Source organism: Nycticebus coucang, chromosome 7 (assembly GCF_027406575.1).
Source record: "Nycticebus coucang isolate mNycCou1 chromosome 7, mNycCou1.pri, whole genome shotgun sequence".
In the NCBI taxonomy this organism is placed as follows: domain Eukaryota; kingdom Metazoa; phylum Chordata; class Mammalia; order Primates; family Lorisidae; genus Nycticebus; species Nycticebus coucang.
Genome location: NC_069786.1, coordinates 104,561,546 through 104,705,724, shown reverse-complemented (window position 1 = coordinate 104,705,724; position 144,179 = coordinate 104,561,546). Strand labels below are relative to the sequence as shown.

At 38.9% G+C, this 144,179-nt stretch overlaps 1 protein-coding gene and 1 pseudogene across 1 annotated transcript; both read right to left on the bottom strand.

Moving 5' to 3' along the window:
• Nucleotides 1–46,407: 46,407 nt before the first annotated feature.
• Nucleotides 46,408–72,678, bottom strand: CPO (carboxypeptidase O). The gene is made up of 9 exons (XM_053597903.1): nt 72,536–72,678; nt 62,696–62,795; nt 60,120–60,221; nt 57,753–57,857; nt 56,759–56,869; nt 55,197–55,287; nt 53,452–53,654; nt 47,527–47,611; nt 46,408–46,695 (listed from the first exon to the last, which is right to left on the bottom strand). Exons 1-9 carry the CDS (start codon nt 72,643–72,645, stop codon nt 46,433–46,435), a joined length of 1,170 nt encoding a protein of 389 aa, XP_053453878.1. The 5' UTR covers nt 72,646–72,678; the 3' UTR covers nt 46,408–46,432.
• A 13,019-nt stretch (nt 72,679–85,697) lies between these two features.
• On the bottom strand, nt 85,698–140,391 carry LOC128589764 (40S ribosomal protein S8-like; annotated as a pseudogene).
• Nucleotides 140,392–144,179: the final 3,788 nt, after the last annotated feature.

Here is a 144,179-nt window from a genome sequence, read left to right as displayed (position 1 = left end):
GATTTTCATAGGGAGCCATTTATTTATTTTTGCATTTGTGAGTCATTTAGTCATTCCCCTGTGAGTGAGAATACATTTATTTTCCTACTCCCTGCAGTTAGGCGTTCTATTAATATCACACTAGTTGAAATAAATGGAGCAGTAGAAACTGTTTGGTGGTGAATTTGTTTTTCAGATTTTTTTGATACTGCTATTTTGGTAAGTCAGCTTTCCAACCCCTCTAGTGGTTTAAATAGAGTCTTAACTTCTCACCCTTTCTCCTTGCTAGTTCCCTATTTAATTGTTGCTTTTGTTTCAATATTGACAACTTTTAGGCCACCTGAAGCCTGATAATCCAAGAAACGCACGTTGAAGGTGGGTGAGTGGTAAAATGTTCCTAATCAAACTACAGGATTGTCAAAAATCATGGACAACAAAGTGACTGTTTTCTCAAATACCATTTTTCTCTCTTCCCCATTTATACTCTACCCAAGAATAAAATACAGTCTAATAAAGAAGGGAATTCGTCCTACAGGTTATAAGGAAGTGGCAAGGGTCATGTTTTCCAGAATTCTAAAAGGGGATTTTCAAATGTGCTTTATTGTGTTGGAGCACAATAAGGTTTGCTCATGCGTCTTTGCAGGAAAACTGAGCAAAATATAACGTTCTTGTTATTCTGGACAGCTAATTGCTGTCAGTAATTGTTGTTTGTAATGAACACGATGAGGATAAAGGCAGGCTCCCGGAGAACGGGGGAAGGGTCCGGTAGGCTTTGAACCACATCCAGCCCCCCACCCCCCAGGCTGTTTCCACCGAGCCGCAGGAGGGCTCCTGTGGGGACCCGTTCGGAAAAGCCCCAAAGGGGGACAGGAGGAAAGCACGTGGATCTACACACTTTCCGGCACTGGCAAAGGTCAGGCAAATAATCGAATGGCTCTTCCTCGGCTTTCATCCCATCGACTGCCCTGACGAGGGTGGAGGCGGGCAGGCGGGGGAGGGAGGCGTCCACCCCACCGTCCCCATCTGCGGGAGGGGGAAGGGGCTGCACAAGGACGTTCCATTCTGCTCGCTGCTCTCACAGAAGCCTTGGGAAAGAACAAAGAAAGAACGGAAAGGAGACAGGCATGCCGGGCACGCGCATTCACAAGTACACGCGTGCGCTCGCACACGCACGCCACTGGCAGTGGGGAGTCAATGAGAGCGAAGGGAATTTATGCTTAGGCTTCAGCCACCAACCCCCAGTGTAATGTGGGAAGAGGAGAAAGAACGAAGACAGTCCCTCGCGTGTCTACGAGGCTGGTCATCCTCCTCTAAGACCTTCAGTTATACCTGTGCCTGAGCCAGGTATAGAAAGGGTAGCCCTGAAAGTGACATGAAGGAATTGAGACTCCGAAGGACCAAGTGACACCTTCGAACACACAGATCAAATATGCAGGGAACAACTGACGAAATCTCAGGTCTGTGCCCTGAGCCGGTGTCCCTGAGATGACAGGACTCTGGCAGATGGCATTTAGTAAAAACGGCCCTTTGGAGGAAGGTCTGGAGACTCGGTGCCCCCAGGGTCCCTGCCATCTACTGGCACCTTGGCGAGGATCTTGGGCTGTCTCTGATTTCTTTCACTTGTTTTATAAAACCAATAAAGTTAAGTCAATGAAACGTTTTACTGGCAGTTCTGGGTGTGTTCTAATTGGCCTGTAGTTGGAATTCCTGTTACTGCCAGGGAAAAAACAACCACTCCAATTCCATAAGGGTTACTTAGGGGTAGATTTATGGGGAGGAAAGAGGAACAAGGGGTTGAGGTTCAATTTCCTAAAGCCATTTTCTTTGATTTGGGGAGTGAAAGCTTTTGCCACTCATTTCCTGCCTACATTCCCAAAAATTCTTACCAAGGTCCCTCCATCACTTCCATTTTCATCAGTGTATTTGAAATCCCCAAAGATTGTCTTTTAGGGCCTAGCTCATCTAGAGGTGAACTGTCACCTAAAGCTGGTTCGTATCACATTCCGCCTCTGTCCAAGGGCCAGGCTGGCTCCCGGCTGGGTGAACCAGTTCTAGTGTTTTCCTCATCTCAGCCTCTCCCAAGGTTAGTTAACAAAATTGAAAAAGAACTCACTGCCTCTGCTGCCAGGGGCCATGGTGACTTTGCATTATGCTAGGGACAATGAGGGTAGTGTTTGCTGGCTGTGGCTCTCACAAGCAAATGTCACTGAATACATTTGGAAGGCGCATGCTTACTTGGACACTGCCATGCTGTAGGAGCCAAAATCAATTGGAAAAGGAAGAAAGAGTGTAGGGGAGTTTAATTTCTTAGTGTATACGGTCTGCACTTTCATCTAGGTTCAAATCTTACCTCCAGTAGATTTTGGATCTGGATCAAGTTATTTAACCTCCTTCGTGCCTCAGTTTCCTTATCTGTACAAATAAAGGGCTAGTACCTAATTTATAAGTTTATTATGAAAATTCAATTGTATTATTTGTGCGAACCACTTAGCAAAGTTTGAAACATAATTAGTACTTGGCAAACATTGGTTTAACAGTTGCCCTTTCAGCTCTTTGATTTGTAGAATTTAAATATCTTAGAGTCAACAAGAGAGAGAAAGAACAGAAAAGAATTAGACATTTTGACTTTGTATTTTGTTTATTTTGTTGTTGTTGTTGATTTTTTTTTAAATGCCATGCATGGAAGCAGTTATAGGGAATAAATGTTGCAAAATGAGAAAAAGTCTTCCAAATGTTGAATTTCCTATTCTGCTTAATCTTACAATTTTGTACAATCAAATGCAACAGCTGTGAGTGGTGGGGTTGTCATTATTAAACAGACACTGTCAAATGCCCATCTAGTCCCCACATGCCTCTAATATGTTGGCCACTTTGTGGTCAACATTAGTAAACCCCATTTTGGTGGGGTGTGGATGCATCCAGCCACAGGGTTAGATGTGGCTCCTTTAACTGCAGGAAGTTGGAGCAAACAGGAGCCATCCCTGCGGGTGCCTGGGAAGATTTTTTAGGATGGTCCAGCTGCTAAGATGGGATGCAAGTCCATTCTGGCTGGTAGGCAGTAGGGGACAGACAGCCATTTGCCATCACTGGAGGGATTAACACAGAGGGTCACACACTCCATGGGAGAGTGGAGCCTGGGGGAGAGAGTCCAAAGCATTGCACATCCTGGTAGGTGGGTAACACTAGTGATGTCTTTTGGGAGACATTTGAGTCACAGACACCAGGCTCCCTCCCCTGAAAATGGGGCAAAGATGCATATAGAGAATGTGATTCAGGTCCCAGTCCTAGAGAAATGAAATCTTAGGTAAGCTATCTAGACAAGGGCTTCAGGCCTTATGTTGGGAAGCCAGCTGCCAGTACTAGAGAGCAATCCTCCCTCCAGACTAAGTCTTACTGATAATAGCAGAAGCAACAAAAGACACTAGCTACCTGCCACGGATGCATATGCTTTAGCTGGGTTAACGTAATGAATCCTCGCTTCAAGCCTATGAACTGGGGACAATTTATCATTATGCCCATTTTTCAGAGGAGGCAACTGAGGCTTAGAGAGGAACTTGCCCACGGACACATTCAGCAAGTAGCAGAGTTGGGATCAAACACAGTCTGGTTCCAGAGTCCATTCTCAGCCACTGCATCAAATGGCCTCTAAGGGCAGCTACTCTTCAAGCCAGTGTTTTAATCTCATGGCACACATGAACCTATAGTTAAACTTCCACAGCACACTTAATTATGTTGATTTTAAAAATAGTGAAGAAAAAATATGTATATACTTATTGTGCTTTGAACTCCTTTCAAAAATAATTTAATGATTATTAAAAATTTTCACTGCACGCCTAAGATCCTCTCACGTACACCAGTTGAAAACCACGGCTTTAAGGGGATGTGAGGTCCCTGAACCCTGACCAGGGCTGAGGCCACTGCTGAGTATTGCACTATGGGGTAGAAGGGACTCAAGGTGTAAAAACTCAGCTGGGCCTGACACTGGGTTCTGGTGACCCTTGAAGCAAAGCGTCATAGCTCTTCCCAATAAATGACAATTTATGTTCCAGGTAGGAATTTCCTCTATTCTATTATATTTTAGACCTAAGAATTTTGGCTCAGATCTCAGTCTTTTCATATCCAGAGTTCTCCCAGGAAGCCAGATAATTTCTGGCACTGATCTGTAGAATTTAAGCCCTCTCTAGCAGACCAAAAGATCCATCTGCCTGTGGTCAAATCATAGTGGAGTTCAAGAGAGAAAGTGAGCAGTGTTTGTCTGCGTACCAATGTATAAATTTTTTTCTTTGAAGAGAACTTGAATTAATTGAGGGCCTGTTCTATGCTTTACATAAATAATTGCTTTTGATATTTATAATGCGTTAATTTCCTAAGGCTACTACCGTAAGAAAGTAGCACCAACTGGGTGGCTTAGAACAACAGCAATTTCTTGTATCACAGTTCTGGGAACTAGAAGCCTGAAGTTGGGATGACGGAGAGCCATGTACTCTCTAAGGGTCCTTCCGTGCCTCTTTCTGCCTGCCTGCTAGTGGTTTCCTGGCATCTATGATCCTCTTTGGGTGATAGAGCCATGACTTGATCCCACATTCTCTTCACATCATCTTCCTTCTCTGTCTGTCTGTGTTCTGCATTTCCCCTTTTTATAAGGACCCCAGCCAAATTGGATTAGGATTCACCCTGATGACCTCATCTTAATGTGGCTACATCTGCAAAGATTCTATTCACAAATAAGGCCATCTTCTGAGTACTAGCAGTTAGGACTTCAGAGATGGGGAGCGCAATTCAACCCGTAACATATAAAAGCCCTATTGAATTAGTAACCCCTCCTTGCTTTTGTAGCCATGGAAAACGAGATTCAAATTCACCCAGCTAGCAAGTAGTAGAGTACGTGATCAAACCAAGTCCAATTCCAAGGTTAGTCTCCTTCCTGTCGATGTCTGCTGCCTTCTCAGGATAGCAAGCAATTTGGCTACTTAAATAACACAAGATACCTATTAAGAGCCAGTGTGTTTGCTCATGACCTGTCTTAATCTTGCTAGTGACCTGGGTGGTCTGGTGCCCACTCAATGCCTGTGCTCTGAACAAGCCCCTGTACTTGCTGCTGAAATAGACATGATGCACGCCCCACATTATAAAAGGGAGTCATAGATGGTGTTTGGTACTGCTAAGAGCAGAAGTTACACTCTGTGAGGTCTAAACTGCTCAGGAGGGTTTCTCAGATTGCATAAATATCAGACGCCATATAATGTGCTTTACTGCAGAAAGGTTTATTTGCCCTACAAAGAATCAGAAACTTGGAGAGATAATCCCATATTGGCACCTGATGCCTGAAGATGAAGTGGGTGACCTGGGGCTACTCACTTAACCCCTCAACCTCACCATCTGGGACCTGGAGGTAAGATGGAAGCATCATTTGAGTGGATTCAGAAACGTCCTGAAAGACTTTGGCAAATGGAAATGCTACATTGACTGCAAAACATTTAACTGAAAATAATTGGGATTTGTAGAATATCATTCTTAGGCATCTCAAATGTCTCATGGCTGGTTTTCATTCCCAAGCCTCAGGAATTGGAAGAATTGACCTGGAATGTTGCCAAAAGTTAATCCTGCTCTGATCTTCCTTGTCGTTCTGTTTTCAGTTAGAATCACAATTTGAGTTCTCCCTGAAAATTGAACACTAGGTCAAGGGGGAGGTTTGGGATTATTAACTGCCATCAATCTTCTGAGAGTGAATGTGCTTCCGCATCAAATTTTTCTTTAGATTTCCTTCTTTGATAAAATGCGTGCAGCAGCCAGTCTCTGAGGCACAAACTCCTCTGGTCCTTCTGCCTCATTCAAGTTATTTAATTATATTGTTTTCACTATCCCTTACTGTCTGGCTGTCAGATACCCATGTAATTATCAGATTAGCTCCTGTGTAAAAATCCTTGTTTTTGGTTTTCCTTCCAACATGCTAAATATACTTCTAGTGGCAAAGAGGTGGCATTAGTACATTAAGCAGCCCAGAACAGAGCAGAACCAGATGTACAAGGATGGCTTCTCCCTATATGAAGGGAGCATTAGACACTGCTGCTTGCCCATGGGGGAGATGTGCTTGGGAGAGGCCTGCATCAGGGCACTATTCTGCTACATGGCTTCCATTTATCTTTATTAGTAAATAGCACATTTACAGGTTCCAAATAAAAAGGGAAATGAAATCTCATTACACTAATGTTCCCTGTAATGAGTAGGAAGATGAGTCATTAAAATTATTTGAGGTGCCACCTTTGATGCTCAGTCTGAACTTTCTGCCTGCTTATGGTTCGTGCCCTTCTTAATATCTCTATTTGTTTAAAAAGAAGACAGAGAGAACCGCCTGACTCAGGTAGGAATGTTATCGCCCTGCTTGTTTCCTGGCCATCAGCTATTTGGTGAGCCATGAGGAGTTATGTGATAAGTGTTTAGTCCTCAAACGATGGTCACTGTGTGTGAACAAAGAGAAAAAAATTAACATACACAAATGCCATTGTTCAATCACTCATCTGCAGCAAATGTTTCAAAACCGATAGAGTATCTATCTAGATGAGCACTGTCCCGGCGCAGCATAGACACGAACGATTATCCAAGAGAACCTATACGTGACATTGTTTTCTTCAAATTTAGTGTCTTGCTGTTGCTGCACTTCTTCAAACTTGAAAACAGTTTCTGATCACAGCAAGTTTTAAAGAAGTAGAGAGAATTGTTAGAAAGACCCAATTGTGTTTATTTATTAGCACAGGGATACAGAATTGAGACACTTCAGTGAACACTATCATCCTTGCAAGGACCTGTTTTATTTTGTTTTTCTTTGTTTTGCTTCCCCTTTCACCTTCATTCCCCAGTAACCCCTTGGCATTCTCATCAGCACCTTCTCAAATGTATTTTACAGATTCTTCTAATCTGCCTTCTGTGTGTTTCTTTGGTTTATTAGTGTTTATTTAGAAGAATGTATAGTGTCACTTATGTATTTTTTTAAAGTTACACAGATGGTAATGTGCTGCAATCTCACTTTCTTTCTTTCTAACACAATATTTTTGAAACTATGTTTTTCTCTACATAAATCTAGTTCATTACTTCCAAGGCCTTCCGATTATTCCGGTACACATATACACAATTTCTACCTCTTCCACGCAGCACATTTTACTTATTCATTTCCCTGGTGAATATCTAGGGATTACGTAGATTCCCTAGTAGATACTCAGACTGTTTCCAATGATATGGTACCACAAATGATTCTACAATAATCCTCTTTAAGCCTGTTTCCTTCTGGAGCTGAGAAAGAGGTTCTCTAGAGTATATTCCCAGGAAAAGAATTTCTGAGTTGGGATGATATACTCATACTTTATTTCACTAAGTACTTCTCAGATTGCTATACAGAATGTTTTTACCGATTTATAATTCACCACCAGTGAGGATGCAACTTCCTTAGGTTCTTGCCAGCACTTTCTAATTTTTACCAATCTGGTGGGTGCAAAATGATATCTCATTTTGTGCAAAAAATTTGCATTTTGTAATTACTAATGTGGATGTATATCTTTCATACACACAATAGCTATTTCAAAATTCCCATCTGTCAATTGCCTGTTCATGTGCTTTGCCCAATTTTTTTTCTTTTGGATTTCCTGTCTTTTTCTTATTTGTTTGCAAAGTTCCCAAGTATGATCTAGATATCAATTCCACATGGCTTTGCAAAGATCTTTTTTCAATAGTTTGCAGATTAGTCTATCAATCAATGGAAGCCTTTAATTTAGATGTGGCCACATCCACTAATTTTTTTATTAATAGATTTCTATTAACATCCCCCTTGTAAAATCCTTGTGTGATTTTTCTTCTGAGGGGCTACATATACTTCAAGTGATAAAGACCTGACTTTAGTACATTAAGCAGCTCAGAACAAAGTAGAATTAAAATGGGTCTCATTTCACTTCATATTAGAACTCCAAAACTTTAGACATCCTTGACTATGTTGCCACATAGCTTAGAAAAGAAGCACACCATAGCTCTCTTTAGCAAGGGGGGTTCCACTATCCTTGTAGGAAAAAACTTGATATACTTATAGGTTCTAAGTAAAGAGGATAGTGCATTTTCTTTTAACTGTTGTTCCCTATGAAGAGTATGGAGATGACTAATTAAAATAATTTGCAGTGCAGGTCTGGTTCTCAGTCTGAACTTCCCGCTCACTTACCGTTCCCTTCTGTTCCTAGGGTGGTTTGGTGTTTTGCGTTTGTTTTTGTGCCTTGGATTGATTAAGCATATTCCTTAGCTTATGGCTTATTGTCATTTATTTCTCCATGCAAAGTTTCTCTTAATTTTTTTATTAATATATATTAATATATTAATAAAAAATTAATAAAATTAATTTTATTATTGATATAATAATATATATTAATATATATATGCACATATGTGACATAAATCTATGTACCTACCTACAGACCTACCTGCTATTCTGGTAGATGGAATTACTGATTTCACATATTTAACTTCCTAGGTGTTTATTATATGTCCATACCCTCACTGTACTGTTATTAAATATCATATCCTAGTGGCAGGTGAGACATTCTTCCTGCCACTGACTTTGGGGTTGGCTATATAACTTGCTTTGGTCAACAGGATATTTGTCCCATTGCCTAGGCATGGTTGGGCTTGCCCACTTGAGCTCCTGCCCAATAAGAACACTCCTTAGGTGGGGTAACCACTAGTCTAAGGAGGATGAGAACCTACTTGAAGTGTGTAACCAAGTTCCCAGCCTAGATAAGCAGACTCTCAGTTGAACTTCACATATGTGAGAAATAAATATTTATTATTATAAACTACTGAAATTCTAATAATTGTTATTCATATTATGTAACAATTACTAAGGTATTTTCCTTTCATTCCTTTCTTCCTCTTCCTTCTTTCCTCTGTTTATGTATCCCATTTTATTCTCATACCACTACTATTTTCCTTCAGCCGGGTTAATGTTCTATATCCTTTTAATTCAAGATTTTCTTGAAATGTGAATAAAGTTTTAATTTTTGTAAATATTTTATTATTTATCTCCTTCTGCTTCCAACTTTTTCCACCAAATATGTGTGCATCTAATTCTTTGAATATTTATCTTTTAAATTTATTTGTATTTCTATTAACTGACAAATAATAATTAGGTATACTTATGGGGTACAATCTAATCTTTTGTAATTATTTGCTTTTAACTGCTACATGATACGCCATGGTGTATATCCATCACATTTTTTCCTATCTACTCTCACAGTGACAAATACCCAGGTTACCTATGAATGCTTTGCCACCTTAACCCATGTTGCAATGATCATGGTCATACATGTACCTTTAATGACCCAAAGCATAATTTCTAGGATATATGCCCAAGAGTGAAATTTCTGAGTTATATGAAAAATGCCTAGTTAATGAGACTAAGTATTGACAAATTCCCCTATAGCCTATCCTTGCCTCAGCAGTGCATGAAAGTCCCTGTGTCCCTGTCTCCCCTGAGCCTCACAGATAATATGCAACTTTCTATTTTTGCCAATCTTATTGTTTGAATTTGTATTTCACTGATTTTGAACATCTCGATGTATGCTTGTTAACTCTCTGTATTTCCTTTTCTGTAAAATTGCCTTGTTCATTTTATTTATTAGATTTGGTACCTTTTCCTTATCCACTTTTAGGAGCCCTTTGTATATTAAAAAAACCTTATCCTTTGATGGTTTAGATGCCACAAATATCTTCTTTATCTTGGTTGGTGCATGGTGCCCTCCACTGAAGTAAAATTGTTAGTTTTGGTGTAATTTAGTTCTTTTTTTTTTTTTTTTTTGCTGTGTGATTTATGCTTTTGAAGTTTTGTTTAATAATTCATTCCCTGCCCTAGATCATGAAGATATTACCTTACATTCTGTTCCTTTAACATAATTATTTTACCAGTTACCTTTAAGTATTTTTCTTGCAAATTTTTGCAGATTTTTTTTTTCAAATTAAATGTTAAGTATTGAATTTTATCAAATAATGTTTTGCATCTGGAATGATCAGGTGATTTTTTATTTTTGTCCATTAGTGTGATGAATTTTATTTATAGAACATCTGATTCATGCATTCTTCTATTCCAAAGATAAACTTGAATTAATTATGATGATCTTTTTAGGGCATTTAGACTCAGTTTATTTAAAATTATCATATCTATATTCATACCTGAAACTGACTTATAAATGCCTTCATTATATGGTAGTAAAACCATACTTACTCAATTAAATTCTTTTTCATTTTCATCGACATATAGTAACTATACTTATTTATGGAGTACAGGTGACATTTGGATCCGTGCACATAGTGTAATGATGAAGTCAAGGCAATTAGCTTATCTGTAAATTCAAACATCATTTTTTGTGTTGGAAATGGTCAAAATCTTCCCTTCTCATTATGTATATTTTCAATTATTGCTATTAACTATATTCCCCCTACAATGCTTTAGAAGTTATTCCTCCTATCTAGTAATTTTGTATCCATGAACCAACCTCTTCCTATCTTCCCTTTATACTTCCCACCTCTAGTGACCAGTATTTTATTCTCTACTTCTTTGAGCTCAACTTTTTTGGCTTCTACATGCATGACAACATGCAATATTTATCTTTCTGTGTCTGACTTATTTTACTTAACATATGTCCTCCAGATTCATCCACATTGCCATAGATGACAGGGATTTTGCTCTTTTATGGTTGAATAGTATTCCATTATGCGAATACACCATTTTCTTTATCCATTCATCAATTAGTGGACATTTGTGTTGATTGTATATCTTGTCTATTGTGAATAGTGCTCCTAATAAATAAACACCTTTCTAATATACTCATTTTCTTTCCTTTGGATAAATACCAAGCAGTGGATTGCTAGATCATATGGTAGTTCCAATTTTAGTTTCTGAGGAGCTCCCATACTGTTTTCCATAATAACTAATTTATATTCCTACCAATAGTGCATAAGAATTCCCTTTTCTCCATATCATTGTTGTTTTTTGTCTTTTAGATATCAGCCATTCTAACTGGAGTGAGATGATATCTTCATTAGTGATGTCAAGGATTTTCTTCATACACCTGGCCATTTATATTGTCTTTTATTGAGAAATATCTATTCAGATCCTTTACCTGTTTTAAAATCAGATTATTGCTTTTTTTTACTGTTGAGGTATTTAGGTTTCTTGTATATTCCGAATATTAATCCTTTGCTGGGTGAAAAGTTTGTTGTCTCTTTATATAAGTTGTCTCTTTACTTTGTTGATTGTTTCTTTTGCTGGACAAAAGATTTTTGGTTTGATATAATCTCATTGGTCTATGACATTCTTCATGGAAATGTAAAAAACAATTCTAAAATTTGTACAAAACACCCAAACTTGAACAGACCAATCACAGGTAATGAGACTGAATTAGTAATTAAAAAAAAAAAAGAAAAAGATCTTAAGCAAGGAAGAACAAAGCTGGAGGCATCACACTACTTGATTTCAAAGTATGCTATAAAGCTGTAGAAATCAAAAAAACATGGTGCTGATATATAAATGGATGTATAAAACAAGGGAACAGAACTGAGAATTCAGCAGTAAATTGACTTATTTATGGCTAGCTGATTTTTAACAGCATTGAAAAGGGGAGCTTCTTCTGATATCCACATGCAGATGAATGCAACCTATATCACTCGCCATACACAAAGAATGGATTAAACTACAAAAAAAAAAAAACCTCAAAATGGATTAAGAAATTACACGTGGGACATAAAACTATAAAACTACTACAAGAAGACATATGGGAAATGCTTCTGGACATTTGTCTGGAAAAAGATTTTATGACTAAGATTATAAATGCACGGACAACAAAATCTACCAGGTGAGTAGAGACGGGTGGAATAGACACTTACTCAAAGTTTTCAGAGGGAACCAACTCTGCCAGCACCTTGCTTTTGGAGTTACAGTCTCCAGAACCATAAGACAATAAATTTCTGTGTTTAAGCTACCTGGTTTGTGGTACTTTGTTACAAGTAGCCCCAACAAATTAATACAGTCAGCGTTTTGTTATTCTGTTTATGGGCACAATTTATATGCAATAGAGATTATTCAAAACCAAGCATTATAATATATTATCAATACATGTTTTCTTTCTTATATAATTTGTTGTTTTCCTTGGCATTAATAATTGTTTTCCTAATTTTGTAAGAACCAAGCACCAATTCACCCCTAAAATCCCTTCTGCTAACGTAAGTCTCTTCAATATGTCTAAATAGCAGATATTCTGAGATGCCATTGTCTTGAAAGCATTTCTCTCAGAGCCCTCTGACTTCCTTCTCTCACATGGACCAGTTGCTCCCCATGGTCTGCAACTTGATAGTCATCCTAGGAACTCCTCTCTCCATCACCCCAAGCATCTCTTGGCCTCTTACGTTGGAACCCATTTTCCCTGAAGCACACATCTTTTCCTTTGTTAGTTGACTATTTTCAGTGGAGCACATACTACAGTACCACAGAACAAAGAGTATAAAGGATATAGATTTTGTCTTTAATTACAGGAAATTCACTACCATTACTTTTAAAAATATTTTATTTTCTCTATCTGGAGACTAATTTCTTTCTTTCTGTGACTCTTAACTGATGGATCCTGTTACTTTTATTTCTATCTTTCATATTAGGTAAACTTCTCCTTTCCAACACTTATACTTTCTAATTCCTTTGAGGGGGGATCTTGTCTATAATTTCCTAGCTTAGTATTTCTCTCTTCAACTATATTCATTCACTCTGCTATTCAATCTACCCATTGAATTTTTTATATTTTGAACTACAACATTTCTCTAATGGAATTTTTTGCTTTACTTTTCTAATACTCTACTGGGCTTCATTACAGTCCTCTGGTTAGGCCACCACCAACTGGCACTGGGCTGCCTTGAGACCACACAGGGTAGTCAGGATTCTGCCCAAGACAATGTGGAAGAGACAAAGTCGCCCTTCTGTTCTTCCCTTTCCTTTAGCCTCTGACTCTCTTCCTTCCCAGGTTGTGTTTCTTCCCACATTTAGTCTTCCCTATGACCACCTGCAGTTAATAGTAAATCATTAAGGTTCTGTGTCCCTGCCACTTCCTAACCTCTCTCCTGTGACATTTCCAAGGTTGAGTTGCAGTAGAGATTGGTGGTCATCAATAACCTGTGTTAACTCACTATGGTGTCCAAACACTCAAGCCCAGTTTACCATTTCTTATTTTTAATCAAGTACCTTCCTTCATTGAGTATTTTAATTTCATTAAATTCTTTTTTTTTGTTTCCTATATGTAAATTAAGAGTGATAATATTTGTACTCAAGTTTAAAGGAGTCTTGGGAAAATTAAAATGTTAATATTGAGAATTGTAGAATTCCTTCACTGTACCTAGAAGTGGTTCTAATTATAAAAATCCCCAAGAATCTATTGTCTTGATGCTAAAATATTGGAGAAACAGGTTCTATTCTGGTTCTTAGTCCCACTTTCATGTCAGGAAAAGTGATCCTGGCCTAGGGATTGTGCCTTGGGAGACCTAGGAGTTATGGCCCAGGCTTCAGAGACAGGTGGTTCTGGGCTTAATTCACGAATCTGTCATTTACTACAGAATCATCTTTGTCTCTCCAGCACCTAGCACAGTTCCTGGAGCATGGTAAATCTTCAATAAGTGAGTATTGAACAAAAAATTGTTTAGCAACTTAAAGCCTCAATTTCTTTCTCTTAAAAAATGGGGATAATAAATTCCTACATAATGCTTGGTGATGAGTATGTGTTCAATACAAATTAGTTCCCTTTCTTACCTTTCCCTCCTTGTGGTCTCAACCACTCTGTTACTCAAGTAGCTTGTTATGTGAGTAGCTAAGGAAACCTGCGCTAACTTGCTGTTATTACCTCAATTCTCAGAACAGAGCAGAGAGGATGACCTTCTCTAGCTGTTATTCATACAATAATTTCCTGAAGAGTAAATTATGAATGAGCCTACATTAAAAAATGCAGCCCAGAGTCTGTATCAGGTTAGATGATACATTAAAGCTAATGAAATACCTAATTTGGAAACATATTTTGGAATCTGCAAAGCTAAGGAATTGGCATGGTCAGATACAGAATTCAAAATTCATTCCATTCATAATTTCCCAACATTGCCTTTTGAAGGGACACTGATAAAAAATGTCAGATGGAAATCTAACCCAGTCTATTTTTTGTCAACTGATATATTTTGCTTACTTTTTGGATCAGAATTGGCTTCAATACTGAGATTGCCAGTCAGGATACAAAATATAAAAAGGCTAGTTCTAGAGTAGCTTAAGTCTTGACTCTTTCCTCAAGAGATTTGGTGGCTAATTGAGAAATTCCATTGTAATGCTTCTATTTCACCCTTAGATGCTTTTAAAACAATAGAAAAGGTAAATGAGATCAAAGCAGGAACTACTTTAAACAAGTCATCCACATCCCTGGTCCAGTTAGACTTTGATTTTCACGTCATTGCTTCCAACTCATCCTGGTGTTTTCAGAAAGGTGGTGTATCAGAGCACTTGGTTGCACGCAAAAGAAATGGATTCAGGTTAGCTGATACAAAAATAAGAATTTGCAAAGTGTGGGGGAAATATGGTTGAGGGGAATCACAGGATTGAAGGAAAAACTGAGGAATAGGACTGACTGAGGCCAATAAAGGAACCAGACTTTTGCAGAATTCCTACTTTCAAGATTTACTGGATCATCTCACCAAGCTCTGCTACCAGGATGGGTGAGTGGCCACTCTCAACATATGTATGAGAGAGACTCCAGATGACCTGGTGTTTCTACCACTTATTAAGGGATGGGGAAGTGCCTTTATTTATAGTCCCACCCAGACTATATAGCTTGGGGGAGAAATACTTCCCACACAGGGAAATGGAATTCCATTACTGAGAGAAAAGGGAAATGGATTTGGAGTAATAAAAAAAAGAACAATTGTCCACTGTATATCATTCCAAAATGCATCTTCAGGGGGAGATATTTTAAATCAAAAAAGTTTCTTAATAAGCCCATGACTGGGTTTTAAATTCAAATGTCAACAAGTCATGACTTAAATGTAATGTTCTCTTATTCGAATTATTGGGAATAATCTGAGGAAATCCCATAGTCTTTGTAGATTAGATTAAAGATAGGAGTAATTTCCCTGAAGAACAATTTCAGGTAGAGATAAAGGATAACTGTTACAACAGTGAACGAGTTAAGTTGACCTGCTGGGCTTCCCTACTAACCTACTTTATAATCAACACTGAGTAATTCAATTTACCCAGCCTTGCAAATCATTTACCCAACCTGCAAAAATTCTGCCTGACCTGCAAAATGTGCTTGGCCATCACCCATGTTTGCCAATGCTCCTTTTGATCCCTGTGGCTTCTCTCATGGACAAGCTAAGAACGCACAAGCTTTGTGGCAACATATTCAAGGATCTCTCCATCATGGCTTCCTGAGACCCCCAACCAACACACACCCATACAAACAGAAATGTCAGGGTGCAGGGACAGAAAGGTGATGGCTTTCTCATGAAGCTTCGCATAATTTCTTTTCCACCGGCAGCAGGTGGCAGGAGGTGATTTTTGCAAATAAGTTAACCTCTGTGTTTTTCAGGGTCAATAATACTTTCTCATTTTACTGGGGAATTTACATTATCGACTTTCTTGTGTCTCATTCTCTAGAAAGTGAATTGGAGGAATTAATGTTTTCGAAGGGTTTTCTTTTTTTTTTTTTTTGAAAAAATAACTCATTTCTACCTTTATACAAATTAGTATTTTGCTAATGCTGTTTTATTAATCCTAGCTGATTTTGCAAAATGAAATAATGACCAACATTACTAATTCCACTTTCTAGTGAGACGTAGGCAAGGTAAGTGGCTTTCAAAGTCACAGAGCAAACTAGTTTCAGCACATTCATAGAACCTTCTAGCACAAGCTGGTCCAACATAAGACATAGGAAGTGTCCTGTACTTTAACAGGTACATGTTCACGGCAGCTAATTGCTAAGAGAGGGGTAGGGGACAATCCTGTCTTCCAAACTGAGCACATGCCAACTTTGTAGGGCACATTTAAACTATTCATGCCTTTAAATCAAACTTAAGTATTATGAGCACTCCAGAAAGGAGAGAATAAATGATCAGATATCTCAGTACTTTTCTGAGAGCCTTGAAACCTATTTAGCTCCAGGAAAAGATATTTTGGAAGGCCATGTTTGAATTCTTCATTAAAACAAATATACAGCAGCAATAAGAAAATACCTCTACAAGTTGCTGAGAAAAGCCTGGTGATATGGAATAAAAAGTGGAAGGCTTGAAATTATAGATCAAAAATTCCAGCTCTGTCTCTTGCTAGCTGTGGAAAAATTACTGCCTCTTAAAGCTTCAGTCTTCTCGTGTATAAAATGAGGAAAATATATATTGCGGGTTTTGCAGTAAAAATTGAACATGCTAATTTATACAAATGACTTGTGAACTTTCCCGCATATAAAATAAATTCAATAAATGATAACTATTAGAAAAAGGAAACAAACCTGTATATAGACTAAAATGACTTGGGGTTCAATATCTGCTTGCTCTTTTACAGGAAGTGGATAAAGTCCTTTTTCTTTTGGTAAAGAGCAAGTGGGTTCAAATAAATCTCTGGTTTTTCATACACCCTGAAACAACCCTCCAGGAAAGACAGGTTTTTGCCATTTTTTGCAAGCTCAGCTCTTCTCATTTTTTTCTTCCAAATCACCCCGCAATCTCTCTCCCAACTTTTCCTTCAGTTACTTGGTAACTCTATGCCTTCTTTCTTCCCATGCAAGAAAGTTTATGTGATGATGTTTCTCATTCACTAAAGAATGTGCTAAGTCAAACCACTGAAGAGGTGTGAAGAGGTGGCACTTGTCCTATCAGGATAGCCAATGGCTAATCACCATCATGCTAACTTTAAGTATAGATTATCATTATTATTATTGAGTGTACAGCACCTTGGCTGTTTGCCCAGCATGCCCTTGCTAACTTAGGGTCACACACACAAAAAAGAGTCATTCTCTGCCACAACTCAATAAGACATGAGATCTGCATGATTAAAATGACCTTAGCATTTGGAATCCTAAAATAATGGTGCTCCAAATTAAATTCAAAATGGGTTAGATTGCTTTCAGTGAATAATTGCTATTACCGTGCACCATTCTTCTTTCTGCCCCCAAAGTCTTTATTGATTTCACTGTTGCTGTGATGCTAAAGATGTCTGTCCCATTGTTTGGGGGAATTTAAGATGCTTACAAAGACTTACCAAATTTTGAATGAATGGGAGCAAAACTGAAGGAACAAAGAAAATGTGGTGATGCCCATACACACGAGTTGCGGTAGCGATAGACGCTTTCTTTAATAAAACCAGAGCAGAATTATTTGTTCAACAGTCACTTTCAGGGTGAATATGCTTAGTCAGGACATGAGGCTACAGGCCGTCAGACAACCCTAAGTTATTTGCCCAACAGTGACTGCAGTGCCTACACAGTCCATTTTGATAATTAAATTCCCAGAAAACCTATTCTGATTCTCCCAATCATGGGCTGAATTTGTATTTGGAATCTGTTGCTGATGAGAATAAAGCAGCAGGCAATAATGCTTTCAGTTTCACTATGGTTTTATTACCTTATTGGACCACTGGGGACCTGGTACATCCAGGGGGCGGGGCGGGGGGGGACACTTTTCAATTTAATTAACCTGTAGACATTTAGCCTAAACAGTAATAAATAATAGACAAATACTCCCCTTTCCCCATTTGCCTCTTATGGAGAATTACTAGTACTAATAACAAAATAATTGAAATCCAAAATAAAACCACGCAGCCCGGGAGGTGGGTAGATGATGAAGTGGGTACAGTGAAGCTTGAGGGAGCTGATTGGTGACGCTCATATACTGGATGTCGTAGTAGTTTAAAGCTACTGACTCAGAAGCAGAGAAGAAAGGGAATTAGCTACTTCCAATGCGCATGACTTCAGGAGAACCAGGAAAGGCCCCTGCCAGACACAGCCTCCTTCTAACCAGCACACTGAGCTTTTAACCAGAAACAAAGCCAGTCTTTCTATTGTTACACGGAAGGCTTGGCATGAGAAGTCCCCCCAGGCAGGCAAAGGCAGGGATGATGTAAATTTATTACCAATGAGAGGCAAAGGACTGATGTCACATCCTCTCCTGAGAGCAGATTTTCATAATGAAATGAGGAAGAAAATTCTTAGGCTATGGAAACAGCCCAGGGTTTGTTGCACCTCACAATTTTATCAGGTACCATTTGGGTTGTAGGACATCATCCCTTTATCATCTGAAAGGAAGGCTGCTGGTGTATGGATACACATTTAGCACTTTCTGATCCCAGGTTCTTTCCCACACAGTATTTTACAACATTGCTGCAAGATAGGATTTCTAATATCCTTTTGCTGAAGAGGAAATTGAGGATGATATGCATAAATTAATTTATCCACGATCACCTGGTTTCCAAATGGCAGAGCCAAGATTAGAATCTAGGTCAGTCTGATTCCAAAACCCAGAAGTTTTTTACTTTCACCATGTTCGCTCATAATAGAGCCTGATCACATGTTTGGGGATGATTAATTTCAAAACACAAACAAAGTCAACATTTTGCCATTGATCTTGGAATATTTTGCTGAAAAGAGCCAGAAGGATGGCACTGATTTTACAGGTGAGACTGAAAAATAATATGTACGGAACAACCCAAATTTCTATTGAAAAGCAGAATTTAATTAGAATCTGGTGATCTGGATGTTATACTCAACTTCTGATTTGGCCCCTTCTGTTGGGCTTCCCTTAGGCATTTAAAATCAACCCGTGCAAAACTGAACTGATTATCTTGCATCAGTCCATTACCTGGACCTCTTTCCTGCACAAACCTATTCCCTCTTGATTTTTTTTCTTGAAATAGACACTGTCATTCATCTTTAGTCACATAAGACAGAAACCTCAAAGTACTTCAACTTGTCTGCCTCTACCTTACAAGGTAGCTTTGATGGTAGCTTTAGGTTTTTTATAGATGCCATTTATCAGATTGAGAAAATTTCCCTTATAGTCTTTGTTTACTGAAAGTTTTTATCAAGAATGAGTGTTGAATTTTGTCAAATATTTTTCTCCCTCTTAAGATGAATATATATTCTCTTTTTTCCTATTAATGTGGTGAATTATATTGATTGATTTTTTTAATATTAAACCAACCTCATATTCCTGGGCTAAACGTCACTTGGCCATGATGTATTATTCTTTTTATGTTTCACTGAATTCAATTTGCTAATATTTTATTCACGATTTTTGCATTCATTTTCATTAGAGATATTGGCCTGTAATTCTCTTTACTTGTAATTAATGTACATTGACAGGATTTCATATTAAGGTTATGTTGGGATTATGAAATGAATTAAGGAGTCTTTGTCTCTATAGTCCTCTTTATTGCTCTCTGTTGCCTTAGAAATATGTATTTATAAATTATTTGGTTTGTTTTGGCTTACTCTATGGCACTGATTCTTAAACTATTTGGAAAGCTTACTAAAATAAAAATTGTTGGGTCCCTTACCCAGAGTTCTGAATTCAGTAAGTCTGTGTAGAGTCCAGTAATTTGCATTTTGAACAAGTTCTCAAGAGATACTGATACTGTTGTTCTGTGAAACAAACTTTGAGGACCACTTCTCTGGGAATTAAACATGCGTCTTTAATTTATCATAATCTATTTAGATTCAACATTCTACCACTTCACATAAGATGCATGAAGTTACAACAATAAAATTCTATTTAATCACTATCTTTTGTTTTATTCTTGCCATGTGTATTATATGTACCCTAAGTAAAAAAGACAAATTATAATTTTGTATTTTTATTTTAAAAGTGAATTGTTTTTCAGCAGAATTAAGACAGAAAAAACATATTATATATTTAATCTAATATTTATTATTTTAGATTCTCTTCCTTTTTTCCTGTAAATCCAAATTTCTAATTGGTATTATTTCATTCAGATTGAAAATTCCTTTAGCATTCCTTGTAATGCCCACATGTTGGAGTTCTCTAAACTTTGATTTATCTAAAAATATCTTCATTTTTAAAGGATATTTTTGCAGCTTGTAGATTTCTGGTGGGGAATTATTATTTTTGTTGCTTTCAGTACTTTAAAATGTTGTTACATTGTTTTGTTTACAGTGAGAAATCAGTCATTTATTTTGCTTTATTATTTTCTTAAATGCAATATGCCTTCTTTTATCCTCTGACTGCTTTTAAGGTTTTTGCTTTATTTTTTATTTCAGTAGTTTGCTATAATGTGTCTATGTGATTTTTTTATTTTCTTGGTGTGTTAGGGTTTTCCAGAGAAACAACCAACAGATACATACACACAGAAAGCTAGAGATAGAGATAGATGATAGATAGATAGATAGATAGATAGATAGATAGATAGATAGATTTATTATAAAAATAGATAGATAGATTTATTATAAAAATTGATTCATGAATTGAGGTTAAGAAGTTCCATGATATGCCATCTGCAAGCTGGAGAACCAGGAAAGCTGGTTGTGTAATTCAGTACAAGTTTGAAGATCTGAAAACCAGAGGTGCCAAAGACCTAAAAACCAGGAGGATGGATAATGTAAGTCCCATTTGAAGCCAGAAGACCTGAGAACTAGGGATGGCAATGCCAAGTGTAGGAGAAGATGACCGTTAAAGCAGATTCTCCCTTCTTCCACTCTATTGTTTTATAAAGGTCCTCAATGGATTGAATTGTGTTGACCATCATTGATAAGATTAATCTTTTGAGTCTATTGATTCAAATGCTAATCTCTTCTAGAACATTCTTACATATGCACCTGGAAATAATGTTTTACTAGTTATCTAGACATCCTTAGCCCAGTCAAGTTGATACATAAAATTAGCCATCAATTAGCCATTATTAAATTTCTTAGATTTATTTATTGATATTTTTCTCCAAGTTAAGTAAACCCTTTGGTATTAATTCTTCATACATTTCTTCATATATTTCTTTATGTATTTTTCTGCCCAATTCTTCCTCTCCTTCACTTTTGGATCTCCATTTATACAAATGTTACTATATGTTAAACTGCATAATATTGTTCTAAAAATCAATAAGTCTTTTTTATCTTTCGCCTCAGTTTTTCATATTGGATAATTTCTCTTGATGCATTTTATGTTCACTCATTCTTCCTTCTATAATCTCCAATGTGTTGTTAAGCTGACCTAGTGAATTTTTCATTTTAGATATAATACTTTTCAGTTGTATAATTTTATTCATTTTTTTATAGTTTCAGTTTTGCTGTTTGGATTTCTCATCTGCTCAATCATTATGACCATTTTTTCTTTTAAGGATTTGAATTCATTCTGATATTTGTTTTCATGTTCTTATCTGTCTTATCTGGCTTATTACTGCTTTTGTTCTTTATTATGAGTCACATTTTCCTGGCTCTTCCTCATAGCTATTACTTTTATACTATATGATGAACCTCTTGTAGGGATATGAGTGATGCAATTTTCTCTTACAGAATGTTCAGTTTTGTTATGAGAAGCTTAATTGCTTCTAGAGAAGACTTTAGGTTCTGTCAGGATGTTTTTCTTTTCTTTTTTTTTTTTTTTTTTCCCAGGGCAGGGCTATGTCAGTTTTGACCTTAATTTTGTGGTGTGGTTCTTTTTTTAGGATCTGGTCCTTATTGCTTTCAGGGTTCTCAAGTGATTACCCAAAATACTCTGTGAGTTATCTTCACGCTGTATGTGTGGGAACTCTGATTTCCCAACACTGGACAACCTCCTATTTCTCTATTCAGTTCTCAGCTCCATAGCATGTGCTCTTCGCTAGATCTTGTTGAGTCTTGCCCTTAAAATTACCAGCCCAACCTTCAGCCAAAGACTATGGCAAATCCTCATGTAAACTTCTGAGACAGCTCCTGAAAATTCCAGGCATTTCTGTCGCCTGGAATTCTGTTCTCTGCCTTTTCAACTCATTAAGACTTATATGTCATTTGAGCTCTAATTTTGTACATTGTGAAAGGAAAGTGTTTCCCAGGAGACAGCCATGAAAACCTGTGTGTTTTCCTTCTCTCAGAGATCACAAGCCTTTGCTGCCTATTCTTTAATGCTTGTAAATATATGCCTCATGTATTTTAATCCTCATTATACTTGTTTACGGTGGGAAAGAAGGTTCAGTACCAGTTATTCCCTTACGATTGAAAGCAGAAGTTTCTGCTGTTTATTCTTTTAAGATGTTATTGCTAAGCACAATGGGTTTGGTGAAAACAATGGTTTGGGAACGGACGTCTGTCTCGCTGCCACCCATATACCAATCATCTGTAGATTTGGAGCTCTGATTACTGCTGGGTGTTCAAATGTGGCTAACACCATGTGGATAAAACTTGGACACCAGTGATTTTTTAGACTTTTCTTCATGAGTTGCTTTTGATTAAAAATTTGAGTGATTTGAGCTAAAACTCTATAATTTCTATTTCCTTTGTAAAATAGATAGGTATGGTAGCATTCAATGAGCACAGCAATGATAGTCTGAAGCAGAATGGCAGTTGTCTTCTTTAAACAGGAAATATATTTTCTAATCTGCCACAGTCTCACATCAGCCATTTTACTCAGTCATTTTACATGTCTGATTCCTGCAGCTATTTATACATGTGACCCCCCCCCCAAAAAAAAACTAAGCATAGTCTTAATCCATGTTGTGTTGCTTGCTATAATAAAGGAATACCCGAGGCTGGGTAATTTATAAAGAAAAGAGATTTATTTGCCTCACAGTTCTGCAGACTACATAAGATGCCTGGCACCAACACCTGCATCTGGCGAGAGCCATTCACAGTAGGAGGCCAAGGGGAGCTGGCATGTGTGCAGATCACCTTGCAAGAGAAGAAGAAAGTGGGTAAGGTACCATGCTCTTTTTAACAAGCAGCTTTCCTGGGAAGTAATAGAGTGAGAACTCACTCATGCTCCCCCACTCAAGGAGGGTGTTAATCTATTCATGAAGGATTCCTCCCGCCCCCGACTCAATACTTCCCAACAGGCATCACCTTCACATTGGGGATCAAATTTCAACATGAGGTTTGGAGGGGATAAACATTCAAACCATAGCAGGCGGCATGACCACAGTGTCCAAAATGATACATTCCATCACCGCCACATTCCCCATGATAACTTTATTCCCTGAAAGCACTCCGTTTTCCTAAACTCCTTCTGGGGATCTGACTATCTCAGCACGGTAAAGAAATAAAGGAACAAGGAGCAGACATATAAAATGGAGTTAAATCTGACCAGTGTACCCTGGTCTTCGTGCGTGTGGAAGTTCATTAATAAGTGGTCAGAGGCCAGCCATGCTGTCTGCTCCCATTCTGATTCCGAAGTTAAGATGTGTTTATGCCTTTCAGCCAACAAACCTCTCTTGCTTAAAAGCTTCTCAGATATTGCTTTCCTGGAAATTCAATTTGGCCCTGCTCTGAGTTTTATGCCCGTAGTTTTGCTTGAAAACTCAAGGAAATGAAAAATCATCCTTGTTTTTGCTTATGCAACAGGAAAATGGATCTTTGTGTTTTATAATCAAAACTTTGCTTTTTAAAAAAGTATGTTTTTTATTAATTCACATGTTTTGGACACTCACTGTGTACTAGGATTTCTGCTAAACTTTTAAATATGAAAGGCGTCCTTTTATCATCAACAGCCAACCCTGTGAAGTAGGAATGAATATATATTATCTTCTTTTCACAGATGGGAAAGCAGGAGCACAGCGAGGTTAAGTGCTTTGCCTAAGATCAAAAGCAAGTAAGTAGTAAAGTTGGGATTTCAAATATCTGTATCGAAACCACATGAACTAAGTGCTAATTAGGCTGTGCCCTCTGACTCCCTAAGTGTCACAGTCATGAGTAGCAGTGGCATCGTGGCCTCAGACTGCCCACCCACCATCATGATAGTATCACCCCAAGTTGCACAGTCCAGAGGAGTCTTTCATACCTGAAGTTGTGAAATGCCAGGGTCCTGGTCTCTCAAATATTCTCTACGAAAAGAAACCCCTTACAGCACCTATCTTTGTAGAGTAGAAGTCAGCTAAATATGCAGAATAAGCCAGAAAATGTTACATTGAAATGTGCGTGTCACATGGGAAATAACCATGATCCACTGTGCTCTCCCCTGTGTACTGATCCCACGTCTGGTATGCTCAGAAAGCAGGAAGGACTAGGACTCAGAGAGAATACGTTTGGGGTTTCTGCTTCCCACTCAGGGTGATACAACATGAAAGCTCGAAGGTCCCCAGGAAGATATTTTTCTCTTGCCCTCTCCTTTTATAGATAGGGTAACTGGAGGCCAGAGATGGGACCTGATGCCTTGGCTGCTAAGCTGCTGATGGCAGAGTCGAGGCAGGAGCCCAGGTCTTGAGGCCATCCAATTTCATGCTCTTTGCATAGTGCTAGGTGCTTATCTGGGTAGGACTTCAGGGTCTGCTCAGAAGGTGACCCCACTCCACCTTCTGTCTGCACAAGCAGGGGAAAGCAACACACACAGGAAGAAGGAGCTGGCTGTGGGGGAACAGTGATGATTCAATCATGAGCCCAAATACCGAGTTATTAAAAATAAAGCTAACTTTTCCCTTCTATTACCACCCAAAGTTTCATAGAAATTTCCAAGTTGTTTTTAGGGTTGGAAAGTCAAGGGAAACAGAGGATACTATTTTAATTTTACTGATTATTTCTCTGATACTAAGCTCATGGTTAGTGACAAGAAGCAGAGAACTTAAAACTGTGAGGGTCCTGGGCAGGACTGTCTGGCATGAGTAATGTCAAACTTGTTTCAGCCAGCTCTTTTATGTGTAGTGTCCCATTGTCATAAGTGAAGAAAGTGGGTAGGTGGAGGTGAAGTGATGTTCTTAAGGTTCCTAAAATCAAGTGATTTCAAATCCTAAAATCTAGTGATTTCAGGGGTAAGACCCAGAACTTCTGGGCGTTTTTGTCCTCCTTTCTGTGGCTCTGCAATCCTAAAATTACGTATATCTAAATTTAAAGGAGAGATCAGTATGGCCAGGCAAATGTTGAGTAGTGGACAGAGCTGTTATTCTGTCCACTCAACCTCCTTATGCTTTAATTTTCTCACCTGCAAAATAACATTAATATCTGCCTCATGGGGCTAATGTAAGGACAAAATAGTCATCCTTACATTACACAATGTGGTTTACATGTAGTAAATGTTCAAGAAATGCTATGGCTTATTCTCTCCAATTTGCTGCATTTACACTCAAAATTTTTAAGAGTAACAAAAACCAAAAAATCTACCATCAGTTAGGTATAGTCGAGATATCATCAGAAACGCCTAACCATGTCTGCAGAATGCCTTCTGATCAGACTCCATGGCACAATTATGTGTTTCCCTCTTGTTATGACTTTTTGGATATTTCTATTGGTATGTGACTTAGCTTTTCCCAAGTTCCCTGTTCATCCAGAATTAGAATTCCTTTAGGTAAAACTTTGTTTCTACTAATTTTGATATTCTAAGTTAGCAAGTGTGTGGGTTTTAAAGACAGAATAGTTGAAAAGAACAAAGATTATAGATAGGCCTTTCTACTGAGGATATAGACTTTAGGATATACTTATATCAGCCATGCTCTCAAGTTTTGGAAATGAGAAAGAGATAAAGAATAAACTCTAGTTAAGGATAAAGATACTGCTATGGCTTTCAACCGTAGAAATAATGGAAATAATTTAGTAAATTGCCAAGAATGAGTATAATAAACTGGAACCTGATTTGTAGAAAAATACCTTTTTGATATGTCCCCCAGTGTCTTTTCCAAGAACCACCCACCCAAATAGGTGGGCTGTTGTAGCTATGTTTGTACTGACCAGCAGTCCCTTTACTGATCATAGCTGGCCAAAGCAGAGATGGGCACCTGACCCTATCTGGGCCAATGAGATTCTCTTCTAGGAATTTGGACCTAGCATGATTATCTATTATTTGGGGGTCTAGAAGCCAGGAGGTGATGTGATTTTAGGGCTGTACCATTGTAGTTCTCCACATGTGTAAAAGGAGCTGGTATAAAATGAGACAAAAATATAGGCATGTGGAAGGAGGTAGAGGCAAGACACCACACAGCCATAAAAAGATTGGCAACAGCTCCTTTAGTTCTTTCTGATTTTCCAGGCCCTAATTTCCTTCTTTCTTAGCACCTAAGGGGTCATTGCGTCCTGTAACATACACACAGATCCTTCCAACAAATTCCTATTTTCACACATCTGAGCCTTTTTGCTACTTGTACTAAAATCTCTTTACTGAGGTAAAAATGTCTATGATGACTAAGTGACCACGGTTATTGTTCAGCCGCTCTGTATTGGAAATGCCTTATTGTGAAGGATGAGTTTCTTAGGCAGCAGTCCAAGACAATGGGGCCTCTACCAGGGTAGAGCTGTAGTGATCTCTTTATTCAAGTTCACCTGCCGTGCAGTTCTATTTTCCCTTCCACATACATGTTTTCTCGCCCACTAAACAGGAAGCCCCTCCAGGGAGATGACTTCTTCTTATTCATCTTTCTGTTCCCTGTTGCACCTGCATGTGATGTTATTGAATTTGCTGATGGTGTTTATGTAAAAAGAAAAAAAGCCTTTCTACGTCAATAATTTGCCATTTGGGTAAAACTTCTCTTGCTTCAATTTAGGAAATAATCATATTTCTTTCTCTTTTTGTTGTAACCAATCTCTCTTCTCAGCTTTGTGTCAATGAGGAGATAGGTTTATTTAGCCAGTAATTTCCACTGCAGAAAATCTTGGGCCCAGATTGCCCTGCAAAAGCAATATGTTCTGTTTTATTTTTATATTACATTATTTTTATTTTAATTGCATTCTCCATCTGGGCAAAGATGGCATTAGGCACCGTAAATGGAGAAAAGAAACAAAGAGCTATCTAACTATGATAATAACTGGGATTATTATTTTTTAAAAAAAATCATCTAGGGGCTCCGTAACCTTCAGTCATGAGGTGAATTCCACAGCCCTTACAGGAGACAGCTCTAGAAGGGTTGTGAGGAGGAAGAACGATGGAGACAAATGAACCAAGTCCTGAGTCCTGGAGTCCCTTGCGTGGCCCTGAGTGGACTCTTACACCCAGTCTGCACCTGGGCTCAGAGCTAGGAGAGTAGGGGGCACAGTATAAAATGATACCTGTAACTACTAAGCCATCTTGAGCACTTTTACTATTTCCAAAGTAGTTTCAGAAGGGTATTAATGCACACTTTCAATCAAATGTTTTATTAATAAACTTTAGGAGAAACCCCCACAGGAGAGGTCATTTGCTTCCCATTGCGGGAGATGTTTCTGCAAGGCTCTGCGAACAATTGGAGGTCTTCCAAATGAAACTAAAGTTATTTCAATGGCTTGGTATACAAGAAACCAAATCCTAAAATCAGATGCCTGCAGCGGAAGACTCAGCACTCAGCATCCAGGTCAGGGTGCTTTAGGAGGGGTTATCAGGGCTGCTGAATCGTCTGTTCCTGCTTTTCAATCTGAACAAATTAGGCGACTCAAGGGGAGGTTTACACATGAAACTTTGCCAAAAACAAGTGGGTGGTGACATTCCCCGACTGGAATCCATTCCTCTTCCCACTCCCTGCAGTCTATCACTTAGGATAGTTTATGTTTCAAAAAACAAAAACTCATTTGAAACTAGCTCAAGCAAATAATGGAATCTGTTGGTTTACATACTGATGGCTTCAAGGGTTTTGGTTTCACGGTATGGTTCGAGGCAGAGATTTGCCATATTCTTAGGGGTGCCATGGATTTGAGAGCCTTTTGTCCACTTACGGTGTCAAATCTTTTTTTCAGCCTGGTCTCAGGCTTGGGTTTCAGAAATGGTTTCATGGATCTGAACATCACATCATTTCTCCATGCCTGTCAGAAGAAGAGAAAGCATCTTTCCTCATCTTTAATAAGAGCAAGGAAGCATTTTCCCTGGAGACCTTTAGGAAAAGTCTCCTTGCATTTATTGGTCCAAATTGGGCCTTGTGTTCATCTCAGAGGCAATTGATAGGTCTGGGAAGGGCTGGGTGGGCTCTGTATATCAGCTTGAGCTAATCAGAGCTCATCCCTGGAACAGAGTCACATGGCTCCCACTCGGGGGTGGTGGGGGTGGTGGAGAATTTTCCCCAGAGGAAATTTGGAGTCAGGAAAGGGGGAAATGGACACAGGCAGCAACATTCCAGGGAAACACCATATGCAGAGCCACCACAGCTGCTTCCACTCAGCCCTGCCTCGGTGGGCCCCTTCCACGTTACAGTTTCTACTCTTGATGCTAATTGCAGTGTAGTCTACAGAATGATAAAATGATAAATATAACAACAAAGGGCAGAAAAGGGTAACTGGTATTCATTAGGTCCTTTGTGTCCTGAAACATCTGGTAGGAACTGTCCTTGAAGGAGCCTGCGAGAATAAGGAAGGTAGTTTGATAGTCAGCATAAAAGGAGCTGTGTAGACACAGTTAGTGTCCCCGCAATCCCTTCACCAGCCCGCAGCCACCCTCTCCCAGTTCCCAGGGAGTTGTTGCCAGGTGGTCACTGTTGGATGACAGAAGCTGCCCTGCCCTGTCACCCTTCTTGACCTCCAGCCAATCACTCACAAAAATCCAGCCCCTTTTCTCAAGCTGGGGCCAATCTGTTTTGCATCAGTCTTCTGAGCAAGAAGAACAAGTATTCAGAGCAGGCTAGACATCACCTCCTTGCTCAGCCCCTTCTCTTTCCACTGGGGCCCGTCACTCCCAGCCAGCTCCTTCCTGAAGAGCACCCCCTAGGAGATTGGACCACCTCAGTCTCCTCCTCAGGCTCTGGTTCTAGAGAACCCGAGTTAGAACAGAGGCCCTTGGTGTGGAGAGGGAAGCACAGAGTAACAAGCACACGGAAGGATGGCCAGGAGCCGTGGTGCAAGCTAATGGCTCGTGAGACTTCGAAGGTGTCTGAGTTAATGAGAACTCCGTGGTTTCCCAGTAACAGATGCCCCCTAAAGTGACAATATAAAAGAAAAGAGTGTATTACAAAGAATTAAGGTGCCACAGAGGACTAAGGGCTCAGGCAGAACTCCATGGAAGGCTGTCCACATTATCCCTTCTCTCTCATCTCCGTGAAGGCGTCACTGCTTCCTTCTCTAATCCCTAGGCCCCACGGGGGAAATGCATTCACGCCTGAGTAGTTCACTCCCTTCCACTCAGGAGGCTGGGCTGGGCTCCACTGTCTCGGTTTTTAGTTCCAAGAGAAGGAATTTTGATTGGTCCACTTGTGTCTAGTCAGCTGTGGACCAATCAACTTTAGCCAGGGAGTGAAGGTTTGGAGAGGATGTAACATTGTACAAACACATCCCAGCAGCCTGCCCTTGTGGCCACATGAAAGAAGAGATGGTTCTCCAGGAAAGGCCATTGGCAGATCACATTATGGGTGCCCACTGTACTGGTGAAAGTGACATGCTCCAGAGAGTGTCACTTTATAAATTCCACCACCCTGAAGATGATTCGTATCTTTGCCCCAGTCACAACAGTTATTAATGATGAAGGCAGCATACTGCTCAGATTCAGCGGACACTTTAAGCCTTGAGGATTAGCTAATACATTAGATGATGGGACAGTGGCACTGAAGGAGTTTGATAGACTTAAACAGCACCCAACTCAGTCAGCTTACATGGAATCGATAAAGATTCTTTTATCATGTTAACAATTGATTTGGTAATAACAGGATAGAAGAACCCTGACTTGACAGTGATTAGTTTTAAAAAATATCTAGGAATTCTACTTGACCATGAGCTTGTTAGGTATGACTTGGCTTCTAATAAAGAATATGCCATCTCAGGCTGAATTCTATGTGATGAAATATGCTCGTTCCCAAGTCAGGAGCCCATATAAAATCTGGAAATGTCCAAGAAGAACCAGAAGGTTAACAAGCAAAATACCCCTGACATGTGAGGTTCTGTGATAAATGCTTTACAAACATTACCTCGAATCCTCACAATATTCTTGCAAGGCAGAAAAGATTGTTGTTCTTATTTTACAAATGAAGGCCCTGAGGTCTAGAGGACTTATGTGACTTGCTTAAGATCTCATTATTTGCAAGTGGCAGACCATGAACTCATGCCCACATCAGTCCAGTTCCAAAGCAGGGAAGTAGCTAAGTGGATTCCTGCCACAGAAGGTGGTTGGAGTACACAACTGTTATGAATTGGTATACTGATTTTGCTAATTTACTGAGCCTCAGTTTCTGCCCAGTAAAGTACTTGACAAATACAGTAGGATTTCTTCTTCTTCTTCTTCTCCTCCTCCTCCTCTTCTTTTCTTCTTTTTTAATAGAACAAACCAAATATTCTTCCTCCACAAAGAATCTATATGTTTTGGCTAGGTTACATTGTAGAAATTAACCAACCCAAAATCTCAGTGTCTTAACCCAACAACTCCAACAGGGGTCAACAGGAGAGTCTTTCCACTACAATCCAAGATCATGGCTGATGGAAGCTTTATCTTGCCACGTCCTTGCCTGATCACAGGAGCAGTGGGCAGAAAGTGTGCCAAAATGTGCACTGGCTCTTAAAATATCTGTCTGGAAATGAAAAGTAAAACCACAACAAAATATTACCTTACCCTAGTTAGAAGGGCTTTTATTAAAAAGTCCAACAACCACAGAAGCTGGTGTGGATGCAAAGAGAAAGGACTATTTATATACTGTGGTGGAACTACAAATTAGTACAACCTCTACAGAAAACAGTAGGAAGATTGCTCAAAGAACTAAAAGTAGACCTACTACTTGATCCAGCAATTCCAACTATTGGATATCTACCAAAAGGAAAAGAAAACTTTTAATCAAAAAAACACCTACACTTGAGTATTTATTGCAGCACAATTCACAATAGGAAAGATGTGGAACCAACCCAAATGCCCATCATCCATGAGTGGATTAATAAAATGTGGTATATGTGTGCCATGGAACACTACTCATCCATTAAAAAGATCAAATAATACCTTTTGCAACAATCTGGATAGAACTGGAGACCATTCTCCTAAGTGAAGTATCTCAAGAATGGAAAAACAAACACCACAGGCACTCACTATTAAATTGGAACTAACTGAAGAGCAGGCATGTGCACAGAGGGAAGTAAAACCCAGTGGAAATTAACCAGGGGGGAAAAGGGGAGCATGGAAGGGGAGTGAACAAACCTAATGGATAATGTGAAGACTGTTCGGGTGATTCATTCCTATAGCCATAACTCAAACATTAAAAAAATGATCCAGCAGTGTAGAAGTGTGCCCTTTCCTCCACATCCACGCCAACATTTCTGGTTTTGGGATTTTGTTAAGTGGGCTACTCTTACTGGGGTTAGGTGATATCTCAGAGTAGTTTTAATTTGCATTTCTCTGATGATTAAGGATGACGAGCTTTTTTTCATGTGTTTGTAGATTGTGCGTCGGTCTTCTTTAGAGAAGTTTCTTGGTGGGAATGCCCACTAATACGTTCCTTCTGGAAGGATGTTTGGAGAATACTTAGAGACCTAAAAATAGACCTGCCATTCGATCCTATAATTCCTTTACTAGGTTTATACCCAGAAGACCAAAAGTCACAATATAACAAAGACATCTGTACCAGAATGTTTATTGCAGCCCAATTCATAATTGCTAAGTCATGGAAGAAGCCCAAGTGCCCACCAATCCACGAGTGGACTAGCAAATTGTGGTACTTGTATACCATGGAATACTATGCAGCCTTAAAGAAAGATGGAGACTTTACCTCTTTCATGTTTACATGGATGGAGCTGGAACATATTCTTCTTAGCAAAGTATCTCAGGAATGGAAGAAAAAGTATCCAATGTACTCAGCCTTACTATGAAGCTAAATTTTAGCTTTCACATGAAGACTATAACCCAACTATAGCACAAGACTATGGGGAAAGGGCCAAGGAAGGGGAAGGGAGGGGGGAGGTTTTGGTGGAGGGAGGGTAATGGGTGGGGCCACATCTATGGGTGCATCTTAGAATGGGTACAGGCGATTGCACTAATGTACACAGCTATGATTTAACAATAAAAAATAAAAATAAATAAATAAATAAATAAATAATCCATGTAACCCAGAATATTTGTACACCCTTAATATTTTTGAAATTAAAACAAAACATGTCTGGCAATGATGCACATCCCTTCCATTCTCATCTCTTTGGATAACAACACATGGTTACACCTAATGTAAACAAAGGTGAGGAAGTACCGTCATACCACGGGACCTGAAGTGGAAAGCCATGCAGATTTAGTATTACGCTGATGATTTCCATGAGAGGATCTTGATAACAGTCAATGTTCAGAGATGATATTTAAGCTATAATTATGATAAATAAGAATTCTTGAAGGAAACTACAATGAGGTAGTTTCAGGAATTGGTTACCTGAATATGTGGGGGAAAACAGATCTCCTAACACCAAGATGGCTGGAAGATGAACCAGGTTAGCAGTTTGCATTCTGTGCCATGGAGTGTCTCAGACACTTTCATAACAGATGAGGAAGGCCTGGCTTTCCTCCCTTTCTCTCCTCAGTTTTGTTCATCTGTGTGTGTGGTGGAGGGGGAATGGGTTTGGGCTTCTCAGCAATCACTTCTCCTCTTTAATTTTTTTTTTTAAACAGAGTCTAACTTTGTCACACTCAGTACAGTGCCACGGTATCATAGCTCACAGCAACCTCGAACTCCTGGGCTCAGGGGATACACTTGCCTCAGCCTCCCTAGTAGCTGGGACTACAGGTGCCCACCACAACACCCTGCCATTTTGGGAGTGGCAAAGGCAAAGTAGGGGGTTGGCCCTGGCCTGAAGAAGAGTAGCTGAGCTGACCTTCCACTCTGCACTCCTGATGGTGGAACGGAGAGACAGGAACGCTATGTCCGCCAACTTGAGCAACGAAAAGGCCACCTCAGTACAGAAACCACGGCAACTGCCAGCCACGCTGCTCTCTCCGCCTTACATCTTTTTTTTTTTTTTTAGTGAAAACTTTACTTGAAAAAATAAAATCCCAAATATCCAGGTGAGACAAATCCACAGTTCTGCTCAGAGGCCTATGAATTCACGTGTGACATTCTGTGTGGTGGGACAGCTGCTTTGAGTCCCAGTTACCTGGGTAACCTGAATGACCCAGAGCTCACTCTTGCTTAGACTGGTCTTGAACTCCTGAGCTCAAGAAATCCACCCTCCTCAGCTTCTCAGAATACTAGGATTACATTCTTCCTTTTTAACAGCACCCTAATTTCCATTTGAAGAATTATTTCCTCCATATTGTTCCCAGCCTCATGATGTCCTGACTGCCAGCCACTGGGGCTCTTGGCTTCTCCCAGAAGCTCTCAACACCCAGATGCAGCCGAGCATACAACCCTAGCTTAATCAGATCCTCTCTCCCTAGACTTCAACCATTAGATGAGTGACTACGGGGCAGAAAAAATGGTGAGAGTTCAATGTCGCCACATTGGTTCCCGCTTCCTGCTTATTCCAATTCTCACGCTTCCATCCTCCTTCAACCATATGAAAGTCTGAGTATCTTTCCAGTAAATTCCCTTATGCTGCAGTTAGCTCATTAGTTTTTCTTGCCCACAACCAAATAACCCTACGTGTATAAGGTTTCATGAAGATTTGCTTTTGTTCATGTGTTTTTGTTTGTTTGTTTGTTTGTTTTACAGAGTTATTTTCCTAAAATGTTAAAGTTTGGACCAGATGATTTTAGATGTTGCTCCTAGTCCCATGCTTTTAAGCTTAAAAAACAATAGAAGAACAACTTTTTGCAGATCTGGCAGCTGACTCAATGCAAATGTTACCACCAACAATACAACCACAAGAAAACCTAGGTCAGTAATATGCTCCCATAAAAGATGTCTCAATATCTTTCCCACAAATCTTCCGGCACTGGCCTGTGAAATTTAACTCTTCCTGAATATTCAAAAGCTGTAGGCTTGCTGCATGTTCTGGAACTGTGTACTTCTGTCTGAGACGAAGAGTAGAAACGTTGTCTCACACACTAACTGAGTTTGAATCAAGATCTTTTTTCGAAGTATTTGTGCCCTTTTTGTGCAAACTGGTGACACCATTTTCTGTAATTTGTGTCATCCTGGCACCTCAATCTTCATGGGTGATATTTATGACTGTAAATACGGCTAATGCTATAACACTCCTGCCAGATGGTCCATAGGAACTACCTGGATTCAGATATTTGAGCTATCAGGCAAATGCTTGATTCCTTCCATGGGGACTCAAACATAAAGCCATTTTTAGTAGATAATTTAATCCTGAGGACTCACAAACATAAAAAGTAAATTGAAGTGACCGACTTAGATAAGCGAAACAAGAATGCCCTAAGGGTGGTCCACACAACCTTCTCCCTAGGATGGTGGGTAGATGGTACCTCATTAGGGCCGGTTCACGTCTCAGAGCTCTCCCTGTGTTTTTTTTTTGGCATTCCTGTTATTGTGCAGAGGGTAGCAAGTCAACACACATTTTCTCTGTAATCTGCACAATGCCTGCTTATTTTTTTGGTAAGACCTTGCTGCCTCACCATAAATGTTCATAGGTTTTCTTGATCATTTTCATCACCCCCACAGACTCCGCTGCATTTCTCCTCTTGCACATTATCCCCAAACATTCTGTGCCTCGCACTGCCCAGGGGAGTCTTCCCGTCACCCCTGCTCATGCTGAGTATCCATGCCCATGGCCACCTGCTTCAGTAACTGTCCAGTTGAGCCTTTCTGCCACTGTCACTTGATTGTTGATATGGTTTTAAGCTGCCTCCATGCCCCTTCAAAAGCCCAGTTCTGCCCTATGTGAGTTGTTTCTCCCTCTCTGCAAAATGAGCACTTCTTCCTCCTTAGTCAGAAGCAACCGGTTACTGCTGGGTAGGACAGACCTCCTACCAGAGGCCTGTTGGAAGAACATCACCCCAACACTCAAAACTAATTTTTTGGTATTAAATGTATTGTTTTTTTCTGCTTTGTTTTCTAGCTTTAAAAACTTCTGTTGGCCATGACAAAGGCAGGCATATCTCAAGTGCTATCAGCAAGACATAGAAACATATTTCTGTGCATTCTAAGCATGGTCATGCTTAGAATCAGGTAAGCAGGGTGAATAAAGAGTTTTATAGAAGAAAAGATTTGCAGAGACTATGGAACAAAGTTCCAGTGAAAGAGGGTTGAGGAAAACAGAAAGCAACTTGTTTTCTATAAGAATTAAAGGGAAACCACATACAGACTCTGGATGAGTTCAAAGGCATTTAAAGGCTAGGCTGTATTTTCCTTAAATATCATTTTTCTTTGCACAGATTTCCTAAGCAATCCACCTGGGCTGACTTCACTCTTCTGTCATCCATATGGAGGTCTCTGCCAAAGTCCAAGGACCGATAAACAAAACAACATACAAGTAAGAACTGTGTAAATAGAAAGTCAGACTCCCAAGCTATGAACACATCGAGCAAATTATGTGACAATACGGAAGAGTCATTGCCGCGCCCTGGCCTCTGATCTTATCAGGCTGGCTCATTTCTGTAACTGTCTGGGTAAGCCAGCACCAGCCACCAGCCTACCCTCCCTCTGGTTCCTCCATCCCTGCTCTGTCTGGAGATGTTATTATCAGGCATCGGGAATCACAGCCTCAGTCTTCACTCAGCGCCTGCACCATGTACTCAGTGTGAAGATACCTCTTGCTCACCTGTGTGAGGCAGTCCGTGGCCAGTGTTTTTTAATCTTTCCCCTCCTCCAGTCACCATCACCCACACAAGGCCGTTCCTCTCGCTGCCGGGAACTCGGGGCCAGCCCTGCCTCTCAGGGGAGAGACTGATTTGCTCTGCTCTTCACCCTGAACAAGGAGACCTTTCATTTAAAAGGGGGGAGATGCTTTATTTCCCTGTGAATTAGAATAATGAACTATTTCTTATAAACCTGGGATTAAAATGCAGACAATGCAAGCGCTTCGGTTTCCTTTTATTGGTCTTCAGAGGTGAACCAGGGAACATTGTAAATATGTATCAGGGTAGCTTCCGCTCTGCCAGCATTGAAACTCCACTCACAGTAGTGCCAAGTGTCGCCCTCTGATTTGTCTGCAGGAACCTCCCCCCATTTCTCCCCACCCTGCACCTCACTTCCATCTCCTCACCCTGGTAACTGTGACTTTGAAACTGGTAAGAAGCATTTTGAGGTGACACTCGAGTAGCCGTGTGGTCTGGAATGCATCATAATGTTATGTCTCACTTGTAATATCCTTTGGTTGACACAGAGAGCAGGCACGGCCAGGATCCAGCCTTAGGGCGCACTGCCACCTCCTGGAAAACCTTCTGCACACGGCTCCTGCTATCACCTCTCCTCCGATGCCACCAACCAGAAAACAAGGACTTGCTTGTGGCCTTCTGTCTTTAAAACCTAAGATCTAGGCACACGGAGCCATCTTCTCATCCCCTTCAAGTTGGAACACACCAATTCCTGAAGGAAACAAAAAGGCGTTGCATTGTCATTTTAATTAAGAATGAGTAACTAGGTTGGGGAGGCCGCTGGTGCAGGAAACTGTGATCATTACTCCCACCTTCTGCTCCCTAGGCTGCTAACAGATGCCGCTTACTGTAAATGAGTGCCTGGCACCAGCAGGATCTTGCCCTTGGGATCTCCAGGAGAAGCACCAACCTTTTTACACCATTAAAGATGGGACAGAGGACTTGGAGCAGAAGTCACATGCGTGCAGGGCTGAGTGTTGGAGTGAGACAGCTCTCAGTTCTTCAGCCCTTAGCTCTATGGCAATTGTTTACTGCGATTTTCCCTTACTTGTGTGTCAGGATAACTAATGAAATCTTTACAGAAAATCCCACACACATCTGTGTCTTTGAGGCACACCTCTACCGACCAGAGCAGTTTAGTCCTCAAGTTTTGGCCAGAACAACAAAATACATTTGGAAAGATATCAGGGTTGTCATCTTAAAAAAGAACAAGATGATGGATTTCTCTATTAACAGTTTTCCCTTAAAATAAAAACCAAAAAAAGGTTTATCTGCATAAGCACAAATAAGAAAATATTCTCATTAACTAAATTAATTGATTTTAGCTAATTAACTACATTGTTTAAATTCAACTAGTATTTCTCTGAATTAGGAGCTCTTATCTTTTGGAAGTGGGGATTATAGATCCTTTGAAAAATATGAAAATGTATGTATTCTTGCACCAGACAAATGTATACAAATTTTATTTACTTTCTAAAAGTCTGTGAAATCCTATCACCACAGACAAAGTGATCTTAAGATTGCTTAATTAAAAACATGCTTTGAAGCTAGACCTCTTTGTAAGCCAAGGTTTAAGATTTGGGCATCCTGACTAATTTGGGGAAAAAGGGGGCTCAGCAATATTGGCATCTGTAAGAAATGCCAGGGGTCTCTCCACTTCTTGTCCATTCCCTGACTTCTCGTTGCCTGTTCATTGTTTGAAAATCCTAGACTTCCAGAGGCATGCATCTGAAAAGCTCAGATAACACCTTGCGTCAGCCTGGCTCCAGGAAAACAGAGCAGAATCAAGATTCTGCCATGGCACCTGCTTGGATGTGTCCTGTGTCTTTACCTCTAGAGAGAAACCCCCAAGGAAAGAGGTCTGGGAACACAGCCTTCCTGTGGCAGGAGGCTCAGATTCCATCTTTTCTGACAATATCATGGTGACAAGCCCACAGCCCTCCCAGCAAATTCTTGTTATTTAAAAAAAAAAAAAAAAAGGCACGAGAAGGCACAAAGAGTGAGATGAATTGCCCTACATCAAAACAGTGGTAAAACACTGACATTTGAGATTTAGTCCAGGTTGGAGAGCGTTTACCTTTGAATTCAGGTCTTTGCCTGCATGTTGTCATGTTCATCATCAGCTCCTGGAAGGAAGCCTTTTGTCTTCCACGTGGCCACATGGGTATTTTCTACCTTCAGCTTGTGAAGAAGTGGTCACCCTCCAGCGTCCCTTCTGCCTGGGCCACATCAGTAGGTCATCAGGAACTCACTCATTTATTTCTCTGTTGCAAGTGATAGAAATGTCAGTCTCTTATTTACATAGTACATTTCTTCTTTTGTTTTCTGAGGTTTTGCCTATTTAAACTTCCTGACTTTTCATTTAGCAGATGGGAAAACTGAAGCACACATAGATGAAGATAATGAACTTGAACTCCTGTGCACAGTAATGGTAAGAACAGGTAAGTGCCAATTGGTTGTTGTGTATCAGGCACTTTGCTGAGCACTTCAAGTGCATTGTCCCACTCATGCCAAAAATCCCATTGAAAAGGTACAATTATGATCCCTTCCCTTAACGTAAGGAAACTGAGAGAAGGTTCAGCCAGCTATTGTTGCAATGATGCTATCTGGCAAACAACTACAAATTCTCAGTGGCATAAAATAGGAAGCACTTATTTATTTCCCAGACCTGTGGGTCCACAGGAGGTTGGGGACAATACACTGAGCTCAGCTGACATGGCTCTATTCCATCTGTGTTTCATAACTTTTGGACCAGGGGGCTAACCAGGGCATGTTCTTCCCTTAGGGATGGTGGAAACAAAAGCTGAAAAGTGCAGCCCTGGAGGCCAGCCAGGTCACAGGCTCAGAACCAGCGTGGGGCTAATTCCACACAGGTTAAAATTAATGAAAGGAAGTCACCTGGTGAGCCTAAAGTTAAAAAATGGAGAAGCATACCCTACTCAAGATGAAGTCGTGTCAAAAGTGCATTTAAAGAAGGACGAAGAACCCAAACTAGCTAAGGGGCAGGGCTAGAATTTGAACCAATGATGCCTGCCTTCAAAATGCAAGTTCTTAACTACTATGTTTGTACTATCATGGGGACTTAACAAAGGGCCATCTACTGCTATTTTTAAAACTCAGCTGGATTAACGTAGACCAGTGAGAGCAGGGGAGGAAATCTATTGATAAGAAGAAATGGCAGGAGAATGGGAACTGGGACGTTAGAGGGAGGAGTGCCCCTGTACACTATTACAGAGGGCTTGCTAGTCTTTTCTTCACCATAACAGAGCAAATGAATAGAATGCCCCACTTGGTTTTCCGAGAGTCTCTATTGGCATGTGTCGAATGTTTTCAGACTCAAAGTCTATTTTAGGTAGTAATTGGGAGATGTGTTGCATTGTAGTACTGTGCCCAACTTTAGCTAAATCGGGGACACTGCTCTCTTGGAAGGCATGCAGGGGCCAGGAACGCTAGTGTCCGGCCTCCAGAGCAGCAGCAGGAGTGCAAAGCCAGCCTTGATTAACCAGAGGAAAACAACCTGAAGGGGATAGGATCATGCCTGAAATGACCTTTGAGGATTAGGGGTCGGAATAATATAATAAAGGCAATAAACATAATAAAGTAAATAACCAAACACAAGAAACCTTTGCCTACCAGGGAACAAATTATCTACTTTCTGTAACTTTGGTCCTCATCCTGGAGGGAGATTGCTGATGGCAGCCACAGGTAATCTTGTGGGATCATGACCCTTTGTCAAGATCAGTCATTCAAATACCACCCTCCAGCAAGAAGCCAGTGAAGACTGGAAGAAGGGGGTCAACTGCAAAAAGGATGTGACATGACACCACCCCCCTTCCTCTCTTGGAGGTGATTATGTGGATAATCACACAATAATCCTACTTTCCACTTTCTTTTTCTCCTGAGATATTACGCAATGAACCTTCTCCTCACTGCATGTCTGTGTGCCTCGTGGCTGTGATAGGAAACCTGTCCTCCAGGGGAAGGGGATGAGAGCTCCTGGAGAAGCAGAAGTAACTCCAGCCAAGCAGAAGGGTGAGGGTGATAATAGGGAGGCAGCAATAGACTGTTCTTACAGGAGGAAGAAGACAAACCCTCTCTTCCTGGTGGCATGAGTGATGCTTGGGTCTGAGTGTGAGCACAGAGGCCCGGCAGGCAGCCAAGATGCAGAGGGCCCACTGCAATGTTTTGGAAAGAGGCCTCATCCATACTTGCCAGCTCCCCCACCCATTCACAACACTGTGAGACATCTGACTGCCCCCAGAACAACAGAACACTGAGAAAGGGAGTCACGGGAACGGTTGCTCATTGACAATCACATCAGACCTACCCTGAGCCAGGCCTGCCAGCGGGGGAGGACAGCATGCAGCTTGCCATGCCCAAGAGTGCTCTACTTTGCTGTTACTCTTTGGGGAGAGTGCTACCTAAGTTTTCAAGAACATCGAGTTATCTAGGGATTTTTTTAAATGCAAGCTCTGATGTCTGAGAATTCAAATTTCCAACAAGCTCCCAGCTAAGACTGATGCTGCTGGCCCCTGGACCACAATTTAAGTACCAAGTGCTGCAGGACTGCAGGGAAATTGGGGATGGGAGGACATCTCCAAAATCACTACTCAGCCTTCTCCTCAAGTCCAACAGAGCAGTTCTGTTTCTATCTGATTTATGTAACATGCTTCAAGGTAAATTTGTATTTGAAATAAGAATTCTGCTGCAAAACAAATCTTTGAAGCAACAGCCTTAGAGAAAACAGGCAACCTTTAAAGTGATAGACTTGCAACCTAATTATAAAGTAAATGTCATAGGGTAAATTAGCGTATGTGCAAGAGGAAACTGGTGGAGATGAGAGTTTTTAACTTTTAAAAAGCTCTCATTGATTTTCCATATTGAATGCAATTTGCAACCTGAGATTCTGATGCAGGCTGCTTGTGACTCAACACCTGATTCAAAGGTGGAAAACGAATCCTAATTTCAACCGCCAGGTCAGTGTGACAGTCCTGCATTGCCTGCCTAGGAGGTAGGAACCAGACACTAAATGGCTCCTTGTTTCTCCATTCAGCTTCTCTTCTGGCTTGCACAGACCTGTAAGTCCATTTTCAGCATTATTACACCTTCCCAGTTAAGGATGAAACAAGAATGATTGAAGATGGCTCAGCACCCGTAGCACAGTGGTTACGGTGCCAGCCACATACACCAAGGCTGGCAGGTTTGAACCTGGCCCGGGCCAGCTAAACAACAATGACAACTGCAACCAAAAATAGCCAGGCACTGTGGTGGGCACCTGTAGTCCCAGCTACTTGGGAGGCTGAGGCAAGAGAATCGCTTAAGCCCAAGAGTTGGAGGTTGCTGTGAGCTGTGATGCCACAGCACTCTACCAAGAATGACATAGTAAGATTCTGTCTCAAAAAAAACAAAGAGTGATTGAAGACAAGTTCTCACGATCTTATAATATCACAATTTTCTAAGTGACCAATTTCAATAACTTCAAACCCTCCTTTTCTGACGTCTCCATGTTTGAGTAGACCCCCGCACTGAATCTTTCTGAATAATCTCTCTGATTTCTGGCCCTTTGTTTCCATCTCCATGGCCACTAACTCAATCTAGGTCTTATTCAGTTCTTGTGTGCACAGTCTAATATTTTCCGAACATTCTGGCTGACTTCTCCCCTCCAATTATCTCACTCCAGCTCATCCTTCCACGGTGGTCTTTACACAACACATGCCCATGTGTGCCTCCTGTGCAGAGGATCAGAACTCCCTGCAGGCTGTAGAGACAATGTCTGTGCTGTCTGGCATTCAGGACCTTTTGCCACCTGGGGTCAACCTGACATTCCACTTCATTCTTTCAGGATCCTCCACCTATTCAACTGGGTTTCCTGGGTCCAAACCCATTATGTGAATACACGTTAATCTGCTTTTTGTACTGTCTATGTAAAGAGAAAGAATACTGCTCATCTTTGATCTGAAACATATATTTTGGAGCTGACTCTCATCAATGTGTTTTTGAAAAAGAAAAAATTATAAGAAAAAGATATAATTAGAGCTCCATAGGAAGGGAACATGCCAGCAGGGTAGGAGTTAATACACCCACCATAAAAGCTCTTTCAAGCTTTATTTTTTATTGTTTTACATGAATCCTCAGAAAGAAATAAAATTCCTTTGTCAGGGTAGCTAAGAAAAGACTACACAGTCTTGATTACAGTAGAGTGGAAAACTATAATAAGTGGCCATTATTTCCTCATAAAGTCTTATCATAACACCCATACTTCAAAATTTACAAGTCCATAAAGGCCAATCTTTTTTTTTTTTTTTTACTGTGTCTTCAGTAAGAGGTTTAACTGGAAATGCATGTTTTCCCAAAGTAAAATCTTATCTAGAATAAGACTCGGCATCATGTTCTCGAATGATAACATCTTCAAAATAGAAATATTTCTGTCTATACAACATTTGTAATCCTCAGGCATATTTTGAGTATTGAACAATGGTAATACTTATATTAAAGGTCATTTTAGGAAATTAAAAATTTATGATGCTTTGGTAGTATTTCCACAGGGGGTTATCTTCCATTGGATTCCCTAGAAGCAGGTCGAGATGTAAGGATTCATGTTCAGGTGATTTATCAAGGAGGTGCTTCTGAGAGAAGTGGGTAAGGGAGTGAGGAAGTAAGACAAAAAGAAAAGAAGGAAGCCAAGCAAGGGCGCCACCTCCAGGAGAGTGCTTTGGAGGGTAACTCCGGCCTGGTCCTGCAGGATCCCTGAAACATAGGTTATACTTCCCACTGCCAGGGAACTGGGCTTTCATACTACTGCACACCTTGGCCGCCATCCAGACAGGGGCTAAGGATTTCTGGTGCTGAGTGTAACACCCACATACTTCTAGCTCTCTGTGGCTGCAGGCAAAATATATGCAGTGGCCCAAGGGCAGTCACTGGAAAAAGTCACACAGGTGTCAGCTATTGGAGGCAAAAACCATATCAAAGCTGGAGAAGGATGCAGAAGAAGGGGCCTGAAGGGGTTTGGGAAAGCACCGACAGTGTCCTCTACAGAGGACTTCTGACATCCAAGAGCCGGAAAATTCCTTTCCCAATAAATTGTCTAATCAATCAACAATTACTAAGAACAGTGTGACCATGGGCACGTTTCTCAATCTCACTTGGTCTCACTGTCTCCATCAAATAGATAGAAGTACCTGACTCAGGGTTCCTATGAGTATCACACAAGGTAACAGAAAGTATTTTGATCACTGCACATCATAACATAAATGAATAATTATTAATGTTAGTTGTTTTAAACTCCTTGGTACTTAGTATTACAATTTTTTTTTTTTTTTATGGCCAGGGCTGGGTTTGAACCTACTACCTCTGGCATATGGGGCCAGCACCCTACTCCTTGAGCCACAATATACTTGGACAGTGGACTTCATTTAGTGCCATAATAAATTTATGACAGATTCAAATTATATACGTAAGATGAGGATAATCATGAGGTGATATAAAGAATGTACTTTTAGTAACATAGGAGATTGGTAAACTGCATAAGAAGAAAAGGGAGGTAGAGCTTGTTCATACACAGTGGATGAAATATAACTCATTTTTTTGACACTGCTGTAAAAAAAAAATTAAAGCTAGAGGCTTGGAAACCATCTGAATTTGTCACTTTGCATCATTTTAAACGCTAAATTTACCTATAAGTCAAGAGGATCTAGATCCTTTATGGGAATAGTTATGAGGAAAAGCACTGACGAGAGTTTGGTGGAAGGAAAGAAATAGTAACAGAAAAAGCAGTCTAGTCAAACTTCCTAAAAATAAAAGCGAAGGCATTATGGACATATTTCCATCAGCACTGAGATGATTTCAAACTGAAGCGCAGAAAGTCACCCAGATTTGGACTTTTTTGACCTGCGAAAGCAGCCATTTCAGAGAATCGATCTGACCCGTCAAGCCTGTTGGCAGACAGTCCTTTATGCCCCTCTGTTTCTCCTGCACATCTTGCTGCCGCGCCAAGAAGACAAGGCTCTGACCTTTCTCTGCCTGTGCCATTTCTCAGAGTTTTGTTTGCAGCAAACAACTTTGAGTGACCAAGTCCAGGCTTGCTTAACTGCTTGCTATATAAGCAGTGGGTTCTCAAGCTCAGAGTTTCTTCTGTGTAACAACTCGATGCTGTGGGTGGGGCATCTGGACTCTGTATCCTACTAGAACCCAGGACCAGAGGGAACCAGTGTAAATACGCTGGTGCACATTCTGCTTGGCGTGCTTTAACACTGGAAGTTTCATGCCTTCTACTGACATCCATGAAACAGCAACAAGCTAACTTCTTGGCTTTAAATAGGATAAAATCATATCCCAAGTTCAAGACCACCACAACACAGGATACTCTCAAGATGGTGTTAGTTGTATCAATTGGGAAGTTTTCCCAAATGATCACCGTTTTCAACCAGTAAGTAGAAAACACCCTTTAAAAAGATCAGATGTCCATCATCACCTTTCTGTCCTTGTTCTTAGAATCCTTTCACAAGAAGTAAAAAACTTTCAGAAGAAGCAAGAAATACATCATGTCCCTCAGTGCCCCATACCTTCAGAGATATGGGAATCCCTTCAAGGAAGCTATGTCTGTGTTCTGAAGTCAGAAATAATCCATGTGGAAGGTTTCGGGCAAGCTGATTGGGTTTCTATGGGTTCTCTTCCAACTTTATTTGCCCATGGGCTCCATCTTTGGACATGAATTAAACTTTGCAGATCAGAGCTTTGTTAGTACCCAGAGGTCCAAATTATTTTTAAAATAGCCTTGTAAACTAAAAGACAGGCAATATAATCTAAACCAACATAAACCTTTCTTCTTGAATAGGGCACTGGGTGGTCACACCACTTTTCTTCCCTTCTAGGCTGACCATTGATGAAACCAAGCCGTTTTCTCCTGACAATGCCACAATTGTGGAGTTGGCATTTTTATGTAAATAGCTATTCTCTGACTCATTAAACCCTATTGCCCTTGACATTTTCCTTTCTGACCTTCTTGGCCACACACTAGCAAAACATGAAGAAATAAAGAAGGCAAAAAAGGGCAATAAAAGGGTTACAACCCAGCTGTGTATTGTGACTGTAACTAACAAGGAAATTTGGAAATAGGTGACTGAATACCCAAGGATGCCCTGTCGGCTGGTCACAGCTACATTTGTTTGAAGCCTGACAAGTGCTTAGCACTATTTCAAGGTGTCACATAAAGATACATAGGAAATCATGGACCCTACTTTAAGAGCCCTTAAAATCTAATAGATGAGATAGCACAATTAAATGCATATATGTCCCTGAACATACAATGTGGCCGTTGCTTACCTCTCCACTTAATTTTTATTTCTTCCATAGCATGTGTTATAAGCTGCAATGTGTAGTCTATTTACGTGTGTTCTTGCTTCTTATGGCTCCCCCAGAGCTGGGAGTGCCTGGTATAAAACAGTGTGTCCATTCCATTATTTACGTCTGTTACTCCTGATCTCATCTACCTGGATATAAATTCCAAACTGGTAGGGACCACATCTCTCTTATACACCACTGTAACCCCAAAGCCTAGTAGATTCTCAACATTTTGTTTTTAACTAATAATTAATGAAACCAGCAAAAACCATCTAGAGAAAGTATACAACTTATCTTCTGAGTATGCTGCTACTAACTCATTAACATAAAATTAAGCTAGAACCTGGTTCAGTGGCATAAGCAAAATTTTTAAAGATGTTAGCTGAGAAAAAAATCCCCAGACCCCAGACCAGAAAAGCTATTCCTACATCCATTTTTTTAGAGCATGCTGAGATCACAAAGCACAAACAATTAATTGAACACACACACACACAAAACCCTATCAGAATCTCATCATATGACTTTTAATTAGATTTCAAGAGCAGCGGGGTTCCACTGGTATTTACGAACTTCTTGAGGTTTAAAACCAGATAGCATAATAGCAATCTAGTTGAATTACCTTATTTTCTGGCTGAGCTGTCCTGCATATGAAGTTAAACCTGTGAGCTCTGTGAAGAGCACGGCATGAAGCACCAGGGAATGACATTTCACTGATGTCCCAGGTCTTCCATTCCTTACTCACCTTTGCTCTGCCCCGCCCCACGAAGCTGAGTTTGGCCATGTGATTTCCTGGCTGTGGGACCTCCTGGGATGGGTTTGAAAAGTGCCTGAGCACTGGGACTTACCCTTCTGTTGCTCTTTCTCCTGCACTGTAGCCACGAGCGCGTGCCTGGCACAGCTTCCTGGAGGAGAAGACACATGGAGCACAGCACAGTTCCTCATCCCAGCCGAGGCTATTCTGACCACCTGACAGCGAGCCAACCCCCAGAGTGAGTTCAGCCAGGGTCAACCAGCTGCCATGAAACTGCCTACAGATGCATAAGTGAGCACAGCCAAGATCAGCAGAACTGCCTCCCTGACTGTTCATTCCCACCACTGGGCTTTAGAGGGGTTTGGTTCATAGCATTATTGTAGTAATCACTAAGTAACACTATTCTCTTATAAGGTAGTAAAAATTAATTACCAGCAAAACAAATATTGAAATGTAAATGTGATTCTTCTTTATTAAAGTAGAAAATGGTTTAGTTAAATTATTTGATTTCTCTGCAACCACAGCATGCCTTGCCTCCAACCACATCCATGTCCTGAGTTGAGTGGGCCAGGTAGGATGCACTCAGAGAAGACGAGCAAAGGGCAACAGCAAGCTCAGCACCACGGTGCCAGATGTCACCGTCCTGGCACCACTCAAGGGCCAGTACTTCACATGTACGTCATCCAGGATAGAGAGCACAGCTTCCATGGTCTCCTCACAGGTGGGCTGGATCTGAACTTCTGGCAGAGCAAACCCATATGTACCATTGTCCCTCAGCTCAAATGTGAATGAGAAAGGGATCCCAATGTCTCGTGCCCAGTCTTTTGAAGACCCCGACAGGGCATCTACAAGTGAAACATGAGGGCAAAGGTAGAAATCATACTTTGAAAGGACAGATTCCATACCCATTTCAGGGAATAAAGGTTCAGTCACTGAAATAAACTCTCTCAGATGATGGTTTCAGGGACACTGTCTTCTCCCTGTCCTTCACAGGAAGCCCCCTATAAATGGGAAGCACATCTCATATAGCCTCCCTGTCCCCATGGTACCTAGCACTATGTATGGCACATAGAGAGATTTGGTTCAAGTTTCTCAGTTGAACTGAAGATGAGGCAAGGTCACATTGTAAGGCAAGAGTGAAATGACTCATATCAAGGAACAGAAACAAAATGGGCCACAGGGAAAATATTATCTAGGTGAGCCCATCGATGATGGAGGAGGTGGAGGCTGGGGCTAACAGAAGCAGTGCATTCTCCTTTGAAGTAAATTCTTTCCTTCTACACCCTTTCTCCAGGCCCCAACCTGCTCTGCTTTCTTAGCCTGATGGGTCCTTTAGGAACTGAACCAACTGACCAAGGGTCAGTGGACGGTGTCCTTCCTGTTAACTCCTGTGCCTTCCAACTTGCCAGCTCTTTTTAACTGGAGCCAGGGGAAGTTCTGATCTGAGCCAGTGCATTAATTTTTTTTCTTTTAGCTCATGGCTTATCCCTCGAGAGTATAATTCTGGATTTGTACAGACTCTCTTTTATCCTTGGTCATTTTGATTTGTACAACTCTCTGTTGATCCCAGGAACTCTTCTTTTCCTTTCCTGCCCAGCTCACCACCAAAGTCCACTGACTTCTTTTGTGCCTTAGATACTATTGAAGAGGCAAAAAAAAAAAAAAAAGATACTTACATAAAATATCTGCACTCGATCCAACTCTATAATTGGTTCCATACTTTGCTTTCAATGCATTTGCTGCCTTCTGTCCAACTTGAATCTGTAGGTGGGAAATGTAGAGACAGATATCTGGTGTTAAAAATAAATTCAACAATCCAAGGTTTGGTATTTTGTCCCTATCCATCTTCAGAGTTTTAGAGCATCTTTCTAACTTCCTACTGGACAACTACATCAAGGTAGCCTGCTGGTACCTCAGATTCAACACACTCACATCCAATTCCATCATCTCTCCCACTAAATCTCCCACTAATAATACTGTTCTAACATTCATGTTTCTGGTCTTGCATGCTCTCCCAAATGAGTGCTTGTAAAATCCAGCAGGTGTATTTGATATTCCTTCTCTCAAACAGTTACCAAGTTGCATTGTCAGGGCCATAAGACTGTTTCAGACTCATTACCTCTGAATCAGTCTGTTGCATCTTCTAATGAGTTTCCCATCCTCTCAACAAACTTCATTCCAATTGATCCCACCTGGCTTCCAGATGCAGTTTAGAAGCATAGAGCTATGGTCATGGCCCTGCAGAAAAGCCTTCAGTAACTCCTGGTTGCTCACTGAATTAAACACAAGCTTCACTCACTTATTTTTTAAGAACCTCTACACTATGATCCTAACCCACTTTTCCAATACATCTACCCTAGACTACAGTCAAACTCAAGTTTTCCTACTGTTCTCAGACATGCCCCACATCCCTCGGACTCTTTACTTTTCTTAGGATGTTTCCTCTAGCAGTGGTTCTCAACCTTCCTAATACCGTGATTCTTTAATACAGTCTCTCACATTGTGGTGACCCCAAATCATAAAATGATTTTTGCTGCGAAAATAATTTTATGGTTGGGGGGTCACCACAACATGAGAAACTGTATTAAAAAGTCACGGTATTAGGAAGGTTGAGAACCACTGCTACCAGGATCACTACTTCTTATCTACACCTGTTGAAATTCTACCCAACCTCAAAGAGCTTCCCCACAAGGCCTCGCCTGACCACCCGAATTGGATTCTCTCTCTCCCTGTTTGATTCTCCCATCACCCTCTGTTTATACCTTCTAGGACTGCCCTTATTTTTCCTTATAGATGCTTGAAACTTATCTCTCATAGACTCATAAAATTTCAGAGCAAGAATTATACATGTGTCCCCATGTCCTCAACCAATATGACCTCACCACATTTTAAATCTCTCAGAACTAGATCAGTAGAACCTTTCCTGAGAGCAAGGTCACTACCTGAAGTCCAAGTGTCTTGACTGTGCTCCTTGATTTAATAAATGTTGCACGGATCTGTCAATAGACGCTCTAAATATTCCCTAGCCTAGACTCTCCAGTGCTATCTCATACCCCAGGATGGTATATCTCACTCCTTGCCCTTAGATTCTACACACCACCACCAGAGTCCCTTTGCCATACCCTGCCAGGCTTTGATCCACACTGCTTAATCCCCAAGGGCAGCCTGGCTGTGTTTGCAGGTGCATCAACTCCCCTGACTCAGGATAAGCCTAGTTTCAGATCTTGTCTCCCCCTTCCTGGCTCTGCACTATCTAGGTAAATCCTGAGATGTCACAGGGTAATGCTTGGGTATGGTGGGGACAGGCCTAGTGAAATTCAAAACAAACAACAGAAAAGGCAAGGGGCAGTGTGTGGTTGTGGGGATCATATGTGGCAATTGCAGGCAGGATTCTTAGGGCACTTAGGACTTTCTACATGTGGCTAAGATAAAAGAAAAAATAAAAGCACATCCAAAAATGTTTTGCCTTCTCTCCACACACTTACTGAGAATTCTAACTTTGGCCATTCACCTTTTCTCTGTCTTCCTGAAAAGAGATTCTGAGTCGACCCCAGTCCATGGGTTTGTGCTGTCCAGAATTCAGATAATGGGCAGGAAAGACTGAAGAAGCACAGGGTGGAAAGCTTGTGTAATCATTTGCGATGGGAAGAGGTACAAGAGCTGTTTATAGAAAACAGAGGAAGTTGTAAGACAGAGGGGAGAGTTGGAAAGGAGATTTCTGGAGAAAGAAATTCTGGTAAGAAGGTGAGAGTGACAGGTGGAAGAATTCAGGGAAGCGTCTGTGTGTGATGAAATAAAGAGACACGGGCTGGGGAAAGTGTTGCTGTGATTTATAAACCACGCTCCTCTTTGGAGAGTCTCTAGAAGAGACACAAATGGCTTCTAATTGTTTTTATTCTTATGTGTTGCTGTGTTTCTCTGAATGAAACCTCCATACTAACTGGTCTGTGTGGGGCCTTAACTTTTATTTGGAATATATGGATCATGCCTAGGCTGTGCTTGGTATGCAAATGGATCCCTGTCTTTTTTCTTTTTCTTTTTCCTTTCCTGCAACCATTTCTTCTTCCCTAGCCAGCCTTTACTTATCTTATTTTTTATTTTTTTTTTTTAGTTTCCTTCTCTCAAATCCTGAATGTGGGGTGGGAAATTGTCTTCCCAGTTTCCCCTTCTTTGTTGATGAAAGAACTTTTGAATTTTAATTCTTTAATAATTCCACAAGCAATGGCTATGGGGAAATAGATAGGAGTAAGAAATATACATGAGAAGTGTACAATTGTAATCCTCAGCTTATGGATGTGGTACTGAGAAGATGAAATGGAAATCCCCCAGACTTCCAGCTCCCACTTCCATTTTCAGGGGTGGAACCCTTGACTGCACTATTCTCTGCTCCTGACAACGTATTGTAAGGTCACAGAGAGCCAATTTCTCCGCTGCCCTTTTCCTAGTAAAAGTAATAAAAGCTCTTTTACCAGTACTGTATAATACACACGGATAAAAACCTCTTGCCCACTTAACAACTCCTTCCTGGGCCCAGAGAACTTCCTATAGGCATATATTCACAGCAGGCAGCCAACAAGATTGATTAAAGCCCTGGCACATCGTGGGTGCTGGGGGAAGGGGCGGGCAGCTTGGGAAGGAGTACAGAGGTTGATATGGAGAGAGTTCAAATGGAAAAAGTGCAAGCATGTAAAACATTAGAATTCTTATAACTACACTAATTTCCAGAGCAGTTTAAGTGATTGCCAAGTTGCCTGTCATGCAGTATAATATTTACCACAATTTCTATAAATTTTTGGTTTTGTAAATATAGAGATTAATTATTAGTCTCTGCTGGTTGTAAACAGTACTAGAAATGGAAATCTCCTTGGGGCAGTTGGCTTGATTCGTATCTTTGTGTGCTCTATCAAAACTTACCCCCCAAGAACCTAAAAACACTCTAAGGAGCTTCAATAAGGCTGATGCATGGTAGCAAAATTGTCACACCACCACCTTTTATTGAAAAGGTTTGTATATGACTGTTTATGAGAACTCTTTATCACCTGAGACTGTAAGAGACCCAGATTCGAAGCCATCATTCTCCATTTGATTTTACAATTTCTGCACATAGTATTGAGAAATTGTCAGGAATTCCCATCTTTGAGTCGCTGTTGAGGAATGGCGATGTCACAGCCTGGGCCCCTGCTGACTTCTCGTTCCCCCTAGGTTTGGCCACAGGGCTCTAACCAGACAGCCTATCAACAGCACAGGACACTCTATCCTTTGGATGCAAACCTTGCAAAATGGTCATGTAGTATCTGTTTTCCTGAACCAATGAGAGAATGAAGTACCCAAGACAAAAATTGGAGTATGTAACCTCTTTTTTTCTATTGAAGGAAAACTCATTTCCACAAAATACCTACAATGGCTCGTCTTTGGAAATTTTGTTTGTGAGATCTTTCTATGCAAAAAATAGAAAGCTACAACAAATATCATGGCAACTGGGGATAAGGAAGATTCTTGGCTTCTTAACTGAAATCTTTGTTTCCATAGATTTCTCTACTGAAGAGCTAGAACTTACAGGGCTCACAAATGAGGAGGAAATAGCATATCAGTGGCTGGGAATTTAAACTGATAATAGCTCCTAGAAGTTGCTAACCCCTTGTGAGCAGAAGGATGTTTCTGAGGCAGTGTGAGGTAGTAGGGTGACGGATGTGGCCTCCGGAGTCTCCACTCCACCACTTCCTGTCCATAGACTTTGGTAGATAAAGTTAACTCAGGATCTCAGTTTCCCCATCTCTAAAGTGAGATTAATACATTGTTAAGAGGGTCAAATGAAACAATAGCTGTAAAATCCCTTTGTAAATTGCAAATATCCAGGTGAATGTTAGTTATTTTCACATTTTACAAAATGACTATTTAGTACAAGTATCCCTGGATGAAGAGAGGAAAAAAATCATTGCAAGAAAGGTATTTGGGTATTGTTGGATGTTTTTGACTTATAGGGGAAGGGCTCCCTCTACCAAAGACCTATACTGCCTTTTCTTTTTGCATCCAAACCTTGTGTTTTGTGGGTCACATCCCACTGGGAGAGGCACAGGAGGTATAACCTGACCACAAGGTAACCAATCCTTGTGATATTAAGAACTGAGCAAGCTTGGCCCCAGCATATCCCAGAAATTTCATATAATCTGTTTTTTAAAAAATTAATAGATAAATAGAAAATAACAATACGTATTGACAAGAATGTGCAGACATTGCAGGAATTGCAAATGTGCAGAAAAAACAAGAATTGCAGGAATGCAAAATGGTGCAGACTCTGTGGAAAGCAGTACAGTGATTCCTCAAAACTTTAAAAACAGAATTACCATATGATCCGGCAACCTATACTTTGGGTATATATCCCACGGAATTGAAAGCAAAGTCTGAAGAGATATTTATATAATCATATTCATAGCAGTATTGTTAACAATAGCCAGAAGGTAGAAGCAACCCAGTGTCCACTGACGAATGGATAGGATAAACAAAATGTGAAATAGACATATAATGAAATACTATTTGGTCTTAAAAAAAAGGAAGGACATTTTGATACACCCTAGAACATGGATGAACCTTGAGGACATTATGCTAAGTGAAATCAGCCACTCATTAAAGCACAAATACTGTGCAATCCTCTTTTGGTATTTAAAGCAGTCAAACTCATAGAAATAGGAAGTGGGATAGTGGCTGCCAGGAACTGGAAGAGGGGAAAATGGGAATTTATTGTTTAATAGGTACAGTTTCAATGACAGAAGATGAAAATGTTCTAGCAATTGATTTCACAACAATGTGAATACACTTAACACCACTGGACTGTATACTCAAAAAATAGTTAAAATGGTAAATTTTATGCTATGTTTACTAGACTATGATTAAAATTTTAAAAAATAAATGAAAAAAGAAACCAAATATTACGATTTATGATTCTAAATTTACCCTCCCTTTGACTAGTGTCTATTGTCCTTTGGTTCACAGAAGACAAAGAGCCCTGCCCCTTCCAGCAATTCTGCCTACTGGTGCTTGGGTAAACAGAGCGTCAGAGCAAGACCCGGATGAGGCACAACACAGTTTCCCTGCCCCAGCTTGCATTTCACTGGCACTCCTCCTTACAAATAATCCTAGGCAAATACTGGAGGAACAGTTTAGAAGAAAATAGAGCATTGTGTTTAGCCAAGAAGAGAGCAGATATTATTTAGCCATGTTATTTTAGATATGCCATATTCCACTAACAGCTGGCAAGTGCTTTCAAGCACGGTTCAAAAGCTGTAATTGCCGAGCAGAGCTGCAAGAGAATTTACAGAAATGAAAGCTCATTCCTGCAGATTATTAACATAATCATCTCATTTATATTATAGAAGAATACCTAAGATGTCTCCCAACTTGACACTTTATGAAACAGGTAGTTAATTAATGTAGGTAAAGCGGCATTTAACCTGAAGCCTTCCCAGCAGGCATCTGGCAAGGCGTAAAAGCAGGAAGAAGAAAATAAGGATGAGAAGAGAGAACAAAAGGAGGCAGGAAATGGAAATGGGAAAAAGGAAGGCAGAAGGCCTACCTTGTCCTACTGTATGGGGCCATGCACTTACCAGTTCTTCATGGTTACTCGATTTATTTTTGGTGTAGCCGTAAGGTGTGAGGATGAACTGCCCGTAAGAGTGCATGGTCAGGAAACACAAAATGTTGTCTTTCTTGCTCTCTACAAAGCTGGAGACAGCTTTAGTCTCTGGTTCAGACACTGGTGCTGTCCCACAGAATTTTGAATTTTGGCAGTTTGTAGATGCGCCTATACCTGAAACATACAGGAAATCACAGAGACGGCTTCATGATCTCAGTTTAGAAATGACAGAGGGCAACCCCTTGTGAGCAGATGGATGTTTGGGAGGCAGTGTGAGGTAGTAGGGTGATGGATGTGGCCTCTGGAGTCTCCACTCCACCACTTCCTCTCCATAGACTTCAGTAGATAAAGTTAACTCAGGGTCTCAGTTTTCCCACCTCTAAAGTGAGATTAATACAATGTTAAGAGGGTCAAATGAGACAATAGCTGTAAAATCCCTTTGTAAATTGTAAAGATCCAGGCAAATGTTAGTTGTTTTCATATTTTACAAAATGATGGAGGGTAAAAAGTCATCCTTACTCAGGGCATCTGTAGGTGAAATCAGGGCTTACCCTTGGTTGTCTGGCTGAATTAGCCACTGATAGAATAGTCATGCTAGGAGGAACTCAGAAAGGCAAGAAGACTGATGTTAAGATTGACAAGCTAACTCCATACTTGCATGGCCCAGTAAACAAGATGCAAAATGAAATGACATGTCAGCAATCTTTTACTTAACCCTGTGGCATGCCCCAAAACAAACAGCTGGGAACCAGTTCTTGGGTTCCCAGGTCAGGCTCTGACATAGCCCTATTGGGCTTCAGTGTCTTACTGGCTTGAGTCTCAGAAGAGCTACTTGGCAAGGATGTCAGTAGGCTGTCCTCCTCATTACTAAGGATTACCAGTCAAGTCCCTCTTATATGCTAGGTACTATGCCCAGCCCTCCTATGTAGCATCACATTTAATCCCTACAATAACCTAATGATAAGGAGGGATTGTTGTGACTAACATTTTACATAAGAGAAAACTAAAGCAGAGAGATGAAGTGATTTTTTTTCCAAGACCACACAGATGCCAAATCTCGATGTTAACCCTTGCTATCCAGTTAATGGCAATGCCCTTGACCATTCCTGCCTCTTTATTTGCTTCCAATCCACTGGGCATTTTGAGGTTCTGAAACATGAAAATGCCATAAAAAGAAGAAAATGTTTGTTTTGTTTACTGCCCACTCCCTGCTGTAAAATAATCTGCAAGATAATTCTCTGATTTTTTTTCTTTAATATAAATACATATATAGTAGAACCACTATAAGTTGATCACCCATGGAATAGTGACAAGCTGGTCAACATAAAGAGGTGGTCAACATAAGGAACTAGTCCTACTGTACTGATGTGTACATGTGGTGCATGTCTGGTCTACGAAAATTAGGTCAACTTAAGAAGGTGGTCAACTATGGAGATTCAACTATATTTAAAAACAAAGGGTTGGACTTGAAATATATCCACACTGGTCTAGGTCTACATTGTCCTCATGTAGCCAACCTGCACTTGAGGGCTGATGGCTCTCACTGTATAGATAATACGGTCCCTTTTAAGGAACTAAAACTGGTTATAAAATCCAGAAAACTGTGTACAATTAGATGTTTATTCTCAAAAATTGTATCTTCAATAATTTACTTCTTTTCTTGCTACTCCATTTATTTGTTCATCACTTCATCTACTAAAAAATATACATACTTACCACACCAAGATACATTGAAATTTCGATTGAGATCCGTCCCAAAACATGTGCCGTTATTAAGGGATGAACGAGATTTCCTCCAGAGACGATCCTGCAGCAGAAGAATGGAGGGCTGTTGCCGTTCTAAGGTTTCATAAATCACAGTGTTAGTGATGATAGTGGTCCTTGAACATGAAAAATGTTTCCTAGGATTATCTGGAAGAACTTACCTGTAACACAGTGAATGTTAAATCAATTTTGTGTGTGTAATTTTTAGTCCTGCAGATGGGCTAAGCAACCCCCAGTAATAGGAACACCTGTGCAATTACAAGTACACATACGTGTTAACAATCCAGCACAGCCTTTTCCTCACGACCATGTTTTCAGTGTCTGTGGATGTGTTCCGCTTACTCAGGGAATGCTCCAGAGTCATTTTTTACATCCAAGTGATGCGGGATGAAAGGGGAATAGCTTGACAGATGGGAAAGACCATTCCAGGTATATCAGATACGGTCTCTGCACATTTCTGGAAGTCAAAGACTGATGAATGAAGATGGGGATAAAGACAAGTGTCACCAGACAAACTCAGAGGGAGCATATGATTCACATATCAGGGCAGAGAGGCTGTTTGAGAGAAGAGGGGCCTTTAGGGGAAGTGGAGGGAGCAATGAATGCCCACTAGGAACACAGGCTCGTATTAGTGGAGTGATATGCTTGGAAACATTCAAAGAGAAGATTGTCTGCCACCTAGAAAGCCTTTATGACATATTTGCCCCTGTGTAAATAATCACACTGAGAGATGTAGGTTGGTATCCTCCATACATGTTTTTGGGGGGTGGTGAGAAAAATGTAGGCTGTTTTTGATATATACATCATTCATTCCCTTCCTGCTTCTAGAACTGACTTGGGGGGAAGTAGGTTTGTGTACAATTTTTTTTAAAATCTATACAATCCTAACTGGGTTTCAGGCAATCCACAAACATTAAGAAGATGGAGGAAGAGACAAAGCTACTCTGATTGGAAAACTGGGACTATGTCAAAAACAAAGAAAAACCTGGGCTGGACTTCAGCTCTAAAAAGGAATTAGACTTCCTAGTCCTAAACTTGACTCAGATCGTTCACTTTAAACACATAAGAGTATTTTTATCCCAAATGGAGTTTCACTCTTTACATAGGTACAAAATATTTCTATATATGGCTGGAATGGCTGAGGCTGGGCACGGTGGTTTACACATGTAATGAAAACGTTCTGGGAGGCCTAGGTGGGAGAATGACTTGAGCTGAGGAGTTGGAGACCAGCCTGAGCAAGATTGAGACTCCATCTCTACTAAAAATAGAAAAACTAGCCAGGCACTGCAGCAGGCGCCTATGGTCCTAGCTCCTCAGGAGGCTGAGGCAAGAGGATCGCTTGAGTCCAAGTGTTTGAGGTAGCAGTGAGCTATGATGATGCCAAAGAACTCTAGCCTGGACAACAGAGCGAGACTCTGTCTCATAAAAAATAAAAGAGAAAGAAAAAGAAAAAAGGAGTCTGAGTTGAGCTTTAGTTCGGGAATACACCCCGAGACCATGCTCAGTGTACTCACAGTTGTCCACGTGTAGATATAACCATCGATGTTAAGAATTGGAAGAACATAGAGGTCCAGGTTCCTAAGCAACCTGCTTATCCTTGAGCTGTCTTTATGGTTTTGCAGAATCTTAAAATTGAAGAGAGAAACATTCAGAATGATTCTGGACAGGGAGTCTCTCTTAATTTTCTACCAATTTTAGCCTAATTCTAAGAGGTGACCATGCATGTTACCTCCACTCTCAGCCACCAGCCCCTCCTCAGTTGTCTTATCCTGTACGGTAGTGGTTCTCAAACCTTATCATGTTTGATAGAAAACTTATTAAAACACACTATTCAGCTCTGCTTTCCCTCACCCCTGCCTCACTTCTCAGCTCCCAACCCCTGTGTGTTTCTAATTCACCAGGTTTGAAATGGAGCCCAGGAATTTGTGTTTCTAGCAAGTTCCCAGTTGATATTGATGCTGTTGGTCTGGGGAACTACACTTTGTGAGTTTTTCAGCTTGGGTTTCTGAAAAATCTGACCCCCCAAAATCCTATATTACTTTTCAAGTCTTCTTATTCCCTCAAGGGAAGGCTATAAGTAATACACCTACACACACATTCACTATGCTAGGCATTTTCCATATGCCACGTCTCTTAATCTATACAACAGAACCACAAAACAATCAATTCACACTCCTTTTACAGATGAAAAACTAGGGGTCTCAGTGTTAGGAAATTTGCCCACTCCTAGGCAGAACCAGGTTGCAAACTCATCTCTGACTCCCAAAGTATATCTTCTAATTTGGATATGTTTACCCTCCAATAAAAATGATTTTGCATCCATTAGCAAGATATCAGAATATTAACTCAATTACCAGTGAAGCAATTCACTAATCCCATTTCACTTGAGTTGAAGGATTAGCTCAGTAGAGTTACATTGCTAACAGGTAAAAGAAGAACGCTTTCTGAGTCACCAAGCAGTATTTTTGGGGGGTGGTGTACCATTATAAGCATGCTAAAGACACTTACTTCTTTTACAAACCATTGGCAAAAAGCTGGGGCAATCCATTCCCTGGCGTGAATTCCACAGTCCATCCAAAAGATCTTCTTGGGGTTGTTGGATGGTTGACTAATCTGGGGGAGACACCAGTGATTACCAAACAATTACTTATTATTGTAAGCCACTGTGCAAAGTTATCAGGATTTTTATTCCCCTGGAGGTCCCTTTCTTACTCCCCTCTGTGGCATCAGGAAGAAGGCACAAATGCTGATGGAGACACCCACCGACAGGACCTCTGCCTCTGCCACTGCTGCCAGCTGCCTTGGTGGTGGTCTCAGGACGTGCACTGACTCACCATGACACCTGCCCCAAGAGCAGTCTTCCCTATACCCTAAATCATTCCCTAGCTATAAATAAAGGCAAAGACACCCACCCCACCCCAGCCCCAGTCACAAGCTAAGTGGCTAAATGTGTAGAAATCTTATAAAATCTTTGCACATAAAGTTCACTCAGAGTGGCAAAGTACACAAGAGGTAATGTTTGAGAATCAAAAGTATTTAAAAATGATCCCTGATATTCATTTAAATTTCTTGTAACTTTGAATGGATCCAAACACACAATCTCCAGCAACACTTAATAAATCCCCCTGCCCCCTAGGAACTGCCCCACTCCCAGCCAGCCCTGTCTTCTTTCCTCTTTCTCCATTTGCTATTTTTGTACGTCAGTGTGGCCTCACTCCAGCAAAAAAGATCCCTCCTTTTTCAGAGCAGTGGGGAAGTAGGAATCCATCCGGCAACTGTGGATTCTCTTTGGTGCAGAAGATGCTGCGAATGCGCCCATGTTTGGAGCAGCCACATCTGTTTTGAATTTGTAATTGACCTAAGCCAGTGCTATTTGTTGAAAGCCACTGGGAGACTGGCTGATGAAGGCTCTCTTCCTCTGTAGGAGAAACTCACAAATTGAGATAAATATGTGGCTGGATCTATCCTAGTCAAGGCATTTTCTCCTTTTAGCCTTGCCCATTTTTCAAAGCTGCCTGGACAATTCCTAATCCACCTCTTACTTGAATTTTCTCTTAGAATTACCCCTTTTATGACTATGGTGTATGTTAATTGCATGTTTATCTTTCTTGCCTCCTTGTTATATCCTCATTCTATTCTTCATAATATGCTGTGGGCAGAGAATGTTTATCTTTTTTGGCTGCCTTAGCTCAGAGTTTGAGGGCCTACAGAAAATCAAAAAAGCAAGTACCCTATGCTTAATGTATCGACCAATCACCCACAGAATCTCTGAATTCTATTTCAAAGCCAGTAGATTTTTTTCTAATTATAAATAATTCTCAACATTGGGGCTGTAGCTTGTAAATTAACACATCTACACTAGGTGATAAGAATGCAGTGAACTACACACATAATGCTAGTTCTTAATGCTAGGCTACTTTGGCAGTGGTTCTGGAAGAGTGTCAGGGTCACCTGGGAACTTGTTAGAAATGCACTGTGGTTTTATAACTCTGGTGTGTATTAGAATCACCTGAAAGAGGGCTCATTAAAACAGATTGTTGGGCTTCCCTCACTTAGACCCCCCTAGTAGACCCCATGAGACCTAAGAATGTGCATTTCTAATAATTCTCGAGATGATGTTGATGCTGCTGACCACCATTTGAGAAACACGGGTTGGTGCAGAGGTTGTGAATGCTGGCTACACAGTAGGATCACCTGCGGAGTTTTCCAAGCATTCCTGGGCCCATCCTGGAATTGTTAGTTCAGAATCTCTAATCTAATTAGGAGGAGCCCAGGCATCAGGATTACTGGCAGCTCCCTAGGTGATTATAATGTGCATGCTAAAGACGTAGGGGATTCTGGAGTCCTATTATCTCCTGGCTACGCTGCTGCTTAGCTGTGTGCCCTTTCACAACTCCCCTTATTCTCTGGGCCTTTATTCACTTAAGTATAAAAGGAACCCAAAATGAACATTTTCTATAGTATTCAAACATTTTTATGGAAAAAAAAATTCTGTTTTTTAAAAAAGAATAACACTTTACAAAAATAATAAAACAACAGTAACTTAAAATACAGACTAAAAGTGCACTTGTCTGGTTGAAGTGTGAGTGGGCATTGTCCACTTCTAGGCCATGCTGTTTTTCAGTTCTATCCCCCCATGGTCCCTCCCAAGCATCCCGGTTCTCTTTACTCCTGAACATGACTCCATCCCGATGATTCAGGCATAAGCATCTAGAAGTTTTGAAGTTTAAAAGCCCAGTTTGGGGTGGAGAAGGCAAAGTCACTCTGTATTGTTTCTTTTAAACTTTACCACACTTTTCTGGCCAGAGCAATTGAGTAGAAGACAAATATCTTTGGACTGGGTAATTCTTCTGGTAAGGCAATTGTCTCACTCACCTTCAGATAATACATGGGCCGGGCTTCATAGGTCATTCCTAGGAAATGCCGTGTCACCACTTCTGCATACTCCTCACTGATCTGGCTCATCCACTGATAGATCTGAAACAGCCAGGGAGGACTGTGGCTATCAACAGGAAGATCATTCGCCTGCCTCTGATTAAGATAACTATGTCTTTCACTGAGACATTGAACTCTACATTCTTTTCTCTAGATTGCAACAGCTGCATGGTGAACAAAACAGGAAACTAAACCAATGAATTTATTACCGTCTGCCTTTCCTTTCTTTCTTTCTTTTTTTTTTTTTCTAGCAGTTTTTGGCCAGGGCTGGGCTTGAACCCCCCACCTCCGGCATATGGGGCCGGTGCCCTATTCCTTTGAGCCACAGGCACCACCCATGCCTTTCCTTTTTTTTTGCAGTTTTTGGCCGGGGCTGAGTATGAACCCGCCACCTTCCATCATATGGGGCTGACGTCCTACCCCTTTGAGCCATGCTACTAAGTCTTAGGACACCTGGTTGAACTTTACAAATAAGTTACTAAGAATTAACAATTTCAAAAATCTGCCAATAACATTTTTGAAACACTGTAGCATAACGCAGTGACCATCAGACTTATTACCAGGTTTCCCTTGGCACACAATCATGCCAGGAATTCCAGGTCAGGCTTATTTTGCAGGTTTTTCTTCTGTCTTTATGGATTCCTATAATATCCTTTGCTCATGTCCATGGTTCCAAGATTAGGGAAGACCTGAGTATGACCTTTCCAGGACATGCCAACAGAAGTTTCTAAAAAGCCCCAATTAGCCTTTTTGGTTCAACTGAGTAGACCTGAATATGTGTTGATTTAATTACCAGTTTTACACCATGCTGAGACAGTCTCATGCCATGGCCTGGAAGTCCACAACTTGCGGTTTAATAGGGTGAATGTAATCAGAGAATTCACATATTCAGACAGTCATCGCCAACTTACAGGATACCTCTCACACTCAATTTCTATATTTCTTGGAATTTACATCTCTGAATGACAACAACCAAGAGTTATGGCAAAGAATAGTTAATTGGGGATAAGACATATACTATTTGAAAATTTTTCTCAATTACCATTCATCTTAGCATGGGATAAAGTAGGGTATTTTCAATGTAGCCTGTCAACTGAAAGAATAATAGCTTATCACATGGCTGTCATGTGTGCGCCCCTCATGGGACTAGGTCAGATGCAAGTGCCTTAAGTCTTGGGAGAGCTATAAATAGCACCCAGTAGCAGCAGCAGCTGTTACCTGCTTATTGCTTAATCTGTACTGTAGTGGTATAGTTTATTTTGTTTACCCCACAACAATGCTGCAAGATAGATACTACTATTCCTATTTCACAGATGATGACACTAATAGCCAGAGAAGCTAAGTGCCTTGGTCAAGGTCATATAGCCAGCAAGTGGCCAAGTCAAGTATGAACCTATCTGTGACACCAGAGCATAAGGTTTCCATGGGCCAGACTGGACTTAGCCAAAACCATAGGACCTTCGGTACTTGGGGTGATCATTACAGAAAAAAGTGTAGATTCTTTCCTATAGTCTTTGCAAAAAATTCTGGAAAATATCAATATCTTCCCAAATGCTGAGAGAAAAATTGGTAAAGCCTGTTGGGAGGACAACTTGTATGTTTATATCAAAAATTTAGATATGCACATCCTTCAACCCAGCAATTCCATTTTTTAAAATTTACATCTCAAAAAATGCATAATATCACACACACATATGCACACACATGCATATACACATTGTACGGTAGCCAATTTTTCACTGTATCTAGTTTTGGAAAGCACCAAACTTATCTGAGTAGCACTGTAAATATTTCTTAAAATAAGAAAAAAGTTTTCTTAAGAACTGCTGCCCAGGCCCCTTGCTTCCTCCAAGAAATGCTGCATTTTCAGCTAAACGCCATTCAATCAGAAGTCTTCCCCATCTCACATCTCACACCCATATGAACACCACCCCACACTGCTTAAACCTGCAAATGAAAATAATGGTTAATTAATTCTGTTCACATTCGCCCTAGCAAAACTTACTCACTGGGATGTTCCTGTCCTCTTTTTTTGAGACATTCTTACTCTGTTGCCCAGGCTAGGTACAGTGGTGTCCGCCTCGCTCACAGCAACCTCATACTCCTCGACTCATGTGATCCTCCTGCCACAGCCTCCTGAGTAGCTGGGACCAAGGTGCATGCCACCATGCCCTGCTCATTTTTCTGTTTTTTGTAGAGACGGGTCTCCCTATGCTGCCCAGGCTTGTCTTGAACTCCTAACCTCGAGCGATCCTTCTGCCTCAGTCTCCCAAAGTGCTAGTATTGTAGGTGGGAGCCACTGCACCTGGTGATGTGCCTTTTAATTTCCTCTTACCTGGTCTTGCAGCTACAGTGGTAGTGGCGGCAGTGACGTTTGGGAATACCTTGAAAGTGCACAGGTGCATCTTAACACCACATTTTGAGCCTCCCCGATCCACGGTTACTAACAGTGAGTCATCCCCTGCCATCATCAAGAAGGCCAGGACCCACCAACCACCCCACAAGTCCTTGCTCACCTCCTCCATGGTGTGGTATTTGTTATAGGAGTAGGTATCCAGGCTCCTCCGTGTACTCACTGTCTTGTCCACAGCCTCTTGTCTGTGTTGTGTTAGGAATCTACAAAGGGAAAAAATGTAAGACAAAAGGTAGTGATGAAACTGGAGTATCCTGCAGGTTAGAAAGTTGATGGAAACAGTAGTAGAAATCAACATGCACAGGATTTGGAGGACAAAAACCAGTGGTAGAGTATTGGAGGGTAACTTATTGGTTGTGAGACTCTGGGCTGAGCTACTCTGCCCTGCAGTTTCATGCATAGAGTGAGAAACATTCCAACCTTATAAGGAGGCTTGGATAATTCCCTAAGACATTGAAGATAGAAATAATTTTAAATTTAAAGTACAGACTGTTCCCATATATCCCCTGTTGTCACACACACAACAACATTCCCCACTACAGACATCTCGCACAACTGCTGTACATTTCTTGCAAGCAGAATATCTGCATTGATGCACCATTATCCTAATCCAAAATCTATAGTTTACATTAGCTAAGGTTTACTTTGGACATTCCAAGGGTTCTGACAAGCATCTGATGATACATATTTACCTTTATAGTATCATACAGAATAGTTTTAATGCCCTAAAAATCCTTGGTGCTCAGCCAGTTTATCCCTCCCTCTCTCTAACCCCTGGCAAATACTGGTCTTTTTACTGCTTCTGTAGGTCTGCCTTTTTCCAGAATATCATATAGTTGGAATCATACAGTGTTCAGCCTTCTCAGATTGGCTTCTAATCCTTTGCGTTTCTTCCATGTCTTTCCATGGCTTAATAAGCTCATTTCTTTGTCAGTGCATTATAATAGTCTAGGGCTTGGGGTAGCACCTGTGACTCAGTGAGTAGGGTGCCAGCTCCATATACCGAGGGTGGCAGGTTTGAACCCAGCCCCAGCCAAACTGCAACAACAACAACAACAAAAAAAAAACAGGCATTGTGGCAAGCACCTATAGTCCCAGCCACTCGGGAAGCTGGGGCAAGAGAATCACCTAAGCCCAAGAGTTGGAAGTTGCTGTGAGCTGTGATGCCACAGCACTCTACCAAGGGTGACAAAGTAAGACTCTGTCTCTAAAAAAAAAAAAAAAATTCCAGGGTCTGGATAGATCACAGTTTTTCCTCCACTCACCTACTGAAGGACCCATTGGTTGCTTCCAAATTTTGGTAATTATAAATAAAGCTTCTATAAACATCCCTGTACATGTTTTTGTGTGGACAAGTTTTCAATCCATTTGTGTAAATACTAAGGAGTGCGAAGAGCAGACTTAGTTTTGTAAGAAGCTGCCAAACTATCTTCCAAAGTGTCTGTACCGTGGCATTCTCAATGCAGTGAATGACAGTTTCTACAGCTCCACATCTTTGACAGCATTTGTTAGTGTTTTGGATTTGGGCCACTTTAATGGATATGTAGTAGTATCTCATTATTGTTTTAATTTGCAATTCCCTAATGACATAGGATATAGAACATCTTTTCATATGCTCGTTTGCCATCTTTATTTCTTCTTTTGTGAGGTGTATGGTAAAGCCTTTTGCCCATTTTTTAATTACGTTTTTCTTTCCTTCTTGTTGAGTTTTAAGACTCTTCATATATTTTAGATAATAGTCCTTTATCAGACATGTCTCTTGCAAATATTTTCTCTCAGTTTGTGGCATGTCATCTCATTTTCTTGACATTGTCTTTTCAAAGTAGAAATTTTTGATGTTGATAAAGTCCAACTTATTCACTGTTTCTTTCATAGGTGATGCCTTTTTTGTTATATCTAAAATGTCATTATCATACCCAAAGTTGTTGAGGTTTTCTCCAATATCCTCTTCCAGAGTTTTATAGTTTTGCATTTTGCATTGAGGTCTACGATACATTCTGAGGTAATGTTTGTGAAGGGGGCAAGGTCTGTGGTCTGTGTCTACATTCATGCTTTCTTTTATTAATTTTTTGCATGTGGATGTCTACTTATCTGGCATTGTTTGTTGAATAGACTGTGTTTGGTTCTTTGTCAAAGATCAATTGACTATATTTACGTAGGTCTATTTGTAGGCTCCCCTTTTTTTCCTTTAGGTCTATTTGTCTAATTTTATTTTCTTGCCAATACCACACTCTCTTGATTATTGTAGATTTATATTAATTCTTGAAGTTGAGTAGTTTCAGTCCTTTAAGTCCATTTTCCTCTTTTAATATTGTGTTGACTAATGGGGGTCCTTTATTTTCCATATAAACTTAGAGTCATTTTTTTAATAACTACAAAAAGACATGCTAAGATTTTGTTTGAGCTTTGTGTCAAATCTATAGATCAAGTTGGGAAGAACTGACATTTTAACATTATTGAGTTTTCCTACCCATGAACATGGAATATAACTCCATTTATTTAGTTCTTCTTGGATCTCTTTCATTAGAGTTTTGTAGTTTTCCCCATATAGATTTTGTACAAATTTTATTAGATTTATACCTAAATATTTCATTTTGGAGGGTGCTGATACAATTGGTAGTTTTTACCATTGCTGTCTATGGGAAGGCAATTGACTTCCAGATGTAGGCTTTTATCCTGTGACCTTGTTATAATTGCTTAGAAACTTTTCTGTTGTTTCTTTCTAATTTTCTATATAAGCAATCCTGTTATGTTATCTGGGAACAATGATGGTGCTACTTCTTCCTTCTCAATCTGTATACCTTTTATTTCCTTTTCTTGTCTTATTGCATTAGCTGGTACTTCCAGTATGATGTTGAAAAGAGTGGTGACAGGGAATTTCCTTGCCTTGACTGATCTTAGTGGGAAAGTTTTGAATTTCTTGTCATTGAGTATGATGTTAGCTATAGATATTTTAGGGATGTTCTTTAACAGTTGGAGAAATTGCTCTTTGTAAAGTCATGAATGAGTATTAGATTTTCTCAAATGCTTTTTCTTCTTTTTTTTTTGGCAGTTTTGGCCAGGGCTGTGCTTGAACCTGCCACCCCCGGTATATGGAGCCAGCACCCTACCCCATGAGCCACAGGCACCTCTCTCAAATGCTTTTTCTACATTTGTTGATATGATCATGTGATTTTTCTTCTTTATCCTGTGGATGGGATGAATAACATTAATTGGTTTTTGAACATTTAACCAGTCTTGCAAATGTGGGATAAACCCTGCTTAGTTATGGGGTATAATTCTTTTTATGTATTGCTGAATTCGATTTGCTAATATTTTGTTGAGAATTTTTCTGTCTGTGTTCATGAGAAATAGTGATTTATAATTTTCTTTTCTTGTGATGTCCTTGTCTGAATTTGGTATTAAGATAATGCTGGTCTCTTAGAATGGATTAAGATATATTCTCTTTTCCTCTATTTCTAGAAGAGATTGTAAAAAATTGGTATAATTTCTTCCTTAAATGTTTGGTAGAATTCACCAATGAACCCAAATGGACCTGGTACTTTCTGTTTTAGAAAGTTATTAATTATTGATTCAATTTTCTTTAATAGACTTAGCTTTATTCCAATTGTTTACATACTTATGGCTTATCTTTTAACAGTTTATAAAATACCTAAGAAAAGAAATTTGTACACAGTATATAATTTTATTCTCACTACAACCTTGTGAAGTGTTATTATCCATGTTTTACAAATTAGGAAACTGGAGCCAGGAGAAATTAAGTAACTTGCAAAGAGTCTCAGAGCTAGTAATTCACATACCTAGTATTATTCAAGCCACACAAACATTTTATGAATGTCTTAGTTTCCTAGCTGAAAGGTCTTATTTAAGCAGCAATTGGGGTTATATTTTTACTATAAGACCATACTGATAATTCATTCACCCAGAAAATATGTATGGAATGATTACTGTGTTAATGGCACTGAGGTATAAGTTCAAGATGCTAGGATGTTCAAGATGCTAGGATGCAAACTTTTCTATAGTGATCCAGAATTGCAAGGAAATGTGTAGCGAGCTACTGAGCCAATGTTTCAAAGACTTTTATCTATTTTCCTACATTTTTGAGCATTTGTGGTCTTATATCTCCTTCTCTAAGCATTTTTTTTTACTCATAAATAGGAGAAAATAATAGTACCTTCACAAAGGAGTCATATGAAGATTGAATAAGCTAATCCATTTTTAACAATGAGTACAATTTCTGACACCTAGTCAACTCCTAATAAATGTTGAAACACAGTAGTTCAAAACAAAGCAAATACCCTAGTTCGCTGCAATGGTGTTAAAAATAGAAATTATACAGAGGATAATTTTTAGCTATCCAACTGGTATTATCCTCAAACAATGCCAAATTACAAAATGTTTTGATAGAATTAATTAAACTCAAGTTCCATTCATATGTACATAAGTCCAATAATTGGATTGACTAAATTTTAATATTTTACCTGGTTCATTTAACATCACGTTCCACAATAAACTACTCTAATGGAAATCAATTTAGCCACATAATTCCACTATTTTAAACTTGGGGTTACATTTATTGTTGTTAATTGTTGGTAGTATCAATGATGATTTGAATTTAACAGAAGGTCTTTGTCCTAAAAACTGTAAAATTCTTTATTACACTATTGGATGCAATTTGGAATATGTAGTTTGTCCAAATAAAAATCTCATGAGATAGGATTATTTAAGTAATTAGTTAATAAAAGTGAATTTGAGAAAGAAATTTTAAAAAGTTATTTAAATTGTAACAATATGTTTCTTCATGCTATTCAGAGATTCATTTCTAATACCATTCATTGAATTTTTTTCAATAAGCAAGAGTGCTTCAGAGTAAGCAATTTTAATATAAAAATATATACTGGTGTGAGTAATATCTAAGGCTGATTGCTTTACAAAAGATTGTATTTTATAAAAAAATTACATACATTACCTAGTGTGTTTAAAATTAATAAAATTTAGGAGTAAACTTAATGTCTTTATAAACCAATCAGCAAATATATATGTAGAGATAGATAGATATAGATATAGATATATCATCGTAACACTAGTTAACCCTTACTAAGTACTCTATGTCAGGCACAGGTCAAATCACCTTATATTATTAACTTCCTTAATCTACTCAACAACCCAATGGGAACATGTTCTTACTACTGTATGCAAAAGTAATAATAGAAAATACAGTTTCTTTCTTATAGAGTTTAAAATCTATTTACGACAATATGACAAACATGTGAAACACAAAATAACTTAGCCATTGAATAACAAGGTTTGAGGTGTGACATACTAGTTCCTGATTAACTACCAATTAAATGGCACACAAAGCATATAAGGTCAGAAGAGAGAGAATTCCAAACTCAAGCATAGCCAGTAATAATTACAATAAACATTTTACTGGCAATTCCATAAGCCAGAACTGTTTTAACAACTTGATGTCTCTCTATATACTTGTTTAATCCTAAGAACAATTCTTAATGTAAAATGAAGATCCTTGAGGTAAATACTATTAACCTAGGTGTGTTTATTTCTCTCTAAAGACTGCATAGAGGTTAAACTATTCTTTTATCATATCCTAGAAAATGTAAGTGAAATATTTATTAACCCATTTTTTTAAATCACTTACCTCTCATTTGGACTGTGAAGAGAACAAAATTATGTATCAGCTTTGTAGTCACTGGAAAATAGTTTTAACCCTTTTCAGAATGGCAAGAGGAGAAGAAATGAAGCCAATGGAAAGGATGTCTCTCCAGCCCTTCCCTGTCCCTCATTCCCATACTGGCTGTTTGTCTGTCATGTTCTGTCAGGAAAAGAGGTCATTAAAGATGCCTTGACAAAATATTGAGAATAAGGATGGTGGCTGGTCTTCTTTTCCTCACATAGTTCAGCAAATGTTGGAGTTCTTCTGTGTCATAGTTATCTACTCAGCGAGGTAGGTAAGGGAGTACATTAAAAAGCAGGTCTTGTACCTGGTGAATTCACATTTCAGTTGGGCTGGGATTCCCTGGCAATGTCACAACATGTGGAGCACTAAATTAAAGGCAACCTAACATCCCCAAGCACCGACATTTGGCTTTCTCCCAGCTAAGTTCTGCAAAGTGTATAGGTTGCTTCCTAAGCCCAGCATTGAACTACTGGGTCCATCTCACATGCAAAAGGTGAATGGTCTGGGACTTGAGTGAAAGCCTCTGACATTAAAAGTGATTACCACTTTTATATGAAACTAAAACGCAATACTTAAACCTCAGAAACTCTAATACCTTGTTCAAATGAATGTTTAAACCATATACTTAGACAAGACTGCTCCCTGTTTCTAGGCAATTTCTTGGGCGATGCATAAATCACGTAGAGAGAAGAGGAAAAGGCTGGCTAATCCCCCAAATCATCCCCAGTCTCATCTCACCGATCAAATGAAAAGATTATTGTATTTTGTGTATTCTTTTTGAGCAGGAATTCATAAAATGTTTAATAGAGAAAATGATCCTTTGGGGTACATTATAAATAAATTTTGCAGATCAAAGATGGTCTCATGGAATTTTGACTGGAATGTATAAAGAAGAAAAAAAAAGCCAAATGACTATTGAGGCAAATTTTGTATTTTAAATACTTAGTGAAGAAACAGTCACATGAATATTTCATGATAGTCATGTATTTTCAAACTTTATTTTTTCTGCTTACAAAATTAACATATGCTTAAAGTGGAAAATTTAGAAATTGTGGAGAGGAGAAAAAAAGAAGAGAAATATGGAAAAGGGAAAGAAGGAATAGTTCTCAATAATCCCACCGCCCTGTGCTAAGCACTGTTGCAATTTTGGCATGTTGCCATGAAGTCTTTTATCTGTGTATATATTTTTTCTAAACACAGTGTAGATTATATACACATATAATTTTGTATTCATTCCTTTGTATTCTGTATTCTACCAGACACATTTTCTCAAACCAATGAATACTCTTTAAAAGCATTATTTTTAATGATTGCATACTATTTGACAGTAAGTATACATCACACAGTATCATTTATCTAAATATTTTTCTATATTAGACATTAAGACTGTTTCCCTTTTTGTTTTGTAAACAATCCTAAAGCTAATAACCTTTTGTATAAATCCTTGTTCTTATTTCTGATTATTTCCTTGAACTACATTTCAGATAGAAGAATTAGTAGATCAAAGAGGATGAACATTTTTGATCCATTTGTTTCATCTTGCTAAATCCCAAATGGCTATACAGTTTTATACTTTTTTTTTTTTTTTTTTTTTTTTGTGGTTTTTTGGCCAGGGCTGGGTTTGAACCCGCCACCTCCGGCATATGGGACTGGCGCCCTACTCCTTGAGCCACAGGCGCCGCCCACAGTTTTATACTTTTTCAGGAAGTGTGCAATATGTGTGAGAGACCATATTTTGGTCTAAATGTCAAGAGAAAGATTACAAAGCTTGTAATTTTTACTAATTTCATATTTTCTACACTATCGTTACACGTATGTGTATTGTACTGAACAGAGTATCAAAACCTATGTTTTGAACTGATAAGACTCATCAAATAGTGGACATTATTTTATATCAATAAATAATCATGAAAATAAAACACCACAAAGAAGGATAAGCACAAGCAGATTTGAAATGTTTTCCTCAAGTGCAATGGAGCTGTCGCGTCTGAGTCACACTGCTGCAGCCTTGTCACTTTCATAAGGTGACCTGGGCTTGGCAGGCATTTTCTCTAAATAAATTTTTTAGACGTGTCCCTTCTAGAGTATTTGCAAAATGAAAAATAGTTGAAGATGATTACAAATGCATCAAAAACTTTATTTTTATTTGAACTGCTCCTATAATAGTATATATGGCATGCCTGACTTTTTTGTATATTGCAATTCAAATAACATATAGAGCATATCTAATTAAAGAAATGGCAACATCATGAGTCTAATTCATTTCTTTATTAATTTTTTTACTTTTATTTTTATACCTTTCTAGAGTAACTACTAATTTTGATTTATTTCTAGGGTTTCAAGTTCTAAGAAGAAAAAAATATATATATCATCTTTGACCAAAAAAGAGAAAGAAAGAAAAGAAAAAGAAAAATAGTTGAAGGAAGGGAAATAATTCTCCAACCAAAGATAATAATTACCATTTTGGCATACATTTTTTTCTCTTATTTTCCCAAGTATTTTATTAGATTGTATATTCTTCATCTTTCTTTTAGCATAAAACATGCATTTGCCTATGCCATTAAAAATTTCCATGATTATTTCTAATAGATGATTAATACCTCATTGTCATGTATCACCAATCAACATTTACATAACCTAATACGGGACATTTAAGTTGATTACAGATATTATGGTATTTGAATCTTAAGTAAAGCTACATCTCAGTGCATAAAATTCCTTCCACACTTTAATTTACTTTCTCAGTATAAATTTTCAGAAACAGAGACAGTAGGCCAAAAGCTGTGAGACTTTTAAGCCCCTTGATATTTTTAAGCAGCCTGATATTTTTTTCCTGTTTTCCCTGTGCAATACACATGTATCAGAGCCTTTGTCTCTGATTTATGAGTGAAGATTCTCAGAAAAGAAGATAAATTCACTATGCATGTGAAACCAAATAAACTAATGAAAAAAATGAGAAAGAAATATTCAAATGGGTTTTTGGCATTGGATAGATCCTGAACTCTCTTTACACATTGAAATGAGACTGTCTATAGAGATAAGAGACAAATTGAGGTCAGACAATTATTCTGGGGGCAAAAATTAGGGTGAGTTTCTCTGTTCTGTGGGACCAAGTTCCTTGCAAGATTTCTTTAATCATGAAGCAAAATAGGGAGACACTTATTATAACCCCACATATTCCATGTGCTGTGCCAAATGAGCAAAATAATGAGCTGTGCATGAATGACGGACATACACTTTTTATAAAGCCTGTATACACGGAGTTCAACATATATTACATATTTAGAGAAGTTATTATTCATTAAGAATAGGGAAAGATCATAAAAGTGGGCAAGCGACATGAATAGGCAATTTATAAAATAATAAAATGAATAATAAATAAGGCAAAATATTTAGTCTTATAAGTCAACGAAATACAAAGGAAGTCAACAGTGGATATTTTTCACTTGTCAAATTGCCAAACATTTAAATAGTGTTTTCATAAACTATTGGTGGAAGTATAAACTGATACAACCTTTCTAGAGGGCAATTTGGTGATGTATAGCAAGATCTTTAAATTTTTCTCAGCCTCTAACCCAGTAATTTCACACTTCTTATAACTTACATTAGAAAAACAATCAAAGATTTGCAAAAAATGTTTTATACAGCTAGATGCTCATCATGGCATTACTTGTAAAAAATGAGAAAGTAGGAATTGACTAAATGACAGAACATTATTAGCAATTACAGTATGTCTTTAATGAATTATGAATGCTATAGGAAAATTTCTGTAATACAATTCAACTGAAATATTACAGCAATTGCACGGTGTACATAATGAGCTAGCTAGGTAGCTAGCCCAAAAAATTAACAGTAATTTTCTCTAGGTGAAATTGTTTGGTAATTTTAAATATTTTCCTTAATAATTAGAATAATGTGACTTACCAACTGAGAAACTATGACAATGAAGGATATAGAATTTTTATTATGATTTTCTTTTTTCAATCACAAAACAGGACCTATCTATTAGTATTTGTAATACATTGTACCAGGAAATACTTGTTAGATATTTATTTATTTATTCCAGAATTATTACAGGATTATTATTATTCAATAATAAAGACTGTGATCTTTATTACTCTCATCTCCTGGTGGTGTGTATGAGTAGGCAGGAGTGAGAAGCCAGCTGCATTGATCTTGACAAAACCACTCCGTTTAGACAACCTAAATCGTAATAGTCACCGCCTCTTCCCACTTCACACTCACCTATTTCCCAGCCCCCCAGGAATGAGCATCCCCAAAAGGTAAACGGTCCCAAGCAGAGTCTTCATTCTTCTGCAGAAAAAGTTAGAAAATTCTGAGCCTCCTTGGCACATCAGTGGATCAAATGTCCCTGAGAATGCATCAAGGCCTGGACTCCTACAATCAAGATAAGATAAACCCGTTAGTGGATGTCTCAGCCAAAACAGACTTGAGCAATTGCTTCATTAATTCCATCGTGTCCACAGACCATTTTTAATAGTGGAAAACACTTTAACATTTAATATTTTATTTCTTTCCTAAGGCCTAATTTACATAAGCTCTTGACTCCTCTCAATCCAGAAAGAAATTTCCATCCACGTAAAGTCACTTTGGGGTATCTTTAGGACTCCCATCCCCTGCACTCAGAAGTGACTTCTCCCCTGTCTTCCCTCCACTTGGGTCTGCTGGGCATGATAGGTGCTGTGTCTTCTGCTCTGGTCATGGTGGACATGATCATTATCCAGAAACTGCACTCTCTTCTGTAGTCAAAGGCTTTGTTTGTGGTCAGATGTCTTCCCTTGTTCTGGCTCAGCACCTGTAGCTCAGCACTGAGTGCACCAGCCACATACACAGGGGGTGGTGGGTTCAAACCCAGCCTGGGCCTGCCAAACAACAATGACAACTACAACAAAAAAATAGCCAGGTGTTGTTGCAGGCGCCTGTAGTCCCAGCTACTCAGGAGACTGAGGCAAGAGAATCGCTTAAGCCCAAGAGTCTGAGGTTGCTGTGAGCTGTGACACCATGGCACTCTACCCAGGGTGATATAGTGAGACTCTGTCTCAAAAAAAAAACTTCCCTTATTCTTTTAAGAAGCATCTTAAACAGACCATGATCGCTCCAAGTCTGAGTGATGAAACAGTTTATAAAACCTTTCCCAAGTGGATCTTCCCACACACCCCACTCACATAGAAATCTCTATTTGTCCAGTTCACCACTTTTCATACGTATCAAAAATATGCCTCAGTCTCAAACAATGAACAGTAAAAGTACAGGCTCAAATTAAGATCACTGCTCAAAGTCCAGCTGAGCAAGGCAAACTTTAGCACAGAGCAAGTAAAGAACTTAAATGGAGTCTTTGACATAGGGGACCTAATTTAGATCCTTCACCCTGTATTCATTCATTAATCTATTTGTTTATTTTACAAGAATGTAATGAGTGTCTACTAGATATCAGGCACTATTCCAGGTCCTGGGGATACAGGAAGAACAAGGCGGACAGTCCCTTCTTTTATGGAACTCACAGTTGAGAGAGCCATCAATAAACAAGTAATAAGACTTCAAGTAAAGGGAAAGAAACAATCAAGATCCAATGGAGGAGACAGAGGAGATAAGGCCCCCATGTGCCATCCTGCCATCCTCTCCACATCCTCTCCATAGCCAACCTAGAAGCTATCCAAATGCTGTCCTCTTCAATTTTTAAGAAGGCTTCATTCCATAGGCATGTTTGATTAAACTGTTAGGCATTAATTCAGTCAATCTCCAGCCCCACTCCTCTCCCCGGAAGAGAGGGGGAGGTGCTAAAATTTCCAACCTTCTGATCACAAGGCTGATTCTCCCAGCAACCAGCCCCACATGTTTAGGGACTTGTCCAAAAATCACTTGTTTACTTAAACTCAGATGTTGTTGAAGGGGGCTTGCTATGAATACCAAAAGATGATTCTTTCACCTTTATCCTTCTTGTCACTTAGGAAATTCTAAGGATTTTAGGAGCTCTGTATCAGGAACTAGGGACAATAATCAAATATATAGAGTCCAGCAGAAATAATGACCTTCTGGGCTTGAGTGTGATATGGTTAAGTTACAGGATTACATGCAAATAATGCCCCCCTTTTGAGCTGGTAATCTACACCAATGTTTTATTACAAAATCATAAGCATGTAATTCTTCTTCCAGATGCTGTATGTTTCTTATTGTGCCACAATATTGCAAAGGTGTTTAAAGCTACAGGGCTGGAGCAGCTCACCTGGGGTGTGGCTACAGACAAAGAATGGAGACTGAACCCCGGGCCAACCTAACATTTAGGGGACTTGGCAGAAGAGAGAAATCCAGCAAGAGAAATTGAGATGGAACAGCCAATGAGATAGTTAGAAAACTGGGAGACTCATGAGTCCCAGAGCCAAGTGTGGAAAGCATTTTAAGAAAGTGTGAGTTACCTGCTGGCCAAATGTTCCGAAGTCCAGTCAGATGAGGACTGAGAACTAACCAATCATATCCGGCAGGATAGAGGCTCCTGGAGACCTTGAGAAGAGCAACTTCAGCAGACACGTGGTGGGGACAAACGCCTGCCTCCAACTGGTTGAAGAAGGAAAGGGAAGCGAGAAAGTGGAGGCAGTGGGCATAGAAAACACAGTCAGCAAAGCTTGCCTGAGATAATGGAACCTTCCAGAACACGGCATTGTTATGATCTTCCATCATCCCCTTGGGGAATAGTTAATTCAGAAGTCTTGAATTAGAATTTTCATGTTCAGAAGTAACATGCAACACCCACATCACTCTTCCCTTGTGCGAGGGAGGGGACAGGCAGGCACCTCACCAGGGCTAATTCAGGAGCAAGAGTTTTAATGGAGTTGTCAGTTCCACAGAAGAAAAGTGGGACCTACAAGGTGAGGGCATCTTCTTCCCATTCTTCTGCTAATTGGAACAGAACCAAGATGGATTCAGGGCTGAGAGACACATGGGAAGTCTAAATAAAAAGCAAAATTACAATTGGCATTTTTCCCCAACAAATATACAACTCCATGCAGTTATTCTAAAGCAAAATACCACAAATAAACATTTAAAAATACATGAAAATGCACAGACAAATAATATACAAAATTGTCAGTAGAAATCTGCGAATAATTTTAAAACATGTTGGGAGAACATTTGGCTTTTACTATACAGGATTTTCCTAACAGTCACTGATAATTGGATTTTCCTCAATCCCATGTCCAATTTCACTGTAATATGTGGTCTCCTGCCAACCCCATTGGCCAAAGATTATCTTTCTACAACCTTATGGAATGCAAGCTGTAACCCACAGTGCTCAGGGCCGATGAACTGGAACCATGGGCTCCTCACTAACAAGGGTGAATTATTATCACATCTTTCCTAGTGATTAGATTATTCCTTATCATTGTTGTTTTATAGCTTTCTAGTTAGTCATCTCAACACAATTTATTCACAATAATAGTGTTTTTATTATTGCTGCTTTATAGTTCCTATTGCAGTAAAAAATTTATTCTCAATTCTATTATTACAATATTCAACTAGTAATGGAATTCTTATTTTTATTTGATTATGTTTTGAAGCCATAACAATAAAATTTACTCCCAAAAATATTACTGAAAGTTTTATGCTCTTTAAACTACTCAATAGAATGCCTGCAAACACATGAGCGGAGGCCTGCCAAAACATAAACATTGTTCTAGGGGAAAAAAAGAGGGGGAGGAATTGGCTGATACTATGGTGAGACACGTGTTCTTTGATGGAGTAAGTAATAGGATGAAAAAAATGAAAGAACCTTAGGGATGGCTGATTTAGAAGAAGATTAAATTCTAATCGGCAGAAATATTTATTTAAAAAATCACCCTCTTTTTATTATTGCCAAGCCTGCATTTTTTTCTACCACCTTTATCCTCCAAAATAATGTGCTTCCAAAATGATGCCCACACTTTCTTTTGGACTCAAAAATTGCATGGCTTGTTGCTATATTAGTTGGAGAGAGGCTGCTATGAAATATTTTTACCAAGATCAGGGTCACTTTGAAGATGAACAGCTTCAGTGACCTAAGGATTAGAAGGCACCCAGCCAAGTTAGCTCACCGCCTCTGCAGCTCCTTAGCTTCTCTCATGACCCTGAACCCCAGGACACTGCCGTCAACCTCAGCACTTGCCATGCACCCTTTATGCTTGGAACACCAAATCAAGGGGATTAGAACATGAATTATGATCCATCCAGTAGAGCAAAGTATTAGTAAGATTCAAGAAAGTGATATAGCTGATAGATAGCAATTAAGGTGTGGTTAAGGGCTTGGTCTTGGATGACAGATTATCTTGTGGTCACAAGGATGGACGGAAGATTAGGTAGAGGTACAAACTGGTTGACCTTCAGAGATAAGAGACTTAGTGGCAGAAGAGGCAAAATCTAGATTTGATTGCTGAGGGAGCACCTAGGACAGGTTCTTGTTTGGACAGAAACTTCAACAAGATTTTGCTATCATGTAACATAAGAAATGAGTGAATGGATGGGTGCATGGATGGATGAGCAGATTGATAGATAAATGAGTAGATGGGTAGATGGATAGGTAGATTGAAGAATGAATGAATAGTTATGTGGGTCTATGAATAAATGAATGGATGGATGAGTCTGTACTTATAGCACAAATCCACTGACTAGATCTACCCTCTCACATACCCAAGTAGGTAGGCACTTAGCTTGCCATGGCCACCCGCTTTCCTTCACCCAGCTGTGGAACTGGGGAAGAGCACATCTCAGAGCTACTTTTAAGAGAGGAATTGTGGCCAATCTCAGGCTATGGTGCCTTCAGAATATAACTCAGTATTCAAGCTCCAACTATGTGCTACCTGGACTTACCCCTGCCAATGACTAAGCACAGCAGTGGTATATGGGCTCGCCTTGGCAGCAATCTTCCTAGAGCTCGCCACAGTCTGGGGTCCTTCCTACCCAACCCAGCTTTCTTCTTTTTCTCTTTTCGCAGTTGTCAGACTATGGGCTGAGGCTGTCTCTTTCCTCTTGCCTTCTCTTGCTCTTTCTCCCCCCCCCACTTTATCTTCCATAAGAATGACACCCCCAAATCTCTTCCACTTTCAACTCCACCTTGGAGTCTACTTCTTTGATGATCCAACCAATGCACCAGCCAGTCTCTGGGACAAATAAAAATAAATAAATACAACTGATCTTGAATCATGTGGATCTTTCTGTGCTTTGTGGATAATTAAATGGAGAGACACAACTGAAATCTGGAAGTAACAGGGTAATCCTACACGGCCAGGCCTTAGCAGGCTTGCAAATAAAGCCAGCAAGCTATGGAAAGTCACATGCTAACTTAGTGACATCTCATACTAGTCAGCTTTAAAAAAAAAGCATTTTTATCTCACTGTTGGCTTGTCCAGCATATCCACAGTATCTTTCTGAAGATAATACACTTTGCTCTTTCCTCTGTGTTAACGTATCTTCTACGTGGATCAGGGGGAAGGAAGAGGAGCAGGGAAGAAATGCCTGCTCTCAGGGACTAAGCGTGGAGGTGGGATGACAAAGGCCTGAGATCTTCCAGAGGAATTGGAATTCCCAGGAAGTCCTTGCAACCTGCCTGGGCATGGGTAGGGATAGAACAGAAGTGTCGTAAGGGCAATCAGCTTGAGAATGAGCCATTTTTTATCTCTTTTCCCAGTTGGACAGTGATTCATTCAGCTTCAGGTACCAACCAGTTTTCGAAGAGAACACTTCTGATTCATCACTCTGGATCATTACCCTGGAAAACTTGATACAGCGGGTTAGCACTCTAGCTCCCTGCTTCTGTTGGTAGCTCCAGTATTTAAAGAGAAGGCAACCTAATCAGAATAGGCTTCCTCCCCTGCCCGGATGTTGCCGGGGGTTTATTGCCCCATCCAGTGGTTCTCAACCTTCCTAATGCCACAGCCCTTTCATACTGTTCCTGTGGGTCGCGACCCACAGTTTGGGAACCGCTTCCCTATTCCTTCTCATTTCTGTTGAATGTAGTCACCAAGTTCATTACGAATCATTACATGTGTTGTCAGGATCTCAGAGCAACATTAGACAGACCAAATGTGGAGTACTAGGTTAGAATTCAAAAGCCTTGGGTCCTGATTCTGGGTTCACTGCTTATCCGACATGGGGTTTGGGGAAAACCTCACCTGTCTTCTGTTGTAAAAAAGAAAAAAAAAAGTATACCTGTCCTGCCCTTCACTCAGAGTTTGAGTGCATATTAACTGAAATAATGTATGGGAGACCTCTTTGAAAATTATAATGCCATCGAAATGTATGAGACAATCAGCATTGACATAAACAGCAATGAGCTGTAACTAGGATGACAGTTCTATATAGGATTAGTCTAACATAAGACCACACAATACAGAAGAGAAATGTCAAACTCCCCAAGCATAAAAATGTGGAACTATTTTCTCTTTCACCATGAAACATCTTTTTTTTTTCTTTTTTTTTTTGCAGTTTTTGGCCGGGTCCGGGTTTGAGCCCACCACCTCTGGTATATGGAGCCGGCACCCTACTCACTGAGCCACAGGCACCACCCTGAAATATCTTAATATAAAGTTCATTAAAGGATTTTTCTTAAAAACGGGAGTGGGGTGGGTAGAGTTTCTCAGCTTTATATATATTGGAAAAACAGATTTCTGAAATGCATTTCTGAAATGCAGCACATCTCCTTAAAATAAGCTATATCTTAGCTTCTAAAATCAACTGTATGTAATCTCCATAATCCTAGCTCTCTGTTTATAATATAATATTTTCCAACATAATTGACTTGTTCTATAAGATATTCCTAACCTAATATTATGAGTGCATTCCTATTCCTGTTGCTTGTCCTGTCTTACGTATCCACGGTATCTTTCCAAAGACAATACACTCTGCTCTTTCCTGTATATTAATGTGTCTTCTATCTGGATCAGGGGAAGGAAAAGGAGCAGAGAGAAATGAATGTTCTCAGGGGCTAAGCGTGGAGGGAGGACAAGGGTCTGAGAAGATCTTCCGACAGAACTTGGAACTCCCGCAAAGTCCCCTCATCCTGCCCGGCATGGGTGGGGATGCCCTGTATATCTAAAATAATTTCTATAAAAGGATAGAAGTAAGACTCCTACTTTATTTCATAAATGGAGATTAATTGCATACACAGAAAAGTAATTGATAGTAAAATTCTTACAGTGTTCAATAAACCTAAATATTGTACATTCAAAACATTTTAATCCCACACTTGCACAATGAGACCTCCCAGATTTCATAAGCCTCCTACTTCTTATTACCATGCCTGGAACTAATATTGTCAGCAGAGGGAGAACTTCCTTCCCATAACTTTCCTATCTTCTGCTTGCTTCTATTGCCATTTCCTTAACTCGCTAGAAGGATGCCAAGTTACTCTGCTGGTAAGTCTTTTAAAACTTAAGGTAAGTGATAAAGTTATAAAGAAAGTTTACAAGTTTATTACTATGTCTAAGATGCCAAGCTTTAATGCACAAACAACCTTGTTGTAGTAGGATCAAAATTATTAGCCCAAATTATAGAAAGGGAAACTGAGTCACAGAGAGATCCTCTCCCCCCGCCCCTTGACTGCTATTTGCTGTGGTCTAAATGTTTGTGTCTTCTCAAAATTTCTTTGTTAAAATTTCATCCCCAGTCCAGAGGTGTCAGAGCTCCCAAAAGCGTTGAGAGGTGATGAAGTCTTAAGGGTGAAGCCCTCATGAAAAAGATAAATGCTCTTAAAAAGGAGGTCCAGGAGCTTGTTTGCCCTTCTCCTATGTGCAGATGCAGTGAGAAGCCGTGAGCCCTCACCAAACTCAGATTCTGCTGCCCCCTTGTCTGGGACTTCTCAGCCTCTAGAACTGTGAGCAAGAAATTTTTGTTGCATATAAATTACCTACTTTAAGACTAAGACACTATCTAAGACGTAACATCTAAAATTAAAAAGTGGGCTGGAGACCGGCCACATCAACATGACCAGATGAGGTCAGGAAGGTAGAATCTCAGATCCCACCCCAGATGCCATTTTGGCACGGTCCCCAGGTGATTAACATTTTGTTATCTTTGCATCCATTTGTTTATCATGGGTCCTATTTGCTTCCATATCCTTAATATCCCCATGGAATGCCACGCTGGGACCCTTGCTCTTCACTCCATCCAGGACTCTCTTCTTTGAGTTAGCAGAAGAGCCTACTCTGTCTCCTACCATCAGAATGAGAGAGATATAGTAGGTATATCTTTATAGTAGGTACTTGGTAAACATTTGCTGCATGAGTGAATTTTATTTTCATAATTATACAACGTGAGTGCAACACTAAAAATTCACCCACAATGAACTCACCCCTACCCCATCTTTTCCTCCTTTGTAATCTCTTACCAGCAGGTAACAGAAGCCCCTCTAGGTAAATGACTTAGTCTCTCTATGCCTTTTGTTTCCCCCTCTGTAAAACAGGGTGAAAACACTTCTCACTAAAGTTTACTGGGATGATTAAATTAAATCAGAGTGCACGCATAAATTGTGTAGCCCTGTAGTTCACTAACTTGGTTTCATTTTAGAATCATCTGGGGAGACTTCCCTGGCACATCCCTCCCCAGACCAATTACATTAGAATTTCTGATTCAAATGAGCAGTTAGGTTTGACAGGTGCTGGTGTCCACTGCCCTCTATGTTGTGGATGCCAAATAAACCACAATACTTTAGCCTTGTTTATTATTTCTCCTACCTAGGCCTTGGCAAAAGGCAAATCTCTCTGGATAGTACAGACCCACTTCTCATATCTTATGTCAGGTTTCTCCCTCCCCTGGCCTCAAGGCAAGGCCTATCTCCGGCTCCCCTGGACTTTCTGAAGTCTTAGCCATGAAGTCATACCTTCTCTCTGAAAACTTTTTTCATCACTCCAAAACTTGATCTCCTCCTCTCAAATCCAGTGGCAACCTATAAAATCTACACACTGACCCCGTTCTTATACATGTAGCTCACAGCTGTTTTGTGTGTGTCCAGTTGGTGCAGCTCCCATACCTCCAGCCTGGTGCTAGAGATACCCTCAACTATAAAAGGATTATTTTTAAAAATATAAAATCAAATCTCTCATATAAAACAACATGGGTCAAATATTTTATTTAATGCGTTAATTGATAAGTGACTCAGTAAGTTGTTACAACCATTTCAAAGGAGAATTCAAAGAGCTATATATTACATACCCCAAGGAATAACGGAATATTGAAATAAATTTACAAATACCTGCACAATGGGTCCATTGCATTCCCCTGAACATCATTCACTTGTCTGTCTACAGAAAAGAATCATTTAAATTATTATTAATTTTCTGCAGCATACAGAGTTGTAAACTAGATCAAAGACAATAGAAGGCAGAGGTAACCACAACTGGGGCTCTAGACCATGTCCACATTTCTGCAGTACGATAGATGCCCCATAATGTTTGCAGGCCATATCAAAGTCTTTCACAATTTTTCATGACAGCATGCAGTATTTTTCTGGTCTACCTAAAAATTCTTGTTGGGGTAGAGAGAAGGGTTAGGTGAAAACCAAGTAAGAAGTCTCACTTAGGCATTTGAGGGAGATTAATTCAGCTAATGGCATCCTCAGATACCTGCAGCAAGGGAAGCCAAAATCCAAGCTTTATCTGGGGTAACCTAGACTCTAGAGAGGTCTGTACTGATTTTTTCTGATAAGAGGTCAAACATCCAGCATTACTAGAAAAGGCTTTACTTTTATTTATTTTTGCAGTTTTTGGCCAGAGGCCGGATTTGAACCCGCCACCTCCAGTATATGGGGCTGGCACTCCTTTGAGCCACAGGCACCACCTGGAAAGGCTTTACTCTTATCATCAAGCTGGCCAAGCTGGGAAGGAGAAAGAAAATGCACCGAGAAGCTCAGTCAAGTCAATGAAAGGGAAAGGAGGGCCTTTGGTTCTAACTGAGCGTTCTTCAGGTGCTTACATGTATAATACCTCATTTCAATTCCCAATCAACCTGAAATACAGTAACTTTATCCCTGTTTTTCCTAAGAAGAAAATAAAGGTTAGAAGAGAAATGTGATTTGTCCAACATAGGGCAAGGATTTCAACCAGAGCCATCTTTGCCGAGGTCCACACTCTTTCCTATAGTTTAATATTGCAGATTAGGTTAGTTCATTTCTCTATCATTTCCAGGAGCCTCCAATACCTTCTTCTTATGAAGACTGCTATTTTACTCTGAAAAAAAATTAATTACATCTCAAACACAGTGTCAATTTATCATGGGAGGTCCAACAACAAACTGAAATGTCATTTTTAGTCACCGATTTCACTAATATTTTAAAAATTGCTTTTCAAATATTTGAATGTTTCCCAAATCTGCCCCTCACTTCTTGTCTTTCTTGCTAAGCTGAAATATTTAAAATGTAGTAATTTCTTACAGGCACTTTGCAATTATAGGAAAAAGGTGCAATTATAGGGGAAAGTACCGAAAATTTAGAATGTATCATGGAGATGCTGAAGTTGAGGGTCTGTGTTGAAAACCTGCATACTGCCTGTCTGAGAATCTGTGATTAGCAGATCAAGTTACAATTGTATGGTGTGGGGAGTGTAGTTGCTCAGCCTCATTTGGCAGCACATGTGATTGAACTCCCTCAAAGATGAATAAGTAGACTCTAATCCCAACACTGCTATTAAACTCAAGTGCTACTCTTAACTCCTTTAAACCAAGTACCCACGCCAGAAGAAATATTTCAACTTCTCTTCTGAACTTGGTTCCTGAGTTTTCTGTAGTAATGAGTACACTGCTGATAATTTATATTCTGTTTGCTTGACACTTGGCATCTGCACATCATCCTCACTTCCTTCCTGTGCTTCATAGCTGTGCAGGGTCTCTTTGCATTGAAACATCACAGCTCACTCAATCGTTCTCCCAGCAGTGTAACATTAGGCTAGAAGCACCCTGGCTGGGCTCATGAATTTTAAAAAATTGGTAATGATAAACTATATATGTCCTTATTTGTTGTTAAATACAGTAGAACTTCATAGTTGACCACCTCCCTACATTGGCCTCCTCCTTAAGTTAACCTGGTTTTCGTATTTTCATAGACCAGATATGTACCACATGTACCTATCAGTACAGTAGGCCTACTTCTTTATGTTGACCACCTCCATATGTTGACCAGTTTGCTACCATCGCTTACAGGGGTTCTATATAGATATAGATATAAATACAGATATAGATTTTCACAGTAACTGTCTAAAACCTATGTAGTCAACAATTTTATTCTAAAATGCACTGTTTGCAAGTCCAATGTTAGTAACTGATCACTTCTAATCAATGTACAAGTATTTAGGATGTATTTCCTGAGGGTGGATGTTCCCAAAGTAGAATTAATAGGTCTACAATTATTTTATTTAAAAATTGAATTAATGGATTATAACACTCTTCCAATAGTCTTATAATTTATCTGTGTGTATCTACTTCCTCCAGTATGATCTCTGTCCTGATTTCCGAGAAAGCTCTCCAAATATCAAATTTTTTCCTATTTTTCCATAACTTCCCATTGCTTTAAAGGTTAAGAAAATTCCCTTGTCATTCCTTACAGGGACTACATGGCCTGCCTCCTTCCCATAGCCCTTCCCTGGTCTAGATGATATAATCCTGTCCCCTTCATACCTCAACTTTCTCATCAGTTTCTCAAGGCAACCTTCCTGATCCCTTCCACTTGTGACTGGGTCACGTCTCTCTATTGTATGTTCTCATAAAGAAACTAATCAAGGATGCTTCACCGCACTAATGAAGGCTGCAATTTTCTATTTATTAATGGGATGATTTGGCTATGGTCTGTCTCTGCCACCAGATCTCAAGCTCCATGAGGACAGGGACCTGCTCTTTCTGCCCACCATTACCTTCCCAGTGCCTGGCACAGTGCTAGGACCAGAGAAGTACTCTATAATTATTTGTTGAGTTAACAAGTGTATGAACTTGTTATTCTTGGTCCCTACAATTGTATCTATTTATTTGCTGGTTTGTTTTTCCCCAGCTTTTTTCATTTTTTTTCTTATTTTCCCGCTGGTTTCACAAGATTGCATTGTAGGAATGGGAAGGAGGAAACAGAAATGAACAGGTACTGGCACCTTCCCAGCAGATTTTCACATGGTTGCACTTAATCTTCATAGTCTGTGCGATATTATCCTTCCACGTTTACAGAGGTGAAACTGGGGCTTCGAGACACTGTATGAAGTTACACCTCTAGGAAATGGTGCAGCCAGAGTATAAACCTAGACCGGACTTTTGCTGCTGGAATTGGAGCTTGGTCAGCAGGCTGGGGCGTCATCTGCTACTCCTCTTAGCAAGGCTTTGGGCCTCAGTTTCCCCCTCTACAAAATAAGGACTGGAAGCCAACATGAGTGTATGTTTCTTTAATCACTAGAGATAATAAAAAGTGCTCAAGTGATGACCTGCCATGGCAGGTTGGCCCGTTATTGACAGTGGCTGATTAAAAACTGGCCACAAGCTCGCCCCTTCCCTGATCTGCACACTGTGGCAGTGCCCTCCCACACTGACTCTGGGACTGGGCCTGTGATTCCTTTGCCTCATAGTGTCAGTAGCAGACACTATGAAAGCAGAGACATGAAAGCTCACACACGCTGACTGAGGGTTGCCCTCTGGCTGTGCTTCTGTCACGTAGGAATAAACCTCAAATAGATTTTCAGGTGATGAAAGCAGGTGTTCCCAGTGCAGCAGCTAGATGCCCCTTAAAGACCGAGCCACTCAACTGACCTCAGAGGCCCAAGGAAACCAGTAGAGCCCAGAGGAACCACTGAGTCATCCAATTGCCAACCCATGTTCTCAACAAATGGTTATTGTCTTAAGCCACTATATTTTGGGTAATTTATACATACAAATTTTTTTTTAATTTTTAATGACCAAAATAAAAAACATCTAAAACCAGCCTTGTTCTTGCCTATCCTTGTCTGTTTTCGGCTTGACTTTGGCCTCCCATCTGGCCCTGCATTTAAGAGCAGGGTCTTTGAAGACATCCTTGCTCATGACAGTTTTGTTCAAGGGACTATCCACAGAGTGCCGTGTGGGCGCGAGGTGATCATGTTATGAACTTTCACAGAGAACTTCATCTTTGTCCTCTTGGCAATTTTCTTCCCTGTGGCAGCAGCTGTCCCGTGGTGGGCTCAGTGGTTAGTTCCAAACACGAGAGCATGGCTGTAGGGGCATCTGAGGTGCCATCATCAATGTTCTTTCCCATTACAGCTTTGTGTCCAGAGTAGCATCTGGCCAAGGTCAATACCACTTGTCCTATTTTCATGAAATTGCCCATTTCAACAGCAATCACCTAGGTCTCCAGCAGAGAAAAGGCTATGTTTTTTAGGACAATGAACACCTTTATTACATGAGCTAAGACAGGAGAAAGGAGGAACTATTTGTCTTTTAGGGCCTTGATTTTCTTCAGATAAAACTCCAGCTCCTTGCCCTCTGGCATGTTGCCACCTGCTAAGCCACACTGGCCTGGTCTTAATGCGATGCACACAAGAAGCTTGCCCTACTGGAAATGCCCCTCCAGAAAACTGCTGATTTGGGCATTCTTTTTCCTTTCATCAGAATTCTTCTGATCTTGTTTTTTTTTATTTATTTTTTTAAATCTCTTCTTTCTCATGAGTCAGCGTGGCATGCTTCTTGCAGCCCAGGGGCAGAGCATAGTAGGACTCATACCACTGTCTGTACAGCGTGCTGTCAATAAGCGTGATACAGTTCTTCACCAAGGTCTTGGTGCAAACCAGCTCGATATTGGAGGCATTGTAGACAACATCAATGATTCTTGTCTTGTGAGTACAACACTCTGAGCCCCAGGAGAAGTTTCCCATGTCCAGGCTCAGGGCACAGTATTTCTTGTTACCTCCCCCAACACGGACTGTGTGTATGCACTGGGGCCAATCTTAGTGTTAGCAGCAGGATGTCCCAACTCATACTTCCACTACTTGTGGCAGGACTTTCTTTCTTTCTTTCTTTTAAATTTCAGATTAATATGAGGGTATAAATTTTTAGGTTACAATGTTCTCACTTTCAAGGTAAAGTTCAAATTGTAGAAGAGCCCTTTGCCCAAGAGGTGTGCTGAATACCCTTGCATTGTGCACATTGAGATTGCACCAAATGCTTTCTCTCCTCCCTCCAGTTCCCCTCTTCCCTCCTCATCGTTTCTTTCTCCTCATCTCTCCCCCTTGCTAGGCTATTTTTGCATTTTATCATTCATATAAGCATGTAATTGTTTATATATTGGTTTCATATTTGCATTGAGTGCATTGGATACTGGTTTTTTTCCCATTCTTCAGATACTTTACTAAGAAGTATGTTTCAACTTTATCAAGGTAAACATAAAAGATATAAAGTCTCTATCATTTCTTATGGCTGAGTAGTACTCCATGGTGTGTGTGTGTGTATATATATATATATATCACAATTTGTTCATCCATTCATGTATTGATGAGCATTTGGGTTGCTTCCCTGACTTGGAAATTATGAATTAAGCTGCAATAAACATTCTGGTGCAAATTTCTTCGTTGTAAAATGCTTTTTGTTCTTCTGGGAATTATGAGAGCAAATGAAAGGTCAACTTTTAGCTCTTTGAGAATTCTCCATATTTCTTTCCATAAAGGTTGCATTAGTTTGCAACCCCACCAGCAGTGTAAAAGTGTTCCCTTCTCTCTACCATGTCAGCATCTGCAGTTTGGGGATTTTGTGATGTAACCTAATCTTACTGGAGTTAGGTAATATTTCAGAGTGGTTTTGATTTTCATTTCTCTGATAATTAAAGACAATGAGAATTTTTTCATATGTTTGTTGGCCATTTGTCTGTCATCTTCAGAGAAGTTTCTATTCAAGTCTCTTGCCTACCAAGAAATGGAGTTTTGTTCTTTTCTTATTGATTAATTTGAGTTCTCTATAGATTCTAGTTACCAGGCCTTTGTCAGATTCATCTTTTCCCATTCCAAAGTCTGTTTCCTTTGGTTGTGGTACCCTTAGCAGTGCAGAAGCTTTTTAGTTTGATTAAATCCCAGTTAAGTATTTTTGGTGTTGCTGCAATCACCAAGGGGGTTCTCCTCATAAAGTCTTTTCCCAGGCCAATATTTTCAAGCATTTTCCCCACACTCTCTTCTAGAATTTTTATTGTTTTCATGTCTTAAATTTAAATCTTTTATCCAGAGAGAATCGATTTTTGTCAATTTTAGTTTCAGTCGTCTACATGTGGCTAACCAGTTCTCCCAGCACCATTTGTCAAATAGGGATTCTTTGCCCCAGTGCATGCTTTTGTTTGGTTTATCAAAGACCAAATGACAATATGTGGCAGGGTTCATCTCTAGGTTCTCTATTCTATTCCATAGACCTATGTCCATTTTTGTGCCAGTACCATGCTGTTTTGATCACTATAGACTTGTAGTATAACCTGAAGTCTGGTAACAGGATCCCTCCAGATTTGTTTTTATTTCTAAGAATTGCATTGGATATTTGGGTTGTTTTCTGGTTCCACATGAAACAAAGTACTGTTTTTTCAGGTTCTTCAAAGTATACCACTAGTGTTTTAATGGCATTAAATCTGTAGATTGCTTTGGGTAGTATGGACATTTTAACAATGTTGATTCTTCCCAAACACAAGCATGGTATGTTCTTCCATTTGTTAACATTTTCTGCCATTTCTTTCCTCAGTGTTTCATCATTCCCTTTACAGAGATTTTTCACGCCTTTTGTTAGATGAATTTCAAAGATTTCATCTTTTTGGAGCTACTGTGAAATATATAGAGTCTTTGATTTTATTCTCAGATTAGCTGTTATTGGCATATATGAAGGCTACTGATTTATGGGTATTGATTTGTATCCCAAAATGCTGCTATATTCCCTGATAACTTCTAAGAGCTTTGTAGTTGAGTTCCTGGGGTTTTCCAAGTATAAGATCATGTCATCCACAAATAGTGAGAGTTTGACCTCCTCTGTATATGCTTGATCTCCTTCGCTTACCTTATTACAATAGCTAGGACTTCCAGCACTACAATGAATAGCAGTGGTGACAGTGGGTATCCTTGTCTAGTTTCAAGTCTGAGTGGAAATGCTATCAGTTTTACTCCATTCAATATGATATTGGCTGTGGCCATGTAGATGGCCTCTATCAGTTTAACTAATGTCCCACCTAAGCCTATTTTCTTAAGTGTTCTTATCACGAAAGGATGCTGGATATTGTCAAAAGCCTTTTCATCATCAATTGAAAAAATTATATGGTCTTTGTTTTTTATTTTATTTATATGGTGAATTTTATGTATGAATTTATATATGTTGAACCAAGTCTTGCATCCCTGGAATAAAACCCACTTGATCATGGTGTATAACTTTTTAAATGTGTCATTGAATTCTGCTTGCTAAGATCTTATTGAATATTTTTGCATCGTTTTCATTAAAATATTGGTCTATAGTTTTCTTTTTTTGTTGGGTCATTTTCTGGTTTGGGGATCAGGGTGATACTTGCTTCATACAATGTGCTGGGGAGGCTTCCCATGCAATATAGGAACTAGTTCCTCTTTGAGATTTGGTAGAATTCTGGTGTAAAACCCTCTGGTTTAGGGCTTTACTTTTTTGGAAGAGATTTTGCATTGTTTATGACATTTCAGTACTTGATACAGGTCTATTCAAAATTTCTAATTCTTTCTGACTGAGTTTAGAAAGGTGGTGTGATTCTAGGTATTGGTCCATTTCCTCTACATTTTCATATTTCTGGGAATAGAGTTTTTGTAGTAATCATTGAGGATCTTTTGTATTGCAGTGGTATCTGATATTATTTCCGCTTTATCATTTCTGATTGAAGTTATTAGAGAGATTAATTTTCTGTTTCTGGTTAGTCTGGCCAAGGGTTTATCAATTTTATTAATCTTTTCAAAGAACCAACATTTTGTTTCATGGATCTTCCAAATGATTCTTTTGTTTTCAATTTCATTTAATTCTGCTCTAATTTTTGTTATTTCATTTATTCTTCTGGCTTTGGGGATGTATTTTTCTTCCTTTCCCTGTTGCTTGAGATGGTCTATTAGGCTGTAGATGTAATCTCTTTCTGTTTTCTTGATGAAGGCATGTAATACTATATAAATTTCCCTCTTTGGACTGTTTTGGAGTATCTAACAGATTTTGACAGTTTGTGTCTTCATTATCATTCTTTTCCAGAAATCTAATGATTTGCTTTTTGACCCAGCTGTCTTTGACCCAGCTGTCATTCAGCACACGGTTATTTGGTTTCCATCACTTCATTTGAGTATGAAGATTTCTATTGCTGTTAACTCCAACTTTTATCCTGTAATCATCTGAGAAGATACAAGGAATGATTTCTATTCTCTTGAATTTGTTGAGTTTAGACTTGTGTCCTAAGGTATTATCAATTTCAGAGGATGATCCATGCACTGATGAAAAGAATGTGTGTTCAGCTTCACTAGGATGAAATGTTCTATATATGTCTGTTAAGTACATTTGTTCTAAGGTCATGTTTAAATCTGTTCTTTCTTTGTTTATTTTCTACTTGGAGGATCTGTCCAGTATTGACAACTATTATAATGCAACTATTATAGTGCAGGAAGATAACATATTGTACAGATCAATTAGAGTTTGTCTTATAAATCAAGGCACATTCTGGTAGTATGCGTAAATGTAAATTATTAAAATATCTTCATGTTGTGTGCTTCCCTTGACAAATATGTAGTGTCCATCCTTGTTGTTTCTTACTTTTGTTGGTTTAAATCCAATTGTACCTGCAAGTAAGACCGCCACTCCTGCTTTTTTTGCTTTCTGATTGCCTGGGTTCCTGTTTTCCATCCCTTCAACCTGAGTCTTGTTTTATCTTTTGAGGTAAGGTGTGTTTCTTGGAGGCAACATATATCTGGCCTGAGTTTTTAAATCCAGTCAGCCAGCCTGTGCCTCTTTAAAGAATTCGAGCTATTCACGTTTATTGAGAGAATTGAGAGGTATGGTAGAGTTTCAGTCATCTTGTTTTTCAGAGTTCCAGAAATTATTTTTTTCCCTTTCACCACTGTGGAGGCTAGGCTTTGTTTTTTAATTTCTGGTTGAGTTTACTTTGGTGGTGGACTATCATGTTGGTCATTATGAAGAATGAGCCTGAGGACTTCTTGTAGAGCTAATCTGGGTATGGCACATTTCCTCAACATATGGATGTTAGTAATGTATTTTATTTCTCCATCACAAATGAAATTCAGTTTATACAGGATGCAGGATTCTGGGCTGAAAATTGTTTTGTTTAAGAAGGTTAAAAGTTGTTGATCATTCTCTTCTGCCCTGAAAAGTTGCAGCTGAAAGATCTGCAGTCTCCTGATATTTTTCCCTCTGTAGGTAATTTTCTCATCCCTAGCTGCATGAAGAATTTTCTCCTTCATATTAACTTTAGCAAAGTTAATTACAATGTGTCTAGAAGATGCATTGTTTGGATTGAGTCATGCTGGAGCTCTGAAACTTTCTACTATCTGAATTTCTGTGTCTCTCACAATGCTTGGGAAATTATCCATCATAATGTCTTGGAGTAGACATCTGTGCCTTTAGGATCATCCTCATCTTCTTCAGGAATCCCTATAATTTGGATGTTTGATCTTTTGGAATGATCTGATAACTCTCTTGGGTGATATTCTGTTCTTGTTCTCTTTTTGTCTGCCTCTTTGAATGCTTAGGATAGTTCGAACATCTTGTCTTCAATTTCTGAAATTTTTTCTTCTCCCTGTTCAACTCTATTACAAGAGTCTCTACTGTGTTTCAAAGCTCCTTAAATGCCTTTTCAATTCCTTAAGCTTTGCTATGTATTTCCTCATTATGTCCATATCCTTGGTGACTTTGTCTTTGAATTCATTAATTTGTTTAGACAACTTCTGAACTTTTTTTGGATTTCTATTTCCATCTTTTCCTCCATTCCAATCATCCTATTTGCCATGCATATTCTGAATTTTATTTCTGACATTTCAGCAATTTCTCTATGGATGGTATTTTCTTTTGGATCTCCTTTGTACTCTCTTGGGGGAGTTCATCTGCTCTGATTTTTGTGTTGACAGAGTTCTTCTGCTGGTTCTTCCCCAGGAGTGTGTGTGTATATATATATACACACACTTTTTAGTTAAAATGATTGATTGTCCCTGAATATTTGCTGGGGGCTAATCTTATTGGAGACCTTTAGGAAACACTATACTATTTAGCAAAATTAAATCTGGAGGGGTGAGACTAGCTTGGGAGGTCCCAGAACCTGAAGTTAACCAGTGATCTTCTCCAGTGATCTGGGGCTCGTGATTGTGGCTCTTCTCCCACAGCCTTGTAAATGTCCCTTTCTTGTTATTTCCAGGAATTTTGAGTGCCAGTTTGGCAAGATAGCTCAACCTGACTCTGTCTTGTTGTCAGCCTTCCCTCTACCCAATTCTAAGGAGTTGTAGTATTTTTCTGTAATCTCTGCTGGGCACCAATGCAAACATCTGCAGCCCCACACTCACTGAGGCTAGCTGGAGTAGGAAAAGCTACAGACAGACCGACGGAACCCACCCCTCACTGCTTCAACACCTCTGTTCCTCAATTTCAGAGGGTTGCCAGACAAACACCTCTAGCCATGAGTTCCCATCAAACTCTCTCCGGTGGCACTAACAATGCCCACTCAAATGAATTTGGAGGGTAGCCAGGCAGATAGCCCTGGCCGCCCATTCCAGTGAAACTTGCACAGGTGGGGCTAGCATCACCCACCCAAATAAATTCAGGGGGTCACCAAGCAGCCAGAAGATAGAAATCCGTGGGCATATCTATCTGAGAAATCCCAAGAGGTTCCAAGATCCAAGAAGGGTCTTTTCTAATGGGAAAGGGAATCAGAAAAATCCACTTCTCTGCCTGCCAAAGTTAGAACTGCAGTGCCACTGTTTCACTGGCCCACATGACACAGCCTTGCAGTAAACTCTCCACACACTCCAGCCTCTGCAGTGGGCAGTCTTTCAGGCAACCAGGAAAGGAGGAAGAGTGAGCTATGTGTTCAGGATTGCAGAGAAAATATTTGTTCACTTTTGTGCCAGGCAGTATGGAGCCTAGGCTTGGAGGTGAGATCTCACCGGTGTGGGCCCAGAATTCATCAGCTCTCTCTCATGGGGTGAGGTGAGAGGTCTTTTTGTTTCCTGATCATTCTGAAAAGCCCACCAGGCCTCCCATTTGGGAAAGGGGTCACCTGTCCTCTTGGCAATGGATGCTTTCCAACTGGTTGCTCCATACCTGATCTAGTTGTCTTCCTTCCTCTTTCTTGGTCCCACCACTTGCCTCAGCAGGGATTATGTGTACTTTGCTTTCTTATCTCTGTGTTCACCTCCACTCTTTCAGCTTCTCCAATTCATTTCAGTCCAATAACTCTTCCTCTGGACAGGAGCCTGTGGTAAAAGCCACTTCTAGTCAGCTGTTTTGACTGTAGCAGGGCTTTCTCTTGCTCCTGATCTTGGGGTGCTTGTGACAGTTGTCCAGATAGAGGCCCATCACTTGGCACTGGCTGGAAAGAGTTTTTAACTATTTTTTTCATCATATGTTGATTCTATAATTTTTCCACAAGTCAGTAGCCTTTGTATACACCAATAACAGTCAAGATGAGAAGCTAATTAAGGACACAACTCCCTTCACCATAGTTTCAAAGAAAATGAAATACCTAGGAATATACCTAACGAAGGAGGTGAAGGACCTCTATAAAGAAAATTATGAAATCCTCAGAAAGGAAATAGCAGAGGATATTAATAAATGGAAGAACATACCATGCTCATGGATGGGAAGAATCAACATTGTTAAAATGTCTATACTTCCCAAAGCAATCTACCTATTCCATGCCATTCCTATCAAAATACCAACATCGTACTTTCAAGATTTGGAAAAAATGATTCTGTGTTTTGTATGGAACCGGAAAAAAATCCGTATAGCTAAGGCAGTTCTTAGTAATAAAAATAAAGCTGGGGGCATCAGCATACCAGATTTTAGTCTGTACTACAAAGCCATAGTGCTCAAGACAGCATGGTACTGGCACAAAAACAGAGACATAGACACTTGGAATCGAATTGAAAACCAAGAAATGAAACTAACATCTTACAACCACCTAATCTTCGATAAACCAAACAAGAACATACCTTGGGGGAAAGACTCCCTATTCAATAAATGGTGTTGGGAGAACTGGATGTCTCCATGTAAAAGACTGAAACTGGACCCACACCTTTCCCCACTCACAAAAATTGATTCAAGATGGATAAAGGACTTAAATTTAAGGCATGAAACAATAAAAATCCTCAAAGAAAGCATAGGAAAAACACTGGAAGATATTGGCCTAGGGAAAGACTTCATGAAGAAGACTGCCATGGCAATTGCAACAACAACAAAAATAAACAAATAGGACTTCATTAAACTGAAAAGCTTCTGTACAGCTAAGGAGACAATAACGAAAGCAAAGAGACAACCTACACAATGGGAAAGGATATTTGCATATTTTCAATCAGACAAAAAAGCTTGATAACTAGGATCTATAGAGAACTCAAATTAATCCACATGGAAAAAGCCAACAATCCCATATATCAATGGGCAAGAGACATGAATAGAACCTTCTCTAAAGATGATAGATGAATGGCTAACAAACACATGAAAAAATGTTCATTATCTCTATATATTAGAGAAATGCAAATCAAAACAACCCTGAGATATCATCTAACCCCAGTGAGAATGGCCCACATCACAAAATCTCAAAACTGCAGATGCTGGTGTGGATGTGGAGAGAAGGGAACACTTTTACACTGCTGGTGGGACTGCAAACTAGTACAACCTTTCTGGAAGGAAGTATGGAGAACCCTCAAAGTACTCAAGCTAGACCTCCCATTTGATCCTGCAATCCCATTACTGGGCATCTACCCAGAAGGAAAAAAATCCTTTTATCCTAAGGACACTTGTACTAGACTGTTTATTGCAGCTCAATTTACAATCGCCAAAATGTGGAAACAGCCTAAATGCCCACCAACCCAGGAATGGATTAACAAGCTGTGGTATATGTATACCATGGAATACTATTCAGCTATTAAAAAAAAAATGGAGACTTTACATCCTTCGTATTAACCTGGATGGAAGTGGAAGACATTATTCTTAGTAAAGCATCACAAGAATGGAGAAGCATGAATTCTATGTACTCAATTTTGATATGAGGACAATTAATGACAATTAAGGTTATGGGGGGAAAGCAGAAAGAGGGACGGAGGGAGGGGGGTGGGGCCTTGGTGTGTGTCACACTTTATGGGGGCAAGACATGATTGCAAGAGGGACTTTACCTAACAATTGCAATCGGTGTAACCTGGCTTATTGTACCCTCAATGAATCCCCAACAATAAAAAATAATAATAATTTTCTCTTTCTAAAAGAAATGAGAGAAACATGTCGTATTTCTTAAATCTAGTCTATTAAATTACATAAAATTTACTTAGCAGGCACCTGTCTCTTCTTCACAGGTAGGAGAAACATTCTTCTTTTCTCCCAATTTTGACACCATTTAACCTACTAACTCATTTGGAATTTAATAAAGTTTTAAATTTGGATGAGGTAGAGATTTAAATTATTTTTCACCATATTAATATTCAATTGTGACTATTTTTATCATTTAATAATTTCTTTCTCAATTGTTATACTGCATCTTGATTTCAAGGTATTAATTTTATATAATGTATTGGTTATAATTCTCTGAAATTGCTATGGCATTTTACAAGCTAAGTGTTCTTTATATAATTTAATGCCATCATTTTATTACACATTTGCTATTAATTAATATAAAATATATTATTGATATGTAATGTATAAAGTTTGCTTATCATATGATTGACAAAGGTCCTTTATGCTCCAGAGAAGAATTTCTTTCTGTCCTCTAAATTTCCATTGCCTTGTACCTTCCTTCTAACTCATCCACAATTGTGTTTTCTTTTGTAGTTATTTGTGTCATTCTTATCCTTCTCTACCTTACTGTAAACTACTTCAGAGCAAGAATAGTATATAGTTTTCCTTTTTGCAGTGTCTTCTATAGAGTAAATGTTCAGTACCTATTCATTAGAGTGATGTGAATTTTAATTATCCTAGCAAATATTAGTTATTAATGCATTTTTCCCAAGCCTATGAGTGTTCCTCACTTGTGAACTTACCAAAATTGCACAAATCTTCTCTTGTTGCCTTCTGTGATATATTGTTTAAATAGGACATCTGCAAAATGAAAAGCAGAAGTCTTCTATAGCTCAAAAAAGACCATTAAAACTAGGCATGTAAATTTAAGTAATTGAGATGTCAGTGGAAATAAGTTCTAATACCACTAAAGTGATGAACTTGAGACTGGGAGACTATTTTTAGGTCCATGTCAGTCTGCTGGACAATATCATCATGTGCCAGGTTTAGGGCTGACAAAAATGGCCTGGACGTGGCTTCTGCTTTCAAAAGCAGGATAATAATAGTGACTAAAAGCAACAATAGTTGCAAAGTTTAACTGCATGATTGTGCCATTGTTATTTCAATTTCTTTAATGAAAATTATCTGCAAAACTTTCATGTTGGCATTGTGGTTTGGAAGTCAAGTTCAATGTGTATTTCCTTCTGTCACTCACAATTCTATTTTTTAAGTAGAGTCTATTTGTTGTTTAAATGTTTTTCTTCTCCTTACCCTTGATGATGGGAGGTTCCCAATGGATTGTGAGGAATTCACTGACAAGTGGAGCTTAGAAGATCTACTGCCAGATCCCAGCCCTGCTTCAACCCTGGGGTTTCCCATCAAAACTCCACTCCCATCGCCTCACCCCAGAATTTTTTCTTTTTTTTTTTTTTTTCCTTTCCTGACAATTTATTTTTTTTTTAATTTTTTTATTAAATCATAACTGTATACAATGATATGATTATGGGGCATCATACACTCACTTCATAAGCCATTTGACACATTTTTATCACAGTGGTTAACATAGCCTTTCCGGCGTTATCTCAGTTACTGTGCCAAAACATTTATATTCTACATTTACCAAGTTTCGCAAATACCCCTGTAATATGCACCACAGGTGTGATCCCACCGATTCCCCTCCCTCTACCCACCCCCCCCTTTCCCACTTCCCCCTATTGTTAAGTTGTAGCTGGGTTATAGCTTTCATGTGAGAGTCCCAAATTAGTTTCATAGTAGGGCTGTGTACATTGGGTATTTTTTCTTCCATTCTTGGGATACTTTACTAAGAAGAGTATGTTCCAGCTCCATCCATGTAAACATGAAAGAGGTAAAGTCTCCATCTTTCTTTAAGGCTGCATAGTATTCCATGGTATACATATACCACAATTTATTAATCCATTCATGGATCGATGGGCACTTGGGCTTTTTCCATGACTTAGCTATTATGAATTGGGCTGCAATAAACATTCTGGTACAAATATCTTTGTTATGTTGTGATTTTTGGTCTTCTGGGTATATGCCCAGCAGAGGAATTACAGGATTGAATGGCAGATCTATTTTTAGATCTCTGAGTGTTCTCCATATATCTTTCCAAAAGGAATGCATTAATTTGCATTCCCACCAGCAGTGCAGAAGTGTTCCCTTTTCTCCGCATCCACGCCAACATCTCTGGTCTTGAGATTTTGTGATATAGGCTAGTCTCATTGGAGTTAGATGATATCTCAAAGTAGTTTTGATTTGCCAGAATTTTTTCTCATCTGGACATGTGCCACCTCTAAAATCCTATGCAACCCAGCCCTCAAGAAACATTGTGTCAACAAGGCTCTTGCCAGAATCCCCTGCTACACCCACCATGCAAACCTTCTAATTACGTTGGGTCATTGACACCAGCATCCTCCTTTGTTTCTCTACCCTGGCTTCTGAGAGCATTGGGAGAAATCTCACAACTGCCACATTGTTAAGGCATTTATTAAGCACCTACTAGGCACTAATAACAGTAGAAAAAACTGTTCTAGACTACAACAGAAAACAGTAAGCAAGATCTGTTCCTTCCCAAAGCATAAAGTCTGATGGAGTCGGTGATGGGTGGTGTTCACCACTTATACCACAGTGTGATAACCATTAACCAGGTGGATGCACAGAGCACCCTGGAAACCCCAAGGAGAGTTCCCCAATCAGAGGCTTAGGCGGTGAGAATGCGTTTTGCCATTTGAAATCCATTGTCTTGAATTTTTCCGTGGCATTGGCACCACTTAGCAATCCTTTCACAATTGTCTAGCCACCAGCAACACAGTTCCCCCAAACTGATAATGAAACTTCATTGCACTCAAGACCCCATCCCTTATTCATCTCTCAGCAAATGGAACAGCCCCTGACCTTGCTGAGGAAGTCCAGCCCACATTTATAGATCCACTTCTACCATGCATTGTCCATTCCTGACTCAGAAGAGGTGTCCTGCTTTTTAAATTATTTTTGTATTTTTTACTGTTTAGGATTCATTGAGGGTACAAAAGTTAGGTTACACTGATTGCCTTTGTTAGATAAAGTCCCTCTTATAATTGTGTCCTTCCAGGAGGTGTGTCATACACTGTGACCCCCATCCCTCTCCCTTCTTCCTGTCAACATTCCCCTACCCAACCCCTTGTATTAGTTCATCTAATGCTTTCATGTTAGAATTGAGTACATTGGATTCTTGCTTCTCCGTTCTTGTGATGCTTTACAAAGAGGTGCTTTACACCTCCATCCAGGTTAATACAAAAGATGTAAAGTCTCCATCTTTTTAGTGGCTGAATAGTATTCCATGGTATATGTGTGTGTGTGTGTGTGTATACACATCTCACAGCTTGTTAATCTATTCCTGGGTTGGTGGGCATTTAGGCTGTTTCCACATTTTGGCAATTGCAAATTGAGCTACAATAAACAGTCTAGCGCAAGTGTCCTTGTAATAAAAGAATTTTTTTCTTCTGGGTAGGTGCTTAGTAATGGGATTGCAGGATCAAATGGGAGCTCTTAATTTGAGTTCTTTAAGGATTCTTCATACTTCCTCCCAAAAAAGTAGTATTAATTTGCAGTCCCACAAGCAGTGTAAAGGTGTTCCTTTCTCTCCACATCCACGCCAGCAACTGCAGCTTGAGACTTTGTGATGTGGGCCATTCTCACTGGAGTTAGGTGATATCTCAGGGTGGTTTTGGTTTGTATTTCTCTGATGATTAGGGATGATGAGCATTTTTTCATGTTTGTTAACCATTTGTCTGTCTTCTTTAAAGAAGTATCTATTCATGTTTCTTGCCCAGTGATATATGGGATTGTTGGGTCTTTTTTAGTTGTTGATTAATTTGAGTTCTCTATAGATCCTAGTTATCAAGCTTTCATCCAATTCATGATATGCAAATATATTTTCCCATTCTAAAGGTTGTCTGTTTACTTTGGTTGTTGTTTCCTTACCTGTACAGAAGCGTTTCAGTTTAATTAAGTCCCATTTATTTATTTTGGTTGTTGCAATAGCCAGAGAAGTCTCTTTATACAATCTTTCCCTGGGCCAATATCTTTAAGTGTTTTCCCAACACTTTCTTTGAGGATTTTTATTGTTTCATGCCTTAGATTTAAATATTTTATCCATCATGAATCAATTTTGTAAGTCAGAAGTTTGGGTCTAGTTTTAGTGTTTTACATTGGTTATTCAGTTCTCACAACACCATTTATTGAATAGTGATTCTTTTTCACGGTGTATGTTATTTTTTTGTTTATCGAAGATTGTACAGCTGTAAGATGTTAATTTCACCTCATGGTTTTCTATTCAGTTCCAAATGTCAATGTCTCTATTTGTGTGCCAATACCATGCTGTTTTCATTACTATGGTCTTATAGTATAGCTAATAGTCTGTTAGGAGGATACCCTCGGCTTTGTTTTTATTACTAAGAATTGCCTAAGCTATACAGGATGTCTTCTGGTTCCACACAAAATGAAGAATTATTTTTTCCAAATCTTGAAAGTATAATGATGGTATTTTAATGGGGATTATATTAAATCTGTAGATTGCTTTTGGAAGTATAGACATTTTCACAATGTTGATTCTTTATGGCCATGAGCATGATATGTTCTCCCATTTGTAATATCTTCTGCTTTTTCTTAGGGTTTCATAATCTTCTTTGTAGAGATCTTTAACCTCTTTTGTTTTGTATATTCCTAGGTCTGTCTTTCTTCTTCCTGTCTTACTTTCTTTCTTTCTTTTTTTCTTTTCTTTCTTGGAAGCTACTATGAAGGGGATTGTGTCCTTGATTAGCTTCTCACCTTGGCTATTATTGGCATATACAAAGGCTACTGTTTGTGGACATTGAATTTATGTTCTGAAACATGCTATATTTTTTGATCACTTCCAGGAGTCGTATGGTTGAGTCTTTGGGGTTTTCTAAGTATAAAATCATATTGTTGGCAAAGAGTGAGAGTTTGACCTCTGCCCCTATTTGGATGCCCTTTATTTCCTTCTCTTGCCTGACTGTATTAGTTAGAACTTTCAACATTATGTTGAATAGTAGTGGCGATAGAGGACAACCTTGTCTGGTTCTAGTTCTAAGTGGAAAAAATTTCAGTTTTACTCCATTCAGTATAATATTAGCTGTGGGTTTGTCATACATGGCTTTGATCAGATTAAGAAATGTGCCACCTATGCCTAAAATCTTAAGTGTTCTAATTAGAAAAGGATGCTGAATTTTTATTGAATGCTTTTTCTGCATCTATTGAGAGGGTCATATGGTCTTTGTTTTTGCTTCTGTTGATATGGTGAATTACATTTATGGACTTGCATATATTAAACAAGCTTTGCATCTCTGGGATAAAATCTACTTGATCATGATGAATGATTTTTTAATGTGTAGTTGTAATCTATTGGCTAAGATTTTATTGAGAATTTTTCATCTATATTTATTAGTGAAATTGGGCTGAAGTTCTCCTTTTCAGGAGTTGGGTCTCTACCTGATTTTGGTATCAGAGTAAGGTTTGCTTCTTAGAACATAAGCCCTTCACAGAACATGTTCTACCTTCTCAATTTTTTAGAATAATTTCTTCTCAATGTTTTAGAATAATTTCTGCAGTATGGGTATAAGTGCTTCTTTGAAGGTTTGATAGAATTCTGGTATGAAACCATCTGGACCAGGACGTTTTTTTGCTCAGAGATATTTTTATTTTTTCTTCTATCTTAGTTCTTGAAATTGGTCTGTACAAGAGATCTATTGCTTCTTGATTAAGTCTAGGGAGAGGGTGTGATTCCAGGTACTGATCCATTTCCTCCACATTGTTAAATTTCTGGGCATAGAGTTTCTTATACTACTCAGAGATGATCTCTTGCATCTCTGTGGCATCTGTTGTTATTTCCCCTTTATTGTTGCTAATTAAAGTTATTAGAGATTTTACTTTTCTGTTTCTAGTTAATCTGGCTAAGGGTTTTTGATTTTATTAAATTTTTTTAACAACCAACTTTTTGTTTTGTTAATTTTATGAATGATTCTTTTGTTTTCAGTTTCAATAATCTCTGATTTAATTTGGTTATTTCTCTTCTTCTGCTGGGTTTTGGATTAAGATTGTTTTTTTAATTTTCCAAGTCCATAAAATGATTCATGAGTTTGTTGATGTGCTCTAGTTCTGTTTTTTGAATGTAAGCATCTAGTGTAATAATTTTCCCTCTTAAATCTGCTTTTGCTGTATCCCACAGGTTTTGGTAACTTGTGTCTTCATTGTTGTTATTTTTGAGAAACTTAACAATTTCCTCTCTTATCTCTTCCTGAATCCAACTATTGTTCAGCACAATGTTGTTTAATTTCCAAGTCTTTGTGTGGGGATGAACGTTTTTTTTTTTTTTTCTCTTTTTTTTTTTATTGTTGGGGATTCATTGAGGGTACAATAAGCCAGATTACATTGATTGCAATTGTTAAGCAAAGTCCCTCTTGCAATCATGTCTTGCCCCCACAAAGTGTGACACACAGCAAGGCCCCACCACCCTCCCTCTGTCCCTCTTTCTGCTTTTCCTCCCCCCCGCATAACCTTAATTGTCATTAATTGTCCTCATATCAAAATTGAGTACATAGGATTCATGCTTCTCCATTCTTGTGATGCTTTACTAAGAATAATGTCTTCCACTTCCATCCAGGTTAATACGAAGGATGTAAAGTCTCCATTTTTTTTTAATAGCTGAATAGTATTCCATGGTATACATATACCACAGCTTGTTAATCCATTCCTGGGTTGGTGGGCATTTAGGCTGTTTCCACATTTTTGTGATTGTAAATTGAGCTGCAATAAACAGTCTAGTACAAGTGTCCTTAGGATAAAAGGATTTTTTTCCTTCTGGGTAGATGCCCAGTAATGGGATTGCAGGATCAAATGGGCAGTCTAGTTTGAGTGCTTTGAGGTTTCTCCATACTTCCTTCCAGAAAGGTTGTACTAGTTTGCAGTCCCACCAGCAGTGTAAAAGTGTTCCCTTCTCTCCACATCCACGCCAGCATCCGCAGCCTTGAGACCTTGCAACGTGGGCTATTCTCACTGGGGTTAGATGATATCTCAGGGTTGTTTTGATTTGCATTTCTCTAATATATAGAGATGATGAACATTTTTTCATGTGTTTGTCAGCCATTCGTCTGTCATCTTTAGAGAAGTTTCTATTCATGTCTCTTGCCCATTGATATATGGGATTGTTGGCTTTTTCCATGTGAATTAATTTGAGTTCTCTATAGATCCTAGTTATCAAGCTTTTGTCTGATTGAAAATATGCAAATATCCTTTCCCATTGTGTAGGTTGTCTCTTTGCTTTGGTTATTGTCTCCTTAGCTGTACAGAAGCTTTTCAGTTTAATGAAGTCCCATTTTTTTATTTTTGTTGTTGTTGCAATTGCCATGGCAGTCTTCTTCATGAAGTCTTTCCCCAGGCCAATATCTTCCAGTGTTTTTCCTATGCTTTCTTGGAGGATTTTTATTGTTTCATGCCTTAAATTTAAGTCCTTTATCCATCTTGAATCAATTTTTGTGAGTGGGAAAGGTGTGGGTCCAGTTTCAGTCTATTACATATAGACATCCAGTTCTCCCAACACCATTTACTGAATAGGGAGTCTTTCCCCCAAGGTATGTTCTTGTTTGGTTTATGGAAGATTAGGTGGTTGTAAGATGTTAGTTTCATTTCTTGGTTTTCAATTCGATTCCAAGTGTCTATGTCTCTGTTTTTGTGCCATTACCATGCTGTCTTGACCACTATGGCTTTGTAGTATAGACTTAAATCTGGTATGCTGATGCCCCCAGCTTTATTTTTATTACTAAGAACTGCCTTAGCTATATGGGTTTTTTTCCGGTTCCATACAAAACACAGAATCATTTTTTCCAAATCTTGAAAGTACGATGTTGGTATTTTGATAGGAATGGCATGGAATAGGTAGATTGCTTTGGGAAGTATAGACATTTTAACAATGTTGATTCTTCCGATCCATGAGCCTGGTATGTTCTTCCATTTGTTAATATCCTCTGCTATTTCCTTTCTGAGGATTTCATAGTTTTGTTTATAGAGGTCCTTCACCTCCTTCGTTAGGTATATTCCTAGGTATTTCATTTTCTTTGAAACTATGGTGAAGGGAGTTGTGTCCTTAATTAGCTTCTCATCTTGACTGTTATTGGTGTATACAAAGGCTACTGACTTGTGGACATTGATTTTATATCCTGAAACATTACAGTATTTTTTGATGACTTCTAGGAGTCTTGTGGTTGAGTCTTTGGGGTTCTCTAAATATAACATCTTGTCATCAGTAAAGAGGGAGAGTTTGACCTCCTCTGCTCCCATTTGGATTCCCTTTATTTCCTTGTCTTGCCTAATTGTATTGGCTAGAACTTCCAGCACTATGTTAAATAGTAAAGGTGACAGAGGACAACCTTGTCTGGTTCCAGTTCTAAGAGGAAAAGCTTTCAGTTTAACTCCATTCAGTAAAATACTAGCTGTGAGTTTTTCATAGATAGCTTGAATCAGTTTTAGAAATGTGCCACCTATGCCTATACTCTTTAGTGTTCTAATTAGAAAAGGATGCTGGATTTTATCAAATGCTTTTTCTGCATCTATTGAGAGGATCATGTGATCTTTATTTTTGCCTCTGTTAATATGGTGGATACAAGTTTATGGACTTGCGTATGTTAAACCAGCCTTGCATCCCTGGGATGAAGCCTACTTGATCATGATGAATGACTTTTTTGATGATAAGGTGTAATCTATTGCCTAGGATTTTGTTGAGAATTTTTGCATCTATATTCATGAGTGCGATTGGTCTGAAATTCTCCTTTTTGGTTGGGTCTTTTCCTGGTTTTGGTATCAGGGTGATGTTTGCTTCATAGAATGTGTTGGGGAAGATTCCTTCTTCCTCAGTTTTTTGGAATAATTTCTGCAGTACAAGAATAAGCTCTTCCTTGAAGGTTTGATAGAATTCTGGAGTGAAGCCATCTGGACCAGGGCATTTTTTGGTTGGAAGATTTTTTTACTGTTTCTTTGATCTCAGTGCTTGAAATTGGTCTGTTTAGGAGGTCTGTTTCTTCCTGGCTCAGTCTAGGGAGAGGGTGTGATTCCAAATATTTATCCATTTCCTTCACATTGTCAAATTTCTGGGCATAGAGTTTCTGGTAGTATTCAGAGATGATCTCTTGTATCTCTGTGGGATCAGTTGTTATTTCCTCTTTATCATTTCTGATTGAGGTTACTAGAGATTTTACTTTTCTATTCCTCGTTAGTCTGGCCAATGGTTTATCTATTTTATGAACAGGTTGAAGTATTTCCTGTAGAGCTGGTCTTGTTGTGGCAAATTTTCTCAATGTTTGTATATCCGTAAATGATTTGATTTCTCCATCAATTTTTAAGCTTAGCTTAGCGGGGTACAGAATTCTGGGCTGGAAATTGTTCTGTTTAAGTAGATTAAAGGTAGATGACCATTGTCTTCTTGCTTGGAAAGTTTCATTAGAGAAGTCTGCGGTCACTCTGATGGATTTGCCCCTGTAGGTCAACTGGCGCTTACTCCTGGCAGCTTGCAGAATCTTTTCTTTTATCTTGACTTTGGACAGGTTCATCACAACGTGTCTTGGAGAAGCTCAGTTAGAGTTGAGGCAACCTGGGTTCCGATATCCCTCTGAAAGCAATGTGTCAGAATCTTTGGTGCTATTTGGGAAATTTTCTTTTATAATATTCTCTAGTATGGCTTCCATTCCTCTGGGGCATTCTTCTTCCCCTTCTGGAATTCCTATAACTTGTATGTTGGATCGCTTCATAAAGTCCCATAATTCTGACAGTGAACGTTCTGCTTTCTCTCTCTTCTTTTTTGCCTCTTTTACTATCTGAGTTATCTCAAGAACTTTATCTTCTACCTCTGAAATTCTTTCTTCTGCATGGTCTAACCTGTTGCTGATACTTTCCATTGCATCTTTAAGTTCCCTAATTGACTGTTTCAGTTCCTTCAGCTCTGCTATATCCTTTTTATATTCTTCATATCGTTCATCTCTTATTTGATTGTTTTTGGATTTCCTTTTGGTTATTTTCCACTTTATTAGCAGTTTCCTTCATTATTTCCATTATTTCTTTCATTGTTTTCATCATGTGTATTCTAAATTCCCTTTCTGTCATTCCTAACATTTCTTTACAGGTGGAATCCTCTGCAGTAGCTACCTCATGGTCCCTTGGCAGGGTTGTTCTGGACTGGTTCTTCATGTTGCCTGGAGTTTTCTGCTGATTCTTCCTCATGAGTGATTTCTTTTATCTGTTTCCTTGCCCTAATTTTCCTTTCACTTCCTCTTGCTCTTTAAGTTCTCATACCTGTGGAAGTTGCGGGCTGATTGAAAACATGCGACCACTTGCCAGTTTTCCACTGTTTTAGTCCTCCTCTTGGGGTCCAAAACTCTCTCGCTGACTCTCTGTATCCTCACAGGGGTGATGATAGGCAGATCCCACCAGCCAGAGATGCCTGGAGTCCTATCTCCCCAGACTCATGGTGCCAGATGCAAAGAAGCTGTTACTCGACTGCTATCTTGCTCTCCTCTGGGATGAACGTTTTTGTTGGACTTGAGTTCCACCTTTATTGCCTTGTGATCTGAGAACATACAAGGTATAATTTCTATTCATTTAATTTTGCTGAGGTTTAATTTGTATCTTAGGATGTGGTTGATTTTGGAGCACATACCATGGGCTGATGAGAAAATTGTATATTCTTTAGCTTTGGGATGGTGTGTGCTGTGTATGTCTATTAATCCCATTTGTTCTAAAGTCACATTTAAGTCCTTTTAATCTTTGTTAAATTTCTGTTCATAGGATTTTTCCAGTTCCGTCAGAAGGGTGTTAAATTCCCCAACTATTATGATGTTTTTGGATGTCATGTTGCTCAGACCCCTTAGGGTCTGTTTCATAAATCTGGGAGTATTTAAATTTGTCTCATAAATATTGAAAATTGAAATGTCCTCTTGTTGTATTGTTCCTTTGACCTGAATAAAGTGTCCATCTTTGTCTTTCTTAACTTTAGTTGCTTTAAATCCACTTGTATCTGAAAATGAGTTTGCAACCCCTCCTTTCTTCTGATTTGCATTTGCTTAAATAGTGTTTTCTATCCCTTAATCCTCAGTCTTGGTTTGTCCTTCAAGGCTAGGTGTGTCTCATGTGTTTTTTTTATCCAATCAGCCAGCCTGTGTCTCTTCAGTGGTGAATTCAGTCCATTGACAGTTATTGAGATAATTGATAAGTTTGGTGGAGTTCTACTCATCTTACTTCATGGAAATCCATTGTGTAGTTTTATCCTTTGCGCCATTGTGGAAGCTAAGTTTTGACCTTTAGCTTCTGGATGTTTACTTTGCTAGTGGTCCATTGTGATGGTCAGTGTTGAGAATAGGTCTAAGTATTTCCTGTAGAACTGGTCTTGTGGCAAATTTCCTCAGTGCTTATATATCTACAAAAAGTTTTCTTTCTCCATCAATTTTGAAGATTAGTTTAGCAGGATACAAAATTCTGGGCTTAAAATTGTTTTGTTTAAGAATGTTGGAGGTGGATGACCATGCTCTTCTGGCCTGGAAGGTTTCAACTGAAAAATCTGCTATCATCCTAATGGCTCTTCCTCTGTAAGTCATTTGGCGCTTAGTCCTGGATGCCTGCAGAATATTTTCTTTCATTTTGACTTTGGACAAGTTCATTACAATATGTCTTGGAGAGGCTGTGTTTGAGTTGAGATAACCTGAGGTTCAATATCCATCTAAAAGGAGTGTCAGCAACTTTAGTAAAACGTGGGAAGTTTTAATTTATGATAGTCTCCAGAAAGGATTCCATTCCTTTGGGATAATCCTCTCTCCCTTCAGGAATCCCTTTTATTCATATGTTTGAACACTTCATAGGGTCTCATAGTTATCTAAATGCCTGTTCTGCTTTCTCTCTCTTCTTTTCTGCCTGTATAACTACCTGGGTTAACTCAAAAGCTTTATCCTCTAGCTCTGAGGTTCTTTCTTCTCCATGGTCTAGCCTATTTTTGATACTTTCTACTGCAACTTTACATTCCCTGATTGTCTCCTTCATTTCCTAAGCTCCGCCATATCCTTTCTATAGTCTACATATTTCTCATCCAAATGTTGGTTCTGTCTTTCCAACTTTTTGTCCATTCCTTTTATTGTCTTTATCATCCATATTTTAAATTCCTTTTATGTCAAGTCCATTGATTCTTTATATGCTGAGTCTTCTGTAGTAGCTGCCTCATGATCCCTTGAGAGAGTTCCTCTGCTTTGGTTTTTCATATTGCCTGAATATTTTTGTTGGCTCCTCCTCATGTGTTCTTTCTTCTTGTTCACTTCCTTGTTCTCCCTTTTCCTTCTCACTGCCTCCTTTGCTTTGAATTACCTTGTCTCAGAGCTTAGGTCTTAAAGAGGCCTCAGCCTGAACAAAGCCAAATAAACAAAAGTCCATGCTTTTAATGACAATATGTTGCAATATGTCACCAGGACACCAGGTGCTGTGGATTTTTTTGGAAACAGAGAACATAGCCAGCAACCTCTATAGTGCTTCTTCCAAACTTAGTTGCCTTTGGTGATCACCTGATTGTTTCCTCAGTATTCAGACCCTGCTGGGTTGACATCTTAAAGCTTACATGAATCCTTCAGGGGCAAGTCTCACAGGGGCCTCTGACTCCAGTTCCATGGGGTGCTGGAGTTCCTCAGCCTGCCCCAAGAGTGGAGCTCTGATCCTGGCATGTGCAATTAAGATGGTCATTCTTTAGTCCCCTGCTAAGACCTTTTCATGACCTTCCCACAGTGGCAGGCCCTGGGCACATCTACCCTCATGGTGCCTGGATAGCTGGGATATGCAGATTGAAGGGAGGATAAAAGCTGCTACAGCTGTGCCTTAATCTCAGTTAGGAAGCCCAGTAGTAAGAAACCCCCAGCAGGCCTGATGCCTTGCACAACTCCAGGGGTTCAGTGCACAATATTTTCTATGTGAATAATATACCCAGAACACAACTCCTCAGAGTTCTCTCTTTATCTGGGGTAGTCCTGTCCAATAAAATAATCTAGTCTCTGCTTGCCTAACTCAAACAAAACCTCACTTGGTAGACATGTCTACATATATATCTAAACCTCTATTTTAGATACAGCTCAAGATCTCCCAGAAAGATCCTCAGTCTCCTGTAAATCAATGGGTGTCAACAGGGTGACATTCTTCTACTGTGTAAGAAGAGCACAACTCAATAGAACTTACATGAATTAGGCAATAGCCATGACTGTGCTAGAAAAGATAAATCATTGTTTCTTACTCGTGCATCCAGTGCTAGCTCCTGCCCTTCACTTTTTCCCAACACGGTTAAGGTTCTAAAAAGAATCAGCTATGATTTTTGTTTCCTCACTATATATTCATTTTTCCAATTTAATATTGTCTCATTTTAAAATATAGCTTTATATACAGTTCATTGAAAACTGAAAAAGTACAAAAGCTATCCCAGCTGATCAACTCCTCAGAAGCAGTGTCCTGTGTATCTTGTCAGAAATAGTTTATTAAACATAAGAAAAACTTCTTTAAAAATAGCACCATTATCCTACATGTGTATACACTTTCTTTTTCCCCTTGATACTATAATTTAGGGATCATTTTATATTAACAAATGAAGACTATTATCATCCTTTTGGGGGTGGGAGGCTTTAGAATATTCTATTGCATATTTGTAACATAAGTTATTTAACTAGTCCCATATTGCCATATTTTAGGTTCTTTTTGTGATTTTGTGGATTTTTTGTGATTACAGGTAGGATTATTTTTAAAGTGTAAGTTTCTACTAAGACAGCAAGATGCTACATTCTAAAGTGAGGTTAAAGATCATATAATTTCTAAAGAAGATAAAAAACCAGTTGTCTGACCCTTAAGCTTCTCACAGAGGATGTTAAATGGGGTAGAATTTGGAGATTTGGAACCACATTGGAGAGTGTAGCCTACGGGTGCTGAATCCTGTCTCACTAGGGGGGGGGGGGCACTTTGTCATTTCATGACAAAGGCAAGTTTCAAGATGATTACTCACAGAGTTTCACATGTGGACCCTGAAATTTGGGGAAAAAAAATCTATCCACCAAGGAAAGGTAAAGGTTAAGGAAGTCTGGCCAGCTGCTTGAAAGGTAAGTAGAGATGGCTGCAGAGGAGCTGGATTCTTAGAGTTGCCTAGGGTAAAGGATATGTATTTCCTTGGGATTCGATGAGGTCCCCAAGCAAGAGGTGCAATTTCTTGGGCTTTGTTCCAGAGGAATTCCTGGGAGAAAAATTATCTCAGGAGAACATGGTCTCTATGTAGTGGAGAATCCAGGAAAGACCTCAAAGAAGAAAAAAAAAATGACCACAGCTAGGACTGGTCAAGCAAGGCATTTCCAGCTTTCTTGCCACTTCTCTTTCCCACTCTTCCCACCCTAGAAGATTTGGAAGGAAATAAGAGAGATGGGAGGACTGGTGGAAGCACAGATGGGGTAGGAGGATAACCTGTACTGCACTCCTCTCCCCCTGCAACAGGCTAGAACTGAGAAAAAGGAGAAAGTTCAATGAAACTTTAACTATTTAGTATGATATTGGACTGAAAATTTGAATTGCTGACTGTAAGACTTTTTATTAAAATAAAAATGATCAGAAAAGTCATGGGTCTTTCACTGAGTGACTGAATTCCACAAATAATTTTAGGGAGACAAGTTAATTGTTGCTTTCATCTTAGCAACAAGGACACTCTAGAGAGTTGTGGGTGTTTCTTTGTTTTGTTTTATTTGTTTGTTTTTAATCTTTCAAAGAATAAAGGGATATAAAGAAAACTAAATGAATTAGTGCCATGCTCTTTCAAGAAGAAAAGAGATATGTGGCTATGTTTATTTCTGGCAGAGTGGTAAAAGAAGGAATATCTGATATAGACAGAGGTAAAGAAAAACCAGGCAAAATCTAAACAAAATTGTGATAGCCACATATAGAATGAAAGAGTGAATTTATATTCCAAAGATCCCCAGCCACAGAACAAGTCTACATCAATTCAGAAACTTTCCCATAATCCTTCACTAAGTTCAATGGGCTTCCTACTTGGAATGCTGGGAGCAGGAGAATTGAGAAAAATCAGCTCTGAGGATCTGCAGGGAAGATGAGGAGCAGGTGAAATGACAAATATGTTTGTATACATATATATAATTTGCTCATGTATATATGTGTATGTATGTATACATATACACACACACACTTATTTTCTAAAGCAGTGGTTTTCAACCTGTGTGCTGTGGCACACTGATATGCCAGCAGAAGATCTTAAGTGTGTCCTTAAAACTTTTAAAGATTATTAATTAAATTATTTTTGAAAGATGTTCACATCACAGCATATTCTTTCTTTGACTTTCTTAGAGCAACAGAATTTAAGTGTGCTGCAGAAGTTTAACTATAAGTTCAAGTGTGCTGTGAGACTAAAAAAAAGGTTGAAAAACACTGATCAAAAGAAACAATAATAGCAATGTGTTTGGGGGGCTTCACATTTAGAAGGAAAATGTATAACTCTGAGAACACAAAGGCTAGAATAAGAGGGAACAAGCTTCTTTATACCATTGTAGAGTTTTACATAATATACATTGTGTGTTATATAATTAAATATTGTTTGAAGGTAGATATGTTAAGCTTAAAGAGGCCTATTGTAATATATGAACAATGATTCAAAAAGTATAGATAAAGTCAATGGAAGAGATAAATTTAAGTTCAAAAGTCGTATTTAATCACCCAATAGAAGTTATCAAAGTAAGGTATAGAGAACTAGACACTAGATGGACGAATCAGACAAATAGCAACATGGTAGGCTTAGACCACACCGTACAAATAAGTATATTAATTTGAAATTCATTAAACATTCTCATTAAAAGACACGTTTACCAGAGAGGAAAAACAACCAAGATCCAACTCTATGCTGTTTTCAAGAAACCTGCTTTAAATACCGGGTGTCCATAAAGTTCATGTGCAATTTAAAATTGCACCACCCCTGTATAAAGACATAGGTTAAAAGTATAATCTGCTATGAGATAAATCATGCAAACCTTAAATATAAGAAGGGTTATGTGGCTACTATAATATCCAATGAAGTAGATTTCAAGATCTAGAATGTTACTAGACTTAATGATAAAAGGGTTAAGTCAACAAGAAGATGTAATAATATAATTCTCTAAATGTGCATGTGCCTGATAAGAGAGTTTCAGAATACATGGACCGAAACCTAGGAGAATGAAAGGGAGAAATAGAAAAATCCACAAAGTTGGAAACTGTAACATCTCTTTTTCAGTAATTGATTAAAAAATGGAAAAAATTACTCAGGATATAGAAGAAGGTGCTACTAGTACCATTACTAATTGATAATTTGGAAAAAAAAACAATAATTACATTAAAACAAAGGCATTCTTTTCAAATGCACAGGAATATTCACTATGATAGATGTAAAGAGTATGTCTTCTACACATAATAATATTGAATTAGAAATTTATTTTAATAAGATACATAGGAAATCTTTAAATATTCGTAAAGTTAACTACATACATCTAAATAACCCCTGGGTCAAAGATGAAATTAGAAAATATTCTGAACTGAATGATAATGAAAATACAACATATCAAAATTTTTGAGATACATTAAAGCCATAGTAGAGGAAAAATTATTACTTTAAATGCATATATAAGAATGCATAATCAAATCAATAATCTAAGTTTCCACTTAAGAAGCTAGAACAAAAAGAGAAAAATAAACCCAACATAAGTACTAAAAAGGAAATTTCTGTTTTATTGAACAGAAATTAATGAAACAAAAAAACAAAAATAGAGAAAATAAAGCCAAAATTTGTCATTAAAAATTAACAAAATTGATAAACTCCTAGCAGACTGACCAAAGGACATATGCATTAGGCAGACACACACTCACATACACAGTAGAGAGAGGGAACAGGAACAATAACATGAATGAAAGAGGTAGTGTCAAAACAGATCTATAGACATTGAAAAGATAGTAGGGGATACTAGAAACAATGTGTGCCAATTGTCAGGAGCTGTGAAGTGTCTTGAATTATTAAGAACTGAGAAGATTCCACTCTGTTTGCAAGCTTGCAGTTTAGCTAGCTACATTTGTGTATCCTGGCAGAAGACACAAGGCTCAGAGACTAAGGATTTAGTGACACAGCAAGCCACATGAGCTTCAAGTCTGAGTCAGTTCTTCCTTAACCCTCAAGTTCCAAGGAGTGACATGAGAAGTTGAGTGACACACAGTTGGTTTGTGTTGCAGCTAAAACATCCTAATACTAGGAAACCCCAGTCTTAGATAAGGAGCTGCAAGCAAACCTACCTGACCTTTGTCTCAGAGAGAGACATCTTTATTACACTGGACAGCAAACGTGCCTTCTGCTCTACAAAGAGAAACTATCTTGTCTTTCAAGAGTACGTGCCATACAAATATCTTGAAAAAGTAGTCTGGAACAAAAGCTATCATTGCTTCTTCTCACAAGACATGCAAAAATGCTCATGTGGAATTGCCTCTGAGTACAAATTAGTTGAACTAGGCAGATTTCTATAAAAAATACAAGTTATAAAAACTGACCCAACAGATGCAGAAAATTACTCACTATCTAGTTAAGAAATTAAATTTGCAATCAAAACATTTCCAAATGGGGGTGGTGCTTGTGGCTGAAAGGAGTAGGGTGCTGGCCCCATATACTGGAGGTGGTGGGTTCAAACCCAGCCCCAGCCAAAAACTGCAACAACAACAACAACAAAAATAAATTCCCAAATGGAATTTCAGGTTATATCAGTTTAACCTATTAAAAATTTCTAGAAGACAACTCTTGCAGAAAATAGGAGTAAATATTTTCCATCTTTTTATGATGCAAGTGTAACTGCAATAAAAATACTTAACAAAACATTTTTAAGGTTGTAGACCAATATCCCAAGAACATAGATTTATTTTTTAATTTTAATTTAATTTAATTTTATTTTTTTGAGACAGAGTCTCAAGCTGTTGCCCTGGGTAGAGTGCCAGGGCATCATAGTTCACAGCAACCTGAAACTCTGGGCTCAAGCAATTTTCCTGTCTCCGTCTCCCAAGTAGCTGGGACTACAGGTGCCTGCCACAACACCTGGCTATTTTTTGGCTGCAGCCATCACTGTTGTTGGGCAGCCCAGGCTGGATTCAAACCCTCCAGCTCAGGTGTATGTGGCTAGCGCCTTAGCTGCTTGAGCCACACACGCTGAGCCAGGAAATAGATTTAAATACACTTAACAAAATATTAGCAAATTGAATTTAGCAATACATAAAACGTATGAACAATTAAATTCTATTGCAGGAATATGAAGTTAGTTTATTATTTGAAAAAATCAATAATTAACAGTAACAAAATAAAGAAATAAAAATGATTACCTTAATAAATGAAAAAAACATTTGACAAAATGCAAAATCTGCTCATGATAAAAATTCTCAGAAATGTGAATAGAAGGGCACTTTTTTAATGTGATAAAGGCCATATATTATAAACTTATAGCTAATATGGTACATAATAAAATCATGGACACCTTTCTACTATAATCTAAAACAAGGCAAGGGTATTTAAATTTTGCCAACTCTAAGTGATTGAAAACAAAATCTCTTTGTGGTTTGAATTGGCATTTACATATGCCAATGGCCTTATATATTTTTGCTTATTGGCCTTTATATATTTTTATTGGCTTTTATATATTTTTTTATTTTTTATTTTTGTAGAAACAGAGTCTCACTTTACCACCCTTGGTAGAGTGCCATGATGTCACAGGACTCACAGCAACCTCCAGCTCTTGGGCTTCTGCGATTCTCCTGCCTCAGCCTCCTGAGCAGCTGGGACTACAGGCACCCGCCACAACACCCGGCTATTTTTTTTGTTGTTGCAGTTCAGCCAGGGCTGGGTTTGAATCCACCACCCTTGGCATATGGGGCCGGCACCCTACCCACTGAGCCACAGGTGCCACCCGCTTATTGGCCTTTTATAAATATCTCTTTTTAAGTCTTTTGTTCCTTTTTAATTGAGTCACTTGCCTTGATATTGTTTGTTTTTAAAAGAATATTTTATATATTTATGAATACGCATTCTTACCACTTCTATTAAACATTGCACTGAAATCTAATCTAGTGCAATAAGAGAAATGAATTAAAAGATTAGAGATGAAAATGTAAAATTGTCCTTATCTGCAAACTACATGATTAAATATATAATTATGCACTTAAAACACTCATTGTAATTTACCAGAAACTACTAGAACTGACAGCAAAGCTAGGAAGGTAATTTGATGCATGATCAATTTACAAATCCATTGGATTTCCATACACGAGCAATAAACAATTAGAAAAAATTTAATTTTAAAACATTATTTAGGGGGCGGAGACAAGATGGGCCCTGCGATAATTCAAAGGCTAATATCCGCCTCACTGGAATCCCTGAAAGTGATCAAGTGGCCTCGCAAGGCACAGAGGCCCTTCTCCATGAAATTATGAAAGAGAATTTTCCAGATATGCTGAGAGATTCTGAAATTCAGATAGCAGACAGTTTGAGAAGCCCAGCACGACTCAATCCACATAAGACATCACTCAGGCATATCATAATTAACTTCACTAAAGTTAATATGAAGGAGAAAATTCTGAAAGCAGGCAGACGCAAGAAATCCATTACCTACAAAGAGAAGAATATAAGAAAGACTGCAGATCTCTCTGCTGAAACTTTTCAAGCCAGAAGAGGGTGGTCATCGACTTTTAATCTCCTAAAGCAAAATAACTTTCAACCCTGGACCCTGTATCCAGCTAAACTGAGTTTCATTTTTGATGGATAAATTAAATACTTTAATGGCTTTCATATGTTAAAGAAATTTGCAATAACCAAACCAGCTCTTCAGGATGTTCTCAGAACTATCCTCCATAGTGACCAGCACAATCCTCTACCACAAAAGTAAACTCACTCAGAAATTTTGATCAAACTCCAACTTCCACAGTGGTGAAAGGATTAAAAATGTCCACTGGACTTTCTAAAAACTCGATACCCAAAATTTTACCAGACTTATCAATATTCTCCATTAATGTGAACAGCTTAAACTGCCCTCTAAAGAGGCACAGGTTAGCTGACTGGATACAAAAACTCAGGCCAGATATTTGCTGCATACAAGAGTCACATCTTACCTTAAAGGACAAATATAGACTCATGGTGAAAGGATGCTCGTCCATATTTAAGGCAAATGGAAATCAGAAAAAAGCAGATGTTGCAATTTTATTCTCTGATACAATAGGCTTTAAAGCAACAAAAGTAAGAAACAATAAGAATGGTCACTTCATATTTGTGAAGGGTAATACACAATATGATGAGATATGACTTATTAATATCTATGCACCCAACCAGAATGCACCTCAATTTAAAAGAGAAACTCTAACAGACATGAGCAACTTGATTTCCTCCAGCTCCATAATAGTTGGAGATTTCAACACTCCTTTGGCAGTGTTGGCTCGATCCTCCAATAAGAAGCTGAACAAAAATTTTAGATTTAAACCTAACCATCCAACATTTGGATTTAGCAGACATCTACAGAGCATTTCATCCCAACAAAACTGAATACACATACTTCTCATCAGCACATGGAACATACTCCAAAATCGATCATATCTTAGGTCACAAGTCTAACCTCAGTAAATTTAAAGGAATAGAAATTATTCCTTGCATCCTCTTAGACCACCATGGAATGAAAGTTGAACTCAGTAACAACAGGAACCTGAATACTCATACAAAAATATGGAACTTAAATAATCTTATGTTGACAAATGGAATTCAGAAGAAAAGAGGAGTTGCAATCTTATTTTCAGATACATGTGGATTTAAAGCAACTAAAGTCAAAAAAGACAAAGATGGTCACTTTATATTGGTCAAGGGAAAAATACAACAAGAAGACATTTCAATTCTAAATGTTTATGCACCCAATTTAAATGCTCCCAGATTCTTGAAACAGACCTTACTCAGTCTGAGCAATATGATATCTGATAATACCATAATCACAGGGGACTTTAACACTTCTCTTACAGAGCTGGACAGATCCTCTAAACAGAAATTAAACAAAGATATAAGAGATTTAAATGAGACCCTAGAACAACTGTGCTTGATAGACGCATATAGAACACTCCACCCCAAAGATAAAGAATATACATTCTTCTCATCACCCCATGGAACATTCTCCAAAATTGATCATATCCTGGGACACAAAACAAATATCAACAGAATCAAAAGAATTGAAATTTTACCTTGTATCTTCTCAGACAATAAGGCACTAAAGGTGGAACTCAATTCTAACAAAAGTGCTCGACCCCACCCAAAGGCACGGAAATTAAACAATCTTCTTTTGAATAACAGATGGGTGCAGGAAGAAATAAAACAGGAAATCATTAACTTCCTTGAGCATAACAACAATGAAGACACAAGCTACCAAGACCTGTGGGATACTGCAAAAGCAGTTTTGAGAGGAAAATTCATCGCTTTAGATGCCTACATTCGAAAAACAGAAAGAGAGCACATCAACAATCTCACAAGAGATCTTATGGAATTGGAAAAAGAAGAACAATCTAAGCCTAACTCAGTAGAAGAAAAGAAATATCCAAAATCAAATCAGAGATCAATGAAATTGAAAACAAAAGAATCATTCAGAAAACTAATGAAACAAGGAGTTGGTTTTTTGAAAAAATAAAATAGATAAACCATTGGCCAGACTAATGAGGAATAGAAAAGTAAAATCTCTAGTAACCTCAATCAGAAATGATAAAGGGGAAATAACAACTGATCCCACAGAGATACAAGAGATCATCTCTGAATACTACCAGAAACTCTATGCCCAGAAATTTGACAATGTGAAGGAAATGGATAAACATTTGGAATCACACCCTCTCCCTAGACTGAGCCAGGAAGAAATACACCTCCTGAACAGACCAATTTCAAGCACTGAGATCAAAGAAAGAATAAAAAATCTTCCAACCAAAAAATGCCCTGGTCCAGATGGCTTCACTCCAGAATTCTATCAAACCTTCAAGGAAGAGCTTATTCTTGTACTGCAGAAATTATTCCAAAAAATTGAGGAAGAAGGAATCTTCCCCAACACATTCTATGAAGCAAACATCACCCTGATACCAAAACCAGGAAAAGACCCAACCAAAAAGGAGAATTTCAGACCAATCTCACTCATGAACATAGACGCAAAAATTCTCAACACAATCCTAGCCAATAGATTACAGCTTATCATCAAAAAAGTCATTCATCATGATCAAGTAGGCTTCATCCCAGGGATGCAAGGCTGGATTAACATACCAAGTTAACAAGTAACTTTTAGCAAGTCTATAAACATTATCCACCATATTAACAAAGGCAAAAATAAAGATCACATGATCCTCTCAATAGATGCAGAAAAAGCATTTGATAAAATCCAGCATCCTTTTCTAATTAGAACACTGAAGAGTATAGGCATAGGTGGCACATTTCTAAAACTGATTGAAGCTATCTATGACAAACCCACAGCCCATCTGTTACTGAATGGAGTAAAACTGAAAGCTTTTCCTCCTAGAACTGGAACCAGACAAGGTGGCCCTCTGTCACCTTTACTATTCAACATAGTGCTGGAAGTTCTAGCCAATACAATTAGGCAAGACAAGGAAATAAAGGGAATCCAAATGGGAGCAGAGGAGGTCAAACTCTCCCTCTTTGCTGACGACATGATCTTATACTTAGAGAACGCCTAAGACTCAACCACAAGACTCCTAGAAGTCATCAAAAAATACAGTAATGTTTCAGGATATAAAATCAATGTCCACAAGTCAGTAGCCTTTCTGTACACCAATAACAGTCAAGATGAGAAGCTAATTAAGGGCACAACTCCCTTCACCATAGTTTCAAAAAAAATGAAATACCTAGGAATATACCTAACGAAGGAGGTGAAGGACCTCTATAAACAAAACTATGAAATCCTCAGAAAGGAAATAGCAGAGGATATTAACAAATGGAAGAACATACCATGCTCATGGATGGGAAGAATCAACATTGTTAAAATGTCTATACTTCCCAAAGCAATCTACCTATTCCATGCCATTCCTATCAAAATACCAATATCGTACTTTCAAGATTTGGAAAAAATGATTCTGCGTTTTGTATGGAACCGGAAAAAAACCCGTATAGCTAAGGCAGTTCTTTGTAAGAAAAATAAAGCGGGGGGCATCAGCATACCAGATTTTAGTCCGTACTACAAAGCCATAGTGCTCAAGACAGCATGGTACTGGCACAAAAACAGAGACATAGACACTTGGAATCGAATTGAAAACCAAGAAATGAAACTAACATCTTACAACCACCTAATCTTCCATAAACCAAACAAGAACATACCTTGGGGGAAAGACTCTCTATTCAATAAATGGTGTTGGGAGAACTGGATGTCTCCATGTAAAAGACTGAAACTGGACCCACACCTTTCCCCACTCACAAAAATTGATTCAAGATGGATAAAGGACTTAAATTTAAGGCATGAAACAATAAAAATCCTCCAAGAAAGCATAGGAAAAACACTGGAAGATATTGGCCTGGGGAAAGACTTCATGAAGAAGACTGCCATGGCAATTGCAACAACAACAAAAATAAATAAGTAGGACTTCATTAAACTGAAAAGCTTCTGTACAGCTAAGGAGACAATAACCAAAGCAAAGAGACAACCTACACAATGGGAAAGGATATTTGCATATTTTCAATCAGACAAAAGCTTGATAACTAGGATCTATAGAGAACTCAAATTAATTCACATGGAAAAAGCCAACAATCCCATATACCAATGGGCAAGAGACATGAATAGAAACTTCTCTAAAGATGACAGACGAATGGCTGACAAACACATGAAAAAATGTTCCTCATCTCTATATATTAGAGAAATGCAAATCAAAACAACCCTGAGATATCATCTAACCCCAGTGAGAATGGCCCACGTCGCAAGGTCTCAAGGCTGCGGATGCTGGCGTGGATGTGGAGAGAAGGGAACACTTTTACACTGCTGGTGGGACTGCAAACTAGTACAACCTTTCTGGAAGGAAGTATGGAGAAACCTCAAAGCACTCAAACTAGACTGCCCATTTGATCCTGCAATCCCATTACTGGGCATCTACCCAGAAGGAAAAAAATCCTTTTATCCTAAGGACACTTGCACTAGACTGTTTATTGCAGCTCAATTTACAATCGCAAAAATGTGGAAACAGCCTAAATGCCCACCAACCCAGGAATGGATTAACAAGCTGTGGTATATGTATACCATGGAATACTATTCAGCCATTAAAAAAAATGGAGACTTTACATCCTTCGTATTAACCTGGATGGAAGTGGAAGACATTATTCTTAGTAAAGCATCACAAGAATGGAGAAGCATGAATTCTATGTACTCAATTTTGATATGAGGACAATTAATGACAATTAAGGTTATGGGGGGAAAGCAGAAAGAGGGACGGAGGGAGGGGGGTGGGGCCTTGGTGTGTGTCACACTTTATGGGGGCAAGACATGATTGCAAGAGGGACTTTACCTAACAATTGCAATCAGTGTAACCTGACTTATTGTACCCTCAATGAATCCCCAACAATAAAAATAAATAAATAAATAAATAAATAGCTATATAAAAAAAAATAATCTTATGTTGAATGATAGCTGGGTCAGAGATGAGATCAAGAAGGAAATTATCACATTTTTTGAACACAATGATAATGAAAACGTGAATTATCAGAACCTCTGGGATACCACAAAGACAGTCCTAAGAGGGAAATTTATAGCACTGCAAGCCTTCCTCAAGAGTCAGAAAGAGAGGAAGTTAACAAGTTAATGGGACATCTCAAGCAACTGGAAAAGGAAGAACATTCCAACCCCAAACCCAGAAGAAGAAAACAAATAACCAAAATTAGAGCAGAATTAAATGAAATTGAAAACAAAAGAATTATACAACAGATCAATAAATCCAAAAGTTGGTTTTTTGAAAAGTTCAATAAAATAGATAAACCTTTGGCTAACCTAACCAGGAAAAAAAAAAGAGTAAAATCTCTAATTTCATCAATCAGAAACGATAAAGATGAAATAACAACAGACTCCTCAGAAATTTAAAAAATCCTTAACGAATATTACAAGAAACTTTATTCTCAGAAATATGAAAATCTGAAGGAAATTGACCAATACTTAGAAGCACGTCACCTTCCAAGACTTAGCCAGAATCAAGTGGAAATGTTGAACATGCCAATATCAAGTTCTAAAATAGCATATACCATACAAAATCTCCCTAAAAAGAAAAGCCCAGGACCAGACAGCTTCACGTCAAAATTCTACCAAACCTTTAAAGAGGAATTAGTACCTATATTACTCAACCTGCTCCAAATGTAGAAAAAGAAGGATGACTACCCAACACGTTCTATGAAGCAAACATCACCCTGATCCCCAAAACAGGAAAAGACCCAACAAGAAAAGAAAATTATAGACCAATGTCACTAGTAAATATAGATGCAAAAATATTCAACAAGATCCTAACAAACATAATCCTGCAACACATCAAACAAATTATACATCATGACCAACTTGGTTTCATCCCAGGGTCTCAAGGCTGGCTCAATATACGTAAACCTGTAAGTATAATTCAGCACATAAACAAATTAAAAACCAAAGACCATATGTTTCTCTCAGTTGATGCAGAAAAAGCTTTTGATATTATCCAGCATCCCCTCATTATCAGAACACTTAAGAAAATTGGTATAGAAGGGACATTTCTTAAACTGATAGAGGCCATCTACAGCAAACCCACAGCCAATATTGTATTGAATGGAGTTAATTTGAAATCATTTCCACTCATATCAGTAACCAGATAAGGCTGTCCATTGTCTCCACTGCTCTTTAACATTGTAATGGAAGTTTTAGCCACTGCAATTAGGGAAGAAAAGGCAATCAAAGGTATTCAAATAGGGTCAGAAGAGATCAAACTTTTGCTCTTCACAGAGGATATGATTGTATATCTGGAAAACACCAGCGATTCTACTACAAAACTCTTAGAAGTGATCAAGGAATACAGCAGCATCTCAGGTTACAAAATCAACGTTCATAAATCGGTAGCCTTTATATATACCAACAATAGTCAAGCTGAAAAAACAGTTAAGGACTCTATTCCATTCACAGTAGTGCCACAGAAGATGAAATATTCGGGAGTTTATCTAACAAAGGATGTGAAAGATCTCTATAAAGAGAACTATGAAACTCTAAGAAAAGAAATAGCTGAAAATGTTAGCAAATGGAAAAACATACCATGCTCATGGCTGGAAAGAATCAACATTGTTAAAATGTCCATACTACTCAAAGCAATATACAATTTTACAATATACAATTATATATACAATATACAATTTTAATGCAATCCCTATTAAGTATGCTCCACTGGCATATGTTAAAGATCTTGAAAAAATAATACTTCATTTTATATGGAATCAGAAAAAACCTCGAATAGCCAAGACATTACTCAGGAATAAAAACAAAGCAGGAAGAATCACGCTACCAGACCTCAGACTATACTATAAATCGATAGTGATCAAAACAGCATGGTACTGGCCCAAAAACAGAGAAGTAGATGTCTGGAACAGAATAGAGAACCAAGAGATGAATCCAGCTACTTACTGTTATTTGATCTTTGACAAGCCAATTAAAAACATTCAGTGGGGAAAAGATTCCCTATTTAACAAATGGTTCTGGGTGAACTGGCTGGTAACCTGTAGAAGACTGAAACTGGACCCGCACCTTTCACCATTAACTAAGATAGACTCTCACTGGATTAAAGATTTCAACTTAAGACATGAAACTATAAAAATACTAGAAGAGAGTGCAGGGAAAACCCTTGAAGAAATCGGTCTGGGTGAGTATTTTCTGAGTAGGACCCCCCCGGGCAATTGAAGCAGCTTCAAAAATACACTACTGGGACCTGATCAAACTAAAAAGCTTCTGCACAGCCAACAACATGGTAAGTAAAGCAAGCAAACAGCCCTCAGAATGGGAAAAGATATTTGCAGATTATGTGTCCAACAAAGGTTTAATAACCAGAATCCACAGAGAACTGAAACATATAAGCAAGAAAAGAGCAAGTGATCCCATCGCAGGCTGAGCAAGGGACTTGAAGAGAAACTTCTCTGAAGAAGACAGGTGCACGGCCTACAGACATATGAAAAAATGCTCATCATCTTTAATCATCAGAGAAATGCAAATAAAAACTACTTTGAGATATCATCTAACTCCAGTAAGATTAGCCTATATCATAAAATCCCAAGACCAGAGATGTTGGTGTGGATGTGAAGAAAAGGGAACACTTCTGCACTGCTGGTGGGAATCCAAATTAATACATTCCTTTTGGAAAGATGTTTGGAGAACACTTAGAGATCTAAAAATAGATCTGCCATTCAGTCCTATAATTCCTCTACTAGGTATATATCCAGAAGACCAAAAGTCACATTAGAACGAAGATATTTGTACCAGAATGTTTATTGCAGCCCAATTCATAATTGCTAAATCATGGAAAAAGCCCAAGTGCCCATCAATCCACGAATGGATTAATAAATTGTGGTATATGTACACCATGGAATATTATGCAGCCTTAAAGAAAGATGGAGACTTTAACTCTTTCATGTTTACATGGATGGAGCTGGAACATATTCTTCTTAGTAAAGTATCTCAAGAATGGAAGAAAAACTATCCAATGTACTAAGCCCTACTATGAAACTTATTTATGGCTTTCACATGAAAGCTATATCCCAGTTATAACCTAAGAATAGGGGGAAGGGGGAAATGGAGGGGAGGGAAGGGGGAGGTGAGTGGAGGGAGGGTCATTGGTGGGATTACACCTGTGGTGCATCTTACAAGGGTACATGTGAAACTTAGTAAATGTAGGATGTAAATGTCTTAACACAATAACCAAGAAAATGCCAGGAAAACTATGTTAACCAGTGTGATGAAAATGTGTCAAACGGTCTATAAAACCAGTGCATAGTGCCCCATGATCGCATTAATGTACACAGCTATGATTTAATAATAATAAAACAACACTATTTATAATAACATCTAAAAATCAAATAACTAAAAATTAAGCTAAAGAAAAATACACAAGACTTAACCTAAGCACTGAGAAAAATTTCAGAAAACACAAATGGTGCTCATTATTTGAATGATTTAATATTATTAAGATATCCATTATCCCCAAATTTATCTATAGATTTAATATAATTACAAAGTCAGCAAAGTTTTTTCAAGAAATTTGAGGTGATCTTAAATTTTCTAAAAATGCTAATTATCAACAAAACAATTTTTGAAATCAAATAATTTAGAAGATTTGCAATACCTTAAAACAATGAATTTTATAAAATTATAGTCATCAAAACAGTTTTATATTGTCTAAGGGAAGGATAGATTAATAAAACATGATATAGGGATATTGAATCACTCAATTGATTATATCCATTCATTGGAATACTATTCAGCAAGAAAAAGAAATGAACTACCGATATATGCATCAATATAATTAATAAATAGGTTCTAAAAACATATTAAGCAAGAAAAACCAGAAAGAAAAGAATCATGGTGTTCAATTTCATGTATGTGAAGTCCAAGAAGAGAAAAATAGATCTATGGTGATATAAATCAGGAAATAATTGCCTCTAATTGATTATAATGAGTCATGATGAAACTGCTATTATAGTTGAAATGTTATAATATATTTTTACTTGCAGAGTTTTAGGAAGAGTTCAGAAGAAGTAGGCTGTTCAAATAAAGAACGCTGTAGATACTGTGATGGAGAAACCTATAACCAACTCTATGAACAAATCTCAATGATCCCTATGAGTGTGTTTTGTTTTGTTTTGTTTTTTATAATCACTATCCTTAACAAACTATTTGAACTTTTGGGGTTGTTTCCCAGAAATGGTGGAATATTTACAAGACAAAGAAGTCGAGATTCCGAAGGTTCCCATTATCAAGAATCACCATCCCTGTGACCTGTCCTAATACATGTGATGCCTTCTCAAAAGCCAAGGATCCCTGTTGGTTGGGCAGACAGATTTGAGACTGTTTCTCCTGTTCTCCCAACAGACATCTTTCACGTTAAAATTCCTTTCTTCCCTGGCAATCTTCACTGCCTCAATAACTCGATCTTTGTTCAGTGAGTAACTAGATCTAGCCTGAAACCCCCTTGTAGTTTTGAAAACAAACCCACAAGGTTACCAAGGTTGAATTCAGTTTTTTCTGGATGAGGAAAACAGCAATTTTAATATTAAAAAAATCAAGGATTATGTTTTCCTAAAGAATTAGCAACTTAATAGAAAAAGACTTATGGCTTCATTTATTTTGAAGATTAATACTAAACAGATTCCTTTTATTGTTTTTCCTTGTTTTTATTTATCTCAGGATATGAAGTGCTTGTTTTTGTTACTTGTTTTATGTTTTTTTCCACTGTGATCCATGATATGTTAGACATTTGGTAGTAAGACAAAGGATCTGAGGCTTCTGCCTTCCCAAATCCAAAGACCCTGCCTGAACCCCATCAATTCTTGGGAAGAATATTAAGGTTATTTTTGTTCTTGTTGCTTTACAACATGTCTTAACTTTTTTTAATTTAAAAAATATCTGATGAGTCCATATTACAGTATATCTTTATAGGGTATGTGTAATGTTTTGATATAGGCATACAATGCAAATTAATCACATCAGGGTAACTGGGTCATCCATCACCACAGGCAGTTATCATTTCTCTGCTCTTCTAGTTACTTTAAGTTATATTCTAACTTACTGTTGATTATAGTCACTTTGTTATGCTATCAAATATTCTTCATTCTATCTAACTGTATTTTTGCACCCATTGGCCATCCTCACTTTATGCCCCACTTCCCACTACCGTTCCCAGCCTTTAGAAACTGTCATTCTACTTTCTGTCTCCATGAGATAAGTTGTTTTTCACATTTAGCTCCCACATGTGAATGAGAATATGTGAGATTTTCTTTCTGTGCTTGTACATGCCTTACTCTTGATAAGTACAAGTCCTCCATATGGTCACTAAGACATCAGGAAGAGATATGATGAATCCTATTTTAATTGGAGTAGTCCTCTTACAGGCTCCCTTTTGTAGTTTTCTGCCAGGATCAATAAGTACTATCGCCCCTGAAGAAGCATTTAGAGATGCGGAGGAACTTTTTTTGTTATGATAGTGACAGAGTACCAGCACTACTAGTATTTCATAGTTTCTAGTTTAAACTAGAGATACTACATATCCTATAATATACAATATCATCCTGCATAATGAAGGATCTTTCCAAGGAAAATGCCAGTCATATTCTGCCATAATCAATTAGGATTATTGTAACAAAATACCATAGGCAGGGTATCATAAAAAATAAGAATTTATTTTCTCACAGTTATGGACACTGACAAGTTCAAGATGAAGGTTCTGGCATGATGCAGTTTCTAGTGAGGGCTCTCTGGCTTGCAGATGGCAGCCTTCTCACTATATCCTCATGTGGTAGAGAAAGTGTTAGGATGACTGGTGTCTCTTCTTATAGACACTGATCCTATCATACGAGGGCACTATCCTTACAACTTCACTTGACCTTGCTCTAAAATATATCACATGAAGGGTTAGGGCTTCAATATATGAATTTGAAGTGGACATAATTCAGTTCATTCTGAGAACAATAGAGATTAATCTGTTCCTGTTTAGGGTTATACCAAGACATGAAAACCAGCATTACCTCTCTAGGATAAATGAACATAATTCCTTCCGGATAAATCTAAACTCCTAATCATGGCATTTGAGACCCTTTATATCTCAGCTCCAAACTATTTTTCCGGGTTTACTTCTGGCTAAGAAAAGAGTTATTTTCCTAATTCCATTCTTACTTTTAGACCCATTTGCCTTTGTTCATGTTGTTCTACTCCTGAAATGCTCTGCCCTTTTCAGTCTGCCTAAGAAACTCCTACTCATCCTTAGAAGGCATAGCTCCCATGACATCCTCTTTCTTATTTTTTTCTTACCACCATCTCCACTGGCAGAATTAATTAATTTCTTCCTTGGATTGTATTGAAATTACTTATAGCCTGTCTCTTCTGAGAGAATTTAATCTTTATATCTCTAGCATCTAACAGTACAAGATACATACTTAACAAATATTTCTTGAGTTGCATTAAAACAGAATTGATGTCCAGCCAGGCACAATAGCTAATGCCTGTAGTCCCAAATACTTGGGAGGCTGAGGCAGGACGATCACTTGAGCCTAGGAGTTTGAGGTTGCAGTGAGCTATGATGATGCCACTGCACTCTAACCCAGACAACAGAGTGAGATCCTGTCTCAAAAAAATATATTTAATTGATGTCAATTGTGACATCATTTAATTTTATCTACTTCCAATTTTGCTTTGTATCTCTTTTTTTCTATTGGCTTCTTATTGTAGAAAATTATGATTTAGCACCAACACCAGTCCCATGCTTTCATTTTTTTCTCTCTCCATTCTCCAACTATCATGTCACAAATTTTATTCATTATTTACTTTGCAATGACTATAGTAGTAGATAATTATGTTTCTTTCCTACTTTCATTTTATTTTTTGTTTCTTTTTTTATTATTTCTTTTTTTTTATTAAATCATAGCTGTGTACATTAGTATGATCATGGGGCACCATACACTTGGTTCATAGACCGTTTGACACATTTTCATCACACTAGTTAACATAGCTTTCATGGCATTTTCTTAGTTATTTTGCTAAGACCTTTACATTCCACTTTTACTAGGATTCACATATTCCCTTGTAAGATGCACCACAGGTGTAATCCCATTAATCCCCCTCCCTGCACCTACCTCCCCTCCCTCCCCTCCCTTTCCCCCTTCTCCCTATTCTTAGGTTGTAACTGGGTTATAGCTTTCATGTGAAGGTCCTACATTAGTTTCATAATAAGGGTGAGTACATTGGGTACTTTTTCTTCCATTCTTGAGACACTTTTCTAAGAAGAATATGTTCCAGCTCCATCCATGTAAACATGAAAGAGTTAAAGTCTCCATCTTTTTTAAGGCTGCATAATATTCCATGGTGTACATATACCACAATTTATTAATCCATTCATGGATTGATGGGCACTTGGGCTTTTTCCATGACTTAGCAATTATGAATAGGGCTGCAATAAATATTCTAATACAAGTATCTTTGTTATGATGTGATTTTTGGTCTTCTGGGTATATGCCCAGTAGAGGGATTACAGGATTGAATGGCAGATCTATTTTTAGATCTCTAAGTGTTCTCCATATCTCTTTCCAAAAGGAATGTATTAATTTGCATTCCCACCAGCAGTGCAAAAGTGTTCCCTTTTCTTCACATCCACACCAACATCTCTGGTCTTGGGATTTTGTGATGTAGGCTAGTCTCACTGGAGTTAGATGATATCTCAAAGTAGTTTTGATTTGCATTTCTCTGATGATTAAAGATGATGAGCATTTTTTCATATGTCTGAAGGCCGTGCGCCTGTCTTCTTCAGAGAAGTTTCTCTTCAAGTCCTTTGCCCAGCCTGCGATGGGATCCCTTGTTCTTTTCTTGCTAATGCGTTTGAGTTCTCTGTGGATTCTGGTTATTAAACCTTTGTCAGAGACATAACCTGCAAATATCTTTTCCCATTCTGAGGGCTGTTTGCTTGCTTTACTTACTTTTAATAGTTTTAATATAAAATATTTTCTCTAACTCATAGCTGGTTCTTGTCTCAGACAAGGCATACCGTATTCCTCAAAAGTCCTCACCACCAAAATGTCAACAATGCTGGTAAAATATCTCTAATACAGATTTTTACTTCCTCCACTTATACAATGATCATTTTGTTAAAGGATGAAATTTTCCATCCCGTGTACCTATATGTGAAACAAAGAAGCTAAATTTATTGCTTCCTGTGAATGGAGAGCTACTCATAATTACCAGTTTCTCTGAATGACACAAGACTTGATATCATAAAGGGTTGGTTTCTGAAGCAAGGTAGTTTACAGACTGGCTGACTTTCAGCTGTGGAGGTGAGGGATGAGCTGACTTTCAGAAGCAGTTCTTGGAGTGGAGCTGTTGTTGACTGGCTTCCCTTCAATAGTATGGGACTAACACTAATTGGTGTTTATTTATTCTGTGGTTCTAATATTCTAATATTTATTCTGTGGTTACTTGTTTACTACTTTGGGCTGGGGCCAAAAAACAGTCCTTGGGTCCTCATTTTCAGATTAAAAGGCAAGACCCTTCCAGTTAGGACACACTTCAGAATCACCTGGAATGCCCATTAAAACACAGATTGCTGGGCATCACTCCAAAACTTATTATTCGGTAGGTCTGGAGTTGCACCCAAAAATATACATTTCTATTGTAACAAGTTCCCTGCAATGCTGATGCTGTTGGTGTTGGGATCTCTCCTTGAGAACCTCTGAGTTAGAAAATAGAAATGTTGCAAGGGTAAATGATAATTAGAATTGCCCAGTTTTGGTGGTAGTGCCTACATAATGAACTAGGCTATAGCTAGATAGAGGAATGCTAACAGGCATGGATCAAGGACAAAAGCCAGCCTTGAGAATTTTCTCAAGGGTTCTTGGGTAGTGGGACCAAAGATAGTGGGACTATGTGAAATATCTGCCGACAGCCATAGAAAAGAACTTTTGCCCACCTCCTTCCAAACAGCACGTATATGCCTTTCATTTGTCAATTGTCAGCTAGAGAAAGAAAGTCCCTTTACCTTATTTTTTCTGTTTTGTAAACACAAATACAAATAAAATAGGATTTTAATGTCTCCTTCCTTCTCAATATAGGATACATAAATTTTGCCATTGCTAATTAGCACATCCATTCAAGGTGATAGATACTTTATACATCTGAGCAAGCAATTTAATGCCTTGAGGAAAGGAAGATCCCCAGAGGGAGAAAATGTGTGCATCACCAGTTCCTAACACATGAAAGATGAATGTTGAAAAATCAAGGTCCATGCCCAAATGTGCAATATATTTTTTGTCTTAAACCCATTCCAGCACAAGAAATATGATTTCGACTAAATTAAAGATTTTTCTTCCCTTAAGAATTGTGATAGTTGCCAACTAGTGATGGAGTTTCCAGAATTCTTCTCCCAATGCTTAACAGATGAATTTATTGGATAGAAAAGTAAGAGCAAATCTGAGCTTCTCTGGAAGCATGCCCAAACTCAGCAACAGTGATATTAATAAATGTCACGTGGAAGCATGTATTAAAAAAAAACAAGAAAGGAGTGAGGTAAACACAAAACCACTAAAAAGGCAGCAAAGTCGAGCCTGTCTAACCTTGATGGAGTATGGGAGTCAGGATGTGAAACTTCCCAATCCATCAGCATTCCTTGGTGGCTCATCAGTGTAACCAGAAGGAATGAAGGTGTCCTCACTGAAGTAATGAATGCTCCAGAACATAGCATGTCAGCTTTTTTGTTCCTTTCAAAGAGTATGACAGCTCTACCTCCCCCACAACATAGATTTTCTCTACAGAGAGTTACAGAGTACCTGTTCTGGGAAACACTAATAGCATTAAGAAAAGTTCCCAAAAGTTAGAGACTGTACTTACCTTCATTTTGAAATGATTAGAATCTTTTTTAATGGTGGAAAAATGCAAGGAATTGGGTACAGAAATTCATAGTTCTCCACAGTTTTCATTCCAAGACAATGATAGTTGATGGCTTTTCCAAAGTAAGTTCTCTGTGCTTAATTCTACCTATCTAATGGAGGGAATGTTTTGCCAAGTGTGCAAGCTTCCAGCCAGAGTAGCATTCATTTTAACAATATTTTATTTTCAGTTCATGGGTTGTAAGCAAGCATTCTGCAGGTAGGTTGCTGTCAGGGTCCTGCCCCAGGAGCAGGGCCCACTAAGACCTGTGGAGACTGGTGACAACCCACTGAAGAAATACAGAGTTAGAAATGACGGCAAAGAAAGAGACATGAGACATAGAGTAGAATTAAAAGTGGAAGCTCAGGGGTCCATTGCCCATTTGTGGGCTTCTGACAATGGCCCAGGGTGTTTACTCCACTCTGATTTTATTGAAGTCTATTTTCCCAGAGGGTAAGATGAGGGATGGAACAAAGATGCCAGCAGTTTCTGAGTGAGCATACCAGCTCCTACTGTTATTATTATTAACCTTAAGGGTAGCCTTCAAAAATCTGAAATCTGAGCCTTGTATTGGGAGAGCCTCCTGCTTGAGATTACACACACAAATTTCTAGGGAGGTGTTAAGCTCCACTAGTTCTCTGTGGAGTAAAATGCCACAGGCATTAATCTCCTCTGAGGAATCAGTGGGAGGGAGGCATTTTCCTCCCATCACCACCACAGAGGATTTTTCTCTGTGACAAGGGATATAAGCTCTTCTGCCCCTATCTCAGGGCTCAAGCTACTCTCTTGGTCTCTGCCCCAAGCAAATGCAAATCTCCCCCGTGGGTGTCTCCTTTGCCTGTTTAATGGGCAGGAAATGCCCTAGAAGATGTATCTTTTCTAGGACTTGCCATAATCTCTTCTATGACCATTATTTTCCTCAGAGTGTTCACAGACCCATCAAGGTGTTTGTAAGCTGTATCCCCAACAGGCTAGAATTTCAGATAAGGCAAGAAGCTTGCTAGCAATGTCTAACTTAAATGTAAACCAGCTGACTTTTCTTTGTTTCACCTTAGCTTACTTTTTAATTTTCCCCCTTTTCTGAGGACACTTTCCTTTGCCAAGAATGGGTTCTTTGGTCCCCATTCTCCCAGCAGTTGTGTTATTTTAAGTTTCTCTACTGAGTCTCATGGACATCTCCCAAAGCCAGGATGGCACAGATTTTCTGTGTATGTACAACTTGTGTACTTTCTTTTCACTGAGGCATATATTAGACTAGTGTGATATTACTGATTCAACACACAGCTATGAACCTACTGTGTGGGGCTCCCTAAGTTGTTCATGTCTATAGTCACCTGTGAGTGTGAACTTCTGCTTCCCTAATTGGCTTCTTAAACTTGATATTCACAATTAAGAGTTCATTCCTTTGGTTCAAAACAAATAGGGGCCATGGTTTTTGCTAAAATGCAATCAATCTTGGAACAAGAAACATAGTTCATTTAACCCAAGAACATGACTGCTTCCCAAGAAATATATTTTGGTTAGGGGAGAATGAAAAGCCCAGGATCTAAAATGGTGGGGAGAAAAGCAACCAACATGAAGCATGGGGCCACTTCAGCTTCATTTCACTTCTATCCTACCCAGGGTCTCAGCCCTAATGCTCTATTGTGTATGTGTGTGTGTGTGCAATTTCCAAAGTTCTATATTTGCTTATGAAAGTGTAGTCCCTTAGCAAATGCTATTGAAATCATGTGGAAGCACTGACTAGATACACAGGACACAAACTATAACAGACAAGTTGAAAATCTGTGTGTGATTAACTGTTACCACCCCCACCCCCATAAAACCTAGCATCTTACTGGTACCTCTACTAAATACTTGTAGTTTAATGCCTACTATGTGCCAGTCACTGTACTAAGTACAATAAAATAAAACACACATGTCCCTCTTTCAGAGTTTACCTTTTAGTAATAGAGATAGATGTGGAAAGTAGTCATTTTAATATTTTGTAATGAGTAGAATAAAACATACGGATGTTCCTGACTAGCAGGACACAACGAGGGCACCTAACCTCATTCAGGGAGGGCTGTTGAGGGAAAACAAGTAGGAATGAACCAGAAGGAAGGGGTTTAAGGTCAAGAGTAGGAATACTGTTTGAGGCAGAGGCAACAAGACATAAAAAGTTCTGGAGTGAGAATTGGCCATGCTCAACCCATCTAGAATGTAACTACCATATGAACATAGAGATGTTTAGGACTTGATGATCAAAATGGACCCACTTTGCAAAAAAAAAAGTGCCTTCTTTATTTTTTTGAGGTCTCAAAAAGGAAACCAAAAGCTATTTTCTTATGTTGGTGGGAAAGCCGATACTTTCTTGATTTCTCAGCCACACTACTTTCCAGTCTGCTTGAGCATCTAAAAGGTCTTTAGCTTTCCTCATGGAAGTTGTTCTGTATTTCCACAGAACTACAATAAAAACCCAGCTGAGTTCTACCAGACGGGCCCCAAACATTAAATGGATTTCCCTCCTGTATTTTCTCTCCTTCCTGACAATGAGTACCAGAAATGAAGCAGGATGTTATTAGGTAAAAGGAGAGGCCATAAAACAAAATTTCTCCTACCCTTCAGGGTCCAGTTAAAAGACAGCAATCTCACCAGCTATTTTAAAAGAGGAAATTTAGGCTTGACGTGTTGGCTCCCACCTATAATCCTAGCACTCTGGGAAGCTAAGGTGGTTGGATTGCTTGAGCTCACGATTTGTAACCTGCCTGAGCAAAAGCAAGACCCCATCTCTATTAAAAATAGAAAAACTGAGGCAAGAGTATCACCTGAGCCTAAGAGTTGGAGGTTGCCATGAGCTATGATGCCATGGCACTCTATCCAGGGCAACAGCTTGAGACTCTGTCTCAAACAAAAAAGAAAAAAAAAAGAGAGGAAATTTAACTTGGGGAGGCCAAGGTGGGAGGATTGCTTGAGACCAGAAATTCAAGATAAGCTGGGACAACATAGTAAGCTGTCTTTATAAAAAATTTTTTTAAATTTAGTTGGATGTGTTGGTGTGTACCTATAGTCCCAGCTACTCAGGAGGCTGAGGCAGGAGGATCTCTTGAGCCCAGGAGTTTGAGGTTGCTGTGAGCTATTATCACCCTTTGGCAGTCCCACCTGGGAGGAAATAGAGTGAAACCCCCCCCCATGTCCAAAATAAACAAACAGATAAGATGAAAGTTAATATTAACAATTGCTAATTAAAAAATTGTTAACTGGCTGGGTGCAGTAATCCTCCCACTCTGGGAGGCCAAGTTGGGATTGCTTGATCTCAGGAGTTAGAGATCAGCCTGAGCAAGAGAGAAATCCCTTATAGACTTAAAATGAAAACACTTAGCTCGTTGGTGGCACCTGTGGCTCAAAGGAGTAGGGCACCGGTCCCAGCCAAAAATTGTAAAAATAAAATAAAATAAAATATATATATTTTATATATATATATATATATATATATATATATATATATATATATATATATAACCTTAGCTGGCATTGTGGTGGGTGCCTTTAGTCCCAGCTATTTGAGCAAGAGGATTGCTCAAGCCCAATAATTTGAGGTTGCTGTGAGCTATGACCCCACAGCACTCTACCCAGAGTGACAGAATGAGACTCTGTCTCAAAAAATAAAAATAATAAAAAATTGTTAACTGAAAAGAAAAAGAAAACTATAACAACATGAAGTAACAACTGCAGAAAGCAAATGCCACTCATAAAAATAAAGAGAAAGCACAAAGGGAGGCTGTTGGAATGACTGCATTTAGGTACTTGGAGGACAGGTTCTCCTGAAGTAGGTTGCTGCTCAGCCAGTGCCAGGAGGGTTAGAAACAATGCAAACTGATCCAACTGCTGCTACTGGAATGAATGGCTGTTGCAAAGATAGAGGCTTTTCTAGGCAACAGGAAACAAGGGGCAGGAAGGAAGCCCACAGGAAGCAAATGGGAAGGAAAAAGTCCCTTCTTCCCACTCCAGCCTTGCAATCCCCTCTAAAGTCCCCTGCTAGCAAAGCCAAACAATGCCATCTGCTTAGTCCCAGCCCAGCCCCAGAAAGAAACTTATGTGATAGACAGCAGGGTGGGTTTAAACAAGGATAGTTTGGATGTGTTGGGTTAAATGAAATATATTATTAAAATTCAAAAAAAAAAGAGAATACCTAACAATCTTCTATTCCTTGAGAAAAGGAAGCCTTTAGTAAAAATAGACTACGACTTCTGAATTTTAAAGCAACATTGGTGTACAAGATCGCAGGGAAAAGAGAACATCAAAGTTTAATACAACAGGTTTAATAAGAGTTAGCTACCACTTACACGAGGCACAATAAATGATGACAGCTAATTCTCTCAGAGGTGGGCGACCTTACTTTACATCAAGTGTGGTAGGTTTAATCACTGGCCCCGATTGTTTCCTCTCCTGCAATAGAATCATACAGCTATACCTTTGTCTGGCTTTATGGGGGACTGAATGTACTCTAGCAGTTCTTGATTTGTGCACTGACATGTGACTTGCTTTAATCAATGCGACATTAGGGAATGCAACAAGAGTAGCGATGAACTTTCACAACTGAGCTTTTGTACCTTCACGATCTACCATGAGAAAGAATGAGATACATGGATCATATCACATGCTCTGGGTAGGTACTGGTTCAAGGATCAGAAGAAATGCATAGAACAAACCTGAATTCAGCTTGAATCCTCGCTAACCTAACCAAGCATCATTCAACCTACAGACATGTGAGTATAAGGAAAAAATCTGTCATTTAAGTCTTTGAGTTTGGAACTTTGTTACACAGCATTATTGTAGCAAAAGCTGACTGACATATTATTGCTCGGGCTTCACTAACATATCAATAGATCTAACCAAGAAACACTGATTATTTAATAAAGAGAAATATAGGCAAGTGATTTCACCAGTGCTAGAAAAGGTTAAGTCCAGAGAGTGAGGGAAATCTACCTCTAGGCTGAAGGGGAAAAGTGAGAAAATGGGGATCACCCACTTTGGTAGGTCTATCTGGTGGGAACAGGAACCACAAAAGATACACAGGCATTGCCAGAAATTCCACTCCAGGCAGAGAAAGAGAAGGAGAAATACCCTATTTTCTCTCTTCCTTCTACCCTCCAATATCCTGCAAATGCCACGTAATGGCCAAACCAGCCAGACACCAGTTAATATAGAAGACTATGAAATGTAGTTTGCAGGAAACCACATACTATACAGAGATTAACAATGGAAGGACAAGGACTGGATCTATGGGTGATTATCAAATCAACATTAATTCTCATGTTGCTTGATCACAGAATAGCCCACTTTATACAGTTCCCGCCAAGAAATTTCTAGAATGCCCTCAGTGTGCTTATATGCATTAATTAATCAACCTTGATTTTGTCACTGAAGTGGCTGACCAGGTTAGGACTCGGGCCCCAACAGTTCCACAGTGGTCCCACTGCAAGTCTCAGTTCTGCTTTTGAGGCCGCTGCTGCTGTGCTCCCATGTACCTGAAGCTGAAACGCCAACATGCCCTGGTGCTGGTGGAACGCGGGTTCAAAAAGCCCAGATGCCATCCCATTACCACCTTTCTTCAAGATCAGGGTTCTATGCTATTGATTTCAAAAAATTAAAAGACATTATAGATGCTTGTCAACTTATGATGGGGTTATATCCTGATAAACCTTCAGAAATTGAAAATGTTATAGGTTACAGTTGCATTTAATACACCTAACCTACCAAACATAGTTTAACCTAGCCTACCTTAAACATCCTCAGAGCACTTACATGAGCCTACAGCTGGGCAAAAACACCTAACACAAAACCTATTTTATAATAGTCTTGAATAGTTCATGTAATTTATTGAATACCGTACTGAAAGTGAAAAATGGGATGGTTATGTGGGGACTCAAAGTATGGTTTCTAGTGAATGCTCACATAGCTTTCACACCATAGTAAAGTTGAAAACTTATAAGTTAGGGACCATCTGTACTTTTGTTTTTTAACTTAAAGAGAAAGAAGTCTCAGAGCTAGTTTGAGTGAGTCCCCAAATGTTATGGCATAGTGATGAAGCTTTGTCCATTCCCACATGGTTATTTTCTCCCACTGCACATGACTTAAGCCAGGGGTGCGTAGGGTCAAATAAGCTCTCATATCGGCCACCAAACCATTCATGGGAGCAGGACCCTCCTTCAGTGTTTAGAGCCTTGATTATGCCTCACCTTTCTTTCTCTTATGGGGAGTTCCCTTGGAGATCCCTGATGGTCTTTTCTACAATATGGCTTTAGTTAGAGCATACTTACTTATACAACTTATATAAGTTTGTATATGAGTATACCACCAAAATTAAAACCTTGGGTAGAATTAGTAGCCAGGAGGCTACTTATCCTCATTGTGAATCTGTAGAAACAATTGTTAATGGAGGTGAGCTGACCACATTCACTAGCCAAAGCATCCAGACCCCAGTTCCCATGCAAACATTTACCCTACTCTGCTCGTGTTTGGAGCTAAAGGAATCACAGAGGTTTCATGTAATGATTTCATTTTAAATTTTACAAAACTGAAATTAAAAAATAATTTCATAATGAAATTAAATTTCATAAAATCATAAAAACAATTTGCCCAAAGCACAGGGTTAGGGAGTGAGATGTAAAGAGGCATTTAAATATGCCAGATAAACACAACCAAAGGGAAGGTCAGTGGCAGACAGCAGTAGATTAATGAAATGCTGGAAAAGAAAATAAAAAGACTAGAAAGAAAGTAGCTTAATATAAAGATATAAATCCAGAAGAATGAAAATATTGTCTATCTATCTATCTATCTCATCATATTTGGGCTATGATGAAAGAGCTCCATTTTCTTCAAGATGCATACCATGTCTCCTATTAATTACTCTTTTCTTGAGTAGTAGAATTAATCAATTCATCTCTTCCCCAAACTAAATAAAAACTTCTCAATATATATTAAACCCATAATATTGACTAATGATCCACTGTATTTTGTAGGGCATAACACAAAGCAAGAGAGACAGGCCAGCCTCCTACATTAGGGATGCAATAGGGTATTATGGTAACTCTTTCCCTATCTAGAGATATGGTCTCACTTCAGGAAGGTCATCATGCTGTCCTGAGTTTGTTTCCCCATTTCTAGGATGTGGCTAACACTATTAGCACCATCCCTCTTGTAGCCTTCCTGCTAGAATCACATTGGGCATAAGATGGTTTTTTAACTCTTCCATTTCTTAGAATTGAAGGAATACTTAAGAGGAAAAAAGAGTGAGCTGTGGAAATATAGATGATTATTGTTTTATACCATTCATATGTATTTATATGTTTTAATATAATACAGAAGATAATAATAATCAGAAGATAAACAGAAAGGGAAAGCATGGTTTCATTGGAGTTTGAGATAGAAATCATCCCTCCCTTTCTTCTCTGAGCTCACAACTAATTCATAGATACAGCACGTTTTAAAAAAAAAAATCTGGTTAGTTCTAGAAATACGATATTAAGGAACATAACTTGTACTTGAGATTATATAGGCTTCCTAATACTTTCCTTTTCTCTCTCTAACTTCCACACACTCAAGAACCTCAGACCTACAGAGCAGATACCCTACTAGCTACATAGAGGACCCTTGGCTGCTTCATCTTCTTTGAGGGCAAATACAAAACGAATGAGACCACAAGTACATCCTTCTATACCGTGGCTCCACCTACCAGTGGCCCACTGGACACCTGACCATCACCATCACACCAAACAAATAAAACTTCTTCCTCTTACTTCAGCCAGGTTGGAATTGCTATTTTGTTGGTCAGGAAAAAAAAAAAAAAAAAAAAAAACAACTAGAAATGATAGGGAAAATGTTTCCTTCATAGATCCCTGGCCTACTAGAAAGTCCTCTAGTGACTGTGGTAAGGAGAAGGCTGTGAGTGCAAGCTGGCAGTGTGCTACTTTCAACTGTGTTCACTGCAGCTGCGTGGACAGGACACCAAAATGAATAATGGTGTGGACACAACATGAATGATGTTGATTCCTGCCCAAGCCTAGGCTGCCCAAGCTCAGAGAAGTTAGGGTGTGAAAGTCAAAAGGAAGAAGACCGTTGACCAAATAGTGGATGTCTAGGGACTCCGTCATTTTCTACATGGTTAAATGGAAGTTAGGGTTTGGAAATAAAAGTCTTAAAAAAAAAAAAAAACTTTTGATAGCTAAAGAGGGCAGATCTTCACAATATTGAGAAGGAAGCAGCTGCATATTTTGGCAACCGTTGGAGGAAAAGAGTGAATACATGAAATATTGCTGCAAGAGCATAAAGGGAGAATCTAAGTAGGCAGCCAAGAAAAGAGTGAAGAGTGGAGAACAGTAAATTTAGGAGGTCTCCATCTGACGTGGTTTCTCGAATATGATCTATAAAAAAGAAAACTGACAGGGACCAAAGAGAAAGGGACAAAAGCAAAAGGCTTGGAAGAGTGAGCACCAAATTGGGGAAAAACTTTCCTGAGACACACTTAAAAAGTAATCAGAGAAACAGACTAAAGACCCAGAAAGGGCAGTTTGTCTGGAGCTTGAAATGGAAAAAATCACAAGGAGATGACATCTACTATGTCAAACTCTTAATGGACCGCGAAATCTGCTGTGCTAATAGCTCAGCGCCGATTGTTTGCATGAGATTCTGGCCTAGTCCAAATGACTCTGTCAAACTTCAGTATCCCATATTAAACACAGAACAAATAATAATTTCAAGGTGTGTATAGCCTTAGAGCTATCAGTTGACTCACTGGAAAGAAGCCAAGGAGTCTTTATCCCCAAGAATTTTCTCCTACGATTCTGAGAAAGGGTTGATGAGTCACCTCGGGTAGCATATTTTTTCCTCTCTGCCCTTCTCACCTTCACAACATGCTTTGCCTTCTCTCCTAGCTCTTTCCTGGGGAATGCTGTGTCACTTTACTGTTCTTCTCTCTTATCTGGCCTATCCACCAATAGATCTGACATGAATACGGGAGAATTAGTTGTTGATAAAAATTTAAAAGTTTCCATGACTTTAGATGACTCTGTTCTCAGGCTAGCTACTTATCTTACTTGGATAAAAAGTGTGCTATTTGTAGATAATCAAATAGCAGATTTTTGCTGAAAGCAACCCTAAAAACTGTCAATGGGATCAGAAATTAAAATCAAATCAAAGCCCAACTGATAAAAGCAGCAATCATTAAAGGGTATTATTAACTCTGAACTTTCAATGAGTAAGGGATCATTTAGTCAAGATTTAAATATCGAAATTTCTAAAGAATACCGTTTGTAATAGATCCTCTTCTGCTAGTCAGCCAGGAAGAGGATGAAGAGGAGGACTGATCAAAATATTCTGGACTATCTGTTAAATAAATGGAAGAAAATTAAAATTTAATGAGAATCTTCTAAATGTCATAAACATTGCCAGCTGATTTTGCATACTTTACCTCATTATGGTGGGGTATCACTGCCCTCATTTTAAAGGTCCATAAACTTACATTTAAAGAGTGTAAATCACTCATTTAAAGTTATACAATTGTTAAGAGGTAAATGTGGAATCCATGCTCCAGGCTATTTAACTCCACATTCACTTCCCCATAATCATGTCGCTTAACACAGAAAAAGCACTCAACCAAGTCCAACATCTACTCTTAATAAAATCTCTCAACAGTTTAGGTATAGAGGAAACATAATGAAGGCTATTTAGGAAAAACCCACAGCTAACATTATAATCAAAGGGACAAAACCAAAAGCTTTTCCACTAAGATCCAAAACAAAGCAAGGAAATCCACTTTGGCCACTTCCACTCAACAAAATACTGAAATTTTTAGGACGAGCTATTAGATAAGAAAAATAAATAAATAAAAAGGCGTCCAAATTGGAAAGGAAAAAATATAATTATCTCTATTTGCTGATCTTGTCTGTTAAAAACCCCAGTCCACAAAAAAACTGTTAGAACTAATAAATGAACTCAAGTAAAGTTGCAGGATACATAATCAGCATACAAAAATTAGCAGTAATTTTAAACACCTATAACAGCCTAACTGAAAAAAGAAAAGAAAAGAAAAGAAATCCCATTTATGATACCACTAAAAAAAAAAAAAAATGCTTAGGAATAAATTTAACCAGGAAGTAAAAGATCTGTATGTTGCAAACTATAAAACAATGATGAAAGAAATGAAAGAAAATATAAATAAGTGGAAGGATATCCTGTGCTCACTGATCAGAAGAGTAAATATTGTTAAAATACCCATATTATCCAAAGCAATATACAGATTCAATGCAATCCCTATCTAAATCCCAATAGCATTCTTCATACAAATAGAGAAAACAATTCTAAAGTTTGTATGGAAACAAAAAGACCCTGAAAACGCAAAACAATTTTGAGGAAGAAAAAGTTTCTGTGGTATAGATATTTCCAACATGGCTGATTTCAAGCTGTGACATCCCTGCCTCACAGCATATCTGAAAATTTAACCATCAGCTCTTGTGATCCTGCACTGACTGGCTCTATACCGTGCCAGCCATGTGTACATTGATACATTAAGGAAATTTATCAATTTGCTCAACAATTCAATATGCCAATAAGGCTAAAAAAACTTGTGAAACCAAATATGTTTCAGTGCCACCTGGCTGGAGTTGGGTGACATTGGCATGAACTGTGGTAGTTAGTCTTAGAGTGAAAGTGGGACTTGAATCCAGGGTCTTGCACAACAGGAAACATTTAGGGAGGTGAAGAGGGCATCCCAGGGGCAGAATCATGAGCAAACAGGGGGCAGTGAGACCAGACTGACCTGGAATAGAGAGCAGAAGAGTCTAGAAAGGAGCCATTCAGCAGAAGGACCTGACACTTAGGGTCTTGGATGGGGAGGTAGCTGAGATCTTTAACTTCCCTGGTTTGGCCTGTGGAGAAAGTAGTGGTACGAACCCTGGGCGACATCTCTAAACATTGGCATCTTATGTGTTTCTGTGGATCACTCTGAGTGCTCAGATTTATAACATCACTTTCAACCCAAATCCTCATTTCAGTGGGGTTTGCTTTTTATGCAGATAAGAATTATACACATTTGAAATTAATTTAAACCAAAAAATTCAAAGAGACTCTCAGTGCCCCAAATTTAAAATAAGATAAACAAACAAACAACAAACATTCACTTCCATTTCATTTCTCAGACGTTAGTCTTTAGCAGCCCTTAGTTAAGCAAAAGCAAAATAGCATGTACTATTTCATGCTCTTCTCTGGAATTCAGTTGTACGCTCAGAGATGAAAACCCCCAAATGTGGAACCTAAGCTCAGCAGCCTTAGAATTATTTTTCAGCAACTGGAACTTCAGGCTCCATTTGAGTTCTTCAGTCCTAGAGAAAAAGGGCTTCTCAAAATAGGGGTCCTGATGCGCTAAGCTGTTCTTACGGGGTGAAGCTGCCTCTCTGATATGTAATTCCAGCCCACGTCAGTTGCCTTTGGGAAGGTATCACCCACAGATACAGATGGAAACGAAGTGGGGCTGAAATGTTTTTCTGGGTCATTTTCTGTGTCAAGGAAATGATGCTTAACACATTTTGCACCAGCAACATAACAAGAGACGCTGAGTACACTATCATCTCGGGAGAAAGCATTCCCCTTCCCGCAAAGTTGCAAAATCCTTCACCCAAAGGCAAGCGTGTAAATAACTAGAGTCAAACTCAGAGCCTCCAAGGAGGGAATTCATAAACACTGTGCAAAGTGGTTTATAAATGTCATGTTATTATTTTTTTTGATGGATTAGGCAGGTTTTACCCATGCTTTTTTTTATAGACTCAAATGATTTTGCATTCTCAAATCCTTCTCCTATAGACTGAAAATGGTTACAGGCTGTCTCCAAAGGAGAAAATTAAGGCATGAGAGAGCATCACATGTCAGAGCTAGAAGGAGCCTTAGACTTCAGCTTGCCCAGCCCTCACGTTGTGCTGCGGGCGAGAACCTGAAGTGACTTGCCTCAGGTCACATCCTGGGTGCATTACTAGATGAGCTCAGCCTGAAACCGGGTCTGCCTCCTCTCAATCCAGGATAATTTTTACACATAGTAACACCACAAAAGAAGCAATATTAATTCAGAGAAGCGAGACAGAGAATGTCATGTAATGACTTAGAATGCTAATCTTAATTCCAAGTCAATAATGCCACGTGTTTGCAAAAAATGAATACAAAGGTTATCACGTAAACAATGCGGATTGATTAAAAAAAGGAAATATGGATAAGAAACAATGAATAGATGAGAAGAAAGCTCTAAAATGATTATCTTGCCACTCAGATAGTCATTCATTGAAAGAAATTTAGTTTCTACGTCTCTAAATGTTTGTATGCTTACACGCGTGTGTTGGTTCTTTTACACACAGAGCCATGCTATAAACATGGATAACCAGCTTTGCAGTGTATTTCAAACATCTTTCCAAGTGGCTATATGTTCCCCTACATTATTTCTGTGGCTGACTATGACCCCGTCTCATGGGCTGCTTCATAATTTGTTAAGCCAGTTCAGTTCCGTGGAAGAACTTGATTTCCCATCACTAGAAACAACAGAAACATGATTAGATAACTCCATGGGCTCAGCTCCCTCTACCTTGTACTTCCTTCGAGCCATGTCAGCAGAGGCATTACTAACCTCTCCAAGGCATTTCCACATCTAGCAATCATGCCTTTCTCAAAAGGTCACTTAAGGGAGAGAACTTGTAGACGAAGTGCTCAACGCAGGTTAGTTTCTTTAGTTGTTATGATGTATTTACATACTATGTTGTTCTTAAAATTGTTTACACAAAGGGCAGCACCTGGGTCTCAAAGGAGTAGGGCACCAGCCCCATATACTGGAGGTGGTGGATTCAAATCCAGCCCCAGCCAAAAACTGCAAAAAAAAAAAAAAAAAAAATATATATATATATATATATGTATTTGTTTACACAAAAAGCTTTATAGCTAAATTTTTGTGCATATCTTTATTTCCTGGGGTTAAGTCTTAGAAATTTTATTACTCAATCAAAAAATATGTATACGTATACACTTTTCACGTTAAATGCCATGTTGCCCCCCCTTTTTTCCTTTTTATTATTTTTGATTTTACCAGTCCCATGTGTTGCATGTATCTAAGTTACACTCTTAAAAGACTGTGCCAAGTTCCTTCTCCATGAAAAAGAAGCAAGAGTACTTGTTATCTCACGTGTTCTCCACACTCGTGTTATAACTTTTTATAATCTTTGCAAAATTGAGTAGTAAAAAAATCTCATTAATGTTTAATTTTATTTCTCTGTGTATTGGAGAAGTTCAACTGCTTGTATTCGTGTTTTGGTTTTGGTTATCTACATTTCTTTTCTCTCTCTCTCTCTCTTTTTTTTTTTTTTTTTGCTTTAACTCATCTCTGGCACAGTTTGATCTTATTGGACTTGGTCCTGAAGTTCAGATAGCAGCTACTTTAGCCCTGTGGGTCAAGAAAAGAAAACGAGGCCACTGGACTATAAGCACGTGGGGGCAGGGACTTGGGCTGCTTTTCTCATCACTAGCACTCTCCATCATGCCTCCTGGTGAAATGCACCCAGTAGACATTGGTGGGATGGCCGATGGAATGAATAAATGGATGCTGGGTAGGGGCTAAACGAAAGGTTTCCTGGAGGAGCCCTGAAGCGACTGCCAAGGCATATGTCCCCAGGTTTGCCCAGTCTTCCCTTCATTCCATTTAAAGGAAGAACCAGTGGAACCGTCCCTACCAGAAACTCCAACCCAATGTGAGCATTTTCTTGTTATGTCGCCAATCATGCAGGCTGCTCAGATTCACAGACAAAGGCTCAGAGGAGTAAAGCCTGAGTGAGCAGTTAGTGTTCATCAAATAGTGACATTACCTTTGATTTTCATCAATAAATTATAAGTCTATATTGTGCATCTACCTACCAGGCATAAAAACAAGGCTCTAAAGAAAGCAAGTATATTAGGAACATAGAGGAAGAAACGGCACATGACTTTGTTCCTATCCTCAAGGACAAAAGTCATTTCAGGCCTTTCAAATGTTACAGGAGCCAGACAGGTAAGTAACTGCAGCAATGCAGGTGAGGGAGCACCACCTTCAACTAACAAGGACACTCACTCCGCAGCTCCAGCCAACCCCTGCACCTTATCGAGAACATGGCTCGAGAGCTGCCAGAATCTCGAATGTTATAAGAAGTCTCCTGACTGGGTGCTCATTCCCTTTTTTAAAATATTGTATAGGTCAAACAAAAGATTTGATCTGGCCCTTGGCAAGTAGTTTGTGACCAGGAAGCTGGCAACTTACGGAAAATAAAGCAGCCAACTTGCAAATGAGGAAGGCAAGTGGCAAAGCGTAGGGGATGCCGGGGAGCGTATAGGGTTGTGGAGTGAGGCAGCTGCAGACAGAGGCAAGACATGAACTCCAATGTTCAGAAAGATTGAAAAGACAGTGAAAATAGGGAATGAATCCTTCAATCTTGAAAAACCAATGACCAATAAAGACCTGGTGTATGATGTCCGGGCAGAGCACATCCAGCCAGAGGCTGTGTCTATGGTGAATACTAGGACCAGCTGAACTCAGCAAGACACAAGAAAGAGTTTCGAGGCAAATAGCAAGCCTAGTCTCAGCAGAATACAGAGTCTGCTCCAACCCCCACAGCGTGGCAGATGTGGTCCTTACCCATCGTTCCCCCAGAAGTTACTCACTATCCTGCCATTTAGGGCATCCAACAATAGGT

What these genes read in the sequence shown, in the direction of transcription:
- CPO (XM_053597903.1), bottom strand. Translation starts at nt 72,645, where the DNA reads ATGTGCCAAGGAGGCTCAGAATTTTCTAACTTTTTCTGCAGAAGAATG. An exon ending in GGCCCATGTATTATCTGAAG is followed by an intron (nt 57,858 to 60,119) that starts GTGAGTGAGACA and finishes TGTCTCCCCCAG; the next exon opens with ATTAGTCAACCATCCAACAA. An exon ending in CGAGTAACCATGAAGAACTG is followed by an intron (nt 47,612 to 53,451) that starts GTAAGTGCATGG and finishes TCCCACCTACAG; the next exon opens with ATTCAAGTTGGACAGAAGGC.